The sequence below is a fragment of the Anolis carolinensis genome, chromosome 4 (genome assembly GCF_035594765.1).
Source record: "Anolis carolinensis isolate JA03-04 chromosome 4, rAnoCar3.1.pri, whole genome shotgun sequence".
Lineage (NCBI taxonomy): Eukaryota > Metazoa > Chordata > Lepidosauria > Squamata > Dactyloidae > Anolis > Anolis carolinensis.
The window spans coordinates 122,692,702-122,819,778 of NC_085844.1; the positions used below are offsets into that span (position 1 = coordinate 122,692,702).

The window sequence follows — 127,077 nt, forward strand, 5'->3', positions numbered from 1 at the left end:
TATTAAAGAAAGTATATAAAAATGGAAAAGGGCAAATCCAAAAGAGTCAGTAAAGGTATAAAATGCAATGCACAAAAGAAGCCAAAGCTCAGTAGTAGTAGTAATCCAAAAATGCCAGGTTAGAACACAAACGTAAGGAATCCAAAATCACAGAATTAATCTAATTGTACATGAAAACAGGAACTTAATCAAGGAGAATTCTACAAAGATACGTAGGCATAAACAGGAACATGACACAAGAATCATGACAATACAGGAACCATGAACTTCAAATCATAAATAGGAGACCTATCTCCTTTAGCAATGTTTTCTCCTCTGAGAAAGGCCTGAAAGCAAACCACTTAATTTAAGCCCTCCAAGCCACCTGTTATCGACCGCGTTTGGGGGATCGGGCCCCTTTAGAAGGAAGCCGATCCGGTCCTGAGGGAACGGACCTTGGCGAAGCCAAAAGAAGAATATAAGCCGCAATACAACCTGAAGCCTGAAATGAAGAAGGTCCGCCACGTTGAAGGAAAATCCGCCAAGGAGTTTTATTGAGCAATTCAGCTGAAAAGGACGCTAATAGTGATCATTCAATCTACTAGCGTAACATATGTTTCAAATAAAGCCATATTTATACAATGTTTTGGTCTGACAGCCCTTTGAATCTCCCGCCCCGCTTCCCCGCCCATCTGATCGTGGATAGGCTAGAAGGTTGAATGAGGCGGGCTTTCGTTTCCCGCCTTGCTCTGCTGGCCCAATGGGGAGCCGCTTATTGTCCCCATTCGGGCCAATCAGAGAGGAGGAGGCGGGAGCTATTGAGACAAAGAGGTGACCGGACAGGAAACATCTGATTAATTCTGGCCCAGCCGATTTCTAAAGGAATTAATGACACCCATCAAGGATGTCCGGGGTCCTGTCACGTTCACAGATTTTAGATATGTCTTTGGGGTGTCAGACGGGAAGTGGTGATTTGATGAGCCATCATTGACGGCCCCACAGGGTGCCTTCCTGCGGCGTCCTGGCCTGAGATGTGACAATGTTTGCCTTGGGGGCGAGTCACCTTTAGTTTGGTGACTCGCCCTATATTGTCCATGCGATCGGAATGAGATGGGATTAAACTGTGGCAGATTATCCTTTTGTTTTTGGGAAGGGGAGGTCTGAGTCATGGGGCTAGAGTTCAGGTTGGGGTCATAATATTTCCCATTTGATTTCATGATCTGCCAATTATATGGGATAAAATGAAAATTAAAAATAAAGTTGGAATATAAACCCAGCTGGGAAAAACACATATTTTCCGGGGATCCCAAAGAGTATAAATACATATAGGCAGATAGGTAGATAAAGGAGATAAAGGAGAATCCATAAAGGTGGGTGACATTGCATAAAGGGGAATCATGAATGATATAAACAATAGAAATAAGCAATAGAAAACATTTGATAAGGACGAAGTTCACAACATCTGGGGAATCCAATATAGAAGTGGGGTTCAAGCAGCATGATTTCACAATTCATGAAGTTAGCCCAACGATTTGAAATTCATACAACAGTGAGTCATGAGTGTGTCCAAGTACATAGAATATGAATATTCACAAATGCATGAGGAGAAAGAGTTCATAGGGAATTCATAGAGATGGCATGGGGAAGGGGCACATATGGGTTAGTAAGTCTTTGGAGGTATAGGATTTCATAAGTCCAAGGGTAGGTCTGGGGAAGAGTGTTCTTCTTCTTCATAAAATCACAAAAGTATGCATGGAACGTGGAGTGCACCCGTCCGTCACCCCCTGGCAGCTGTAGAGGGTGAGGGTCCTTGGAGAACTATGTCTCCCCCGCGAGAGAGCGATCCCCCCCATCCCCAATTCACAGAAAGGGGCTAGGGAAAGCCATTCCGCGAGTCGCGGGGAGAGGAAAACCCGGGATAAGGCAGCAGCTTGGCTTGAAAGGAGCTGTCGATCCCGTTTTGACAGTCAGCTGATGAGGTGCCGAAAACTGGACCGATTCTGGTTCTGCTGGTTGTCTTCGAGTCAGGAGCCTTAGAAAGGGTTAGGACTAAAAGAGGAGCGTTCTAGGGGTAATTTTGATAGAGATATGAGCCAATTTATATCGACCGCCATGTTAATCTATGGCAGGGAAACCTCAACCGGAGTTTAAAGGGACGGGAGGGAGAGAGAGATTGCATGCAAAGGAAAGGAGTCAGAGAAAAGATACAAAATAACCAGATAGAGAGGGTTACTGTTAAAATAAATGCTACTTTTATTGGGGGGATTTGTTACATAGTTCAGGGAAGAGGAAAATGAAGGAAAAAAGGTCTTTTAATAATAGTCTGTTGCGGTCCCGCTCCGTTCTTTTGGGGAGTAATCTATGGAACTTTCTGCTGCGTTTTCAAATCAATTTGAAAGCTGGGGTGACGGTCATCACACCCATGACATCATGCCTCACACATCTGGATCTCTGGGTCTTTTCTCGAACCCTCTGAGAAAATCTAGTTTGCTGGCTTTTCAGACCCTGCGTTCTCAAGTCTAATCTATTCTCCCATAAAAACTCCTCATCTTCTCAAGGGAACTGATACTTTCATTTTCCCCTGTTGCCTGGGAATTAGCTGTAGAATCCAAAACATCAGCCTCCTCTGATGCTTGCCAGGCTACAACATTACTCATTTATGAGTCAACCTCATGTATAAGTCAAGGATAGATTTTGGGGCCAAAATTATGGATTTTGATATGGCTCATGGATAAGTCGAGGGTCAGTCCACCAGAAAGCATCAAGGCAGACTCATGGCCCAGCCACCTCTGGCTGTCAATCTGTCAATGAATGCCTGGTGACCTGGGCTATATTTCAGGAGAAGGAACTGGCAAAACCACCTCTGGGTATCCCTTGTTTTAAAAACCCTGAGAAATGTATGGGTTATCTATAAATTAATATGTATCTTAAGTGCATGGTGGAGGATACTCTCTCTCTGCTGATCTCTTTTTTGTACAAGCTGTAATTTATTCTGGGTTTTGCTTCTATTGGGTTTTAAGCCAGTTGCAAAAGATTTGCAAAACAATAGGGGTGGTTGTGGCTTGAGCATCCCCCAGCTAGTGGTAGAAGAACCTGTTTTCCTTCCTCTTAGTCCTAGTAGGTAAATCACTCATCTCTGCAAAAACGATGGGGTTTTTCCATTCACTTTCCCCACAAATAGTTAGAAGCTAGCTCTGGATCTAGGTAAATATTTCGTTGATCTGACCCCTAGTAGCCTCAAGACAACTTCCCATCTTCGGAAATGAAGGTAGGTTGGGGTAAACAAAGCAGATTAGATATTGTGGGTGTCCTCGTGCTCAGAACTATGTGATCAGCGCCAAGTTCTTTGATTCTGTGTGCATATGTCTTTAAACATAGAATCCAATTATGGAGTCCAGGGTTCCAATTTAACAAAGCCAAACCTGTGAGCCTGAGGTTTTCCTAAACTTGATGTACGTCTTTTGTGTGGGCCACTAAGTCATCTGTCAATTTATGATTATAGAATCATAGAGTTGGAAGAGACCTCATGGGCCATCCAGTTCAACCCCCTGCCAAAAAGCTGGAAAATTGCATTCAAAGCACCCCCGACAGATGACCATCCAGCCTCTGTTTAAAAGCCATGATGACACTATGAATACATTTTGGTACTGTTGCATTATCCAGGTGGAGGCCACAAGGGGGCACTACAGAGAGAAGGATAGTCCATTTTACCGGAATGGAGCCTGGGTTGAAGGAAAAAACCATTTCCGCCTATATTCTTGCTATTCACCCCACCCAGGCATGTAGCCGGGTGGGGGGGGGGGCTTCAGGGGCTTCAGCACCCCCCCCCCCGAAACTCTCAGGGTGGTCCGCGAGAAGGTCTTACATTTATTATTTAAACTGTTATGTTTATTCATATCATGATCTGATCACCATGCTCTATATATCCCATATGCATGGGGGTATTGGGATAACAATAAAAAAAAGGTTTGCTAGGGTAGATCCTCTCTCACCCAGACTCAGCCCCCCCCCCCCCGAACCAAAATCCCAGCCCTTCCCGAATCAAGATCCTGGCAACGGGCCTGCGGGCCCCACCCCTATCCCTGTTGTGGAAACAACCCTCATTTATGACATGGGAAGTGTGTGGGGAGGGGACAGCGAAAATGGAAGAAATGGTTTACTTCCTTCAATTCCCTTCCAGTAAAATGGACTATCCTTCTCTCTCTAGCACCCCCTTGAGGCCTCCTCCCAGATAATGGAATAATACCTAAGTTTTTATAAGATAAAAAATACTCAGATGATTCTGCCAATTCCCTCCTCTGAAATAGAGTCTATAGCACCTGGTATTTATTGTAAGTCTCCCATCCAAGTACTAAGAGTTACTTAAATTCGGAACTTCTTTTGGGAGTTGAGTGTATCACAACTCCAAGCCCTATGTGAGACAATTACAATTCCCATGCTAATCAAATGGAAGATAGCATAATTAGCATTAATAACACACTCTACAACAGCAACCATGCACATTTACTGGGGAATAACAAAGCTCACTATGGTAGACAGGGACCTATTCCACACGGCTGTATAAAATCCACATTGAGCAAGGTTATGTGGCAGTGTGGACTCAGATAATCCAGTTCAAAGATGATATTGTGGATCTAAACTAGCCTTAATCTAAACTATCCTACCAGATACAGGAGATTGATTACAAAGAGGTAATATAATGCCAATGTTCCCTCACCCCATAGTAAAGTGCTTCATATCTGGTATGTCCATACCATAGATTTACAGCAGATTCAAACCTGTTCAGCTACCTTGACTCCTAGGTAAATAAACGAAGGCTGGATGACTATCTGTCAGGAGTGCTTTGATTGTGCTTTTCCTGCATGGCAGGGGGTTGGACTGGACGGCCAATCCAACTCTATGATCTTCCAACTCTATGATTCTATAAAATCTACAGATTTTTGAAAAGTGGCCCAATATCCATGTTGGGATCTCCTTTAAAGAAAGACATTGCTGGCAGTCCTGCACAAAATGACCACATCCTTTTCAGATTAGTAAAATGTGAAATGTAGATATGCCAAATATTCACAAATAAATGTGTAAATGTGTAAACTTTTATTACGGTCAATGACCAGCTCATATCAAGGGCACCCAGTCCCGTACATCCGTATGAAATCCGAGAGGTTATATACTTCAAAATTAATAAAACTCCTATAAAACTGAATTATTGACAAAATTTAAAATCTAGTAAAAAAACTTTAATATTAATATAAACCATTATAAAATTAAATCACTGACAAAATTTAAAATCTAGTCTAAAAACTTCAACATTAATAAAAACCATTATAAAATTGAATAATTGACAAAATTTAAAATCTAGGCTGAAGATCATATACCAGTACCATTAAGACCCAACTCAACCTACGGGATTATCTGGGGGGAGTCTAAAGGGAGGGAAATAAAACAACAGCTTTTATTGTAATCAACAGAACATTAGGCAACATTTAAAATAAATATTAAACAGCATAGCCAAAAACATTCATATTAAAAATATTTCTATCATTTCAGTAATGTCACCTTGAGCCTCCAGTCTCTGTTCTGCAGAAAGCCTGTCAATACCATCATCCCCATTGAAGTCTCAAAGGAAAGCAGAGACAAACCATCACTAAGTATCCCTTGTTTAATGAAACCCTATGAAATCTATGGCCCACCATAAGTCAACAGTGTGTAAAGGCACACATACATACATACATACATACATACATACATACATACATAAACACACACGAATTAGCAAAGGGAAATTAGCTCCGAACTATAGAAATTCTGCTATCTTTTGAAGTGCTATCTTTCCTCCCTTTAAAATATATTATATATTATTATATATATTAAAATATATTATTCCTAAATTGTGAAACTGATTCTATTCACACTACACTTCCGGCAATGTCTCAATCCCTAACCTTTAAAAAATCTATGATAATTGTGAGTCAAACAGCAACTAAGACCGTTGTTTTATCTTCAGAGGATTACACAGAATCTTTCAATGCATAGTTATGTTTCAACAAATGTTAAAGTCAACAAGAACAAAGCCTGCAGCGTGCCAAGAAAATGTATGTTTTCCCCCAGTCCAACACCAGGCCCATTCTGTGGTTTCAAGAAAAACAAGATTGGCTGGTAAAAACCTGAATGTGGATTACTGGTTAAGTAATACGGTCCTTTTGAGGACATGCCTTGTAATTTCCCATTGATACCCGCTGTTGGACTAATACAGGAGATTACAGCTGAATAATTTCTCTGTGAGTTTCATCTAAACTCTGTTGCTGTCCTGTGCCTCTAAGCTGTCTTCAGTTCGTGGCAGAATTTTCCAAGCATTTAATGTTGGTGACACACTTTTTAGATGTGCATCACTTTGTGGCACAGCAATTCAGTTTTACTTGCAAGACAAAGGTTAAACCAACCCCTTAAGAGATGAAGTCATATACATAAATTGTAATAATGATATGTATGGGAACAATATATTTTATGAAAACCTTTAATTTATCCTATTCGATTTGTCATTGATCCTCTCATTTGGGCTCCATGCAAATCTACCAATAGACGATCCTGTGCTTTTTCTTTTCCAATTCTGGTTGAATAGCTTAACAATTGAATTGACTCATTGAATACAAGGTCTGCCCAAGGGCTGCTTGTGGTCTCTTGGTATCTAGTTTGTTAGTCAACATGTCCATCGGTTATGTTTGGTTTGTGCTAAATGCCCTGGCCATATTCTTTTTGCTTCATAGATTTCATTAACCACGTCATGTAGTCCAGTTCTTTGACGCAGCTCTTTATTGCTGACTTCATGTCTTATTGGCACATCACACATCCTTTTTTCTATTACTCTCTGAGTCATCACCAGTTTTTCTTCCTCTAACTTTGTTGTTGCCCATGTTTCAGAAGCATATAATATTGCCGGCAGAACGGTAGTGTTGAAGGCATCTGCTTTGACCTTCATTGGCAACTTATCATCTGTTAGCACTGTCCGGTTTCAATAAAAAGCCGTTGAAGCAGCCTTGTGTCTTCTTGCCCATTTGCCATTTGCCAAATTGTTCAATTGTACTTGTTGTCCAAGATATACATATTCAGTCACTCCATTTCATATCCATTTATAACGATGCATCCCTGGACACACTGCTCATTTTTCCTACATTTCATTTTCTTCAAGTTCATTTCCAGTCCTACTGATTTAGAGAGTTGAGCTTGTTGTTGGAGATCATGTTGCAAATCTTCCAAATTTTAGGTGAAAAGGATGCAATTGTCTGCGAAGAGGAGATGATAAAATTGTTCGCCAGCAATTGAAATTCTGCCTTCGGATAAAAAATTGGAGAAGGGAAGTGTAATAGTGTCAAGAAGGGGGGATAAATCTTTTTAAAAACCCACCTCTGACACCAATTTGCGGAGATGTGGAGATGGAGGTTGTTTTTAATTATATATTTTATTATTGTTATATCAGCTGCCACCGGTTATTAAAGATGTTTTTATTTAAAAGCTGCCACCAAATGTCAATGTCTTTATAATGCGGCCACCAAATGGGGATATGTAGCCATTAGCTACTTAGAGAGGAGACTTTCAAATTTTGGTTTTTTTTACTTTTTCTTAGATTGTAAAACATGTATGACAGAGACTGAGATGTTAAAAAGAACAATAATACGTTTATTCAGGCACAAGCTTAATGGTTATAATAACTTTTCTTCTTGTTTGAGGCACTTAGATTAACAGTTGGAATGCTATATTGAGGTGTTTCAAACTTTAAAATTCCACTTCTTTCTCTCCTCTGCTTTAACCTGCAGTCACCCTGTGAATTACAATCGCAGCCTATCTGTTCCTTATCTGGAAACAGGTTACCTTAAAATAAGTCACCAAACTTATTTTAAACTGACTCAAAAAAGCACTTGAGTCTCCCTGATTCTCCAACTGAGAATCAGTCTTCACTGTAATTCATCCGATTACAGACTTCCTTAAAATAAGTCACCAAACTTATTTTAAATTGACTCAAAATGACCAATTGAGTCTCCCTGATCCCCTAACTTAGGATCAGCCTTCCCCGAGCTTCAACAGAGCCCAGACTCTAAAATCAACCTTCCCTGTGGTTCTCTGACCATAGACTGAGTTTCCCTCCAAATTCTGCTCTCTCTTCAGCTAAACGCAGTTGGTTCCGCCCCCTTCTCCATGGCAACCACTCATGAAAGCAGAGTAACTGAAATACTGACTCTTGTAAAACACAGTTAAACATGACTTTTAAAACACAATTAAACATGACATCTGTAAACTAAAATTCACACTTCTTTACAAGAAGGTTAAGAAGAGAACAGATAATCTTGTTTAAACATTTGAAAGGATGTCACATTGAAGATGGAGGAAGTTTGTTTTCTGCTTCTCCAGATTCAAACTACAGGAAAAGAGATTCCAACTAAACATTAGGGAGAATGATGGTATGAGCTGTTTGGCAGTAGAATATTCTGCTTCGGAGTGTGGTGGAGTCTCCTTCTCTTGAAGTTTTAAAGCAGAGGCTAGATGGCCATCTGTTGGGAGTGCTTTGGCTGGGTGTTCCTGCATGGCAGGGGATGGTCCTTATGGTCTCTTCCAAGTCTGTGATTCTGTTTCTAAACCACACCTACTGTTGTAACTCCACAGCAGTCACAGCAGTCAGGGGCTGATGGGTTCACTGATGACTTAGAGTCATTTAGGATTGTGGGCTTTCTTGGAATTCATTCTCATGTAGAGCCAGAAAGTGAAACCTTTTTAGACAGGGATACAGGCACAGATGCAGGGCCTGAGAAAGTAATTACCTTTCAACCTCATGGCCAGTCATGGGAGTTGGAATCATCCTTCCCAGATACAGAGTCAAGCAAAGACAAATTGATGAGAAATTCTAATGGGAACACATCTGGTGACATTGGCCTAATCCAGGAGGTTCACCTGCAAATTCGAGCAGATAACCAGCTTCGTGGATCAACACAGATTTGTGGGAAGCAAAAATTCCAGGGTAGACGTAATGCTTCCAAATTATTTACTTATTTATTACAATATTTATACCCCGCCCTTCTCACCCAAGGAGCTTTTTTTTCATGTCAGGAGCAACTTGAGTCTGGAGTGAGAGAATTGGCCGTCTGCAAAGACTTTGTCCAGGGGACGCCCGGATGTTTTGATGTTTTTACCATCCTTGTGGGAGGCTTCTCTCATGTTCCCGCATGGAGCTGGAGCTGATAGAGGGAGCTCATCCGCACTCTCCCCGGGTGGGATTCGAACCTGGCAGCTTTCAGGTCAGCAGCCCAACCTTCAAGTCACGAGGCTTTAGTACACTACGCCATCAGGGGTTCCTAACGGGCATTCTGCTCTTCAGTTCAGGCAACATGGCTTTCAATTTGAATTTACAGTCAGGCCTAGGTTCTCTGGTTCTTGTCTTTGTTTTGGAATTCAAGTATCCTTGGAGTTTTTCCATGTTGATGTTGGCTATCCTTGTTCAAGTTTTGCTTATGGACTTAAACTGATTTTGGATTTTGGGATTATTCTTTGGATTTACAAGAGACATTTGATAGCTGACTTTTTGGATTCTACACATTATTTCCTTATCCCTGCTTTTTACTATATATCTTTTGTGTGTTTTACAATAAATTGTTTGCCTTTACCCTGGACTCTTGTGTGATGCTCTGGTCATAGGTGGTTTCAGGTCTGGGGTGCGACACCTATTCATACTCATCTCAGACCCATATATAATCTCTCATATCGCATAGCAAAAGAAAAATACAGATCAAGCTTTTTCAAACTTTTTTATCTATGAGGAACCCTTCAAACACATTTCAGACTTAAACATTATTATAACTTCAGTTCAAACACATTGATATTTTCTCAATCTTGATCTCTTGAAGAGTTTGCAGTATGAATTTAGAGAATCCTGGATAAGAAACCTTGATATAGATTAACATCATCAAAGCATCCACAGTTAGGGACATAAGTATACCATAATGTAAAGAAATGCTGGAGTGAATACTGCCAACTTTATTTCTTCAGTTATGGATGTGTATTCACCTAGATGCCATGATTATTTGGAAAATTGATAAACTTTTAACAGTCTTCTACATGGGCAAACTTGCATCAGATTTTTCCCTTTTCCATGTTTAGAACGTTACATGAATAGGATTGCATGGAATAGCCCACATATATGAGGAGATAACTATTCTTGCAGTATGAGACATAACGTACTTTAACCTGTTCTGATTTTAAGATGACCGGAACAAAGACAGAGTAATAAATTATCATTTCCAAAATGTCGCAGCCAACATGTTTTCCCAATATGTGACTTTCTCTGCTCTTCAAATTGGGCTGTGCCACATATGAACTTAGGCTTCTGACCTTATTTCAATAATTCTTTCATTGGGTTGCTGTGCGTTTTCTGGGCTGTATGGCCATATTCCAGAAGCATTCTCTCCTGATGTTTTACTCACATCTATGGCAGGCACCCTCAGAGGTTGTGAGGTCTTTTGAAAACTAGGTAAGTGAGGTTTATCTATGTGTGGAAGGTTCAGAGTGGGAGAAAGAACTCTTGTCTGTTTGAGGCAGGTGTATATGTTGCAATTGGACAATGTGATTAGCATTGAAAACCCTTGCAGCTTCAAAGCCTGGCTGCTTCCTGCCTGGGGGAATACCTTGTTGGGAAGTGTTAGCTGGCCCTGATTGTTTCTTTTTTGGAATCCCCCTGTTTTCTGAGTGTTGTCCATTATTTACTGTCCTGATTTCAGAGTTTTTTAAATACTGGTAGCCAAATTGTGTTCATTTTCATGGTTTCCTCCTTTCTGTTGAAATTGTCCACATGCTTGTGTAGTCTGGCATTGTGGTTGTTAGAGTGGTTCGGCATATCTGTGTTCTCAAATAATATGCTGTGTCCAGGCTCGACAACACAATTCTTTCATTGTTGGTCCTCTTCTCTCCTACGCAATTGGCTTTGCTACTTGGGCTATTCCCATGATATAGTATTACATTTAAAGTGTGAGACTTACTTCTGAGTAGACAGGTATATAATTCCTTTAAAAAGAAAAAGAACAATTTCAAAGCTTCCTTTGGTGAAACCCCTCCAATGGAAATAGCAACCTTCAGGGGTGGATGGGGATCAGAGTTCAACAAGGACTATAGGAGCAGACCACTAATTTAAATACAGTAGAGTCTCACTAATCCAAGCTAAACGGGCTGGCAGAAGCTTGGATAAGCGAATATCTTGGATTATAAGGACTGATCAAGGAAAAGCCTATTAAACATCAAATTAGGTTATGATTTTACAAATTAAGCACCAAAACTTCATGTTATACAACAAATTTGACAGAAAAAGTAGTTCAATACGCAGTAATGTCATGTTGTAATTACTGTATTTATGAATTTAGCACCAAAATATCACGATATATTGGAAACATTGACTACAAAAATGGCTTGGATTATCCAGAGGCTTGGATAAGCGAGGCTTGGATTAGTGAGACTCTACTGTATATGTATACTAGCAACTATTTCTAAATTTCAAAAGTTATACTGTCATAAATTATTACATTTTCATCAGCACTGATCAAATTCTGAAAACCATAATCTGAGATAACATCACTAAATCAGTACCAAATCCTTAAAATGTAGTCTGAAACATGCTGGGGACTGGTCATTGTTCTGATTTCATTTGATGTAAACTAAAAGAAATATGCTATTTTAAAATCACTAAGGATGAATTTATATCCCACGCTATGTTTGCTGTTGAAAGTGTTCCAGATATTAACTTTCAATATTTTGATAAAGACAGGAACACCCACATGAATATTTTCTAACATTCTTCCCATTTAGCTATGAATCACCACGGCCAGCTTTTGAAATATCACTTCTTGATGGAAAAGATCACAAGAAATTTACATGAAATCTGTACAGAAGTGTTTTTACTGGCAAATGAAACAGAATTAGAAGCAGGATGAGTCACAGATTTGACTCAGCATTATAAAATTCATATTAAAAGACAGATTGAAGACCATATTTAATTTCTTTATTTTTTAGAGATACAGGAAAACTTAGCCAAATATTACTGATATTCTGGATGGGAGGAAAGTATAAGAGCCACACAACAAATAGATCAGGAATGGATAAAATGGTACATAAAGCAGCTTCTTGAACTCAATTGAATTGAATTAGTGCATACTAGTTTAAGTGACTTCAAACTAAGGCCCCTTCCACACAGCTGTATAAAATCCACATTGAACTGGATTATACGGCAGTGTGGACTCAAATAATCCAGTTCAAAGCAGATATTATCTGCCTTAATATTCTGGGTTATATGGCTATGTGGAAGGGCCCTAAAACAGAATTATAGTCATGAGTGCAGGTTTTCTAAGTTGGACCTATTGAAAAGGAAAGTTACAACAGCAAATATTAACTCCTAATGGATCTAAATAATGAGAAAGAAAAGTGTTTCTCCTTTTGAATCAATGAGGGTCCTTCCACACAGCCATATAACCCAGAAAATCCACAATATCTGCTTTGAACTGGATTATCTGAGTCTACACTACCATATAATCCAGTTCAATGTAGATTTCTTTTAGAAAAGCATGACCTTTTAGAGATCATAATTTTTTAGAGAAGAGCCAAAAACCCATTATATAATCTTTTCAAGTGGCATGCAACCAAATGTAATTATGCAAGACAATTGGCTTCAGTTGTTAGACTGAATAACCTATTGTCTCTGATCTGTTAGGAAACAGAGATTTGTCAGTGCATAAAAATAACAGTTCTTCAGAAGTGTTTTTCAGTGCCCAAAATATATCTATTCGCTCATAAAACAACATGTTTTATATTATGCACTCAAGAGACAAAATAAAGTAGACTTTGGTAAAAAAAAAAACCATATTTAGTTTTCTCACAACCTTCATGTGATCAGCATACACAGATATACAACTTATCAGTCAGTTACATATATGTTTGCGATAGTTTCTGTGTCATACAGTCAGAACATCTAACTTAAAATGAACAGAAGGCAAGTGTTTGCAAGTTTGTGATCTGAGAAGTCCCATAGTCTAAAGAAATCTCATGGAGTCTATGCTTGTCTCAGATTTTTATTTATTTATTTACTGTATTTATATACCACCTTTTGCAGCCCTGGGGGAATTCAAAGCAGTTTGCAACATATTAATGGGAAAATTCAATGCCAAACATACATGTGGAAACCAAATCATAATATCAAATAATAACATATAACTTTAAGTTAAAATCACTAAAATCATTAAGCATAAAACATAAGCAAGATCTAAACATTAGGACATAGTAATAAAACATCATAGTATAAACTATAAAATCCCATAATCCAAAGTCATAAACCGAAGCTATTCGAAATTGTCACTTGCACAGAGCGGATCACATGGCCTGCAGCCCCTCCCACAACTTCTCAGGAAAACATAGAGCAAGGAAATAAAGCTGCATACCAGAATATATATACAATAAGTAAGCAACAGGATTATAGATAAACAAATTACTAGAGGAGGCTTGAAGAAGGTTGTAATTTCCAACAATTTTATACATCTGTCTGGTTAAACAGGCAAAGCAAAATTAGCTAAAGACAGAAACAAGAGAAGACACGGAATCACTGCTCTTTCCATTGACCAAAGACTGTTCGAAATCAGATCTCACATGATGTTTACGGGAGAAATTGTCCCCTGCTCTTTTGTGGGGCTTTCTTTCTCACATCTCTTCTCCTTGTCAATGGGCGGGTCTCCCTTGTTCTTCCAACATATAGTTTTTGATATGAGTAGAGAATTTTAAATAGAAGTAAATGAGTTTTGCTGTCTTGCAATTATACAGCAATCATTGTTTATATTAATTAATAAATAACACCAGTGCTGTATTTTGGGATTCACAGTTTAGAGACAAGAATCTAAGGAAGCATAATATAAGAATACATAATAAAGGCTTGTTTATGCTAATCTACTAACAGTTTGAATGAAAATTGTAGAACTTTATTTTTAAATAATAATTAATAATTAGAGAAAATATTTAAATGAAACAGTCTGTCATGAATATTCAAGATTAATCTTCAATAAAAAAAGAACTGGAAAAGAAAATAATAAGAACACAAGACAATATATGTAGGAACAAGAAGATACAATTATTAAACTTAACATTATAATTGTTAGAATTTTTAGTATCTTATGTAATGTTTGTCAGTGGAATAGAGATGAAAATTTAGTTGAAAAAATGATAATTTTATCAGAGTATTTGCAGCGCAGCAGTAGTTGGATGGAAGCAGTGGAGCGCAGAACGAAGAGACACTCAGAGACGTTGGTAAAACTATTTACAAAGTTTTACTGTATGTAGCAGTAATCAACACAAACAGACTTGCAGACAACAGACGAACACAGGACTGCTCTGTTCTCCAACAGAACTTGACTCGAATTCTAGGCAGACAGAACTCAACTCAACAGAACTGAACTGATGCAATCGGTATGCACAAAAACTTGTGTCTGGATACTCCCTAGTTCCAGCCACACATCAAGGTCATCATAGCTTCTTGGAAATTAACTCTTTCCGCATTATGGTACATTCTGGATGATGCAATCAGTTGCAATACAAGCATGGCACAAATTGCATTTAAACACTATCAATACACAAATCCCACATTAACAAATTTTGTATAAGAATCCCATGCATCCCAACAGCCTCTATTTTTTATTCTTTCTTTATGACATCTATATATATGAAAATGCAATGTTCGTTTGTGGGAGAAACATAACTCAAAAACCACTGGACGGATTGACATGAAATTTGGACACAGTACACCTAGCAATCCAATGAGTGACTATCACTCACAAAAATACAAAAAAGAAAAGTGGAAAGGACTTAAAAATCCAAAAAAGCTAAAAGACGTTACAGCGCATGCACGAAAATGACTGCTCTGGCCCCACCCTCTTCCTGCATGAGGAGAAAAAATCCAAGCATCCATCATGAGGGAGCTGGCTGTCCCTGCTTCGGGAGCCAAGCATGGGCGCACGGCCATACAAACACACACACACAACTGACACAACCAGCGCAAGAGGCACTGCCAAGCAACCTCCCTCACCGCATAATCCTCAGGAGCCAAGCACATACACACAGTCACACACACACACATAACTGATACAACGACGCAACCTTTTAGTGCATGTGTGCGGAGTCTCTCTGTCACTCCCTCTCCCCCCCCCCTTGCAAGAACATCTCTTTCACCAAATTTCACAAGATCTGAATGATAGATACAATAAAATGGATTTCCATAAATATGCTTAGACATTATCTCCAATTTTGTTTTCCCCTTCAAAGTAAAGAGAAGTGCAAACTGGTTTGTTCCTCTGGAGCTCTACACCCCAGTGATGTGTGACATGTTCTCTCCAAACCGAGGTGGCCTGCATATCATTAAACCATAAAAGAGGTGTAGCTTACGTGTATCATAAACATCACTTCCCCACTAGTAAAAACCTGTATAAAAAGATATCTTACACCGAGGAAAAGGAAGAAAACTGAAAGTTGGGTGAGGTATGATTTAATTGTTTATACTAGTGATTTATTAGTGATTTCTTCCCTACCTTAAGTAAATGTCACCTTCAGATAATTCAGTTACTTTCCAACCAGGAAATATGTCCAATTCTTTAGTAATCCAAGGTGTGTACTTAACAGGGCTTTGCTTTCCTTTGTCTGGTATTTATATGCTCAGGTTCGTGCCCTTGAGAGCTTTTTTTAATGCTGTGTGATCTGAAAAAGTTATTCATCTTTTAGCATGGTGAATACCCACCTGCAAGACTGGGACAATTCAAGGCATATTGTGTTATCATTATGGCTGGTAATAGTCATAATAATTGTAGGAGCAGCAGAAGTAAATTGTTAACAGTCAGGGATATAGATATGGATACATACATACATAGTGAGGTGTGAAAATGAATCTATGATTCCTTTTAAACAGATCAGGATAACAAAACAGTCCTTTGCCGGGGCCGGGCTGTGGCGCAGGCTGGTGAGCAGCCTTCTGCAATAAATCACTCTGACCATGAGGTCATGAGTTCAAGGCCAGCCCATGGCGGGGTGAGCACCCGTAAATTAAAAATAAAAAATAGCCCCTGCTCGTTGCTGACCTAGCAACCCGAAAGATAGTTGCATCTATCAAGTAGGAAATAAGGTACCACTTATAAAGTGGGGAGGCAAAGTTAACTAATTTACGACTTGGAATGAGGAAGTGCCGTCAGAGTGGATGATAAAGCAGCTGCTCCTCCCTGTGGCCAGAATCGAACATCCCCCAGGAGAAGGTTAAATTGCCTCTGCATCTGTCTGTCTCTGTCTCGGTTCTATGTGTATATGGGCATTGAATGTTTGCTCTATATGTATATAATGTAATCCACCCTGAGTCTCCTTTGGGGTGAGAAGGGTGGAATATAAATACTGTAAATAAATAAATAAATAAATAAATAAATAAATAAATAAATAAATAATGTCTTTATTCGATCAAATACTGTGTTGTATCTGTACTGAAGTGAAATAAGTAAAAGTCAAATGAAAAACGTAAAAACATTAACAAACAGTAGGTATGTGGTGATAACAAATATTCATGTACTGACGAGCTGATCATTACATAACAGTGAAGTATAAGGCTTGGCCCACATTTGAGCCAGAAGAGAGAAAATGCACTTTTCTGACAAATTCCTGTTCAGTTGTTTCCCCTTGAAATTGATCTCTAAAGTTCTCCTCCCACCTGAACTCAGACAAAAGAGTGCCTTGGGAAACTGAGGTATTTCCGTTAGTTCTCTTCTCCAGCTTGCGCTCCATATATTTCATGGCAAACAGTATCTCAATGCTGTATCTTGAGTTGGTCAAGTTATGGGCCCAGATGAGGTTTACCTTATGTGAATCACCTAAACTGTGCTCTATGGACCAATGGATACCCTACCTCAGACATCAGAAGAGCTGCAAGACCAAGAACAAGCTACAAGAGTAAAGACAAAAATCCACCCAGAGAAAAAGTGTTCTTACCATACAGCAAGGGAACCACTGAGCGCATAGAGAAGCTGATGAAGAAATGCAACCTAGAAACTATCTACAGACACACTAAGAAAAACCAACAAATGTTACGTTCAGCAAAAAGCAATCGGGATCCTCTCACCTCTGCAGGAGTCTACCGTATACCATGCAGCTGTGGACAAGTCTACATAGGGACCACCAAAGGCAGCATTGCCCAAACACGAATCAAGGAACATGAAAGGCACTGGAGACGAATTCAACCAGAGAAGTCAGTCATAGCAGAGCACTTAATGAACCAACCTGGACACAGTATATTATTTAAGAACACAGAAATGCTGGATCACTCTAATAAGCACCATGTCAGACTACATGGAGAAGCCACTGAAATACACAAACATGTGGAAAATTTCAACAGAAAGGAAGAAACCATGAAAATGAACAAAATCAGGCTACCAGTATTTGTAAAAAATTCTGAAGTCAGGAAAGTAAATAAAAAACAACACTCAGAAGACAGGGGAATTCCAGGCAAAAATAATCAGGGGCAGCTAACTCCTCCCAACAAAGAATCCCCTCAGACAGGAAGCAGCCAGGCTTTGAAGCTGCAAGACTATTTAATGCTAATCAAGGTGGCCAACTGCAACATTCACACTTGCCTTAGACAAGAGTTCTTTCTCCCATCCTGGACTTTCCACAGATATATAAACCCCACTTGTTTAGTTTCTAACAGACCTCACAACCTCTGAGGATGCCTGCCATAGATGTGGGCAAAACGTTAGGAGATAATGGTTCAGGAACATGGACATACAGTCTGGAAAACTCCCAGCAATCCAGTGATTCCAGCCATGAAAGCCTTCTACAACACACCTGAGGTTGTTAGTAAATTCACCAATGCCAGCACTTGGAAGAATGGTTCCCAGGAAATATCAAGTTAGTTGTTGAATGCCTTCAAGTCATTTCTAACTCTATTGCAGGGTTTTCTTTGTAAGATTTTTCCATGGATGTTTTGAATTGCTGTCTTCTGAGGCTGAGAGAGTACAATTTGCTCAAAGTCACTAAATGAATTTCTGTGACCAAGAGGGGATTGGAATGCTGTCTCCAACGTCATAGCACAATGCAGAAATGACTATGTAGTGCTTACTCTCACCACAGGAATGCAATGGGAAACCTACTCTGAATACACCTTGCCAGAAAAAATATATATGATAGTGTCGTGTACAACTTGAAAGCAACAAGTATGTGAGATCAAAAAGATATTTGAAAAGGCATGATTCACACTGCTACTTTCCTTTTGAAAGAAATGGCAGCTGTGGCGCTGGCCAGACCTTGCATCTTTTGTAGTTTCTTCACTACAAGGAAGAAATTTTCCAACTCTTCTCTAATCTACTGGAAACCCTGGTCATGACTTCATGGAGGATAAGCAAAGCTTCAGAATTGTATGTTACTAGAAATGCGTTGCAAATAATGTTGCTATAGGTAACTAATGTGTTGTTTTAGCGTTAGGAGAGTGTAACAAAGTTACGTTTTGAAAGTAGTGCAACAAGAAACTTTATTGCTGTAAAAAGTAACAATTTCTACTCATTTTGTAAAAAGTCTACTTTTGCAGGCATTTGAAGAGGCAATTTGACAGGAAGTTCTCAAGTCTTATTAATCTTAAGTTTTCCTCTCCTTAGAGCAAGTTCATGATCATAATATTATTTATTTATTTATTTATTTATTTATTACAGTATTTACATTCGGCCCTTTTCACCCCGAAGGGGACTCAGGGCGGATCACAATGTACATATACATGGCAAACATTCAATGCCATATGACATAGAGATGAAGACAAAGAGGCAATTTAACATTTCCAGCTTCCAGGCTTCATGAGGGCATGCTTGATTCCGGCCACAGGGGGAGTTGCTGCTTTATCATCCACTGTGACACTGAGTCCATGATGGATTACTTCCTCATTCCTTTCCGCATGCTGCTGGATGATTTTTATGGTGTTGTAAATTAGTTAAATTAGCCTCCTCGCATAAGTGGTACCTAAATTTTCTACTTGATAGATGCAACTGTCGAGTTGCTTAGGTCAACAATGAGCTGGGCTGATTTTTTTTAATGGTCAGGTGCTCAATCCAATGTGGGCTGACTTCGAACTCATGACCTCTTGGTCAATAGTGATTTATTGCAGCTGGCTACTAACCAGCTGTGCCACAACCCGGCCCTGAATAACAGGAAGAGGTTATTTTTTTATAACACTGATTAATAATGAAATAAATTACTTTTAAAATGTAGCTTCCTTGACTCTGAGGGTAATGGTTACTTGCATTGGCACATTGCCTACAATCTCAGAGGCAGTTTGCCTTTGGGCAACATGAACTGACCATTACACTCATTTCCCACATACTGGTATCCAGGTAAGTATGTGTTTGGTCACATACTTGACTAGATAGAATGCTAGACTGGATAGAGCAAGGACATACCCATCAATACATGGATCACCTTTACTCCACTTGAAAATCTTCCACATTTGGGCCTGAGGTATGAAAACAGGAAGAACATCAACAATGTATGATATGTCGATGATGCCATACTATTAGCAGAAAAGAGCAAAGACTTGGATTGAAGAAAAAGAAAGAACGTGCAAATACAGATTTGAAATAGTTCAAAATTATCCAGACTTTGGAACAGTTATTAATCAGAATACAGTATGTAATCAAGAAATCAGAAGAAATAGTTCAAGATTATCTAGACTTTGGAACAGTTATTAATCAGAATACAGTATGTAATCAAGAAATCAGAAGAAATAGTTCAAGATTATCTAGACTTTGGAACAGTTATTATTAATCAGAATGGAGAGTGCAGTCAAGAAATCAGAAGATATAAAGTGTTGGAAATGACAACTTTCTTCAAGCCTTCTCTAGTAATATTTATCTATGCTGATGCTTACTGTTTCCTGTATGCATGGTCTGGTATGCAGCTTCTTTTACTCTATGGTTCTTGAAAAGTTATAAAAGAGGCTGCAGACCATATGATCACTTCAGACTAGACCACACACTTTCTTGCTGTTTTGCTGTAAGAGATGTCATGACCAGATGGCACAGAAAATTAACTCAAACATATCTGAAACTGGACTGATAAGTTTTGTACCTTTGTATGATGAATGCATGAAAGTTGTGAGTAAACCAAATAGGTTATTTTATCAAAGTCTACTTCATTTTTGTCTCTTGAGTGCATGACATAAAACAAGTTATTTTATGGGAGAGTATATTTTGGGCACTGAAAAACACTTCTGAAGTACTGCTGTTTTTTATGCACTCAGTTTTCCTAATAGAGCAGAGATAACAGGTTATTCAGTCTAACAAATGAAACCATTGCCTAGCGTAATTGCATCTGGTTGTATACCATGAGAGAAGATTCTACTCTAAAGGGGTTGGGCTCTTCTCTGAAAGGTCATGCTTTTCTAAAATGTTATGATCTCCAAAAGATGTTTTTTTCCAAAATAAAGGATGTAGACAAGATCTTGAAGTGCACACTATGCTATTGAATGTTTCATATTTGGGTTATTAATCAGAACAGAGGCTTCAGTCAAGAAATCAGAAGAAGACTAGGACTTGGAAGAGCAGCTGTGAAGGAACTAGACAAGATCCCAAAGTCTGAAATATATGACTGAATACTACAGTTAGAATGCCGTTGTAGTTCTCCTGTCTGTATACTGTTGTGAAAGCTAGACAGTGAAGAAAGCAGATAGGGGAAAAAAACCAACCCATTTGAAACGTGTTGCTGGAGAAGACTTCTGCAGGTTTGACAATGGATAAAAATAAATGGGTGCTAATGCAAACGATGTCTGAACTTTGCCAAGAGACTAAAATGACAAAATTGGGACTGTTATGCTTTGACCATATTATGAAAAGACATGACTCATTTAAAATGACAATAATGCTTAGTAATGCTTACTATGGTAGAGAAAGCATTGGGAAAAGACATGTTTTAAATCAAGGAAGCCGCTGTCCTGAATCTGCAAGACCTGAGCAAGCCTGTAACCAAGGGGGCAGTTTAAGGGTTCGAACCACCCCCCAAAATTTTCAGGTGAAAAGAACCCATGGTTTACTCTTGAATTTTAACTGGTTAACCAAGTCTCCGTGCCAAATATGTGAGAAACAAAAAATAGAGTACTTCCAGAACTGCAGTTACTATCTCAATCAAATTTTAATTATTCACACTGTCATTGCCTACTTTTCTACCAATTTACATTGCAATAGCAGCAATAGCTGACATAGTGGAAGTGACCAAGTTGGTCTACTCACAGCCAGCAAAGCCTAAGGCACGGGGCAGGTAATAATAATAATAATAATAATAATAATAATAATAATAATAATAATAATAAACCTTTATTTATATACCGCCCTATCTCCCAGATGGGACTCAGGGCGGTTTACAGTCATAAAAACAACACAAACAAAATAACAACATAATAACACATTATTAAACAAAGTAAAATAATACAATTTTAACAATAAATAACACTTACATGTAGGGGGGATTTAACCTGGATTGCAGGTAGAAACTGAGGTGTCTACTACTGGTTCATCTAATCCAAGTCCTGCCAAAGAAACCATGGAACAGGAGCAAAGAGAAGAAGCTCTTTGTTAGATCTTGGACTTTATATGAACAAGACTGTTTCTGATGACCAAGTGAAAACTCAGTTAGTGCAAAAATCCATGAAAACCATTGCCAGGATATGTATTTTCTGTGGATAAGAAGAGACGCATTTTCAACCCAAATGGTTCAGCAGAATTTCATGGTTGGCTTACTCATTTCATCTACAAGGTGCACTCTGTAAGTTCGTTGTGGTGTTTGGATGAGAAGTTGGCATAAAGGTGGCCATCAAAAGCTTGGTGCATTATTTGTGTGATGAAAAAATGCAACGTAAGTCTTCAATGGACACACACAAAACATTACCATCACAACAACTTGTGTTTGGCTGAAAACTTCTTGCTCATTCACAGTGGGAAATGTCTTGATGTAACCCGCCATCATGATAAAGAAAATGAGAAGAAAGCAGAAGAAAACAGAAAAAAACTTCTTCCAGCTGTAAAAACAATTGTCCCTTGTGACTAACTGAAGGGAGCAATGATTCAGGACCTATTACCTGTGAAGAACCTTTGCATAATGATGGTAATTTCAGGGCCTTGTTGAGATCTTGTGCCAAAACAGGAGACACTGACCTCAAAAGTCACCTCGGGAGGAAAAAAGGTTTCAACCCTGCTCAAATTTTTTTTTCTTGCTACTGATGTGGACCTGAGCATAGTGGTTGATAACTTGGTAGGCAAATGAGTGACCAAGATAAGGCATTGACATCTCCTCCTTTTTCTTAGAAATACAGTTTTTTGTGAGCAGTGTAATTTGTGCTCCTTGCAACAAGAGATAATGCAAGTGAAAGAAAGGCAGCAGGGAAAGAGGTGGAGGGGACTCAGTCACGAGAGCCCACACAGTAGAATAAAATCCCACATTATCTGCTTTGAACTGGAATATATGGCACTGTGGACTCAGATAACCCAGTTCAAAGCAGATATTGTGGGATTTTCTGCCTTGATATTCTGGGTTCTATGGCTGTGTGGAAGGGCCTTGAGGTTGCAGGACTGGAGCTGGGCTGTGGGGAGCAGGAGCCTTTTGGGGCCTTTTGCCATAAACCTGTCAACCTTATAGTTCACAGCAAGAATACAACTTGGTTCCAGATCAGCACTAGGCAGCTCACTCTTACTTTGGACATTAGACAAAAGAGATTAGTACTTGGATGGAAGATTGCCAAGGAATCTCAGGTGCTGTGGGATAGATTTCAACGTAAGACAAAGGCAAACAACTGCTAAGAATTCCTTGCTTAATGAAAACTCTATGAAATACATGAACTCACCATAAGTGGACAGTGTGTGAAGGCAGGCATGCACATACACACACACACACACACAGAAAAGACGCTCAATAGAGAGGGGGAAGGAGGGGAGGGACTCAATCAGGAAAGCCTGCATTTGTAAGATCTGAGCTGGGCTGTCCCTTTTTGCCCCTTCTAACTGCCATATAAAATCCAGATCATCTGCTTTGAACTGGATCATATGGCAGTGTCAAGTCCTATAATCCAGTCAATAGCAGATTTATGTGGATTATCGCCTTTGGTAATTTGAGTTATATAGTAGTGTAGAAGGAGCCTAAGTAACCCTTAGTTTTTGCATTTTTTTAAAAAAAAGAAGAAGACGTCACAATTAGTGCGTTTTCACCAAATGTAGCTTGTAGGATTGTATTTACTATTTAGACTAATGGAGTGATGTGTTGGATTGCTCTCGGCTCAGAGAGGCAGAGGGTCCATCTACACTGTTCGAAATAGCAACCTCCCAAGCCTTTCACTATTTATTTGTTAATGTATATATTTGCTAACCTGTATTCTGTGTGTATGTTGATTTGCCAGTTTGACTTACCTCTTTGGTGTGGGAAGAGGTTATGGACATGTGATTGTACTGAGCATGTTCAGACTCAGGACTCTATTTTGTAGTCAGTCTGCTTTATACCTCAGTGGAGGTGGATGTCTGTCTGCTTTACACCACAGTGGAGGTGAATGTCTGTCTGCTTTATACCTCTGGAGGTGAATGTCTGTCTGCTTTACACCTCAGTGGAGGTGGATGTCTGTCTGCTTTACACCACGGTGGAGGTGGATGTCTGTCTGCTTTACACCTCAGTGGAGGTGGATGTCTGTCTGCTTTACACCGCAGTGGAGGTGGATGCATGTTGCTGTTTTTTTTTAATCTCTGTGTACATATTTTAAACTAAGAGATTTCAAGGGAGTGTATATGTTTTGGGCAATTACAACTGCAATTACAACTGCAACTGCACTTTCATCTTTAAAGAAACAACCATCCTCTGCTAGCCAAATATATTTTTGTAGTGGCATGTCTTTGTCCTTGGCAGCTCAAAGACATGGTTCTTCAGTTTAACAGCTGAGTTACCTGTGTGCCATTACATGAATAATTGGGAATATCATTTGTTCAAAGAGTTGCCTTCTAATAAGGTCATGCTTTTCTTGTCTTAAACCCCCTTTTCTTGGTTTTAACCCCCCCCCGAAATTTTTCAGGTTTTTAATATAAAAAATCTGGTTTACCTGTGAATTTTAACTGATTAACCAAATCCCCTTGAGTGTCCATTGAAGCTTATCTGTCTTGAGTGTCCACTGAAATTTCTCAATGGAGCCTGATATCTAAATTATTTTGTGTTATGGAACTACTCTTCATGATTCGCTAAAAAAAAGTTTCAAACCCCCCCCCCCCCCCTCTCGATTTCTTTTCTGGCTTTGGCCCTGTAAAAGAGTGTCTCATGAACAATATCCATTTATAAAATTTTATGACACTTTAAAGTTAGGTTGAACTCAGGAAACAAATGATTAGAAACTGGATCTATATTGTTGGTAAGATGGCCAAAGATCCAGTTGCTTACCTATGTATAAACGAAAGCCTATGCATAGGACTAAAAGGAAAGGGTTTGACCGAAAAACAAACCTCTTCATGGCTGAATGCTATAGAATCATGGGAGTGGTACATGAGAGAAGCCTCCCAGCAGGATGGTAACACATCCGGGCGTCCCCTGGGCATCGTCTCTGTAGACAGCCAAGTCTCTCACACCAGAAGCGACTTGCAGTATGTTCTCAAGTCTCTTCTTATGGGAGTAGCGGTTTTACAAGGTCTTTACCTTTTTCTCTCCCGAAGTGCTGGTGCTTCGCGAAACTACAACTCCCGTGATTCCAAAGCAGTGAGTCAAGTGGAGTCTACATTGATTCCACAGCGGAGAAACCCGCTTTTATTTCCCGTCGGAAAAGGACAATGGAACAAACGGAGATGGGGGGGGGGGGGGGGGGGGGAGAGAGAGAGAACGTCGCCGTCGCGAACCAATGGGAAGCGATATGCAAAATAGTGCTCTTCCCTGATAGGCGAGGACGCGCCTCTGGACTCGAGGCAGGGAGTGTTGGGAGCGGGCGAGCTTGGCAACGGGGCTTCCGAGGGAGCGAGCGGGGAGGCGGCTGCTGGCTGAATGCATCCCCGGAGGCCTTCCGACGGCGCCCAGCGGGGAAGAAGCAGCCTCTGCTGCCCGGCTTCCAAACTGCTCCGATGCCGGCGCTGTCTCCCTTTAGGCGCCGGTGCCTCTTCGCCGCCGCCGCCGCCTTCCTACTGCTGGGCTTCGGGGCGCTGCTGCTGTTGCTGGACGGGGGTCCCGCGCCGCCCCAGCCGGAGCCCAAGCCGCCTTTGGATCTCGGGGAGGCGGGCGCCTTGCGTGCCCAGTGCGCCTCTCTTCTCAGTGGAGGCAAAGCCTTCACTTGGGGGTCGCGCTTGGGCACGACGTGGGGGCGTTTTTTCCTCCTGCGAGGACTACCTGGCCGGGAGCCACTACCTGACGCAGCCCCTGTCCACCGAGGAGGCCGCCTTCCCCCTGGCCTACGTGGTCACCCTCCACAAGGACTTCGCCACCTTCGAGCGGGTCTTCCGCGCCCTCTACGCGCCCCACAACGTCTACTGCATCCACGTGGACCAGAAGGCTCCTGCTTCCTACCAGCAGCAGGTGGAGGAGCTGGTGGGCTGCTTCCCCAACGCCTTCCTGGTCTCCAAAGCCGAACCCGTCGTCTACGCCGGCATCTCTAGGCTCCAGGCTGACATCAACTGCATGAAGGACCTCTTGACCTCCCAGGTCCGCTGGCGGTACGTCCTCAACATGTGTGGCCAAGACTTCCCGCTCAAGACCAACCGGGAAATCGTCCAGCACCTGAAGGCTTTCCGGGGTAAGAACATCACCCCCGGGGTGCCCATGCCCGCCCGCTACACCTTGCGGATTAAATATGTCTACCGGCAGCACATGGGCAAGGATGCTTCCTACATGAAGCGCACTTCCATTCTCAAGTCGCGGGCGCCCCACAACCTCACCCTCCACTTTGGCTCGGCGTACATCGCCCTGACCCGGCCCTTTGTGGAGTTTCTCTTCAGAGACAAGCGGGCCAGAGATTTGCTGAACTGGTCCAAGGATACATACAGCCCCGACGAACATTTCTGGGTGACCCTCAACAGGATTCCAGGTAGGTTGTTTCCACAACTAGATTTCACCACAGGTATGGACCACAGCTTCTGCCAACCTAGTGGTTCGAAAACATACAAATGCGACTAAATCAATAGCTACTGCTCCAGCACTCCACATGGCCTTGGAGGTGTCTACAGACAACGCCGGTCTTCGGCTTAGAAATAGAAATGAGCACCAACCCCCAGAGTCGGACACGACTAGGCTTAATGTCAGGGGAAAACCTTTACCTTTACTTTTTTATGGACTCAATTTCACCACAGGTATGGACCACAGCTTCTGCCACCATAGTGGTTCGAAAACATACAAATGCGAGTAGATCAATAGGTACCGTTCCGGCACTCCACGCAGTCATGCCGACCACATGGCCTTGGAGGTGTCTACAGACAACGCCGGTCTTTGGCTGAGAAATAGAAATGAGCATCAACCCCCAGAGTCGGACACGACTAGACTTATTGTCAGGGGAAAACCTTTACCTTTACTTTTTTATAGACTCAATTTCACCACAGTATGGACCACAGCTTCTGCCAACCTAGTGGTTCGAAAACATAGAAATGCGAGTAGATCAATAGGTACCATTCCAGCACTTCATGTAGTCATGCCGGCCACATGTCCTTGGAGGTGTCTACAGACAACACTGGTCTTCGGCTTAGAAATAGAAATGAGCACCAACCCCCAGAGTCGGACACGACTACACTTAATGTCAGAGGAAAACCTTTACCTTTACTTTTTTATGGACTCAATTTCACCACAGGTATGGACCACAGCTTTTGCCAATATAGTGGTTTGAAAACATACAAATGCAAGTAGATCAATAGGTACCGCTCTGGCACTCCATGCCGTCATGCCAGCCACATGGCCTTGGAGGTGTCTATGGACAACTCCTGCTCTTTGGCTTAGAAATAGAAATGAGCACCAACCCACAGAGTCGGACACGACTAGACTTAATGTCAGGGGAAAATTTTTAACTTTATTTTTTTATGGACCACACAACCTAGGCGCAAAGGTTGAAGGAGGCAGGCATGTTCAGCACGATGGAGAGAAGACTGAGGGAGTGACGTGAGGTCACTCTGTAAACAGCTCAAGGATTATCACAGAGAGGAAGGTGGAGGAGAATGGTAGAGTTCTGTTGAATCTATTTTAAATGTATTTTGTTTGTAACTTGGGGACTGCCTGTACGTGTTTTTATCCTGGCCTGCTTGAGATCTAGGATTGCAGTGTTCCCTCACTTATCGCTGGGGTTAGGTTCCATAAGTGAAAATCTGCAAATTAGGGACACTATATTTATTTTAATATTTATACATTATTTTAGTAGTTATACACTATTTTAAGTCTTTATTGTGTGCTGATAAATCACCTCCTTCTCCTACCATCGCCACTTGGGCTTCTTTTTTCTCCCTTTGGCTTCTCATCCCTCCCTTCCTTAGGCTGTAAATTGTATTTTTTAATGATTTATAATACTCTTTTAGAGTTTATTGAAAAATTGCGAAATAGTGAATCCGCGAAAAGTGAACCACAAAGTAGTGAGGGAACACGGTACTAGTTCTAACAAGTATAAAGACATACTACAGCACCTTTGAGACTAACTGGAGGTGGGGGGGAATACATCACAAGATTTTGTGGACTCCTGTCCACTTTGTCAGAACAATCTGTGAAAATACTAAAAAAAAACCCTTTTTTTCATTTAGTCTTAAAAGTACTATGGATTTTTTTGTATCTTTTTGTGTTAAGCCAGGCTAACAGGACTATCTCTTTGAATATCGGCCTAGAATCATATTGGAAGAGACCTCGTGGGCCATTCAGTCCAACCCCATTCTACCAAGAAGCATCACATTCAAAGCACCCCTAACAGATGGCCATCCAGCCTCTGTTTAAAAACCTCCAAAGAAGGAGACTCCACCACACTCCAGGGCAGAGAGTTCCATTGCTGAACAGCTCTCATAGTTAGGAAGTTCTTCCTAATGTTCAGGTGGAATCTTCTTTCCTGAAGTTTGAAGCTGTTGTTCCGCATCCTAGTCTCCAGGGCAGCAGAAAACAAGCTTGCTCCCTCCTCCCTATGATTTCCCCTCACATATTTATACATGGCTATTATGTCTCCTCTAAGCCTTCTCTTCTGCAGGCTAAACATGCCCAGCTCTTGAAGCCACTCCTCATAGGGCTTGTTCTCCAGACCCTTGATCCTTTTAGTCGCCTTGCTCAGGACACATTCCAGCTTGTCAACATCTCCCTTCAATTGCGGTGCCCAAAACTGGACACAGTATTCCAGATGTGGTCTGACCAAGGCAGAATAGAGGGATAGCATGACTTCTCTAGATCTAGAAACTAGACTCCTATTGATGCAGGCCAAAATTCCGTTGGCTTTTTTAGCTGCCGCCTGACATTGTTGGCTCATGTTTAACTTGTTGAATATTTGAAGGAACTTCTAGGCCCAGGGTTATCAAACCCATTTTCATAGACAGCCACACCAGCTTTATGATTGCCATCAAATGGCCGTTGAATTCATGGATGGCGAATCTATGGATAAAGAGGGCTAATTGTAATTTTCTTTTGACATAGTGGTCAGTGCTCTTTAGTTTTTACCCAGATTTTATTGAACAACAACTCCCATCACTTCTGAGTATCTGCCATGCAGACTGGAGATAATAGGAACCAACCACACTTGTGGCTTTGAGGTTGGGAAAAAGTTAAAGAACTTTTTAAGGTTAGGCATCATATCCACAAGCCCTGTATCTAAATACAGTAGAGTTTCACTTATCCAACATAAGCGGGCCGGCAGAATGTTGGATAAGCGAATATGTTGGATAATAAGGAGGCATTAAGGAAAAGCCTATTAAACATCAAATTAGGTTATGATTTTACAAATGAAGCACCAAAACATGTTAGACAACAAATTTGGCAGAAAACGTAGTTCAATACGCAGTAAGGCTATGTAGTAATTACTGTATTTATGAATTTAGCACCAAAATATCATGATATATTGCAAACATTGACTACAAAAATGTGTTGGATAATCCAGAATGTTGGATAAGCGAGTGTTGGATAAGTGAGACTCTACTGTAATAAAAATACTCACTCTCCTGACAAAGCAGAACAAGCTAGCCTTCCAGATGTTACTGTAACACAACTCCTAGTCATGGTGTCTATTGATTTAATTATTTTTTCGTGTCAGGAGCAACTTGAGAAACTGCAAATCACTTCTGGTGTGAGAGAATGGGCTGTCTGCAAGGATGTTGCCCAGCGGATGCCTGGATGTTTTTTCATCCTGTGGGAGGCTTCTCGCATGTCCCCACATAGGAAGCTAGAGCTGACAGATGGCAGCTCACCCTGCTCCCCGGATTCAAACTGCCGACCTTTTGGTCAGCAGTCCTGCCAGCACAAGGGTTTAACCCATTGCGCCACTGGGGGCTCCTATGTCTAATGATGAGGAATAAAGGTCTTCAAGTCCAGTATCTGAAGGGCCACATAAAATGACTTGGGGGCTGGATTCAACTCGTGGGCCTTGAGTTAACACATGTGTTCTAGGAAGAGTAGTTCCGTAATAGAACCATTTGCCTAGAGAGTTGACGTGGTCTCCTCTATATGTCTTAAAAATTAGGCTGGATACCTACCTGCTTAGGATGATCAGAACCTGAATCCTACTGGTAGTTAATCTACATATAATATGCTCAGTTCACCAGTAATGTACTGTGGTTGTGTCTATCCACTTGTAAAGTGTTCTCTTTTCCTACTGCCTCTCATTTTTCTTTCCTATTCTAATGAGTTCTGTCTTTTTATGATGCGTCCAAGGTGACTGAATCAACTATAGAATATCTTCCAAGTAACTCAGTGTCTCTGTCAGCCACTTTAAACCTCAATGATAACGAAAACCTTAGCTTAGGAGATTTTTGTAGTGAGAGCACTGGTTGTGGCATATTTAGCTAGTATAAAAGACTAAGCTCCACGGTGACATTAAAGCAGATTAGCATCTAGCCTTCAGAAGAACTTGTAATTATGATAAAAGGAAAGGGTACACAGATACTCCATGTAGACAAGAAGTATCAGGTTGATAGGGAAGACTCATTCACATATAGTCACAAATATTGTTATTTACTCAGGGTATACCATTATGAAGCAGCCCCGGTGGCGCAGTGGGTTAAACTGCTGAGCTGCTGAACTTGCTGACCAAAAGGTTGGTGGTTCGAATCCAGGGAGTGGGGTGAGCTCCCGCTGTTAGCCCCAGCTTCTGCCAACCTAGCAGTCCAAAAACATGCAAATGTGAGTAGATCAACAGGTACTGCTCCGACGGGAAGGTAACACCACTCTATGCAATCATACTGGCCACATGACCTTGGAGGTGTCTACGGACAACGCTGGCTCTTTGGCTTAGAAATGGAGATGAGCACCAACCCCCAGAGTCGGACACGACTAGACTTAATGTCAAGGGAAAACCTTTACCTATACGCTTATGCAGGCCTTTCTCTATGGAATTTCAAAAGTCTTAACTTCCATTTTTCTTAAGTATGTTTCTGGGCTTCATGAGGATTTTCTGCATTTATTGAGTCCTCATTCTGTTTGGAATATTGCACCCTTCACCATGGTTAACATTGCGCTCTTCATCATAGTTATACTATATCTCAATAATATTTCATCTTTCACTACAATTAAGTTTTTTCTGCAGAATGCATATTCTTCTTCCCATCTACAGCTCAATTTCATAGTCAATGCTGTTAGTCTTGCTCCTCACTCTTGGCAGCTTGTACCTAAGCCTTCCACCATTTAGCTTTTCTGTGTAGACCAGTGGTTCGCAACCTGTGGGTCCCCAGATGTTTGGCCTTCAACTCCCAGAAATCCTAACAGCTGGTAAACTGGCTGGGATTTCTGGGAATTGTAAGCCAAAACAGCTTGGGAGCCACAGGTTGAGAACCACTGGTGTAGACCATCAGACACATTCCGAAGCCATCCCAGACCACATACACACACACTGAGAAAGATTTGCTTCCCATTCATGCATTCTCATCTCATTAGGAAATTTTCCACTTAGATGAGCAAGAAATGTTATTTATGGCATAGCCATGAACTATAATAACATGTCAAATATGACAACAGTTTGTCGCTAGTCTTTTCCCTTGCATTCGAGAGGATACAGTAATGATGTCCCTTGCCTGACCACCTTATCAAGACAGTGTTTTAAATATTTACTAACTTGCTTATAAAATCTGAGTTAGACATATTCTTTCTTTGTAGCTACCCAATTATACTAGTCATCATGTTTTGGGTTTCTGTTGGTTCGTTTGTTGAAGCAACACTATGCATGAGAAAGGAAGTACCTTTAAAATAAACTGCCTCATCCAGGAAATAAGTATATATTTTTTAAAAATAAAAAATAGGCAGAAATTGACTGAACATTTTGCCTCATATCTCAGCTTCTCCAATGGCTAAAATCTTACTTTTCAAAATACTGGATATTTGTAATGTTGAGATTATGGCCCCTTCCCCATAGCTGTATAAGATCCATATTGAACTGGATCGTATGGCAGTGTGGATTCAGATAACCCAGTTCAAAGCAGATATTGTGGATTATCTGCCTTGATATTCTGGGTTATATGGCTGTGTGGAAGTGCCTAAATACTCATTTGGGGCAACTCAAAATGTTGACCACTTTGTCCCTCTTTCACTGTACATCCATGTACAGATTAAAGAATATCTCATAGGGTTGTTGTGTGTGTATTACTTCTGGAACATCACCATACAGCCCAGAAAACATACAACAACCCTGTGATTCCACCCATGAAAGTCTTTGACAACACATTGAACAATATCTCATAATTTTGAGCACTGCAAAACACAAGTTATCTGTGGAAATGGGAGCATCTTAATTTATTTTTCAGGGGAACAACATTAGGCCAACAAATAGCATCTGTTTCATTATTTCCACAATTGTGATGCCAAAGTCTTCAGATGTGTGTTGGTATTACCCAAATGTAGAAACAACCTAATTACTATGATACTTATTTACAAAAACATTGACATTCAACATAAAATTTATAGTAATAATAATAATAATAATAATAAAAACTTTATTTGTATTCTGCCCTATCTCCCCAAGGGGATTTAATAACTTGTGAGGATCGTTGTGACTATTACTTGGGGAAATTGTACACAGTTCAGATTTTCTTTTCCTTCTCTGTTAAACAGAGAGCCCTTCCTCACAACCATATAACCCAGAATATCAAGGCAGATAATCCACAATACAGTAGAGTCTCACTTATCCAACACTCGCTTATCCAACGTCCTGGATTATCCAACGCATTTTTGTAGTCAATGTTTTCAATATATCGTGATATTTTGGTGCTAAATTCATAAATACAGTAATTACTAAATAGCATTACTGCATATTGAACTACTTTTTCTGCCAAATTTGTTGTCTAACATGATGTTTTGGTGCTTCATTTGTAAAATCATAACCTAATTTGATGTTTAATAGGCTTTTCCTTAATCCCTCCTTATTATCCAACATATTCGCTTATCCAACATTCTGCCGGCCCGTTTATGTTGGATAAGTGAGACTCTACTGTATCTGCTTTGAATGGGGGCCCCTTCCACACAGCTGTATAAAATCCCAAAATATCTATTTTGAACTGAGCTATATGGCAGTGTGGACTCAGACAACCCAGTACAAAACAGATATTGTAGATTATCTGCCTTGATATTCTGGATTATATGGCTCTGTGGAACGGCCCTGGGTTATATAAATCCACACTGCCAAATAATCCAGTTCAATATGGATTTTATATGTCTATGTGGAAGGGGCCAGAGAGAAGTAATCCCTCTCTGATAGTGAAAGAAGAAGTGGTTTATTTTTAAAGAGGAAGGAGAAGGGGGGGGGGGGTATGAGTAGAGTAGTTCTTAAAAGAATCAAAGAAAAAAGTGTTTTCAGTGTAGTATTTGTTTTGATACATGACTAAATTCCTAAATATCAAAAAAGACGCAGATAACAACATTAAAACAATATTCACAGAGTCATATGGATTAGGGATACACAAATGCTTTGGACCAACAGGCCAAATGTGATATCGGCAGGAGAACTAGGGGACACCTACATACTACTAACAGTAGAAAAACACTAGGCTTGACAGTAGGGTCACTACACAAGCAGATTTCGCCTCTCAAATTCTCCAGCAATCTTGGAAGCCAGGAACAAAATTTTATCGCCCCTTTTCCTGGTAGCCCACATGAAAAAATATAGGAGCCGCAGTGTCACAATGTGTTAAACCTTTGTGCTGCATGGACTGCTGACCTGAAGGTTGCGTTGCTGACTTGAAGGTTACTGGTTCGAATCCATGAGACAGGGTGAGCTCCTATTTGTCAGCTCTAGCTTGCAGGAACATGAGAGAAGCCTCCCAGCAGGATTGGGAACACATCCTGGCATCCTCTGGGCAACGTCTCTGTAGATGGCCAATGCTCTCACACCAGAAGCGGCTTGCAGTATGTTCTCAAGTTGCTTCTGACACGATAAAAAAAAAACCCTGAAAAAGTGATCTACAGGGTTTTTCTGGGTTTGAGAGACACATAAGGAATGGCAGAGGACCAGGGATTGTAGACTCCTGCTGTAGAAAAAAAGGCACCTGGAAGCTTTCTCAGATGCACAATATTTTAATTGCTTCTGCAACTGATAAGAGTTTTCTCAATGTAGCAACACCTTCTTACTATGAGAGCTTACACTGCTATTTGGACACTCCAGCAGTGTCTTCCATGTAACCTTTAATGTGAACGCGTATATATATATGGCATACACTATGGACTTAGAATGGTCCCCAAGGTAATACAGTAGATCTTTCTTCTCAGTTTAGGAAGGTGAAGATGACATACATATGCAAGCTGTGGGAGTGGGTAGTTTGTTTAACTCTGTGCCCCTCCACACTCAAGGTGCACATGTGTTCTTTAAGAGACCCTTAGAAAAATGCCAACATCATCGTTTTACATAATACTAGCTGTGCCCTGCCACGCGTTGTTGTGGACCATTGTAATTGCACTGAATAGCTCCGGTTTTTGGGGTTTTTTAGGCCCTGTGGAGGTTTGTGACATGATATTTTGTGGTTTCAACCTCGAGGCGTGGATGATGGATTGTGTTGTGAAATTTCGAGGTTGGGGGGTGTTTAGTTTTGTTGTTTTGCTCGGTGCCAGGATTCCATCACTCTTTTATATATATAGATGCAGCAAATCAATAGGTTGCTGCCAGATTTGCTTCACCTTTAACCTGCTGGCAAATATTAGATATAACTTCCTTCTCACACACGGTGAAAAAGTTACCTCCACACAGTTGCACAATTGAGGTTCTTTACGTAGGCAAGTAATCTCTTCAATAATGTATCCTTTCAAAAGGCTTCAGTCATGGAAGGGAACCCAACCTGAAGTGGGAGTATCCAGGGAGGACCCTGATTCGTCACATCTTCCTTATTCATATTTCTAGCATTAGGATTAACAAGTGTTTCTTCAGCATCTCGTTCGGTTTAGGAAATGTTTAGTTAGGCAGTGAAATGTAACACAGTTCACCTTCCATGAAGGAATGTTTAAGTATATTTGAACTGATGATAGCTAGATCGGTGTGTCAACAACTCTTGGTGGGACATAAGATTTTTCAAAGAGAGCAGTGAAATGTTGCTTGGCTACAGAGCACAGTCATACCAACTGAGGTTCAATGGTGAAGCAATGCGAGCTACCAGATACTGTAAACGAGAAGGTTTGCTGTCAAGTAATCTCAGATAACAGAAACAAAATTCCTCCTTTGACAAAGAGACAGATCAAGTGATTAAGTGCATTGATTCTGTAAATAAACTCAAGTTTCATTATGTAAAAGATTTAAACCCACTTCCCGGTGTTTCGGTCACAATCTAGCACCTTATAAGTCCTCCTGGCTCTCTTTACTTTAGGACCCTTCCACACTGCTGAATAAAATCCCACATTTTCTGCTTTGAACTGGGATATATGGCAGTGTGGACTCAGATAACTCAGTTCAAAGCAGATATTGTGTTTTATCTGCCTTGTTATATGGTTGTGTAGAAGGGCCCTTAGAGAAGAAATACTCTATGTTCAAGATAAAAAAAGTATCTGTGTTGTCAGAGGCTTTCATGGCCGGAGTCACTGGGTTGTTGTGAGTTTTTTGGGCTGTATGGCCATGTTCTAGAAGCATTCTCTCCTGACGTGTCGCCTACATCTATGGTAGGCATCCTCAGTGGTTGTGAGGTCTGTTGGAAACTAGGCAAGTGGAATATCTGTGGAATATTCAGATTGGGAGAAAGAACTCCTGTCTACCTGAGGCAAGTGTTAATGTTGAAATTGGTTAAACTGCTAAGCTGCTGAACCTGCTGACCGAAAGCTTGATGGTTCGAATCTGGGAGCGGGGTGAACTCCTGCTTTTAGCCCCAGCTTCTACCAACCTAGCAGCTCGAAAACATGCAAATGTGAGTAGATTAATAGGTACCACTCCGGCAAGAAGGTAACGGCGTTCTATGTAGTCATGTCGGCCACATGACCTTGGAGGTGTCTATAGACAATGCCAGCTCTTTGGCTTAGAAATTGAGATTAGCACTAAACCCCAGAGTCGGACATGATTAGACTTAATGTCAGAGGAAAACCTTTACCTTTACTATATGACAATGTGGACTCAGATAACTCAGTTCAAAGCAGATATTGTGGATTATGTGCCTTGATATTCTGGTGATATAGCTGTGTGGAAGGGCCCTACATGATGCAGGTAACAGAAACCAAATAATTGGCTTCTTATAGAATGTCACCAGCATCTAACTTTTTCTCCTCCCCCTATCCCATTTACAATACGTTTCAGCTATTTCAAAATAGTGAAATTGCTTTTATTCATATAACACTTCCACCTGACCCACCTAGCCAGCTTGTTTCCTGTCATTTCTAAAGTCCATAATAAGGGTGAGTCAGAGAAAAATGTGCCGTAAGGCAACCGTTTTATCAAGTCAACATGACATAATAAGTCAAAGGGGACAAAGCCTGCAGCACACCCAGGAAATGGACCTTTCTCTCCCTTTCCCCACGAAATGCTAGGGGCTTGCAAACACCAGGCCTGACCTGCTGGGTTCAGGAAAAGCAGGATTGTGCTGTGGAAACATGAACCCCAGCTACTGGTTAAGTAACAAATTTCTTTTTAGAAGCAGCTTTGTCACTTTCCACTATATATCTGTGAGCCTCATCTGAAAATCCCCTGTGTTTTAATTGTACACAAAGAAAATACGACTGATGTTCACTGTACTCTCAGTCTTGACAAATTCATCTGTTAGCATTGGGCTAGGTGAAATGTTAATATAAGGTACCCAGAAATTACACACTGAATCCCCAGTGGTGCAGCATGTTAAAGCACTGAGCGGCTGAACTTGCAGACCAAAAGGTCACAGATTCGAATCTGGGGAGCAGAGTGAGCGCCTGCTGTTATCCCCAGCTTCTGTCAACCCAGCAGTTCGAAAACATGCAAATGTGAGTAGATCAATAGGTACTGTTCCGGCGGGAAGGTAACTGCAATCTATGTAGTCATGCCGGCCACATGACCTTGGAGATGTCTACAGATAACGCTGGCTCTTTGACTTGGATATGGAGATGATCACCAACCCCCAGAGTCGGACACGACTGGATTTCATGTCAGGGGAAAATAATAATAATAATAATAATAATAATAATAATAATAATAATAATAATAATAATAATTTTATTCTTGTACCCCGCCTCTATCTCCCTGCAGGGACTCAGGGCGGCTTACAAATGCAAAACAAGTATACATACATAAAATATCAAATACCGAAAACACACGAATGAAAATTAAAACATACAATTAAAAACAAACCATTAATAAGACAAAGTTAAAACGCAGCAATAAAACATAAGGATGGGCTGAGCAAAGTGCACTAAGTGAGACTTGTAAACATGGAGGAAGTTAAAAGTGCTATAAGAACGTGGGGCAGAACCCAAAAGTGAGTTGAACCCTTTACTTTTACCCAGAAATTATCTTTCCAATTTCAATTTCATATTGTTGTTTGCTGTCAAAGTATTTCAAGCTTATGGCAACCTTATCACAGGGGTTTCTTGGCATGGTTTAGGAGGATGTAGAACTGAAATTGTAAAGATCATTTCTGAACGTCCTATACTTGTTTAGGCTGGAGATGCACAAATAGGTTTATATCTGTATAGCTGTAAGCACAGCATCTTCCTTTTGTATATGTACATAAAACCCAGTTGCTGGAAGTGAGAGAGAGAGTTTGGGAAAGTTTCTTTTTTTCAGACTGTAACTTCCAGAATTCTCTGAATATAGGTGGAGGATTTTGGGAGCTGTGGTCAAAGAAGGGAATTTTTCCAAGCTCTGGTAGGATGGCAGACATGTCTCATTCCCTCTCCAACTAGGGTAGGCAAATGTAGGAGCCTAGGGGGATACATCTGACTCTCAGAAGAACTTGGAAGGCCATATCTTCCTCTTGTAACATCCCCCTCCTCCCCAAAAAACCCCTTTGAATGTGTGGAGGGCATTTATGGTATGTATTTATAGATTAGGCCAGGTCCTAATCTCTAATGTAAGAAATTGCATTGCTACTGAAGTATGCAGAAATCACTGGGGAGTTTTATAATATTTAATTATGATATCAGCTGGCTTTTATTCTCCCAGCTCTGCAGTTAACATCATGGCACTGTGTCAAGTGCTCCTTTGAACCGTTTATATATAGTCATCTGACCTTTTACTCAGTCTTACAAGATAAGAATTGGTTAATACTCAGTGGATCAAACATTTACAGTAGAGTCTCGCTTATCCAACCTCCGCTTATCCAACGTTCTGTATTATCCAATGCAGTTGTTTTCGATACGTTGCGATGTTTGGTACTAAATTTGTAAATACAGTAATTACTACATAACGTTACCGTGTATTGAACTGCTTTTTGTTGTAAAACATGATGTTTTAGTATTCAGTTTGTAAAATCATAACATAATTTGATGTTTAATAGGCTTTTCCTTAATGCCTCCTTACTATCCAACATTTTTGTTTATCCAACGTTCTGCCGGCCTGTTTATGTTGGATAAGCAAGACTCTACTGTATTTCTAATCCTCCCTTTCCCATCAGTCTTTCACCTTTTCCCTCAAAATAGTAGGTGATTACTTCTATATGTACAGAAATACTAATCTTCTTTATCAGTTCTGAAATATGGCACGAGTGTCCTTATGACGTATAAAAAGCATTTGTGTTTTTCCTTCTTTACATTAGCCTTTCTTATTTAACACTGTCCATATATTCTCTGCCTTCTCTATGTGCTTAGACATAGGAATTCTGCTGTTTCTTAAATAGGGGTTAGACTTAGACGGAGTGCTTTAAAAAAAAAATCAGCCATGAATCTGAATAAGAAATGAGACCTTGCCAATATTTTGAGAACCATCTGGGACTTACCTGCCCTTTTGTTTTGGTTTAAAGTTTACAATAATGAAATATAATTTCTGCTGGGAAACCTAGAAATTCCTAGAGAGGTGTTCTCTCAGAAAAAAATAGCAATTTCTGTATTGACATTACAATAGAGTCTCACTTATCCAACACTCGCTTATCCAACGTTCTGGATTATCCAATGCATTTTTGTAGTCAATGTTTTCAATACATCATGATATTTTGGTGCTAAATTCGTAAATACAGTAATTACTACATAGCATTACTGTGTATTGAATTACTTTTTCTGTCAAATTTGTTGTATAACATGATGTTTTGGTGCTTAATTTGTAAAATCATAACCTAATTTGATGTTTAATAGGCTTTTCCTTAATCCCTCCTTATTATCCAACATATTCGCTTATCCAACATTCTGCCGGCCCGTTTATGTTGGATAAGTGAGACTCTACTGTATTTCACTTTCATGGAGGCCTGTGTGCCTGATGCCAGTGAATGTGGAGGGGTGCCTTTATTGTAACACCTCTTGTTAATTGGTTATACTTGTATCCCATCTTTCCTCCAGTGAGGACAAAGCAGTGTGTATGGCTCCAACAATAAATTAAATCGAGGAATACAGACTTCCAACAAAGGATTCCCTCAGGGAGGAAGCAGCCAAGCTTTGAATCTGCAAGGCCATTAAATGCTAATTAAGCTGGCCCTTTGCAACATTTAAACTTGCCTCAAACAGGCAGGAGTTCTTTCTCTCAACCTGGACTTTCCACAGAAATATAAACACCACTTGCTTAGTTTCCAACAGACCTCACAACTTCTGAGGATGCCTGCCATAGATGTGGATGAAACTTCAGGAGAGAATGCTTCTGGAACATGGCCATACAGCCCGGAGAACTCACAGCAACCCAATACAGACTTTGTTACAGAATAGTTAAGATTGCTACACAGATGGCTATGATAAGTTAAGGAGAAGTTAGCATGCTTGTGTTTAGATTGGTAGCTATTGGAGTACATATACAGTAGAGTCTCACTTATCCAACAGTCGCTTACCCAACGTTCTGGATTAGCCAACACATTTTTGTAGTCAATGTTTCAATATATCATGATATTTTGGTCCTAAATTCATAAATACAGTAATTACTACATAGCATTACTGCGTATTTAACTACTTTTTCTGCCAAATTTGTTGTATAACATGATGTTTTGGTGCTTCATTTGTAAAATAATAACCTAATTTTATGTTTAATAGGCTTTTCCTTAATGCCTCCTTATTATCCAACATATTTGCTTATCCAACATTCTGCCGGCCCGTTTATGTTGGATAAGTGAGATTCTACTGTAGTTTGGTTTGGTTGGCTTGAGATGATGGGAATTTTAGCACAACACTTATGAAAGGCACTAGGCTAAAGAAGGCAGCAGAATATATTTAAGATTAAGAATTAGACAGGGAGGAAGAGAGAAGATAGAAATGGGAAAGTTACAGTTGCCAAATAAGGAAGCAGGGAAAGTGTCAGAGCTTTGGCTGACCATATTGGTAAACTTGAAAAGTGAGTGGAAAGTAGTGAACAGTGCAAACAATAGAGAAGTAAGAGAGAGTTAATGCAATCATGTCAATACTAAAATTCTGTGTACTTGTTTCTGATACAAACGTTTTCGAAAAGTTCACTGCGCGAAGGGAGAACAGAGAGTAGCCCTACAGGAACTGTGGCTTATGAAGTTAACGATAGCAATGAATTCACTTCTTTGAAATCAGTTGGATTGTTTTGACCCCAAACAAAGGCAATGATGGAAACTGAACATGGTTTTCACTCTGTATTGTTTTATTTATTTATTTGCCATTTTTATATCCCGCCCTTCTCACCCTGAAGAGGACTCAGATCTGCACACATAAAGGCACAATTTGATGCCATACGACATATATGACCTCCCTGAGCGCTTCTTTGTGTTATTAGCAAAAAGAAAAACCTACGGTGCTTCCAGACAGCCCAGAAATCTGTGCCAAAGCAGGTTTTTAAAATACACCTCGACACAGATTTCTGTTCCCTCTCTCACCAAAAACCTGGGCTTTCACGGGGGCGGAGCAGGGCTACATGCTATGCTGAAGCCCCTCCCCCCCCCAAAATTTTCCCCTAAAAAGTAAATAAAATTTACCTGGCCACCACAATGTTTCTCCTTGTGCCCTCCTGGCATGAGGAAACGATGCATCAAGAGACGGGGATGAGGAGGAAAATCCCTCTTTGCCCTCCCTGTCCTGGACCATCATTTCCTCACACCAGGAGAGCTCGAGGAGGAACGTTATGGTGGCCAGGTAAATTTTGTTTGCTTTTTAGTGGAAAATTTGGGGTTTGGGGAGAGGGGGTGGGTGCCCTTTCTGTTTTTTGAACTCCTGGAGAAGGCTGTGTAGATACAGCCCAGGAATCACATCATGTGATCCTTGAGTCAAATCCACACAGGGACCAAACCTGACCCGGATTTTACCACAAGAGCTAGATCTTACCAAGTGTTTAATTAATTCAGAACAAACCAGGGAAACCCTGATTTGTTCCAAATTAATTTGGTTTTTCCGGAGGTCCCGTAATATTGACCTGTCTGGTTGAGCCCCAAGATTGTCCTGAGATATCTATGAGTTCAAGACTGAGGTTCTTGATGGCTACTTGGATGAAGGTCAACTGATTTGGAAATTCACAATAGTATTCTGTCGGGCAACTCTTTCTAAAATACTCGGCTACTGTAAAAGATAAATGTAAAAGATAAGAAATGTAAAAGATTACGCTTTCTGTTTACTTTAGTATTCAAAACTGAATAAGTTATTAAGCCAAGTTTCCCCCTAGAAGCACACTATGTGTGCAAGATAGTGAGAGGGTGCATATGCACTGTATAATTAATACTGTTTGGCACTACTTTAACTGCCATGGCTCACTGCTATGGTAATTCTGGGATCTATAGTTTGATCAGGCACCAGCTCTCTTTGGCTTAGCAGGTTAAAGACCTTATCAAAACACAACTCCCATGATGCCATAACATTCAACTATGGCAGTTAAAGTAATGCCAAAATGCAATGATGATGATGATGATGATAATAATAATAATAACAACAACAACAATAATAATACTTTATTTATACCCCGCCACCATCTCCTCACGGGGACTCGGGGCGGCTTACATGGGACAGAGGCCCAAACAACATAAGGACGAAATAAACAGCAATATAATACAAATCACAATATAAAAAAGATAAAACAGTAATACAATATGAAACAAGAGTATTATAAGAGTTAAAGCCAATCAATTAAAACAACAATACAAGGAGAAAATACAAGGGGCCGGGCTGTGGCGCAGGCTGTTGAGCAGCTGCAATAAATCACTCTGATCATGAGGTCATGAGTTTGAGGCCAGCCCATGGTGGGGTGAGCACCCGTCAATTAAAAAAAAAATAGCCCCTGCTTGTTGCTGACCTAGCAACTTGAAAGATAGTTTCATCTATTAAGTAGGAAATAAGGTACCACTTGTAAAGTGGGGAGGCAAGTTTAACTAATTTACGACTTGGAATGAGGAAGTGCCATCAGAGTGGATGATGAAGCAGCTGCTTCCCCCTGTGGCCAGAATCGAACATCCCCTCAGGAGAAGGTTAAATTGCCTCTGCGTCTGTCTGTATCAGTCTCTGTTTGATGTGTTTATGGGCATTGAATGTTTGCCCTATGTGTATATAATGTGATCCGCCCTGAGTCCCCTTTGGGGTGAGAAGGGTGGAATATAAATACTGTAAATAAATAAATAAATAAATAAATAAATAAATAATTGCATTTAAAACACATAAATGGTAAGGCCATAATAAATACAGGATAGTTTATTAAAAACCCTCTAGGGCTGATTAGTTAATTCTATATGTAGATGCACTTAAGGTTCCAGAAGATGTGTGTTAAGATTGGGTGGAAGCTATTATCTTTAAGGTCCATGAATGGTTGCTAGCATTTCAACTTGACCACTGCTTCTTAAACAATGGGTCTTGATCTCAGATGGGGTCCCCTCACCTCAATGTTGAAGTCATGAAAAATTCAGCAACAGTAAAAGGTTTCTGAATTTATTTTACTACTTTCGGTGTTATTTTACTATGTTCGGTGTAAAATTGTGTTTTTTAATCTTGTTTTAATTTTACTTGTGATGATGTATGTTTTTTATTTTGTTCTATTGTAATTGGCCGGGCTTGGCACCATGTTAGCCACCCCGAATCCCTTCGGGGAGATGGAGGTGGGGTATAAAAATAAAATTATTATTATTATTATTATTATTATTAACGCAACCCATTTACACAAGTCTGTTAGCAGCAATGTGCAGTGTGTTACAGTGGACTCTGTAGAACAGTGGTTCTCAACCTGTGGGTCCCCAGATGTTTTGGCCTTGAACTCCCTGAAATCCTAACAGCTGGTAAACTGGGATTTCTGGGAGTTGTAGGCCAAAACACCTGGGGACCCACAGGGCGAGAACCACTGCTGTGAACTGGCCAATCCAGAATGTAGTGTTGGTAGCGTAATTTGTAGAGTTACTCATCAGTCAGAGGGGCTAATTGCAGCTCCTAGCGGTTTTGTGGTTTGCATTCCAGCAAGTGTTCCTCATAGCAATTTAAATAGGTTAGTGGTTAGTAAGTGTAAATGTCATTATCTTTGTGACAGACAGGAGATTTCAGAGTCAAGGTTTTGAAGATGTATGCCAAGGATCTCTGCAACATAATGATAACTGTGAGGATGTTAATATGTTTTCAATTGTGTTTGTTAGCTAATGTCAGGAATTATATATATAACTAGCTTGGAGACCCGGCGATGCCTGGGTCATTTGAGAAAGGCATTGTTTGCCTGTGTTCCAAGTGTAGCCTATATCCAATGTCAGCTGGGTTCAGTGGGTGCGGGTGAGCTCCAACTCCCATATGCAAGTCCCATCGTCCAGTGTCCATCCCCCTCCAAACAGAGCCAGTATGTAGAGTAGGTCATGAGGGCTCCATGTACCATGTTTGGTCTTGATCAGTCATTTGTGTGGGTCGTGGTGCTCTCAGGAAGTGAGTGAAGGTATTGGAAGTCCCATCGTCCATGGTCCATCATCCTCCAAACTGCACCTGGGTGTAGAGTGAGTCATGGGTGTTCTCTGTTTGAAGTTTGGTCTTGATGAGACATTGATGGGGGTGACAGTGGTCTCAGGAAGTGAATGAATATACTGCAAGTCCCATCATCCAAGGTCCAAGCTCTTTCAAATCTCACCAAGATGTAGAGTGGGCCATGGTGGCTCTATGTGCCAAGTTTGGTCTTGATCAGTCATTGGTGGGGGTCACAGTAGTCCCAGGAAGTGACTGAAGATATTGTAAGTCCCCTCATCCACGGTCCCTCTTCCCCCAAACTGCACCAGGATGTAAAGTGGGCTACCCTGCACCTGCGTGTCAAGTTTGATACAGTTTTGTCATTCATGGGCATCACAGTGGTTTGTGGGAGGTGAATTGGATGAATGTACTGCAAATCCCATAATCCTTGGTCCACCCTCCGTCAAACTGCTGCAGCATGTCAAGTGTGTCATTTGGGATATGTGTGCCTGGTTTGGTTCAGTTGTGTGATTTGTGGCAGTTGCTGTGGTCTCAAGAAGTGAGGGAAGGTACTGCAAATTCCATCATCCTTGGTCCATCCTGCCCCAATATACATCAGGATGTAAAGGGGTCGACAGGAGTTCTGTGTGCCAAGTTTGGTCCATTTCTATCATTGGTGGGCATTGCAGTAGTCTGTGGGAGTTAAAGTGTTTCAAAGTACTGCAAATCCCATCATCTGTGGTCCATCCTCCCCCAAATGGCAGCAGGTCATAAAGTGCATCGTGGGGATGAAGTGTGCCAAGTTTGGTGCAGATCCGTCATTCCTGTTGGTCTCAGTGGCCTGGGATAGTGGCGGCCAATCAAAACGCGAGCACATATTCCACCAGGCCAATCAAAACGCTGATACATACTCCGATTTCACTTTTATTATATATATAGATGTTTTCTCCACTGAACTCTGATCTTTGTAGTAAGCTCCAATCCATATCATATAGAATTCAATTTCACGAGAGCCAAGACTAGAATGTAGAAAAATGTGTTCAGTGGTGGAGGAAATACTTTTATGACTCTGGGAAAATATAAATTCATTCAATCAATCAATAAAATTTAACTATAGCTCCAGAAATCCCCCTGCTTGCATGTCCATTAGCCATATTTGTTGGGGATTCTGTGAGTTGACTCCACATTTGTTTTGCTTTGCTTGGTGCAGAGAAGACTGTTCTCAAGTATGGAACTTACACTGTAGAACAAAACCAGGCGAGAGCAATGTTTTTACATTTCCTTCTCATAATTTGATGGATAGTCAACCACATTAGACAAAGCAGGCACCCGGTGTGGTATGTAGCAAGGCAACATGACATCCTCGCCTGCCTGTTTACTCAAGAGCCCAACCTTGTTCTTCCTGAGTGGCTTCTCCTGACCTCAGAGCTCTGCAAAGTGTACATAATTATTACCTGCGGGAAAGGAGTAGCTCATCTATCTCTCAATAAACACCCCTTAGAGAATAAACAGCGAGTCCTTCTGGGAGCTTGTGAAAGCCACACAGGCTGGAAAGATAGGTCAGATGTCTTCATGGCTTCTGTGGCTGGTTCCACACAGGCCTTTCATCTGCACTTAGTCAGGTTTAAGAAACCCGATTGGGTGCAGATTATAGTCCATACACCTTCCACCAAACCCGTGCTTTTTGTGAGGTATCTGGATGCCCTGCTGCACCTTCCGGCAGGGCACCCAAAAGAAAACTCCCCCCAAAAGGGATAAAAAGTAAAAATTACTTACCCAGCTGCCATTAAAGTGATGCTGGAGCTCTCCTGGCATGTAGAAATGATGCACCAGGAGAGCTCTGGCATCATTTTAATGATGGTCGAGTAAGTAATTTTTACTTTTTAACCCTTTGTGTGTGTGGGGGGGGGGGGCGTTGGGAGGGGATGGGTGCTGTTTTGGGTTTTTTGAGCTCCAGGAGCCCAGAAATCCTGAGACAGCTGTGTGGATTGGGCCCAGAAGTCGTGAAACATGATCCCTAGGCCCAATCCACACAGGGCCCACACCTGGAAAGACCAGGGTCTTATGAAAGACCCGTGTCTTTCCAGATATCAAATTAATTCGGGACAAACCAGGGTTTTCCTGCTTTCTCCTGAATTAATTGGCTTTTACTTGAGACATTGTTTAGATGCCTCAGGTAGAAGTGAGCAAGCTCACGCATTTTGGGCACTGCGTGGAGGTGCTCTGTTTCACCCTTTTTCAGGTTCTGTGCTCTGGGCCATTGCATGGGCTTCAAAAGTGGCAGTGTTACCCACAAGCAGAGGTAACCTGCAGAAGTACTATGAAATGTCCAGATACTTACACATGATGGACATTTGACAGAGGATTTTGTCAACTATCTGCATACTATTATCATTTTCCTGAAGTGAAAAAAAAACAACAACTCTTGTGTTACCAAAAGGAAGGATCTTTGTGATAACTGTTTTTTGTTTTCTTAACATTTCTTAGACTAAACCACTTGTACATGAACTGCTTTAAAATGTGTTTTAACTGCAGCTTTCCATAGAAACTTGCCAAATAATTGTTTTCCCAAAGATTTTTGAGTAATGTCAACCAATAATTCTCCTTTGGCCACCTATTCAACTTGCTAAAGTGAATACAGTATTTTTCATCCAAGAGGGTGGATAGAGTTTCTTTTATTTACAGGAAGATTACTAAAACAGTGGAGGTAGTAAATTTTGTTTTTTTGTTTCCTGCTTAAACTGAGGGTACTTCCAGACAGTAGAGAAATGTGTGCCAAGGTGGGTTTTTAAAACCGCTTTGGTGTGCATTTCTGTCCTTACTCCCACTCAAAATGCGTAAGCTTTCCCGGGTGGCTACATGCCATCCCGATACCAATCAGGATAGCATGCTGCAGCCACCCCAAAGTCCTCCCAAGATCACCCTTAAAACTTAAAAACTTACTGGGCCCCCATTAAGGTGGTCCTTGCGTCCTGGCACATACAAATGATGCACCAGGAGACCGGGGAGAGTGGAAGAGGAGAGAAAATTACTCCTCTTCTCCTCGCTTTCCTGGTGCATATTTCTACATGATAGGATGCAAGGACCACCTAAATGCCGGCCCAGTAAGTCTTTTTTAAGTTTTAGGGGTTGTTTTTGAAGCTGGGAGGGAGGGGGTGGGTGCCATCCTGGACCTTTGGGCTCCAGGAGGCCAAAAGGTTCGGGATGGCAAATCAAATGGGCACTCACCCCCGGGTAGTTTCAATTTGTCCTGGAACTACCTTGGGGTGAGTCCGCACAGGTCCAATACCCCATTAGACCCGGGCCTTTCAGGAAGGCCCGGATCTAATGGGGTCTTCAATTAATTCAGAATAACCAAGGTTATTCCTCATTAATTAGTGCGTCATTCGGACACCCCAGTAAAAATCAAGACAGGTCCCAGGATAATGGGCCTGTATGGGTGAGCCCTAAGTTACAACTACAGTAGAGTCTCACTTATCCAAGGTTCACTTATCCAAGGTTCTGTATTATCCAAGGCAGTCTGCCTTTTAGTAGTCATTGTTTTTGTAGTAAATGTTGCGATCTTTTGGTGCTAAATTTGTAAATACAGTAATTACTACATAACATTACTGTTTGTATGTACCTGGACACAGGTGAAACATATGCAATATTTCCTTCTATTCTGATCAACCACTCAGAAAGAATGAAGAAAGCCTTCCAGTAGTCATATGCTTAATTACCACAGTATATTCATTAAAGCTGGTGCTTTGGTCTTTTATCTTCTTCTTTCATTGCCAAATTATCAAATTATTAGGCTTCTTTTGTTCCTAGTCATCAGATCTTAAACTGACATGGTATAACTTTGCTGTGAAACCTGTCCACCACTTCATGAGTAGGGAAGTTGCCAATGGCACATGCATTATTTTCTCCACCCCCTCCCTGTATTCCACTTGCAGGGTGCTTCCAGACAGGGCTTAAACCCATGCTGAAGTGGGTTTAAGAAACTCACTTTGGCATGGGTTTAAGTCCCCATGCCCTCCACAAAAACTCAGTATCCCATTAGACCCGGGTTTACCTGTTTTGTCCCGAAGTAATTCTCTTTTGCCTGAGGCATCACTTGGATGCCTCCGGTAAAAACCCGACAGGCCCCGCATTTTGGGGCCCGTCTAGATGAGCTCACACTCTCTCTGACTCATCCTTCTTGTCCGCTTTTCATCTGTCCTAATGTAGGATGGCAGTTCAGCCCTTTGTTATTTTTCTGTGTCCTTGCAGTTTGCCCACGTTAGCAAAAAATGTTGTTATTGGCTGACATTCCCTTTCAGGATACATAGCACATCCGCTTCCACCAAAGGAAGGAAATAGAATGAAGGACTTAAAAGAAAGCTCCATTGATTGAATATAGCTTGCTGTTAATGACCTTTTCCATAGAAAGCTGTACTAATGCTAGACTTCCAGTTGTAAACAATCTGATATATTCCATTCAAACCATGTTGTTCATCCAGTGTAGATTGGGAAGGATCATTGCTAAAGTAGAATGGTGTAGATCACATTTTAAGCTGAGCAAGTAAATACACTTCTGACATTGTGAGTAACATTATTAAAACCTGTAATGTTGAAATGTGAAATAAGGGGAGTTGGCATCTGGTGTTGTTGGCATCTGGCTTTGAAGCAGAGTCTTTATCCTGTATTCCCATTCATATTATAGAAATATAGAGTTAGAAGAGAGCACATGGGCCATCAAGTCCAACTTCTGCTAATTGTGTTTTCTTGTTTACTTATTTATGTTGTTGTTCTGTTCCATGATACATGTCTTACCATATTACTTTGTTTGTTCAATATCTGAATTTGAACACTCAATATTCTTGTTTAATTGCTTTCTCACATACCAGCCATCTTAAAACCAATGCTGGAAGGAAGGCAAGATAGACATTTAATAACTAAATAATCACTGAAACCATTGTCCAAGACTTTCCCAAATCAAAGTGCAATATAGTTATTTTTGTTGTTTTGTTAATGTAGTGTGTCACATGAGTTTGCTTTGGTGTAACAATCTCCATTATTTCCCAATCAAAATACTACAAGCCCACAAATCTATATATATATAAAAGGGTAATGAAATTTCAGCCTAGGACAAAACAACAAAACTACACATCCCAGAAACACTAAACTTGGCAGCACAACCCCTCATCCATGCCTCTACGTTCATACAACAAAAAGAAAAAAAAGGTCCTAATTAGAGGGAGAGGAATAATTGTTTTTATCCAATTGCTGCCAGTTAGAAGGCTAAGCTCTACCCACTTGGTCTCCTAGCAACCCACTCAGCCCAGGGGACAGGCAGAGTTAGGCCTCACTTAGGCCTCTTCCACACTGCCTATAAAATACAGATTATCTGATTTTCACTGGATTACATGGCAGTGTAGACTCAAGGCCCTTCCACACAGCTATATAACCCATTTATAATGGACTTAATGTCAGGGGAAAACCTTTACCCTTTATCTTAACTACCACCAATTCCTCAATACTTTATTTCCCATACCACCATACTTCGCCACTGCAACGTGTGGCCGGGCACAGCTAGTGTTCCTTTTCCCTGCAGTAGGTTGTGGGGATGTGCCACTATTCTTTTTCCTATAGTCTTTCTTTACTATTGGTGCTTTTAGTTTGCTTTAATTCATTTTAAAGTCCAATCTCTATTGGATAAGCAGTTTGCTGACAGCAATCAAAGGAGCCTCCTGGAAGCACTAATAATGTGACTTATAGAGCTCAATAGAGCTGTATCTCCAGAGCATAGCCTAGAGCTATGGCAGTAGAATATGTTAAGGCTATATTTTAGAGCACCCGAATGCTGTAGCTGTACTTTGTAGAGCTCAACAAAGTACTCAGGAAATTGCACCATTAAGACTTTTGGGAGGCTTCCTAGAGAGCTCACAGTGAGCCTTGTGGGGCCAATGTAACTTCGATTGGGTTGTAAAACAAGTCTGAAAAATCGCAATAGAAAAAGAGGTTGGTTTTCAGCAGTAAGAGGGGAGCTACAACCCCATTGGGTTCCAGGAGGCAGCATACCAGCCTTTCTTAAAAAGAAACTTGCAATATTAATAGCATGTTAATATATAATGTAACACGTTGTTTTGATGTGCCAAACAATACTGATGACATCTTGCACACTGCTAACCATAGGTTCTTCTCTGGAGGCACCAGAGAAGTAAGGACAAGTAACATAAAAATTACATTCACCAGAATACATGCCAGCCATATGTTCTTCCCTGGAGGCAGCATCTTCTGAGGTGAGGTGCCAGGTGATCAAGGAGGGCACTTTGGCATTGATGAGGGCTCTCCTTTCAAGTAGTCTTATGTGTCATCTCAGGACCAGGCTTTTAAAAATCTCTGTGTCAAATTGTACAGTTTCCAAAAATGTTTTTCTTCTGTTTCATTGACTCTTGCATACACAATATGATAGGATTTGGTATCATATTTCTTTTATTGAGAAATGTCCAGGAAGGACAATGACACAAATGTTATGAATGTAACAAGCAAACACTTCCTTCTCGGCTTTGCCATCTCAGTGATGGGCACACCTTATTGATGTGCCATGTACTATGCCACAGATAAAGAATCTATGGCCTTTCTTCCAAAAGCTGTTGGATTCTAAGCTCCATGATTTCCTACCATTGACTAGGTTCAGTAGAGCTAATAGGAGCTGCACTTCAGCAACATTTAGAGCAGAGTTGTCAAACTTGTGACTCTTCAGGCGTTTTTGGACATCAGCACCCAGAATTTCTGGCCATTTGACAAGCTGGGAATTGGAGGCCCAAACATCTGGAGGACCACAAGTTTGACATCTCTGATTTAAAGGACATGTTCTTCTCCCTTAATTGTCCCATTCACATTAGCAATGGGTTAAACCCTTGTGCTGGATGAATTGCTGACCTGAAGGTTGGGTCACTGATCTGAAGATTGGTGGTTCGAATCCATAAGACAGGGTGAGCTCCCGTCTGTTAGCTCTAGCTTGCAGGGACATGAGAGAAGCCTCTGGTAATGCATCCGGGCATCCCCTGGGCAACGTCTCTGTAGATGGCCAATTCTGTCACACCAGAAGTGACTTGCAGTATGTTCTCAAGTCGCTTCTGACATGATAAAAAAATTAGCAAGCCAAGATCCCCTCACACCATTTTTGAAAGTACAAGAACTGAGAGCATCCAAAAATCCTCCCCAAAACCTAATAGCTTTGACACAAACATAGTAATTCCCAAAATATCTAGTAAATGTGACCTAAAACTGATCCTTTTCTAGTGTCTGAAACATAGGCCAGGACTGTTTCTTTCTTCTTTTTTTTTTGGCAGTTCTTGTGAGTGTGTGAAACTGCATCTCTCCTTATTAATGGTAAAATGGATCTTGGTAGCTTGGCTTCCACTGCTCAGCAGTGTTTTTTTCCTTAGACTGTACAATTGTAAAGTGAGCACAGGAAGCGCTGAAGATAACCTTTGCCTGGAGTATTATATGTTATCACAATACATCCATTTTTGAGTATGGACATTTTATCACAAGAATCAGTAACACTCTTTTTGTGAAACAGGAATTGTGTGTGCATCTGTTCATCATAGAAATGATTATTTGAAAAAGTTTTCTTTTTAGAAAATATTATTAGAGCTTTTATGCAACATAAGGAATTGGAGAGGAATCCCTTGTCCTTGCAAGATACTGAGCTGATCAAGAACTCTTTCAGGATGTCAGCAATGTTATTCAATAATTCAACTGGTGTTTTAAAAATAACCAATGTAATCTACTGGTTAGATTGTTCAACTTTGGAGTTTCAGGTTTTCACACCCACCGAGCCTTGAAATTTACTGGGCAACCTTTGTTATTTTAATTTCTCAGCCTGACCTATTGTTGTTGTCAGGGTAAAGTAGGACATAGGAGCTACATGGAACTAACTACATAGAATTTGAGATATAAATTTCACCAATGAATGTACAAACAAACAAGAATCATATTTCTGTTTTATCTTCTTCTAACTAACACAGGTGTTCCTGGTTCCATGCCAAATGCTACATGGGAAGGCGGTCTAAGAGCTATCAAGTGGAGTGATGCAGAAGCAAATCATGGAGGATGTCATGGTAAACAGCATGTCACTTTGAATCTGAGTCTTCCCAGTGAATTGCATGCATTCTTTTATGTTGTCCCATAATTTTTATGGAGGTTCCAAAATTGAAGTTCATTTAAGAATGCAGTAAAAAAAAACCACTGATCATATCCCACCCTTGTTTCTGGGAGTACATATATCAAAATGGGGTTCGCCATAGTTGGATTAGTCTAAAATTTCCTGTTTGAAATGTGAGCAAAGAAGCAACTGAGCACTCATCCTGTTGCATGATCATTGAGGGGTACTGCACAACATTGCACAAGACATGTATTTCCATCTAGTTTCTGTGCTTAAAATTTCTCCTAAAGGTCATGCAGAAAAGCCCTGTGTGAATACATGGAAATATTTCCTACCTAACTTCAAGTGTTCTTAATGGTTAGTAGTTCCAGCAATATGTTGACCAATGATCTCCTGTTTATTTTCATGTAATTATTCTATAACTAGAGCATGCCATTTCTCTGAGTAGAATACTCTGGCCCCTATTTAACTAATCAGAGTCCATAGGAGATATGGCTTATTTTAAAACAGTGGTTCCCCACGTGTCATCCATGGACCACCAGTGGTCCCCAAGAACGAAAATATTATCCATGGCCTCACTGTTACTAGACAGTTGTAACGAGAGCAACTGGTCTCACAAAACCTTCTTATAGTGCTAAGGCAATGGGGATGTCAGGAGGAGAGAGGCTGACTACCCATGAAAGGCGCAACAGCAAGCCTCCTGACTGCTGCTTCTCCTCCTCCCTCCACCGAGCAGAGCAATTCCATGTGGCACCTGGAAGCGGGGGCGCCTTGGTGTTTTTAGGCCTATTCCTGGGGTTATTTGGGGTGCTGGTTCAGAAAATTGCATTGGATAGACCACATCTAGATTATTAAATATGGTTTTTTGTAGGTGAGCAGATGACGGCTACTAGATGGCATATGTTCTGTATCAGAAACTAGAGCTGACGTGGTCTATCCAATTCAATTTTCTAAATTAGTACTCCAAACAACCAAACTGAATCGAAAATTGACCAAAAACTGTTTTGTAACCCTTTTGATACTAAAGTTGGAGAGTGGTCCCTGGTCAAAGTAATCCTTGGTCAAATGGTCCCTGGTCAAAAAAAAGGTTGGGAACCGCTGTTTTAAAACGAAGTGTGTAGGAAGGAAACGTATGTCTTGTCTCCATGATGCTTACTGATTTCTGGAGGCTTCCTTTTCCCCCACCATACCTTCCTCATTTCTTCTTGCTATTTTGCTTATTTATATTTAGTTGCATGTGCTGGGATCATGCATTAATGTCCCACAAATCTTCTTGATTTCTAAAGGAAACCAAATGGTTTGACACACCACATTGCTCTCTTTCCTGCAACAAAAGTACTATTATTACATGGAAACTGGGCTGCTTATCAATTTCTCTGACCTAGGGATCACCACTGTGATTCTTCAATTCAATTTATTGAGCATCATCTAGCTTTTTCAAGCCTGCAAGTGCTGGTTCAGCACCCATACAGCCCCAGATGGCTCTGATGACAAGGAGAAGCAGATCCCCCAAACCTGTAATGGCTTTTGTATAGATACTGAGGAGTGTACACATGTGCCCTTTAATTATAATCTTAATGTTCTTTTCCTTTGGCAGGTCATTATGTCAGGAGTATTTGCATCTTTGGAACTGGTGACCTAAAGTGGCTGCTGAGCAACAAAAATCTTTTTGCTAACAAATTTGAACTTAAAACGTATCCACCTACTGTGGAGTGTCTGGAGCTGAATCTGCGGGAGAGAGCCTTGAACCAGAGCGAAATACCAGTGGAGCCAAGCTGGTACCTTTAGTAAAAAATTTTTTTAAAAAATGAACAAAATAATACAAAGCTAGTCTTCTAGAAGGACCATGCTGCCTCGACATCAAGTATCTTTTGGATGTCCTATACGGGTAATTCTGTGAATTTCTTGGAAAACACTGCATTGCAGCTGAAATAAGACTTCAGGGCAATCTGTATATTGGTTGAAGTTTTGATAATATTCTTGAAAACTGCCTCCCATTTTGGAACAGGATGGTCAGGTGTTCTTTGTTAATACTTTGCAATCAGGTTTGGTCAATGGAGTAAGAGACAATGATTTTGGATACCTAGAGCTAGTTTGAATCAGCCCTTGAACTTTGTTATCATCATAAGAGAAGCCTCTGACAGGATGGTGAAACATCAAACATCTGGGCGTCTCCTGGGCAACGTCCTTGCAGATAGCCAATTGTGTCACACCAGAAGTGACTTGCAGTTTCTCAAGTTGCTCCTGATACACAAAAAAATCATCAAGCCTTGCCAATTGATGGTTCAGATGAATGGATTCAGACTGACTACTATGCCATGTTGAAATACCTCTTGATGTGACTTTATTGTTGAAATCAAATAGCTACTTGGACAATTTTACCTGAAGTCAAAGTATTGTACTTGATCCAGAGCTGTTCAAGGAACATGACTACTGACATCCATCCATTATCTGCACTGAAAGGAGAAAGGATAGCATGTGTTAACAGAGACATATCTTCCATATTTAATATTGAAACTGTCATGTGGATGTTTATGAGGGCAAAGTGGCAAGAGGAGAGAAGGGCAAGCTGCTCTGTTGAGCCTGTTATATTTGGCATAGATGCGAATGATCCCCAAAATTATGACGGAAAGAACCAAAGAAGCACAGGAGCTGGAAAGCCTATGACAGTGGTGGCAAATCTCTTGGGGGGGGGGGAGACACTTGGGGGGGTAAGCGGCGGGGTGAGCGGCAGGGCAGGCAAGCGAACGAGCGAGCAGACAAGTGGGGAGGGTGGGTGAGCAGGCGAGTGAGTGGGCACAAGCAAGTAGACGAGTGGGGGAGTGGGGAGGGATGGGCAATGGTGCACATACGAGAGGAAAGGGTGCTGCGTGCCCCTCCTGGCACACATGCCATAGGGTCACCACCACTGGCCTATGAAAAACCACACCGTTAGTTAAGAAACTCTCCCAAGTGGAAGCTTAAACCAACTTTCTCCAGATGGGTCTAACTGTAATTTCTACACTCCTTAGTCAGTTCAACCTATCTGAAGGATTTCATGCTAGAGAAGGCTTAGGCAGCCTTATGTATACTCTGACGAAAATTAAGAGAAGTCCCTTCAACTGACGAATCAGAAAGCATTGCACACAATACAGAAAAGTCTCACTTATCCAAGCTAAATGGGCCGGCAGAACCTTGGATAAGCGGGTATCTTGGATAATAAGAAGGGATTAAGAAAAAGCCTATTAAACATCAAATTAGGTTATGATTTTACAAATTAAGCACCAAAACATCATGTTATACAACAAATTTGACAGAAAAAGTAGTTCAGTGCGCAGTAATGTTATGTTGTAATTACTGTATTTACAAATTTAGCACCAAAATATCATGATATATTGAAAACATTGACTACAAAATGCCTTGGATAATCCAGAATCTTGGATAAGCGAGTCTTGGATAAGTGAGACTCTATTGTATCTGCTTCCATACCATGGAGGAAAACTGAAAAGGTGATCGCAACATGGGTTAAAGTTCCATTGAACAAAAGAAAAATCCCTTCTAATTTACATTTCATTTTAAAGCTTTACTACCAAAAACATTATCGTGGTAGAAGTTGGTGTTTTACAGAAAAATGAGCTTTCCAGTACTTTCTTGGTATTTGCCTCATACTTGAAAACTGAAGATAAAACATGTGGGCCAGTTGGTATGGTAAAAAAATATATAATAATCTTCTGGCTTCTTGTACAATTTTCTGATTGAGCTTTGCTCTTAATAGTTTTTTTTTCCTACAGTTGACTGTGAAGTATTGTATTTTTAAATTGAGTTGGACATCTATTTTCCCCCACAATGCAAGTTTATTTGAAGAAATCTACCAAGGATCTATTTTTTGTAAAAAATTTATATAATAAAGTTCAGTGGGATTTTTTAAAATTAATAATTAAAACAAAAACTAACTAAGTGGGCTGCAAGATATTTCCTTGACTACAGGAGTTTATTCATTTTGACAACTTTTCAACAAGATGACTAGATATGCTTTTTAAGAGCAGTGAGGTTAAAGATGTTAAAAACATCTCATAGAATCATAGAATCATAGAATAGTAGAGTTGGAAGAGACCACATGGGCCATCTAGTCCAACCCCCTGCTAAGAAGCAGGAAATCGCATTCAAAGCACCCCCGACAGATGGCCATCCAGCCTCTGCTTAAAAGCCTCCAAGGAAGGAGCCTCCACCACGGCCCCGGGGAGAGAGTTCCACTGTCGAACAGCTCTCACAGTGAGGAAGTTCTTCCTGATGTTCAGGTGGAATCTCCTTTCCTGTAGTTTGAAGCCATTGTTCCGTGTCCTAGTCTGCAGGGCAGCAGAAAACAAGCTTGCTCCCTCCTCCCTATGACTTCCCCTCACGTATTTGTACATGGCTATCATGTCTCCTCTCAGCCTTCTCTTCTGCAGGCTAAACATGCCCAGCTCTTTAAGCCGCTCCTCATAGGGCTTGTTCTCCAGACCCTTAATCATTTTAGTCGCCCTCCTCTGGACGCTTTCCAGCTTGTCAACATCTCCCTTCAACTGTGGTGCCCAAAATTGGACACAGTATTCCAGGTGTGGTCTGACCAAGGCAGAATAGAGGGGGAGCATAACTTCCCTGGATCTAGACGCTATTCCCCTATTGATGCAGGCCAGAATCCCGTTGGCTTTTTTAGCAGCCGCATCACATTGTTGGCTCATGTTTAACTTGTTGTCCACGAGGACTCCAAGGTCTTTTTCGCACACACTGCTGTCAAGCCAGGCGTCCCCCATTCTGTATCTTTGATTTCCATTTTTTCTGCCGAAGTGAAGTATCTTGCATTTGTCCCTGTTGAACTTCATTTTGTTAGTTTTGGCCCATCTCTCTAGTCTGTCAAGATCGTTTTGAATTCTGCTCCTGTCTTCTGGAGTGTGTCTTCTTGCAGACAGCCTCCCACAAGGATGGTAAAACATCAAAACATCTGGGCGTCCCTTGAGCAACGTCCTTGCAGACGGCCAATTCTCTCACACCAAAAGCAACTTGTGGTTTCTCAAATTGCTCCTGACATGAAAAAAAGCTCACAAACAAATCCTTTAGATTCCTGCACATATTGGTTGTGTGAATGTGCCATCTTAATTATGTGTCAAAGGCAAGAAATTGGCTACATATGAATATTAGTACCTTTATCATTTTCTATAGAACAGCATCATTGTCTTCCTAGTGAACGTATAGGGCTGCCAGAAAACGTTGATTCTGAATGTTTGATTAAAGGTATTTTGAATTTAGTATGACTATTGTATCCGAGGGGGATATTAATTTACTTTTATCCCACTTTTCTCCCACGTATGGGACTTTTTAGCAGTCTATGGTATCGTTAGAATTCATCTCCAGCAGCACATTTTAAATGTGTTGATTTTCTTTTTAGCTTTCTTCACTGTCTAGCTTTTATTTATCCTATTTACACCCCGCCTGTCTCACCCCGGACTCAAGGCGGCATTACATGTGGCAACAATTCAATGCCTTAAAACACATATAAAATATAAGCTTAAAATATCTGAAGATTAAAAATTTAAAACATATAGACATTTGAAACATTACATTCAGTTAAAATCACGCCATCCAAAAATCGTAGTCTAAAACCGTTCCATGGCCATTATGCATAATAGACGTCTATTATTGATTTTACATATATAGAAATTGGAAATGGATAATCCTAACTTTACTATTCTATAAGCTATCTTTACACTTTGGGATCTTGTCTATCTCCTTCATAGCTGCCCTTCCAAGTTCTGATATTTTGATTTTGTGACTGCAGTCTCTGTTCTGATTAATGACTGAGTTAAGATATGGAAAATCTTGAACTGATTCCATGACTTTGTTGTCCACAGAAATTGTCGGGGACTGTGGGGTAGGGAGAGACAGAGTGCTTTGTTTCTTCAAAGGCAATTTATTCTTCCTTTGGAATTGAAGGAGGAAAAAGAGACAGAGCTTCATAGAGAGGCACAATCCATGTGTGAATCCACAAATACCACCCCTGATATTCCAAATGTCATGTGTAATTTCCAGACAAGGGCAAACTGTTTACTCAGATTTCTCTTTCCCTCCCAGCTGTTCTTGTGCTAGAGCACACCCTCCATTGTGCTCTTCTAGCAAGAAAACTAGATAATCTATGTATAGATACACACACACATATATATATATATATATATATATATATATATATATATATATATGTGTGTGTGTGTGTGTGTGTGTGTGTGTGTGTGTGTGTGTGTGTGTGTATAGATATATATACATTCACACACACACATTCATATATATATATATATATATATGCACACACATATATGAATTATATATATATATATATATATATATATATATATATATATGATGTAAATAAATAAATAAATATTTATTAGGAATTCAGAATTCATTACAAAATGGGGGTGCTGCTGGCATTTCATTTCTAAAATGTTTCTAAAGTATATAGTTAGTGAAAAATTCATTACTATATGTGATGACTCATGGGCCTTGCAGTCCTGTTCCTAGTACTATTGTGACAGATGAAGATGAAAACATGGGGTTTTCGCCGGTTCAACAAGAACTGGAGTCTCTTCACCTGCAGGATGTTGATGTTTGCCCACAAGAATTCAGCCAAACAGGCCTTGGGCAGAACTCCCCTCCGTTTCCCAGGAAGGAAATTTATTCTAGAGAAAGGGGAGTCAGGGAGGCTAATCGGAGAAGTCTAAGAATCGCTGCCAAACAAATGGCTGATTAGGTCTGCTTCCCTTGGGAAATTCTAAGGAGTCATGCATCTGGACAGAGTTGGGTTTCGCTTTTCGTTCTCTAGGGAAAGAGTTCTGTTGGCGGGAAAACGAGACCCAATATAGGTGTTTGGCGCGAGGGATTCTTTGCGGAGTCAATTGATCAGCTTGAGGAGAGAGATCGTGTGTGGACTTCGTAATCCCAGTTCCTTGCTTCCCGGATCAAGCTTCAAGCCTTGCCCTGTCTCACGGTTTTACCACAGACTCTGTTTCATGCTTCATGTTTGCCTTGTCTCCAGTCACGGATCTAGCCAAGAATCAAGTTTATTTCCAGCCTTGTTGTCAAGCTTCACTGGACTCTAAGACTCTGTTATTTCCCCACACTATTGCTTGGCAAAGTGTGTGTTTCGGTCAAGTGGAATATAGAATATATTCTTAGTGGCAAACCATGGGCATAAAGTTCCCATTTTCTCAGCTGATCCCTGTTGTGCTTTTTCGGCATCAAATCAACAAGTATGGTCAAGGTGAGTTAAGGCCAATATCTGCATCCAGGAAGCTCAGACAACTGCCAGGGCTCTAGTACTCTGTTGACATGCTCTAGCACTTGAGAAAGTTATTAGAAACACACCAAGTCAGTATGGTATTCAGAGAGCTGTAATCCATAATCCAAATAAATACAGTCAGCCTTCCTTGTCCATGGGTTCTGTATCCATGGATTTGAGCAACCTTGCCTCAAAAATCTTGGGGGGAAATGCCAAAAAGTAAATCTTGGTTTTATCACTCACTGAGTACTACTATGATGTATAGCCCAAATCTCTACTGTAGCCTGCCATTTCACAAATCTCCAGGCTCTCTTCCCTACTCATTTGAGTCATTTGCCATTTTATATCAGGGATGTCTTTTTATTATGCCATTCTAAATAGTGGGATCTGAGCATCTACAAATTGTGGAATATATGGGGGGGTCCTGGAACTAAACACTAATGGATCCTTTAATTCCTAACCATATCTTGGAATGACAATAACCCTGGCTACAAAGTTCTAGCAATAGTTGGAATTTACAGTTCCAACAATACACAAAACCTGGTAACAGTGCTGGGCAACCCAGAAAATCTAACGTAAATTCTACATCTGTACTGTAGAATTAATGCGGTTTGACATCACTTTGATTGCCATGGAATCCTGGAAGGTGTATTTTGGTGGGGCATCTGCACACTTTGACAAAGGCTAAAGATTTTGTGAAAAGCGGCTGGGCTTTAGCACAGCAGGTTGATCACCAAGCTGCAATAAATCTTGCCAACTGGAAGGTTAAGTGTTCGAAGCCCAGTTCAGGATGAGCTCCTGACCTTTAGTCCAGCTTCTGCCTACCTAGCAGTTCGAAAACAAATATGAGTAGATAAATAGGAACCGCATTAAAGCAGAAAAAGGAGGAAGTTTACGAACAAAGAAAGCTCTTCGGCAGGGAGATGGAGCAACAGCAAGCCCTGGTGGCCAGAACCAAGCACAGCCTCCAAAGATGCCGAAAGATGGGAAAGCCTATATATACCTCTATCTGTTGTCTATCTTGTCATTATTATAAATGGCATTGAATGTTTGCCATATATATTTTTTCTGTGATCTGCCCTTTGGAGTGAGAAGGGTGGAATATAAATACTATAAATAAATAAGTAGATAAATAGTCCACTCCAATGATTCCATAGCAGTTAAAGTGGTGAGAAAACTGCATTAATTCTAAAGTGTAAATTCACCCCCAGATACATTTGTCCAATATTTTTCAGAATGGAAGCTGCAATGTATCGGTAACTCAGACGCTGAGTGTTCACCTCACCCTAGACAAGGAAAGTAAAATGATCATTCACAACAACAGCAGATTCCACTTGACTTGACTAACATTTGGTGTAGAAAAGAAATAAAGAATGGCTTTGACTGAAATCTGAAGCTTTGCAAAGGTTTGTGAGCTGTTTGGGGCCACAAATTTGAAAACATCAGTTTAGGAGTGGGGAATCTGGTTATACTCTGTGCGATGGACTTTTCAAATATATTCTGTATGGAACTATTTTTTTCTATAGCACTAAAGTCAGAGGAGCTTATTCACATCTTTTGAGTTCTGCAATAAACAACGCAAAGGCATAGTTTGCTGGGAACAGAAGATGGGACTGGTCTTAAGAGAAAAGAATGTCCTCCTGTTTCATAATCTGGAGACAAAGGATGGTTTGTTTGTACTGATTTCAGAAACATTTAAGTTTCATGAAAAGCTGTTGATCAGGCTGGTTTGGTAGTTCACTTGCCTGTCCATCCTTTCACTTGTGGTTGAAGTTTTCAAATGAAAAAGGAGGCAGCTCTTTTTCTTATAAGAATGCCTGCTTGCCACCTAGAGGTGGTTGCGGTGAAGGAGCACTCACTTTGCACATACTCCAGAGCACTCCTATCACCACATTACAATTAACATGTTGTGAAAACAAAAAGCAAATGAAACCCCCTTTCACAAACTATCCATACAAGATACATGTTCCTAGGCACTTCACTCCATGCATCTGATGAAGTGGATTTAAGTCTACAAAAGCTTATGATATCAGTTCTTCTCTCTCAGGCCCCTTCTACACTGCTATATAAAATTCAGATTATTTTCTTTGAACTGGACTATATGGTAATGTAGACTCATATAATCCAGTTCAAAGCAGATAAAGTGGATTATCTGCTTTGATAATCTGGATTTTATGACAGTGTAGAAGGGGTTTTAGTTAGTCTTCCAGGTGCTACAAGATCCTTTGGAACAATAAAACTTTACTGGCCAAACAATTATATGAGAGTTGAATGAAAAGTAATGCCTCCACCTTCGTTACTTGGGTTTGGATGGGAGTATTTTAACAAATCAAATGCAGAAATAATCCTTAGAATGTGCTCTTTAACTACCACTATTCACTTTTCCAATGTACAATTGGATACATTTCTGCCAACAATGAGCAAGTTTTTTGAAGCCATCACAGAAGAATTTGACACTCTGTTTGCGCAACCAGAGTCTCACAGTACCCATCGTGCACAGATCTTCCAATAGCCAAGCAAAGCAATAATGTGACCCACAAATTTTTCAAATTTTGTTACATAGTTACTGTGAGATTTCCGGGCTGTATGGCCATGTTCCAGAAGCATTCTCTCCTGACGTTTCATCTAGATCTATGGCAGGCACATTTTATCACACTTTATCATAATTATCATCTGGTTCATCAGTTCCAAGAGCAGCAGGTAGTGAGGATGTATGAGAGGGGGGGGGGGGGTAACAAATGTCATTTATTATTACCACAATATGTAACAAAATTTGAAAACGTGTCTGTTTATGGCTTGAAAATGTTATTTCCTGTTTAATTGTGCGGTACTTACTTTGATAGTAGTTGTAATACTCCAGAAACGTTTTGGTGGCTGCCCCAAACTATGTTGAATTGTGTTGTGGAAGGCTTTCATGACCAGAATCACTGGGTTGCTCTGAGTTTTTTGGGCTGTATGGCAATGTTCCAGAAGCATTCTCTCCTGACATTTCACCCGCATCTATGGCAGGCATCCTAAGAGGTTGCGAGATCTGTTGAAAACTAGGCAAGTGGGGTTAATATATCTGTGGAATGTTCAGGGTGTGAGAAAGAACTCATGTCTGCCTGAGGCAAGTGTAATTGTTGCAATTGACTAGCTTGATTGGCAATGAATAGCCTTGCAGATTCAAAGCCTGGCTGCTTCCTGCCTGGGAAGTCTGCAGGAGTCTACTGTATGCCATGCAGCTGTGGACAAGTCTACATAGGGACCACCAAACGCAGTATTGCCCAAACACGAATCAAGGAACATGAAAAGCCAGGTTAGCGCAGCTGGTTAGTAGCCAACTGCAATAAATCACTACTGACTGAGAGGTAATGAGTTCGAAACCAGCCCAACCATTAAAAATAGCCCAGCTCGTTGTTGACCTAAGCAACTCGAAAGATAGTTGCATCTACCAAGTAGGAAAATGTAGGTACCGCTTATGTGGGGAGGCTAATTTAACTAATTTACAACACCATAAAAATTGTCCAGCAGCATGCAGAAAGGAATGAGGAAGCAATCCATCAAGGACACAGTGTCACAGTGGATGATGAAGCAGCAGCTCCCCCTGTGGCCAGAATCGAGCACACCCTCATGAATCCTGGAAGCTGGAACATGTTAAATTGCCTCTGTATCTTCATCTCTGTCTCTGTCTGTATATCTAATGGCATTGAATGATTACCATGTATGTGTACATTGTGATCCGCCCTGAGTCTCCTTCGGGGTGAGAAGGGCAGAATATAAATACTGTAAATAAATAATAATAATAAAGCACTGTAGACAAACTCAACCAGAGAAATCATCCAGAGAAGAGCACTTGATGGACCAACCTGGACACAGCATTTGTTAACACAGAAATGCTTCCATCATGTCAGACTATACAGAGAAGCCATTGTAATCCACAAGCATGTGGACAATTTCAACAGAAAGGAGAAAAACATGAAAATGAACAAAATCTTATTACCAGCATTAAAAAAACTCTAAAATAAGGACAGTAAATAAAGAACACCATTCTGAAAACAGAGGAATTCCAGGCATGACTCAATCAGGGCCAGTTAACACCTCCCAACAAAGGATTCCCCCCAGGCAGGAATTAGCCAGGCTTTGAAAATGCAAGGCCATTCAATGCTAATCAAGGTGGTCAATTGCAACATTCACACTTGCCTCAAGCTGATAGGAGTTCTTTCTCCCACCCTGGATACCATTCCACAGATATATAAACCCCACTTGCCTAGTTTCTGATAGACCTCACAACCTCTGAGAATGCTTGCCATAGATGTGGGTGAAACGTCAGGAGAGAATGCTTCTGGAACATGGCTCAGACAACTCACAGCAACCCTACTGGTTGAGCATTGAAAAACTATAGCAAAAAGTGCTGCAGGATGTCACGTCAATAAACTTTTTCCATGATTTTTTTTATGAGAGAAGCAATTAGGAAATGATATTTATAACTCAGGAACATACTGGTGTTATTATTAGGATGGAAAATAGTTCTCTGGGGTCAACAGATTCGATGACAGCAATCTTTTGGGATGCCCCAAGTCTTCTGGAAAACAAACAAAACCAAATTGTCTTAAGGATACACCTACATCTGGAATGATTTCAAAGAACACTCAGTGTGTATATTGCAGTCAGAGGGAGGAACTGGCCCCCACCGCCTAAGAAATAGAACCCTATGCAGTCCGTGGGGGATTTAAAGGCGCAGACACACATACATATTATGCAAGTTAATTGGCGAGCGAGTCACAGCTTGGAAGAACTCCGAGTAGAGCGCAGTTGGCCCTTTCTGCTTTCCTTCCTTCCGCTCGCGACCAGAAACACGCAGGGCTCTCTGCTGGTCGCCCTGCCTGGCTCTCGTGCACGCGCGATCCGCTGCCGCCAGAGGGATCGAGTGGATCAACTTTGGCGGAAAGGTCAGTGTGGCCAAGGCGCCCTCCACGACCTTTTCCTGGGCGCCCCTTCCCTTATATTCCCTGCATTTTTTATATAACGTAGAATGAATTATATACTGTAGAATGAATGCAGTCTGACACCACTTAAACTGCCATGGTTCAGTGCTATGGAATCAAGTGTTCCAAGTGTAGTGTTACAAGGCCTGTAGTCTGCTCTGTCATAGGGCCTTTTACAGTAGCTGATCCCTTCTGTTTATCCCAGACTATCTGGCAGTGCAGACTCATATAATCCAGTTTAAAGCAGTGCACCTGGGATCAGATACTGGGATATAAGACCCTAAGAGTGCTTGTGCCTCACCAAACTAGAACTCCCACAATTCCATAGCATTGATTTTGGGAGTTGGAGTCTGAAAAGTAATTCTCCAATGTTGCCTTGAGTTTTCCGAGCTTTATGGCTATGTTCTAGAAGTATTCTGATCTGATCCCACGATATCTGCTTTGGATTATATGAGTTTCTACTGCCAGATAGATACTGCCGGGAGCAGCGTGAGTGCCTGCTGTTAGCTCCAGCTTCTGCCAACCTAGCAGTTCGAAAACATGCCAGTGTGAGTAGATCAATAGGTACCGCTCTGGCGGGAAGGTAACGGCGCTCCATGCAGTCATGCCGGCTACATGACCTTGGAGGTGTCTACGGACAACGCCGGCTCTTCGGCTTAGAAATGGAGATGAGCACCAACCCCCTGAGTCAGACATGACTGAACTTAACATCAGGGGAAACCTTTACCTTTACTGCCAGATAATCTGGGATCAGATCCTATGATATAGGGGCAGTGTGGAAGGGGCCGGATACTTGAGATAGAAAATCCCACAAGGGCCTCCCAACCTCACTGGTCGTGAAAATCTAAGAAGACATTTAATAAATACATTGGTTGCTGTGAGTTTTCCAGGCTGTATGGCTATGTTCCAGAAGCATTCTCTCCTGACGTTTCACCCACATCTATGACAGGTATCCTCAGAGGTTGTGAGATCTGTTGGAAACTAGGCAAGTGGGGTTTATATATCTGTGGAAAGTCCAGGGTGGGAGAATTAAAACTCTTGTCTGCCTGGGGCAAGTGTGAATCTAGCAACTGACCAGCTTGATTGGCATTGAATAGCCTTGCAGCTTCAAACCTGCCTGTATCCTGCTTGGGGGAATCCAGACAGGAAACAATCAGGACCAGTTAACACCTCCCAACAAAGCATTCCCCCAGGCAGGAAACAGCCAGGCTTTGAAGCTGCCAGGCCATTCAATGCTAATCAAGGCGGCTAATTGCAGCATTCACACTTGCCTCCAACAGACAAGAGTTCTTTCTCCCACCTTGAATATTCCACAGATATATATACCTCACTTGCCTAGTTTCCAACAGACTTCACAACCTCTGAGATAGATAAATTCTAAGATGCAGTGTTTGCATAATACTCTATGTTCTTATATATGTTTCAGGATGAGTGTGGACTGGCTTGGCTATGGCTATGCAGCACTGGTTGCTTCAGGCGGAATAGTTGGCTATGCAAAAGCAGGTATTATATTACAAACTGCTCAACTTCTTATCTTTATTTTCTTCTTCTGTGTTCTGAATATTTGTATTGTATTTTGTAACCTTTTCTGGCAGAACAAACTGGAATGTCCTGTGGGTACTCAAACAAATTAAAGACCAGCATCATGTTTTTGGTTGGTTTGTGTGTGTGTGTGTGTGTCAGCAGCGACTTGAAAAACTGCATGTCACTTCTAGTGTGAGAAAATTGGCTGTCTGCAAGGACGTTGCCCAGGGGACGCCCAGAAGTTTTAGCATCCTGTGGGAGGCTTCTTTCATGTCCCTGCATAATGAATTTATATTTAAAGACAACTTTAGTCTTCTGGGATTCTTCAGACAACTCTTGTCTGTTCTTCAGGCAGCTTTTGTCTGCCCCCATTCTGGAAAGAGTCATAGAACTTTCCCTAAAATTTATTTATCCACAATGAAATTTTTTTTGCTGATAAGTAAGGTTTAGGAGAAGCATTTGATTAAATTGCATTGGACTTTAACCTTTCTTGTTTTGTTTTTTTAAACCTTTGTCTCTATGTAGGTCATCTCTGCAAGCTTCCCTTTGGTTGCAATTCCCCCACATTCTTTGATCTGAGCATACACTCATCTGGTGAAAGATCTAAAGCAGTGGTTCTCAATGTGTGGGTCCCCAGGTGTTCTGGCCTACAACTCCCAGAAATCCCAGCCAGTTTGCCAGCTGTTAGGATTTCTGGGAGTTGAATGCCAAAACATCTGGAGGTGTTTTGAGAGCCAGGTTGAGAACCACTGATCTAAGGCTAGATTAGTGTGAGAATCATGCAGTCCTTCCAATGTTATTCAGCTGAGCATGTTGTCTAAGGCTGGTGGGAAATACAATGGTGTAGTGCTTTGAACCTCAGGCTGTGGCTCTGAACCCACTGGGTGACTTTAGTCATCAAATTCTCTCAGCCTCAGGTGAAGACTAAGGCAAATTTCCTTTGATTAATTTTGACAAGAAAACTCTGCGATAGGGTTGCCTTAGGGTTGCTCTAAGTCTGAAACAACTTGAAGGTATACAACAACAGCAAACTATAGTCTGCCCCCCCCAACAGTCATGAACCAACCCTCTGCTTAAAAGGTTTGAGGACCCCTGATCTAGAGGATCAAGTAAAATCATACCTTGGTTTTCCTTGTGCCAGACGACACATGCCTTAAGGGTGCTTATCGACAAACTAGCAGTGCAAGCAATTCAGAATATTAAAAACAATCCTGTCCTTTCTTCATAATTCAGCAACAAATGTAGGAAAAGGACAAAAGGTGCATCTCCACTGTACTAGAATGCAGTTTGACACAACTTGAACTGCTGGCTCAATGCTATAAAATTGTGGGCTCTATAGCAGTGGTTCTCAACCTGTGGGTGCCCAGATGTTTTGGCCTCCCAGAAATCCTAACAGCTGGTAAACTGGCTGGGATTTCTGGGAGTTGTAGGCCAAAACACCTGGGCACCCATATGTTGAGAACCACTGCTCTATAGCTTCATGAGGCACTAGCACTCTTTAGCAAAGAAGGCTAAAGATACTAATACTAAACTCTCATGGCAGTTCAAGTGGCGTGAAACTGCATTCATTCTACAGGGAAGATACACCCCCAAAAGAACTAACTCTGCTTGTAAAAGTCCTATAAGTACATCATGGGAACAAACATAGTAAGTCTGCTGTAACTAGCACAGCTCTTACATTTCATTAAGAGCTTCAGAAAATAGGTTACATTGTTGTTACAGGTTGTTCATTGAATATCATTGCTACACGAGATGGTTTTTAGGCAATCCTCAAAAGCATGGCTATGTATTCCTGTTGCCCCCTTTCCTCGTCCTTTCAAATATTTTTCAAAGAAAAAGTATATTTTGTAGTGACAATGGAACTCTTTCACCAGGGAATCTATTTGGGCCAATTCTTTCTTGCATTCAGACACATTGTTGCTGTGTTTCTGATTCAGCAGGCTTTGGGAGAGGCACAAGAGAATTTAGCTAACTGTTGTTGATGCCTTTGGTTTGAGAAATTGCCTGTTTGTAATACTTCAGGTTGACATATTATTTTTATATTTATGTATACAGGCAGTCCCCAAATTATGAACAAAATAGGTTCAGTAGGTTTGTTCTTAAGTTAAATTAGCATGTAAAATGGAATGGGTATACTTTTAAATGTAACTTTAGTAAAAGGTAAAGGTAAAGATTTCCCCTGACGTTAAGTCCAGTCATATCTGACTCTGGGGGTTGGTGCTCATCTCCATGTCTAAGCCAAAGAGCCGGCGTTGTCCGTAGACACCTCCAAGGTCATGTGGCCGGCATGACTTGCATGGAGCGCCGTTTCCTTCCCGCCGGAGCGGTACTTATTGATCTACTCACATTGGTATGTTTTCCAACTGCTAGGTTGGCAGGAGCTGGAGCTAACCGCGGGTGCTCACTCCGCTCCCGGGATTTAAACCTGCGACCTTTCGGTCTGCAAGTTCAGCAGCTCAGTGCTTTAACCCACTTCGCCACCGGGGCTCCTGTAACTTTAGTAGAGACATCTTTTCCCCATAACCTTTTCAGGAGTGAATTTCTCTTCCTAGGGGTAGATTTCTCTCACTTCCTGTAGTCTCATCCCCATTCTTAACTATGAGTCATTTGTAAATCAGATGTTTGTAATTCTGGGAATGCCTGTATTTATATTTTTAATTATCATACTACAATGAAAGTTTCTGCCATAACACAAACTGGAGAGATGGAATTATTTTTGTGTGCCATCAATCATTTCTGATGTATGGCAGTCTCTAAGGCAGTGGTTATCAACCTGTGGATCCCCAGATGTTTTAGCCTACAACTTCCAGAAATCCCAGTCAGTTTACCAGCTGTTAGGATTTCTGGGACTTGAAGGCCAAAACATCTAGGAACCCACAAGTTGAGAACCACTGCCCTAAGGCCATCTCACAGGGTTTTCATGGACTGAAAGTGTGATTCATCCAAGGTCACCCAGTACATTTCCATGACTGAGCAGCAAATTAAATCCTGGTCTCGTCATAATCAAATGCTTAAAACACTATATGTTGGTTTTCAATGGAATTATACTCTCCCTCCATAGATTTGTACATCCTCCACCTTAACTAACTTTCCATCTTCTGATAAGTGTGATCATGTCCATTTACTGTAGGTAGCGTTCCTTCTCTAGCTGCTGGTCTCCTCTTTGGTGGTTTAGCAGGACTGGGTGCGTATCAGCAGTCTCAAGATCCAAAGAATGTTTTGCTTTCTCTGAGTAAGTACTTTACTCATATTTTGATATATACACCATTTCTTGTATTATACTTCAAAAAAAATATTGTCAGTATTATTATTGGTTGGCAGGAGCTGCTTCATATTCAATACCATTATGTAATCTTACTGTAAGACTTAGCAAATGCCACTTTAGCCCACCTTAAGAGCCAGCAACTGGATCAGGCAAAAGAGGCCCAGTCAGAAGCAGGACCCATGTTGCACATATTTGTTGCTGTCACACTTGCTGGTGGGACAGCAAGGAAACATCTCAGTCCTTGTGCACCCTATTGGAAACTGAATGGATCTCTTTTGCCTGAGGGTCAGGACAGGAGATGTACTTAATTATACAAGGGTTATCCATTCAAATCTAGACACTTATAGTGATGAATGAGCTTGGCAACTCCTTCCCCACAAAACTCTGCCGCTTGCTTCCACAACACAGTGTTTTGGTGACGATGTGCAGCTGCGGGAAGGGGTGACCAGCTGGTTGAGGATGCAAGTGGCGGAGTTTTGTGAGGAAGGAGTTGCCAAGCTCATTCATCGTTATGACAAGAGCCTAGATTTGAATGGCGCCTATGTTGAGAAGTGGTATTGGGTGTGGCTTTCAACTGCATATGGTAAATGTTTTCTCCTATACTTTGTTCATTTTAAATTCCAGAATGCAATCTACTTTCTGGATAACCCTCGTACATAAGCAGAAATAACCATACATTTGTAACAAAGTCGCTGATGTACAATATGGGAAATATTATTAAATTATATCTTGCCTCTTCCCAAAACAGGTCTCCCCTTATTGGGACAAACAATTAGACTTAGGACTATGCTTGCTTTTTTGGGTTCAATAAAGCAAATGTGGGACATAAATACTACCAGCACTAAACATGGAAATTTAAAAAGATACAGTCATTCAATTGTTGTGATCTTTCCCTCTTAGTTGCATCAGGAACCCTGACAGGTGTGATGGGAATGAGATTCTATAACTCCAGGAAATTCATGCCTGCAGGACTGATTGCTGGTGCCAGGTATAGGTTCAACTTTTATTCTCCAGTGATTCAGCTCTGAAGGGCTCTTTTATTGAACAGAGACAAGGGGTGTGTGCTTTAGTTAACAGTGGGTTAGTATTGTGGCACTCTCAATTTACAACCATCATTTAGTTTATTTGGACTAAAATCTACAACAGCATTCACTGAAGTATTGATTTACATTGCATTTCAACAGTTTACTAATGGTGGGGAAGCTGGGACTACAGATGATGGAGAAACCCCTTCAGCCGTAATTGCGCAACGGATAAGAAAAGAAGCAGATGAGTTTCCTGAAGAGACAGCTTTCTAAATGCTTACTTGAACTGAGCAATGAAAACAACCACAATTCTTGATCCCCCCTTCCCCCAAATAGTATAGTATAGAAATGGGCAGATACTAGTGAGGGTACAAATGAGTCCCAGGCATGATCCTAGAAAGCAGACCGTTTTTGCCTCTCAGCATACACAAACTTTGAGTCAACTCCTTTCCTCATTGGTTCCAACCTGTGGAAATTTTTTATAAATTTTATAGACTTTGCCCATGTGTGGCGTAGCATTATCAAGGATATTAAACTACTGGAGCACCATGTTTGTGTCACCAGAGTATTTTTATTAACTACTGTTGCACAGTTGCTCAAAGGCTGGATCTACAGCATTGCAACTTTCATGGCTTACTTCTTACAGTTTTTCCCAAAGCTGTGAGCACTTTAAAATGATGTATGGGAAAATCTGATGGTGGTAACCAATGTTACAGAAATGTATCATGTTTACTTCTCTGCCCTGTCCTGACATTTAAATGCTATATATGGATTTAGTATAAATGTATATCTTAAGTGATCCTACAATCAAGAGACAGCATTTCAGCACATAGTACTTTTCTCTTTAAAATCAGGTAAAAATTTGCTAATTTTCATGTAACAGCCACTGGAACAATGATTTGTTTGTTAATAAAGTCCAAAAAAAAAACTTCTGGGTCTGGAGGAAAGACATATTTTTGTGTGGGGTAAGTAAACATATTGCTTGGCTAATAGTACCTAAAAGTATGATTAGATTTTCATTTATCTTCTTTGAGGATTATTTTCAGATGTACAATTGCATTGGTCCAGAATCTGTGGATGCAAGTGTATATACAGACTCATAAATGGGCACCTTTACATAAGTTATGTTTTATTATATAGTAATTGCTTTGCATTTATACAGGATTGTGCAGAGTTATATTTAGAGTAGGTCCACTGAAAGTAACAGAACCAAGTTAATCATTCTAACTAAACTTGAGAGTTTTAACATATGTCTGAATCCAACCCACTATATTATGGATCTTCAAAGTATTTTACCTATACCAACAGAATACTTCATTAGGCCCAATAAATATGGCTCAGTCAGTTTTTTGATAAGATTATAGCTTTTACAGTTCACATTCCATTTAGAACTGCAGTTCTCTTTCTGTTTAGAACTGCAAAAGCCACAGTCCTAGACCCATTTACCTTGGAGTAAGCCCCACTGAGCCTCAAGACTTGGTCTTGAGTAGACATACTTAAGATTGTTCTATAAGTGTTGTATACACAGAGCTACATTGGTGGCATCCACATTTTATATAAAAAAAATACTTTGTCTCACCAAAGAGGTTTTCAGAGTTTCTCAGCATAAAATTATCATTGCATGGAAACTACACCCCCAGGTTAAAACAAATAATAGTTTATGTGAGGCAATTTCCTCTCCCTAACCCAACATACAAGTATCTGATGCTGGTTCAGCAGCATGCTCTGCAGACAACTCTATGTTTCAGCCCCTTGTCTTTTTATTTAAAGACAAACAAGCTTATATTCCCCCTTTCCCATGTTTTAGAAAAATATTGTTCAATGAATACTTTTAAAAATCTAGATTCCAGTAGGAACTAAACACATATATACTTCCCTTTAAACTAACAGAATTCAGAAGTATTTATGGTGGACTGTCTAATGTTCAGAGGTTTTCGTGAATGCTCCACACTTTCCAGATCAGGTTCTCCTAATTTAAAATAAAAATTGCAAAACAATGCTCCCTCCTCTACATTATATGATGAAAGACTGCATTGAGGCCACTGGCTTAGCTGGCAACACAACAAGAAAATAAGTTTTATAATTTCTTGGGAAGACTTTAAAACAGGTAAGAAAGAAAACTGGAATGGACCCAGGTGATGTCACTGAACATACACCCCTGGCTGAAAGAGTAAATGGTTTTTTCCCCTTATGCTCTGGTTCTGATGATGATGGTAACAACAACAACAACAACAACAAATGTTATTACCTGCCTCTCCCTGCAGAAATCAAGTTATGACGAATACAGATATAGTAGTTTCAGAATCTCCTCCTACAACCAACATGGATAATTTGTGGAAAATGGTGGAATCACTCTAAGTGGGGAAACACCCATGTCAAAGAACACAAAGCAGCCAAATGGACATCTGCCCACACCCTTCTTTTTTAAGCACCCCATGATCTACAGGGATTACAGCGTGTGTTTCTGTATCTGATAAGTATAGACAGGAAAATCAATAGAGGAATGACACCTAAGTTACCAGTCACAAAGTTAGGCACAGAAAAACCTACATGTAGCTCTTGCCTAATATTAAACCCATGAATGAAATATTTCTAATGGAAGAGCACTCTAATTTTGTATTCCTGAGAAGATAACTTTATTATAAAAACAAACAGTTTAGAACTGAAAATTTGTCCGGTTGTGAAGGCAAGTATTTTGCTTTTTACTAACACATGAAACCTCAAAGTGGATACCTTCATAGACAGCAACTCGGTGAAACAATTAACTACTAAGTTTTAAGAGTCTGAAGCATATTAGTTTGATACTCCAGCAATTACACATAGAGACTAACATTCTCTGCAGACCAACAGGAATTAACCTGGCCTGCATTACAGTATATGAGAAAAATGGTTCAAAAACATTGCTTGGCCATTACAAGGTTTCAGTGTCATTGTAGTTTTAAAATGTCAGCAAATTCTATTAAAATAAGGAAAACATTCACACTCACTTCAGCTTGAAACCTATTTCAAGTCTTGAATCAACTAACACATACTTTGCAGTAGAAATATTGGTTAACCTAAAAATCATTAGTTTAAACATTTGACAACTGTAAACAACTGTACATTCTATTTTAAACACGGGATTGTGAGAATTAAAAGAACATGTTAAATAAGAAAACATTTAGCAACTGAAGAAGCAACTTGTTTAGAGCAGGTGATAGGGAACTTGTAGCTCTTCCATATGATGTTGAATTCAAACTTCCATCAATACTGATGATAGAACTAATGGAAAGTAAAAGCCCAACTGTTAAAAGTACCCCGGTCTAGCTCATAGTGATAAATCTGATTGCCAGAACAAGGACTGTTGTTATGTACCACTGAATCTATTCATACAATGAAAAGCTTTGGGACCATTGTGTAATCTATGGCATCCAAAACATAAAAGGAAAGGTTGATCTCACTGCTACATTAAATGTATACAAGAATGAGGTTTTAAGTATATCTATTGGCAACTGTTATCATGTTAAAGCAATTCCTTCTATAACTGGTAGTCAGGTCTGTAGTTCAGGTTTGGTTACTAAGGAAAGGCACTACATTAAACCATGACTACTGAAATAGTTAAATAAAACACATGCAGTGACTTAGTTCTCTGGCATATGATTCCTGTTTAATAAAAGGAAGTGAGCCTATTTTGGAAAATGGTGGGATGGACATAAAAGTTGTAAAGATATTCGAAGGTTATATTCAGTAATAAATATTAAAATGTTTCCTTCCTGGCTCAGCAATTGTGCTAACTGTCAATCCATATGGGAACACATGCTTTCTCCCTATTGTAGGATCATACCTGCAAGTGATCACCAGAAAAGTGGTTTCTTACATGTGCCAAGCTTCCAGATCTCATATTCACATACCTCTAGTACATTTAATTGCCACACTGGTCAACGAAAGCTCAGGGGATTGAGTAAATCAATCTTTTTACTGCTCACTCTAAATTTACAGCCAGACTCAGAAACAAGTTGCATGCAAGTCAGAAAGGAATGTCTGCATGTTTTAAATCCTACAAAAACACTTCCATGCTATCCTTTAAAAATGCTTGCAAAATGAGATAAATCACCTCTATAAATAGTTATTTTAGTGCGCTTATTCACTAATTATGGGTTCACTTTTTGCAATATAGTAAAAACATCTGCCAATTTAAAATAAAACCAAGTAAGATATAGTTCAGTTCTGGTACTCTGATACTAGCTAGAATATGTAAAAGATAATCTTTGTATCATTTTTTAAAACTTTTGTTAAAGTAATTTTTAAAATATGTATTGGAAGCAGCCACTGTTTAAGAGTAATTATTTTCTTCACGTTTCATCCATCCATAGCTTTCCATCACTGTAACTGCCAAATAGCTACAATATCTAATACATTTTTTGCTATTTAAAAATATTTTTTAGAAAAGCATAACAAAGTTACCATCACTGTAGTAAGAGTTCGAATAGTCCTTAGCTTTGGCAAGATCTTTTATAGAATACTGTTTAATGTAAACAGAACTCTAACCCTTAGAGACACTATTTTGAGGAATGCTTTCTAAGTAAAATGTATTTATTTTACACACACATATATTCCCTAGAGGTAATAAAATACAGGCTCTCAGTTCTTTCCAGAATTGATATTCTATTAGTAGAAATGTGTTTTAAAGTGTCTCAGAGTGAAGCAGATTATATGAACAGTCACAGAAAGCATTTGTGGCACTTCTATCGATGCCCTCCATACTTGGCCACCCAGTCCGTTCTTCCATGCACTGGTTGTACTGGCTGTGGGCGAGTTAAAATGTTCATGCCTTTTGTGGCCGGGTTATATGCAAGCCCGGGTAACTGTGCTCGAACGGCTTTAGTTTTCCAAGCGTATTCTGCATATTCTGGAGAGAAAACAAAATCAATGCAAGCTAGAATCCAGTGACTAAAGATAAATTTTCTCAGCATCAGACAAGCTGATATTAGATGATCTTTCTATGTTTATGGTACATGCAAAATATCAAATAAACTCATTTACACAAAGGATACATTTCTACTCCTGTAATAAGGTATATATAAGTATGTATATAAATTGAAATATTAAATAAACTAACTTACACAAAGGATACATTTCCATTCCTGTAATAAGGTATATATACAGTATTATATAAGTTGGAATAGGTTCGTTTTTAAAGAGTAACTCCAGCCATAAGTATATATTTTCCGTTTTGGAAAAGATTTTTTTAAACTTTTGTTAAACTGATTTTTAAAAATTAGTAATGTTTCTTTTGCTATCTGTGCCCGTTCAGAAGATTTCACCCCACTTTCTGTCCCTGGATTTTGAAAAATTTGGCTTGTTGTGGAAACAAGGATTGGAGATAAAGCTTCAGTGGAGACCCCCTTTTCCCATGATAACTCTTCCAGGGGTGGATTTCCGTTCCTAAGGGTAGATTTACTCTTACTTTGTTGTCTCACCCCAGTTCTTAACTATGAGTCATTTGTAAGTCGGATGTCTGTTACTTAGGGACTGCCTGTACTTTATTTGCACATCTACAAAACAAGGTATTGGTGCCAAAACCAGACAACTTATATAGGATAAAGTTGTCCACATAGACAACCACTCTACTCAGCATGGGTCTTTTTATCCCATAATTGAATTGATTTCAATATAGTAAATGTTAAGTGGTATCAAAGTATATATGAGACCTTCTCAGCTGTGTTTATCCAGAGACAATGACTAGACATCCCAGAGAACTACTACATGCATGGCTAATACCTTTGTTGCTGACTCAGTCTTCATCCACACTGAATATTTAATGCATCTTAAAACTAGCTTCATATTACAGTAGCTAGAAAACAAACACCCAAAAAAGCACACAAAAGACAGTCCTTAATGCACACCAATGCTCTGTAGTCATCACCATCCAGACCTCAAACTGTTTCCAGGCTTTCCTATGTTATTATCTGCACAGCAAAACCACTTTCTTCAATACCGGTTTGAAACAACAACCAATGGTCAGCAAAAAATGCAGCCTCAATCAAAATCCCCACCAAGCAACTCTCCTGTATCACTGAGTTTCACTGGTGGTTTTGCCATGTGCCTCTGAGGATACTGACTGACATAAGTGAACCCAGCTGGTGTTTCCATCCAGTACAAAGCTTTCTAGAATGTAGTCATGGATATTCAGTCTTACTGAGGCTTAAATCTAATTCTTGGTCCCAACGATAGAATCATTGAATCAACCGGAATTTAGTAAGTTTGTAAGTAGCACTGATTCACTAGATCCACTGAACTTGAACTAAAAATTAGATTTATCACACCACCATCAATAACAACAAAACATGCAGGCAATTTCTAGTTTGGTTTGGATTTTTACCTTTTTTTGTGTCACAAATAGCAGGAAGATCTGACAGGCAGAATAAATAAAGTAATTGAGAGAAGGAAGGCATTTAAAAAAATCACAGTTCATGGCATAGAAAAGAACAAGAACATGCTTGCATACATAGAGAGAAGAAAAACAGAACACTACAGAAAAGTTAGAATTTCACAAAAAGAAAGATAAAATTGTTAAGTCAGAACTTTTGTACAACGAACACTTGCATGGAAGGCAGAAGGTTAATAATAATGGATAAAGTTTATTCCCACAATGGAGACACAATATGGGGAAAGCTGTGTTTGTTGAATTTTTGCTCATCAGAGAGCAAAATGTACAAAATCTGTCAGAAAAAAACTAATTGGCACATCTAGTAATGAATCACGTTTTGCATTTCTGAAATTTGTGGAACCACTAATATACTACATTTCAAAAATGGTGAATGCAGGCTTCTGTAATATGTTATGTTGGAGAAATGGAGAGGTGACTGACTGGATATGGTGTTGGTCAAATAATATGTTTTGTAGATTCTAGGCCAAAACATTAAACGAGTGAGCTTTACTGAGACAAATCTTTTAACAGCCCTCCTTTGGAGTTTGTAATTGCAGGCATGTTTTTTCCCTTGTTGCAAAAATCAAGCACCAAGAAAAATAAGGAAATGGGCCCTTTCACCCAATATGGGTGCCCCTAGATTTCCTACCTCAAGACTGCTCTGCCCACACCCTGGGTCCGCTCTCTCTCTCTAAAAAGCCACTTCCACATCCCTTATATCCAGGTGGAGACAACGAGCCACCTGCAATAGTGATTCAGTAAAACATACAGTTTCTGACACAACTATCATCTTCCCAAACTTGAGAGTTTCTATTAAGTATTGCGAGCTTACTCCTCTGGACATGTAAGCTACTGTCAAAGTAAAAAAAAACATTTATATGTAGGTAATTATGAAGACTATAACATAAAATCTTCATTTTATATCACATATTAATCATTTCCTTGTGATGAAGAGGTGGCTAAGAGATTAAGGCACTGAAAAGTAAATCAAGAACTTGCCAACTGTTAATTTTACTTTAGGGGCTGCAACTTGATCAGAAGGTAGCAAATTTATCATATTGTGAAAAACTTCATTTCTTAATCCCTGCATATTAAAGTGACTTTAAAAGCCACAGCTACAGAGGCTGACTGAGGAACTAGAAGCCTATAGATGAAAAGTTTGGTCTTAAGTGGTCAAAACTGTATGCACTGGTATAGTCTACACACTTACTAGTAGGTACCTGACCACCTAAATTCTTGAATACACCCACCCCAAAATGGGCTGCTATGCCAGATGTGGAGCCCAACCTCTATTCTCAGTGGTCCACATCACTAGGTTGAGGAACATCTGGAGGATTTCCAAGGAAAAAGGCACAGGGAACACACTAGGCCCATGGTCTACACAATTTCCATTCCTGATCTTCCCGGGTATCTCTTCTGATTTTATCTAATCTACTGTTTTTATTCTTTCAATACTATTGCCAGTCAACTGTACAATGGAAAAAAATCAGGCATATACAATTCATCACAGAAGTTACACACTCACTCATAGACAAATGCCAATGCAAAATTATACTGTACAAAATATGTAAAAGAACTTTGACACAAAAAGTCAAAGTTAAGGCAGTGTAGTGCTGGAATTTATTATTCATAAAAGACATATTCCTTGTTACACAAAGTTCAAGGACATAATTTTGTCAGTTCTTAGATTTTTTTGATTTTTTTTTCGTGTCAGGAGCAACTGGAATTGCTTCTGGAGTGAGAGAATTGGCCGTCTGCAAGGATGTTGCCCAGGGGACGCCCGGATGTTTTGATGTTTTTACCATCCTTGTGGGAGGCTTCTCTCATGTCCCCGCATGGAGCTGGAGCTGATAGAGGGAGCTCATCCACACTCTCCCCAGGTGGGATTCGAACCTGGCAGCTTTCAGGTCAGCAACCCAACCTTCAAGTCACTTAGTCCACTACGCCATCTGGGGGCTCCAGTTCTTAGATAATGAGACGACTTTTTAGGCTAATCCAAAAGTAGTTCTTAGATAATGAGACGACTTTTTAGGCTAATCCATGTTTAGTCCCAACTGTACAAAACTATTCAATTCATGGAATTCACAAAAGAGTTGGGCCACTAAGTTCCAATTAATTCAATGGATTACTCTAGTCAGGACTAAAAAATTAATATATCCAATTATATGGATATTAAGAAAAGACAACAGCTTTATAGTTACATTACTGCTGTTAGAACTGAAGTTCCCAATGATTAACTCCTCTGATATAAATGTCAGTAACAGAAGGCATACTCATCTTTTACATTAGTTGAACATCTGTCCTCATCTCATAAGAGACAAAGTATCATTATATAAGGGCTATCCAGAAAGTTTTGGATTTTTAAAAGGACAAAGTATAGGATAAATCATTTACCATATGCAGCTGAAAAGCACATTCCAATACTACAATCTCATGTAACCCCCACTGAAATCTAGGCACGTTTCATATAGACAAATGAGTTTGAAAAGGTCTGCCCCAGTAAATTTGCCGCCTCTCTCCTCCGTTTCCAACAATGGGTGCGTGGCTGGCAGCTCAGCGTTTTGGCTACGCTGCAGGAAGGGAGAAGGGGGAAGAGCTGAGGACACAAGCAGGGAATTTACTGGAGCAGTACTTTTCAAACTCATTTATCTATATGAAACGTGCATAAATTTCAATGGGGATTACATGAGATTGTAGTATTGGAATGTGTCTTTCAGCTGCATATGGTAAATGATTTATCCTATACTTCATCCTTTTTAAAATCCAAAACGTAACCTACTTTCTGGATAGCCCTCGTAGATGGGACTCAATTTCTTTCACAATTACTAAGATATATATGAGACTGTAAAAGAAGCTTACCTGTGGCTGACGGACCAAGAGGTGCTAGTTGTATCCTTTGACCAGCTGAACCAACCTCTTTTTTATGGAAAGAAGGAATGTATCCCATAGGGCCATTGTAAGCAGCACCTGCAAAGCCAGGATTTCCTGTTGACAAACACAAAGTTGTTCTCAGGGGATGTTTTGTACAACTATCCTTTGCTTTGCCAATATCTGAATTATCATTTCAAAATACTATGAATTGAGCAAAGACATCCTGAGATATAGCCACTGGTCAGAATTTTACAGGTTTGCTTATATTTCTACTGCATACAAGACAGTATATCAGAAATATGTTAACTGTGTGTAGAAATTTTTATTCATTATGGAAAAAAGACATTCAGTCTTCCGTCTCCAGTACAGCACTTTTTAGTAGAGAGATTTACCACCAAAATACGAATTTGATCAGAATATTATCCCTAACATAAAATGAAATTAAACCAACAAATGAGGAAATGCTTTTGTAGAGTGTTACATGAAAACAAAAGAATTTGAACTACAAAAACCCTGTGTATTGAAACATTTTATTCAAGTCTCGATGTCTAACCAATTCATTTTAAAGTGCTATAGGAATTTTTAAAAAACAACCTGACATGCAGCTCATACTGGCAAGAAGAAGCACTAAGTAAAGATTCAAGGCAAGAGACATAATTCTTCACCCAATCTCTCCATACTGAACTTTTTGCTCACCTAATTCCTCCCAACAGGTCTGGTGTTATCATACCATCCCTGAACGTTTTACTACCAGTATTAGAAAAAATGTTCTGGTTTTAGAGGCAGCCTATAGAGAGCCCATCACTAACACTGTTCTTTTAATAGTCTTATCTTGAACACTACAGAAGTCTCAGGGAAGACTGAGTAATATATATAATCTTTAGTTGTCACTTTATGTCTTTACCTCATGTGTCCTTTTTTGATCGGTAATGTATGCGTATGTACAGAAAAAAAACTGATTTACCAGTGTGTTTCCAGAATGATCAGCTAGGTTTTGTGGAAAAGTGGTCAATTTGTGGTCGAAGGCCATGGGTAGCTGCAAGTAGTATACCCCAGTCCAATTATAAACCACACCCATGTAATTAAATAACAACACACAAGTACAAACATATGTTTAATAGAAAATACATTTAGTATGATTTACATATTGTCTCTTCTCTCTTACTTCTTCTCTCAGGACCGTCCTAAAATCTAAAGTAAAAAATGGCAGAATGATTTTTTTACAAGAACAATTTATGTATAGAGATTGAAATTCTTAAATATATTTCTTTTATCAAGATGTTTAGAACAGAGTGTACAGGAGAAAAATATAATTTGATTGTATATCCTACAAATAAATGCTGGAAAATATACAGCAAGAGATGGCTAATTGAAAACCCAGATTACCCATCTAACCAACTTTATCTATGAAAGTCCTTTTAAAAGTCATTCAAATTCTGCGAGTACACCCACATTATTCACTATATCATGCACTAATTAAGTCATCTGAATCTTTATACATTGGAGAAAAAAAGAAAAATTGATGATTTTCTCTAAGAGATGTAGAAGAGTATCCCGTTGAAGATGGATCATTGCCATCACTGAATTCTAGACAAAAATACAAAATAGAGAAAAGTATGTAAGTAAAGCAAAGAACAGATAAAATAACAATAGTAAAAAAAATTAATGAAATAAATTTCAAACCTCAAAATAATGAAAAACATGAATTCCTTACCTAAGTACTCTGATCCCATGGTCATGCATGGCTTCCAGGTCTTCATAGAGTCTCACAGTACGACTTGCTTATTTTTTGCAATATTGTCAGAAGTGCGAGGGAAGCTTTTTCATCTAAATTATTAAATATTCCTCACACAAGAAAAAAGCATCCACTAGCCATTTGAAGCAGGATATGGAACAACTTGGATGTTGAAAGAAGTAGGTGATATGGCAGTGATACATCTTCAGGAAGAACTACAACAGCAAGTATGTGTAGGGATGCAGCATGCATAGACATACAATAGCTAATGCTATGTCACACTTTCACATGGACAGAAGGAAGAAACCTGTTTGAAACCAGATGGAGCATGTTCTACTTCATGATTATTTGGTAACTATGTTAGAAATTCAAAGAATATGGATACTTCTCAGCATCGTGTAAGGTTAGGGTTTTTTTTTGTGTGTGTGTGTGTGTGTGTCAGGAGCAACCGGAGTTGCTTCTGGAGTGAGAGAATTGGCCGTCTGCAAGGACGTTGCCCAGGGGACGCCCGGATGTTTTGATGTTTTTACCATCCTTGTGGGAGGCTTCTCTCATGTCCCCGCATGGAGCTGGAGCTGATAGAGGGAGCTCATCCACACTCTCTCCGGGTGGGATTCGAACCTGGCAGCTTTCAGGTCAGCAACCCAACCTTCAAGTCACTTAGTCCACTACGCCATCTGGGGGCTCCGTAAGGTTAGGTAAGGTTAGGTACAGATAAAGGTTTTCCCCTGACGTTAAGTCCAGTTATGTCTGACTCTGGGGGTTGGTGCTCATCTCCATTTCTAAGCCGAAGAGCCGGTGTTGTCCGTACACACCTCCAAGGTCATGTGGCCGGCATGACTGCATGGAACGCCGTTACCTTCCCGCCGGAGCGGTACCTATTGATCTACTCACATTTGCATGTTTTCGAACTGCTAGGTTGGCAGGTTAAATGGATACAAAGTAAGAAATATGTCCCAAAGTATGGCACCCCAAACATTTTGCAACAAGTCCTGTGATTCCTCAGCATTGGCTACAGTGGCTCCATCCAGTCCAGTAGCATCTGAAGGGTCACAGCCTTCCACCTCTGTTTTATACAGTCATTAACTATATGTCTGGTTTATCTAAGGTAAAACTCAATGAACTCATAGAGACTGACTTTGAGCAGACATGTATATGATTATACTATGACTAGTAAGCTATGCATACTATTTTCCAAAGAAAAATAGTTCATAAATCCATCTCCTATCTCAGTCAAAGGATTTTAACTTCTGTTTGCCCTGTACCTTCACCAATCTAAATATCTGCATACATAGGCAATTTCTATTCTTGCTTGACAAGTACTACTTGAATTACTATTCAGCCCAGAAATATTTTTTTCTGGGCTTGAGGCACACTCTGCTTCAGGTTGCAGGGCATGGGTTGATGTGAGGAGTTGAATTGAGTTGTTCTTTCATGGGGGGAAGACTGTTAAAGACCCTATGAAGACTTCTTGAGGCACACTATGCTTCAGGTTGCAGGGCATGGGCTGATGTGAGGAGTTGAGTTGAGTTGTCCTTTTAAGGGGGAAGACTGTTGAAGACCCTATGAAGCCTTCTTGAGGAACACTCTGCTTCATGCTGCAGGGCATGGGCTGATGTGAGGGGCTGAGTTGTCCTTTTAGGGGGGAAGACTGTTGAAGACCCTATGAAGCCTTCTAGCTCTAGGAATCTCTTCCATGAAAGGAGATTCCTTGATCATGCATGAAAACACCTTCAGCACAAATACGATTTTCTGTGTACCTCAGAGTTGACTGAAATCATAATATATTATAATGCTAAATACTGGTGCCTTTTCAAAATAAAAAAACCCTAAAAATGAAATCAACATGTATAATTTAAATACTAGAAGAAGAAAAAACTAAGCCTACAAAAGATTAAGTTCTGCCAAACATAATTACTGTGAATTACCTTTTGGGTCCTCTAATTTTTCATTCACTCTTTCTTTGCATGACAGTTTTTCAATTGGTTTAATTAAGTTTTCTTCTTCAGAGGTAGCATTAAACAGATAAGAGGAAAGAAAAGGATGAAAATGAACACTTTAGGAAGACAGAATGAATTGATCAAATGAATGGAAAATGTAAAATACATAAAAAAGCAAACAAGCAAACCAGGAAATAAAGCACAGGCAAGTGAGCCCATAAAATGCCTCTTTGACGTGCAGGAGCCAAGATCTGTGATGAGGAATTGAGATCCAGGCTATCAAATTATATGTATCTTGGGTCTATTAAGACCACATCCATTGGGAAACAAGGTGAGTATTGTAAAGCTGAAGTTGACGTATTAATCTTACAAAGATGTTATATTGATTACCTGCATTGATTCGACTAAAAGACAGACCTCCTATTGGTTTTGAAAGCAAGGGGTTGTTCCAGCTACCATGGGAACCTTCTTTATTAGCTGCTCCTGAGGAAACATTCTTGGGGTTTACACCTTAGAAAAATGATTATTGAAAGTTTAGTATATAACTTTTACTTTAAGGCATAAACTATCAAGAGTACTTAGTGCCCATCTACACTGTAGAATTAATACAGTTTGAAATTACTTTAACTGCCATGGTTAAATGATATGATATTCTGGGAGTTGTAGTCTGGAGAGGCTCTTTGGCAGAGAATATACTTTGTAAAGCTACAATTCCCGTGATCCCACTGCATTAAACCATGGCAGTTAAAATGATGTCAAACTGTATTAATTCCACAGTGTAGAGGCACTCTTAAGAGTCACTATATACTATCCAACATTTTATACCAAACACTGTAAGCAAGGACCATCTAATATTAATAAACATAGTACTGCCTATTAAAATGGTTCCATTTTGTAAAACAATTTTTGGAGTTGGAAGATGTTGAAAAAAGTGCAAACTCTTGATTGCATTCCAGGTTCCAGCTCTAAAGAGAATACTGTATACACTAAAAATTAATACGGAACTTGCATGTAAATTATGTTTTAGAACACTGGTTGCCAACCTTTTTCTAGTTGTGACCTCATTTTATAAAGTGACCTGCGGCATTGATACATTAAAAATAAGAGACTTGCAACCCCAATACATTAAAATTAGAGCTTTTGGTAGTGCTACAGTGATTACTATGCTGTCTGGACCTTACAGCACTGCTCAGCTTGTGGTTGATTGCTCTTGGCTGGCTGCGTGGCTGGCCAAAGAAGGGAAATAACGTGATGTACTGGGCATCAGACTCCTGGAAGTGGGATCATTCTGCTTGTGTTGAGATATGGTTTATTATATTTTGCACAATTCACTGGTATAGAAGAACAAACATTGCTGCCTACAAGAAACAAGACTAGGCAGTGTACATGTATCTCTAAGAAATGACCAATCACAAACCGAGCAGCACACGCATTCTGTAGAGCCAGTCACCAAACTGTGCATGAACCTGGATCTCACAATAAGCTAACCTGATGAATGAAAGATTGTTACATGTTTACACAAACAAGTCTCTGTGGAGGATGCAATGATGTGATTGTTTCCCTTTTTAGAATTTTCATAGCTCACCACTGCCTGGTGGCCTCACAGAAAACCCTTTGCCATTTGGAGCCACAACCCATTGTTTGAAACCACTGTTTTAAAGGATAAACAAATATTTTATCTATGAAGTACAAATATTATCGTTAACCCAAGTGGCAATAGCTCTCTAAGGTTTTCCTCATTCCACTATTTAAGTTATTTTTCTTTCAAAACCCCTAGAGATGCCAAGAACTGAACCAAAGACATTTTGCATAAAAGGAATGTGCTTTCACCCTAATTATGATCACAGTCCTTAGACCTATTTTAACATGCTCAAAAGGTTTTTCATTTTTTTAGCCAGCAGGCCCTTGTGTCCAACTGCACCTCCAATTGATAGTTCTCTGAGCATCAGATTCAATAAACTAGGTAGAGTGGATCTCTGCTGGTTGGAAAGCATAAACAGCTATGCAAATAAGGTACACATAAGAAACTAGACACATAGTTCCCTAACTGGCACCAACAACATTCATGCTGCAGGAGCTTTGTCCTTGAGTTTCACAACCTTCATTAATAATGAAAAACAAATCATATAAAATACTAACTGTGCCCAGCCATGTGTTGCTGTGGTGAAGTGTAGTGGTATGGGAAATAAAGTATTGAGGAATTGGTGGTACAGTAGAGTCTCACTAATCCAAGCCTCACTTATCCAAGCCTCTGGATAATCCAAGCCATTTTTGTAGTCAATGTTTTCAAAATATCGTGATATTTTGGTGCTAAATTCGTAAATACAGTAATTACAACATAACATTACTGCGTATTGAACTACTTTTTCTGTCAAATTTGTTGTAAAACATGATGTTTTGGTACTTAACTTGTAAAATCATAACCTAATTTGATGTTTAATAGGCTTTTCCTTAATCCCTCCTTATTATTCAAGATATTCGCTTATCCAAGCTTCTGCCGGCCCGTTTAGCTTGGATAAGTGAGACTCTACTGTAGTTAGTATATGTTATTTCCTAAAGCTTATGAATATAAAATATTTCTGATTGTTCCTTTTTTGTCTGCTGGAGACAAGTATGAATGCTGCAGTCAGCCAGAATGATTAGCATGTAATGGCCTTTCAGCTTCAAAGCCTGGCTGCTTCCTCCCTGGGGGAATCTTTTGTTGGGAGGTGTTAGTTGGCCCTGATTGTTTCATGTCTGGAATTTCCATTTTCAGAGTGTTGTTCTTTATTTATTGACCTGATTTTAGAGTTTTTTAAGTACTTGGAACCAGATTGTGTTCATTTTCATGGTTTACAGCAACACAATAATAATAACGGCTCTGATAATACACACTACTTTTCTCCCTCCTCAGCTTCCCACCTGGGGGAATTCATTGTTGGGAGGTATTAGCTGGCCCTGATTGTTTCCTGTCTGGAATTCCTGTTTTCAAAGTCTTGTTCTTTATTTACTGTCATGATTTTAGAGATTATATTGTTCTGTTTTATTATACCACAGTAATTTTTATATATTATACTTATAATCTTATATTATTTGCTTTGAACTGGGTTATAGGAGGCCCCTTCTACATAACTGTAAAAAAATCCACATTGAACTGGATTACATGGCAGTGTGGACTCAAGATAATCCAGCTCAAAGCAAATACTGTGGATTATCTGCCTAGGCATTCTGGGTTATATAACTGTGTGGAAGGACCTTGAATCTACACTGCCATATAATCCAGTTCAAATCAGATAATCTGTATTTTATAGGCAGTGTGGAAGAAGCCTAAGTGAACCCTCAGCCATTGTGACTGAGGGAGTTGCTAGGACACGGAGTGAGGCCTAAAGGGGGCAGTGCCTACACTTCTGACTGACAGCCAGGAGAGAACGGCTCTTCCTTGTCCTCTGTAATTTGGACTTTATTTTTCTAGGTTTTTATTGAAAGACATTTCAATATTTTATTATATTTTATTTTATTTCCATTATTTGAAATGTATTTGCTGTACCAATGCTTTTGACACGAAATAAATAAATTGAAAGACAGATTGGATCTGCTATGTCTTTTGTGGCTAAATGTGGTGTGATTTTTTCAGTGGTTTTGTTGTTTACTCCATGGGAAAAACACACATTACATTTTTATATATATAGATAATATTTACTCTTCTGTCCTATGAACATATGTAGAAACAGGTAGAAATGTCTTCTATGTGCAATTACTTCATTAACTAAACAAATATGCATTAAGCAATTAAAAGCATTGGAACTGGTCACTTACCAGGTAGGTATCTTGACTGTTTTAAGTAGTACTGTTTTGCTGATGTTGTTGATATTCCAGAATCATTTCTCTTCAGAACCCTGTTTTCTCCTCCTGAGTGGCCAGAGCTGGGGGACCTGGACTCAGAAACACTGAAATTTAAGATAACAATATCAATTAGCCTTGAACCAGAACAACTGAGTTTTCTACTACTCCAATTATCAGTGAATGAGGAGCTAAGACAGACATCTACAATGTAAGGATGCACAGGTGTCAAGATGTTCAGTGGGAACAATCCACAATGTTCTATTTACATAAAAACCACTTATGTGTCATCATGATTCAAAATGGCATATGCAAGAAGTCATTCCACACACCTGCCTGCAATCAATAGTCATGATGAACTGGGTCTCAGACTGCTGCAACTCCATTAGCTCTAACCTCTGGCCATTATACCTTCTGGTGTTGGGAACTTGTGACCAACAATATCTGGATGGCTAGTGGCTTGTCACCCCTGGGTCTAAGTAACTGATGTTTCAACAATCTAATGTTTCCTGCATGCACATCCTAGGCTCTTCCTATCACCATAAGAAAAGAAAATGGCCAAACAACCAATAATTGCCTTGAAATCTTCCATGAATGGCAATTATCCTTTAAAATAAGCGGCATACTCTCCTTTGCCTTATTTGGCTTGCAACCAGTCTTGAAAAAGCTTTACAAAGGCAAAAGGGGATTTTCAACCTCTTCCTTCTTTGTTATGGAGGTGAATGCAACTGTGGGAGGCCTTCTGGTCAAAGATTAGCTCCCAGAGCTTGTCCACTTCTAATATAAATAAGGTGTTTATTGTGTGGTAAAATGGGTCAGTGTCCTGTGAGACTGCACGTGGCAAACTGTATGACTAGATGTCTCACATTCCACAAACACAATTAGATAACTTTCTACACAAAGAAATATAGTGAAAGCTAGCCTGGTCTTCACACACATCTGACATACTGCTATATGTAGCTCCTGTGTTCTGTTTGAGAAAGCACTCACTTTCAAGATTTGGATCTTGCAGAGATGGAATCCAGGAAAAAATTTACTCTGTAATTACCTTTGTCTCAAAAGTTTTCATATTTTTCTATCATGAAATGTAGCACTGATGCACAAACAACTCTTCTGCTGGCTCTTTGTTAATACAATTACCTCCATTTGCAGTATCAAGCAATAAAATGTGGTTGCTTACATTTTCTGTGAGTTCATTGCATATTACCCAAGAGACTTCCTTTTAAAAGGAATGAAGGAAAGGACGAGGCACACCTCATTCAAATGCCCACATGTTTTGGCTTATATCTAAGGTGTAAATGAGCCACTACAAGTGTTTAATGATTATCACAACCATATCAGAATTAGATAAAGGCAAAGAACAGATGGGGATATGCTGCAAAAATAACCTCAGCAAATTTGATACACATCTACACACAACAAGTTGTTACATATTCCGTGCTACGGTGCATAAACAGGTACAATTCTAGTGTAATGTCAATCCACTAACTTATTAAAAACCTAATTTATCACTGAACATTACATTCCTTCAACAAAAGAAGAGTACACTTTAAAAGATTTACAAATATCTTACATCATATGCAAGGATTTTCTAATAGATAAAAAAGTGATCAGTATATTAAAAAGTTCATTAGAAAATAGCAACCAGTAAAATAGGGAGCTCTGTGGTGAACACTAATTTTTTTAAAAAAGTAATCAGGCAGGATTGAAAAAAAGAAGGAAAACTTATTATTTCCTTATTTACTCTCCCTGCATTAAACAGAACAAAGAATTTAGGCTTTAGTCTAGGACCTTCCAATACAGTGAAGGAGAATGCATGGGCAGGAAAGCATCCATTATTTTAAAGACTCTCAAAACATATGTTCACATTAAAATATATATAAAAATATTTCATGCATGTGAAATGTAAATGTCAAGAACGAATTAAAAAGTTATAAAGAATATAATGTCTTACCTAAAAAGAGATTCTTTTGTTTTCTTTTCATGTAATAAAGCAATGCTGGGCTTCTTAGAATATGAAATTCCAAATTCTGAATCATCAAAATCATCCCAACTATCCATGGTCTTTAACATAGTCTGACCCCATCGACGCCGACAGCTTTTCAAGCCCACTCCACCATTTGAGGGTCCTGTGACCACTGGCTTCTGTTTTATTACATTAAAAAAGCTACATTTATCTTTGACATTTCATAGATTTTGTATTACAAATGTACACTGAAAATGTAATGGAAAGCAGAAGTCCTTTTAATTGCTGATATCAAGCTTAGCAAGGACTAGAGAAATGGTTCTCAACCTGTGGGTCCCCAGGTGTTTTGGCCTACAAATCCCAGAAATCCCAGCCAGTTTACCAGCTGTTACAATTTCTGGGAGTTGAAGGCCAAAACATCTGGGGACCCACATATTAAGAACCACTGGACTAGAGAATGGGATGATAGACAGGGAATACAAAAGGAAAATTAAAAAGTAAGACCTGGGGGGGGGGGGGGGGGGGAGACATGACTGAAAATTGAGAGTGCAGAAATATTCTTAAAACCCAACTCCCACAAAGGAGGATGAGTGAGCAATGGCATATGCTAGAGATTGTAAAGGGAAAGATCTGTGACAAGAGATTTGAAAAAAGGAAATGGCATATCAAAGAAAAATAATTAAGATTAAGGAAAGTGACTGTTAAAGAATATGGGGGAGGTTTAAAAAGTAGTAACTGACTTCAAATCTTAACTAAAATGTGTTTCTATCATTAATATAGCCACCTTGAAGAAATAAAAATGAGAAACTGGACTCAAAACATCATGAATGGAGCATTCCTGGTATAGCAGATCTTTTATTTGATTGCTACTTTGTGACAACTTACTGATGTTGAGTTTTTATTGATGGCAGGAAGGAATGACTGTGGCTGTGGCTGTTTTGGTGGTTGCTGATTGTTTGCATTCTGTGGCAGCTGAATTGCCTGGAGGGGATGTTGGCTATTCTTTGACAGACACTGCAGTGGAAATGTTTCAGGTTCATCTGATGAAGGTTGGGATTCTGGTTTCGATACAGGTTCTAGTTTTGCTACAGTGTCTATCTTGGGTAGACATGGCTTTAGCTCTGCAGGTTGAGATGACTTGGGATGAGAGGGCTTCTGATCCAGATATTGTGGAGGTGGTCCTAAAACCTGTCCCACTTGGAAGTAAGGATACTTCAGTGCCTGAAGAAAAAGGGAACATTATTAGTTGAAATCCAGCCCATACTGCTTCTAGTTATCTAGTGCAAGAATTCAGAAACATCTCCACAAGGAAATGAACCTAGCAAAATACATTTTTGTGTGTCTTTAATTTGTTTCTGGCCTATGGAAAACCAAAGATTTTCATGGCAAGATTTGTTCAGAAGAGGTTTTCTAATGCCATCCCCTGAGGCTGAGAGGAGTATGACTTGCTCAGAGTCACTCTATGGGTTTCCATGATTAAATGGGGATACAAACCCTAGTCTCCAATTGTAGTCCAACACTCAAGCCACTACATCATGCTGGTTCTAGCGTATGTACTTAGTTATGTTTTGTATATTGTGTATGTAAATTGACCTAGAAGAATCTTGACAACCACTTCCTTCTAGGTTGGACAGACTTTAATTTAGGAGTCACAATGAATCTTACAAAATATGCATAAATAATATCTGAATAGTTTCGTCATGATATCAAGATGGTAGAAGCAAAGCCTTCAGACTAATATTATAAGGCTTATATACCTGACTTGCAGTAGGTCGTTTCTTTGGATCCCAGTTCAGCATATCACTCATAAATTGTATTGCTTCATTGCTAGCATTTGGAATGAGAGTTTTTAGGTTCAGGGGAACACACTGAGGGAAACGGAAATTCATTGCCGCAGCAAGTTGGTATCCTTCTGGCCAATCACTCTGTTAAAAAAGAATAACATAAAAGTAATCATTAAGATAATAATATAAACTTATTCATTCCGTTATTGAAAATCGGGTTAAAATTGAGGCTTTTAGGCTGCTGTTCTTAAGTAAACAGTCAATGTTCGTTGTGTTATATGGCAGAGAAATCTGCTGTAGACAACAAGCAGTAACCTTGAGCAAAGGTAACATTTCAACTTTGTGAGCAGATTTATAAATGATTTTAGATTTGTTTAAAATTTAAACTTGCACAAGCTTGTTAGTGCCTCTGAAAGTTTGAGAAAAGAAGCTTTATTTATGAGTGTTTTTATCAGGTTACATCTCAAAATAAAATTCATTGTTTTAAAGCATATATGGACAACCATAGGCTACATGCAAACCAATCAAATAGTAGATAGTGCCTTATCTACTGTTTCCCTCCATTGTAGTGGAGAAAGAGTCTCAGCGAGCCAGTGCAAGCAACATAATTAAACTGACTTTGGTATCACAGTTGATACAGCTCCAATGGATGTAACCTTGGCTCCTGCTTGTCCAGTATAGATGGATACTTTTCAATTTGTGCAGTCTGAGGATGTGGACAGGATCCTTGGAAAGGTGAGGGACACCACATGTGCTCTAGACCCCTGCCCTTCCTGACTCATAAAATAGGCCAGAACAGGGCTGGTGGAGTGGGGTCAGGGAAGTGATTAATACCTCCTTCCATCAGGGCAGGGTCTTTATAGGCCTCAAGGAGGTTGTGGTGACCTCTTCTAAATAAATCTTCTCTAGATCCCACTGTCCTTGACAACTATAGGCCAATCTCCCATCTCCCATTTCAGGACAAGGTACTGGAGTACATGGTGGCTTATTAATTCCAAGGGTTCCTGGATGAAGCAGATTATCTAGATCCATTTCAGTCTGGTTTTAGGTCTGGTTATGAGACATAAACAGCTTTGGTCACTGTAGTGGATGACCAACACAAAGAATTTGACAGGTAGAGTGTATCTCTGTTGGTTCTCCTGGACCTTTCAGATGCTTTCGAAGGGTCCAAGAGAAAGGTTGACTGTGGTATCCTTCTGAATCACCTTTCTGAGATGAGGCTTGGAGGTACTGTTCTTCAGTGGCTCCATTCCTTCCTGGAGGGATGTTCTCAGAAGATGGTACTGGGGGACTTCTGTTTGACTCCTTGGCCACTGCCTGTGGGGTCCCCTAGGTCCCCGTTTTGTCCCCCATGCTGTTTAACATACATATGAACCTCCAGTTTTGGAGTATGGTACTGCCAATAGGCTGATAACACCCAACTATATTGCTCCTTTCCACCTAATTCCAAGGAAACTGTTCCTGCGGCAAACTGGTGCCTGGCAGCTGTAATAGATTGGATGCAGGAAAACAAATCTGAAAAGTGATCAGACACTTCAGTTGGTTCAAAAAGCAGCAGACAAACCACTAACTAGGGCTAGCTATATGGAGTGGTCAACTCCTCTGTTGCAACAGCTCCACTGACTGCTAACACGTTCCCGGGAAAAATTTAAAGTGCTGGTTTTGACCTACAAAGCCCTACATGGCTCTGGTCCAGGTTATCTGAAGGACCATATCTCTTTTTATGAACCGGGTAGAGATCTACGATCTGCTGAAGAGCCCCTTCTATCTGTCCTACCTCCCACTCAAGTGTGTTTGGTGGGAGCATGGGAAATTCATTTTCAGTGGCTGCTCCTAGGATGTGGAACCCCCTTCCATGAGAAACCAGAATGGCACCATCACTGCTACCCTTCCGCAGGCAAGTTTACCTACCATTTGGAGAAAGACAAGGTGCATGCTGCTGGGGAGTGATTGGGGTGTGTGTGTGTTTTAAAATGTATTTTAATTGTATTTATTATATTTTAATTGTATTTTAACTTGATCTACACAGCACTTTTTAATTTGCTTTGTTTTAAATGGGGACCAAAGTGTGTGGTTGCTGGCTGCCTTTAGTCCCCACAGAGAGGGAGAGAAAGGCAGAGTATAAATAAAGTAAATAAATACATAATAATAATAGCAATAATAATAGCTATAATAATAATAATAATAATAATAATAATAATAATAATAATAATAATAATAATATCATCATTAAACAAAATACAAAATTCAGCACAGAAGAAAAGTGATGATGTTGGAAAGCTTGTAATCTATACATTGCCATTAGACAATAAAGATACTGCTGTTTTATGGATTTTGTTGTATTTTGCTGTATGTCCAATACAGCTACTCTTGAATAGGTTTTAAGCGAGATCATTGTTTCCCTGCTGCTACCACCTTCATGTGGGTTTTTAGTAAGATAAACTGAGGGAAAAGTAAGTCCGTGCCCTGGAGTGCAACTGACTGTAGAATTAATGTATTTTGACACCACTCTAACTGCTATAGAATCCTGGGAACTGTAGTTTTACAAAGTCAATAGTCTTCTTTGCCAAAGAGTGCAGGTGTCTCACCAAACTACAACTCCCATGATTCCATAGCATTGAGCCAGGGCAATTAAAGTGGTGTCAAACGGCATTAATTCTAATGTAAATGTACCTCTGGCCACACTCAACAGCTCACTCACATGGCCCGCATATTACCAACAGAAATGCCAGTCACCCCTATTTGAAGGACTACTTTCCTATTTATGGTTAGTTTATTCAAAATAACAAGATAAATAATGTATATCTCAAAAGGACAAATATCTGTGAAAGATGTAATCTTACACAACATGCCTTAAATACAAAATTATGCATTAGCTCTTTCACAGAATGACATATTTAAAGTCATCTGTCTTTTCATGTAATAGTGAAGCTAGTCTCATAAACTATGTCCAAATTGCTGTATGTTTTTAACTTGCTGTATCTTTTCTGTTGTATTGGAAACCACCCTGAGTCTCTTGAGGAGATAGGGCGATATACAAATAAAATTTTATTTATTTATTATAAACTATAGCATTAAAAGTTATTTGTTTCAAAGGAAATAGTCTTACAATAGGAAAAACCTCAAATTCTTTTAATAAAATCCTAATTAGTTTTCAAAGTGAAATAAAATAAAACTGATAAGCAGTATAAAAACAGAAAGTCCCTACTAGTATCCATGCATTTTACTTCCCGCAAGCAGAATAGTATATTTTCAAAACAGCCAACCTTCTTCGGTGTTCCTAACACTTGACAAATCTTGAAGATTTCATCAACTTCACTTGTTCCCGGAAAAAGTGGCCTTAGTGTGTACAGTTCAGCCATGATGCTGCCGACAGCCCATATGTCAATAGGAGAACTATAAACGGAAGATCTCAACAAAACCTCAGGTGCACGATACCTATGGTGGTGAAGAGAAATAGCTGAATACATTTGTGCAGATGAGACAATTTACGACCCTACTGAATAATACACTCACCATCTAGTAGAAACATAATCAGTGTATGGAGGTTGAGATCTCAGTTCTCTAGCTAGTCCAAAATCAGCTATTTTAACAAGTTCTGGGCCCATGCAGAGAAGGTTTTCAGGTTTCATATCTCGGTGGAAAAATCCTTTGGAAACATACCAGGAAACAAAGAAAGAAAGAAAATGAATGAACAAAGAAACAGAAGATCACTGTGTAAATTCTATCTCAAAAAGGGAATGGACCTGAATGTCTATCACTAAAATACACTTTTATTTTGCTTTAAAATTAAATATAGATTTTAGAATACCTTGATTTGTGGCACATTGGATATTTATGCAAGCTTACGAACTGGAGAGACTTTAAAGCATGCATTATTACATGACTAAAATCTAGGCCTGCCAACTGGCAGAATAATTTTAATTAGATAACTGTTTTAAAAATAGTTAACATAAGGGTACCTGTTGAAGTACCTAGTGAGACAGTTAAAGTTCAAATTAATGAGCCAAAGTCGACAAATCATTATAAGAAAAAAAAAGATGAAATAGTCAGACTTGAGAAGTAAAAAAACCCTCTTTCAGAACAAGCATACAAAAAAGCAGAGAAAGAATTGCTAACTCAGATGCTGCTATAATTTAATTACAAATACACAATACTTTTCTTTCAGGGCTTGAAGTATCTTTTAGTTAGTATTTTTCCAGTTACAAATAAATCTTTCTCATCACCTACACTCACTTCTCTTTGTAGAAAAAAAAAAAAATCAGAGTAGCAGGAAACTTACCATGTTTGTGTATAAAAGCTAAGCCTTGTAATATCTGATACATAATGTTCCTGATGACAGACTCCGGGAACAATTTATTTCTGTGAGTAAATAAATTAATCACATCAACACATTTGATAACATTAAAATTTTCTCTGTCTAGGAAGCAGGGTTTTTTTTAGTTAAAACAAATAAGAGATCTTAATAGTTTGATATAAAGAGACAGTATTTAATATTAATATTTGTTCTTGAGAATTCAGATCCCATTTTGCAACCTAACGGTGCCAAAATGGTTAACAATAATTAAAACCTAGTGTAAATCACAGCATAGTTCATAACTGTGACAAATTTTAATTGGCAGATATATTTTTATGACAGCAATATTCAAGGTTTTCCATTTTTCCTATGACAGATAAATAGGAATCACATTTCCAATTCAACTCCCTTCTAAAACCACAAATGGAAAACCAAAACAAACATGAGTAATATAATTGCTTTTCTCAGGAGAAAATAAGTGAGCAAAATTAAGATGCTTTATATCAAAATAAGAACAAGTGGGATTAGTACAAATGACACAATTGCTTCAGGGTTTTTGACATTCTATTCAAATTCTGATATTTCTACATTATTCTAATATCAATTGTTTTTCCTTGATAAAAATTAAGAAGAATTAAGAAGAACTCAAAAATGTCAGACAAATGTTATGAAACATGATGCAGTACTAGGTATTAAAAGCATACATACCTATCTTTCATTAGCTGATAGAGATTTTCCTTCATATATTCGAAGACAAAATAAAGGTGGTCATTTTCTCGAATAACTTCTTTCAGCTTTATCACATTAGCATGATTAAGTTTTTTCAGAGACTGCAAGACATCAAAATGAATTATTTTGGTGCTGTATTTGATCCTAAAGCAGAATAGAAGTCAGCAATCTGGAATTAAATCGACCCCCAGTTTCACCATATAGAAAATAGGGTTCAGAGCAAATACATTAAGAAGGCTCAACATGAGGCTACTTGCCTCTCCTAAATGTAAATAAATCTCTTTACTTTTAGAATTTAAACCACAAATAAAATCTAACCTGCTACTGGAAAAATATGAAAAGGTCCATTTAGCTCCACACATGGCTATCATAAAACTGTAAACCCGCTCTGTCAATCATTATGTTTTTTGTTAATGAAACAGGAGTCCTGTTTGCCCAGCTTAGGTAAAGGTAAACGTTTTCCTCTGACATTAAGTCTAGTGGTGTCCGACTATGGGGGGGAGGGGGTTGGTGCTAATCTCCATTTCTAAGCTGAAGAGCCAGCGTTGTCCGAAGACACCTCCAAGGTCATGTGGCCGGCATGTTTTCAAACTGCTAGGTTGGCAGAAGCTGGGGCTAACAGCGGGAGTTCACGCTCCCCGGATTTGAACTGCTGACCTTTTGCCCAGCTTACATTACCCTAAATTAAAGTATTGTAATCAGATTTTAGACATGATTTTTATAACTGTTGTACCTTCTGAGCTATCCAATATTTCTGTGCAATGTCTTCCTAATTTCTGCAAAATTCCCTCTGATCTATTTTAAACGAACAAGAAAAAGTTTGCACTTAGCAAGCAAGTTTGCACTTCTAAGGTGAGGTATGGGTAACTCAGGGCCCTTCCACACAGCCATAGAATATCAAGGCAGATAATCCACAATATCTGCTTTGAAGTGGGTTATCTGAGTCCACACCGTCACATAATCCAGCTCAAAGCAGATAATGTGGGATTTTATACAGTTGTGTAGAAAGGGCCCCGGTCTTCATTAACTTACTTTATAGCATACACCACAGTAAGACCCATTCTACACTGTCATATAAAATCCAGATTATCTGCTTTGAGCTGGATTATATGGCAGTGTAGACTAATATAATCCAGGTCAAAGCAAATAATGTGGATAATCTGGCCATGTAGAAGGTGCTTAAGTACGAGAGCACCACAGCTAAATTCCAGCAAAACACTAGCAGAATGAAATCCTTACTAATGCAGTATGTATATTTCTGTGGAGGAAAAAATCTATACAATATATCATCAATGCCCTAATTTTGAAAGCGTACAACTTCTAGCACAATTGCTTTGGACTAACACAACAACATTGCTAGGTAAATATAATTCAAAAATGACCTGCAAACAACTTCTACTGCCCCAAAGATCGCTCCTTCAACAGTCTACCATTATTTCAGTACCAGCAATAAAATGGGAGGTTCAATTTGGAAGATCATGATGTATAGCACAAAACCACAAGCACAAAATCTCTGAACAAATCTGCCAAGAAAACCCTGTGATAAGGTCGTCTTAGGGTCACCACAAGAAAATTACTTGAAGGCACACAGTAACAGCAAAAAATAAGGTACCAAATCAAGGGGTTTCAGATATAACCCTTATCTCAAAACTGGCATTACCTTGACTTCCCTCAAATTCATACATTCATCCCAAGAGTAGAACTTTCTTTTCATTCTGAAATAAAAAAACAGAAGAAATCCTACTTCAAATAACAGGGGAAACACAAACAGAAAACAAAAAAGGGGAGCAACATCATTACTTAAGGTAAGTTTAAATTTTAAATTTGATTTAATTAATTTCAAGACAAATTACTAAGTCTAAATTGTAAACATGACAATAATGGAAAGTGGGAATGACAGTCCATTAATTTCAGGAAGTCAATACCTTGTCCACTACTAGCATTTTGAGTCCTGAGGTTACAGTTCATTCAGCCAGAGGAAGTCTCCCAAGCACATTAAATGATCAACCATCTCAACATATTTTACTCAGGCATCAATGTGGGGAAAAACAGACTTGAATTATGCAACATGGGTTACCAAGAATCTAATTACACAAAATTTCTATATGGCTTAAAGAGCACAATAAGACTGCTCTTTTCTCATTAATATTACTGTATTAAAGTTTCTCAAACATCAATCACACTGGATATAGACACATACTTACCTAGTACTTCTATATAAATGCTATGCTGACCACAGTAGGGCTTACTTCTGAATAGATATGTACAGACCACACTATGAAGCATTAAAAAGGATGGTGATTTAACAAAGCTTACTTTTTGATGGCCACAAGCTCCCCGGATTCATTGCTCTTCCCCATTAGCACACTGCCATAAGTTCCATCCCCAAGTTGCTTCATTGTTGTGTAGCGATTCATTTTGTAATAGCAGCCCAGCCAAATTCTAAATAATGTTGAAATTGTAATTTTCCTGAATGTGCTGTTACATGAGTGAGTAGTCTGTCATAGTAGTTGCTTAAGTCATCAGTCTTCTTTCCCAGTATTACAACTGCTATATCCGGAAATAACGTAGTAGTAATGCTGCCATTCTTACAGACATCCTGAAAAACAATGCAAATATTTTTTAAATTATATTTTATGAAAAAATACATTGACACAAAACAGCAATCTAAAGTCATGTTTTCTTAGTATAAAAATAAGTATGCAAATGAAATGTATCTAAACTAACTTTATACAACTTATTACAGAAATAAATAGCGCATCAAGATAAACTTCATTCCTAGCATCAAAATTCCCTCTGCAATCTTTGGACCAACTAGGGTGTTTGTTTTTTTTAAAAAAAATGGAAACTCTAATGATTGCTTTTAAGTGCTCAGATTGGCCAATGAATGAAATATCTAGATGCTCAAATGTTCTCTACCCTGTAGGTAAAAAACCCCCCACAAAAGGCTATTAATGAAGCAGTGACCAATCTCATTATGGTTTCTATACATTATAGACCAACAGCTAACCACTGCTGTTCATGCAATATGTCAGATCAAAAATGAATTCTGACAAATATCTCACAAACGTACAAACATTTCTGTTAGAATGAGCTTGCATCAAACAAACAGAAATACTTCTGTTTTTTGATGTGTGCAAAGTAATTTGCACAGGACTGCATCATTAGGATAAATCAAGATTTAATTCCAGTCCGTTGATACATGGGTCTATTCTACTTTGAATTAGCAAGTGAATTTAGGCTTTCAACAAGTATTGTAACCCCATTTTGAGGGAATAAGTTGCACTGAACACCACAAGACTTGCATGTGAATGAATCTGCATAGGTTGACTAACCGTTATTTCCAAAATAGCTGAATAGTGTGCCCCTATATTTGTAGGTTTCCGTTTTTGAAGTAAAACTCCTAAGCTTGTTTGACGCTGTCTTTATGATGCCAGTTTCCAGACTAACAATAGCAGTACACAACATGCATGAAATGTTCCAAATAAGTCACTCTACAAGATGCTTTAAACAAGGAAAGTGATTTTCTGGGACTACTGATACATATGAAACATTATGTGTGACCTGACTAGGGTGTTTCCTCTTGACTGCTTCTTGTGTTATATCTAACAGTGAAAACTGCAAACACAGAAACTTGGACTTAGCTATAACTGAGCTACAGGAAACAAGTATTAGATGAAATTGATTAGGTAGCATGGTGTTCAAATGAGAAAACAGAAGATTACATACAAATGTGTGAATATTTGAATGACATACATGTAGCTGTGCATAGAGCATGGGGTAAAGCATGATGGTTTTGCTGCTACTGCTATTATTATCTGATGACCTAACAGAGCGTTCAGGGTAAATGTTAAAAGAGATTATTATTATTATTATTATTATTAATAATAATAATAATAATAATAATTGTTACCGGCCTCTCCTCAAGACAGGTAACAACATAGTTAAAACATATAATCATTGTAAGCACTCCATAAAATAAACATATTAAAACATATTTCTATAACATACATATTAAAATATTCAGAAAAAAAATGAAAACATAGGACAAAAGTTTAAATTTTATGATTAAAACTGACTGAGTAGATATATAACAGATAAGGACGAAAGGAAACAGCTATTCTGTTTACTGAACCTATTCAACTTTCTCCCAGTAATAAATAAATATATATATATATATATATATATATATATATATATATATATATATTTTAAAGCCAATTACTATCAACCCAGAGAATATGGTGCAGCTTCCTCTCCTGAGTCATACCTAGACCAAGGATATAAATATATGACATCACATTCCCCTGGGAGCAACCTGCTGGAAGGGAGGAAAAATCCTATTGTAAACAACAGATTGTTCTTTATTGGTGAGGACATGCTACCAGTAATCTCCTCAAGCAGGATTAAGGAAGGATTAAAGGAGAGGACAGATAGAGGACAAATTGCCATACTCAATTGATTTTAACAGTATTTGAAAAGTTGCAGGAAAAAATAGCCAATGAATAAAAATAACACTCACTGAACTGATATGCTGTAATGTTATTCTTTCAAACACAAGTTTAAACAAACGATAATTTCTAGTATGGCAGCAATAATAACATAGTTGAAACAAAGTCTGCAAAAAACAGTGATATGCATACATATTTTCCCCTAGAACTGAGTGACAACAACTTCCAGCACAAAACCTCTTAGTACAAAGCCCTTCAGAATTGCATAGACTATCAGAACAATACTAAGGCCAGCAGGCATCTTAAGTTGTCAGTCAGTACTTACTAAGCATCCACGAGCAACGTTAGTATAAAATTACAATAAAAAACTCACCATATAAATACAGTAGAGTCACACTTATCCAACATAAACGGGCCGGCAGAATGTTGGATAAGCAAATATATTGGATAATAAGGAGGGATTAAGGAAAAGCCTATTAAACATCAAATTAGGTTATGATTTTACAAATTAAGCACCAAAACATCATGTTTAACAACAAATTTGACAGAAAAACTAGTTCAATACTCAGTAATGTTATGTTGTAATTACTGTATTTAAGAATTTAGCACCAAAGTATCACGATATATTGAAAACAGTGACTACAAAAATGCATTGGATAATCCAGAATGTTGGATAAGTGAGACTCTACTGTACATCCCCTCATTATGGACAACAGAAAAATTACAAAGAAATATAATCCTTCAAAATGTGAAATGACTTGTGTAAATGATTACAATAAAGCAAATGAAACGGCATAGAGTGTTTGTCAATCTAAAAATACAACCAAATAACATGATTTTTTATTTATGTCTCTTGTTAAACACACATTCAAAATTAAAACATAGCAAATTCTTAAAGACCCAATTTAGTCCAATGATTTGTGAAGACATTAGACATACAGTACCATTATTAAAAGCCAGGTTTTTAAAAGGCAATAGGAGTGTTAGAAAAACATGGGAAAAAGTATGACACTTTCCCCCAAACTGTTTACGATTTCATGCTCTTGGCATTGCTGAGCTAATCAAAGGAAGTGACATTATTTAGGATGCTTACTAGGCACTTCTTCTTGCTAACTAAGGACTACTGTAGAAAAAGTATGAAACCAGGCTTTAAATGCTGCATACAAAACAGCAAATTGTGCATTATGGAATTGCTGTAAGCACAGCTTTATGAATGTGGTGTCACAAAGTTTCTCCTAAAAGCGTAAGAGAAGGAGAAATAATGGACTTTGTGTGATTTTTAAAGACCAGTAGAGTGAATGGTAATACAGTAGAGTCTCACTTATCCAAAATAAACGGGCCGGCAGAATGTTGGATAAGCGAATATGTTGGATAATAAGGAGGGATTAAGGAAAAACCTATTAAACATCAAATTACATTATGATTTTACAAATTAAGCACCAAAAATCATGTTTTACAACAAATTTGACAGAAAAAGCAGTTCAATATACAGCAATGTTATGTAGCAATTACTTTATTTACGAATTTAGCACCAAAACATCACAATGTATTGAAAAGATTGACTACAAAAACATTGACTACTAAAAGGCAGATTGCACTGGATAATCCAGATAAGTGAATGTTGGATAAGTGAGACTCTACTGTATGTATTACCGTAAAGATGCCTTTCATCCCTCATTGTGTAGGTCAGTATTACACAAACTGACAGCTTCTGAACAGGTGCCAATCTGCAAGACATCTGCTGCTGGTCCCTGGTGAGTTTCCAAGAAAGAAAGAATCAAATATAGAAAACTAGCTTTGCCCGGCTACGCGTTGCTGTGGTTTATGGGAATTATTTGTTGGACAGGTGGAATAGGAGTGAATAGTCTTGGAGCGTGAAAGTGTGGCCGTTGGAGTGGTTGGAGTAGGAGCATGAATGAAAGAGGCGGTTTGAAGCCTGGGTAGTTCCTTAGTAGGGAAAGCCTTGTTTGGCCAGAATGGTAGTGAATAGGTTTGTAGGTTAAAATCCTGGTCGCTTTGTATATAGGGTATTCTTGATAAGTCAGGTTGAATGGGACAGAGTAGTGTTGTGGTTTTAGAGTTTGGGGGTTTTTTATGTAGGGGAAATGTTGGTGTGGTTGAAAAGTATTGAATAGGTTTGATGGTTGTAAGTGTGGGCGGTTTGTACGTTGCGGAATCCTTGGTTGGGTAGTTTGAAGAGGAATTAATAGTGTCGGTGTGGGAGGTTTGAATGGTGGAATTAGCCACCTCGATTAGTATTTAATGGCCTTGGAGGTTCAAAGGGTGTTTGTTTTCTGTGTGGAGGATTCGTTTGTTGGGAAGTGTTAGCTGGTCCTGATTGTTTCGTTTGTGGAATTACCCATTTTCCTGCTTTCGAGTGTTGTTGTTTATTTATTCTCGTGGTTTTAGATATGATATTGTTATGTATTATTATATCACAGTAACTGTTATATATTATACTAGCTTTGCCCTATGCTTTCAGAGTGTTGCACTTTATTTATTGTCCTGATTTTAGATATTATATTGTTCTGTATTATTATATCACAGTAATTATTACATATTATATTTATAATCTTATATGCTTAGAACTGGATTATATGAGGCCCCTTCTTCACAGCTGTATAAAATGCACAATGAAGTGGATTATATGGCAGTGTGGAGTCCAGATAATCCAGTTCAAAACAGATAATATAAGATTATAAATGGGTTATATAGCTGTGTGGAAGGGCCTTGAGTCTACACTGCCATATAATCCAGTCCAAATCTGATAATCTGTATTTTATAGGCAGTGTGGAAGAGGCCTAAGTGAGGCCTAACTCTGCCTGTCCCCTGGGCTGAGTGGGTTGCTAGGAGACCAAGTGGGTGGAGCTTAGCCTTCTAACTGTCAGCAATTGGATAAAAACAATTATTCCTCTCCCTCTAATTAGGACTTTCTTTTTCTTTTTGTTGTATGAACGTAGAGGCATGGATGAGGGGTTGTGCTGCCAAGTTTAGTGTTTCTGGGATGTGTAGTTTTGTTGTTTTGTCCTAGGCCGAAATTTCATTACCCTTTTATATAGAGAGATTGATAATGTTATATTAGGTGGTTAGAATTGGATTATATGAGGTCGGTTGTGGCAGGGGTTTGAGTGTAGACTGTCAGATAATGTAGTTTAAATCCGATAATCTGTATTTTCTAGGTAGTATGGATGAGGGGTAAATGGAGTTTGCCTGTGCCCTGGAATAAAGGCGTGGGGTAACTTGGGCCCTCCCTCCAGGTGGTTTGGATTTCAACTGCTAGGATTCCTAACACCCTTTCCTTTTCTCCCTCAAACGCTTAAGCTGTTAGGAATGGTGGGAGTTGAAGTTGAAAATACTTGAAGGGAGGGCTCAAGTCTGGGTGAAGAATACGTGGTCGAGGTCCTCGGGGTAGATGGCGGAGTACCTGCTGTTGGAGAGGGCCATCATGTGGAAGGAGGAGGGGAAGGAGACGGGATGGTTGTACTGGGCCAGCATCATCATGTCCAGCTGTCCAAAGTACAGGATGTAGCAGGGCCCGGTCGGCGCGGGTGGAGGCGGTTTTGTGGTCGAAGGAGAGGGCGGTAGTGGCGTGGAGGGCATGGTAGGGGAGGGTGCCTTGGGTGAGGGAGGGCGACTTGGCCTGGTGTGCAGGGTAGGAACAGCCCCTTCCTCCGTGCCTGCCTTCCTGCCTTCGGCCGTACAAAGAGAGGGGCATTTCCGCTCGTCGCCTGTAGTTTCGGTGGTCGCCGTGGTGATCAGTTCCAGTAGGATGTTAGGTATTGTGGGAGTTGAAGTCCTAAATGTGAGAAGGGGAGGCGGAAGTTTGCCTCTCATCATACTGACTGAAGAATGAATACAGTGTTGTGGTAAAAAGAATTTCAAATTATATAAGCCTTGATTGTGTACAGGTACTTATAAATATTATATGTGTCGCTCTGTGTATATTTTATGTTATCTGTGTAGATGTCCATCTTCTCTATATCTTAAAGGGTTTGTGTGCGTGCGGGAAGGGTTGGGAGGATTGTGGCGCATGCGCACATTGCGTGTGGCGGTTTTTGGCCTTGTATTGATGTTATGATTGTGTTTTTAGTATAATTGTGTTGTATCTTACTTGAGGCGGGGATGATTGATTGTGTTGCAAATTTTTCAGTTTGGGGGGTTTGGGTTTTTGTTTTGTGCATCGCCGCGATGCCAAAAGCCTTTTATATATAGGGAAAAAAAGAAGTTGGGCATAAATATTATACTGTTCTCTGAGGCCCCTTCCACACAGATGAATAAAATCTGTTTTGACCTGAGATATATGGAGGTCTGCCCTACAGTTATCCAGGCTCCCTTTCTGGCCTAACAGGTAAGATTCACTACACCATGCTTCTCATATAACTACTGTTAGTAACAAATGGTAATAAAATGCTAATGTTTATGCCTACAAATTATTGAGTTCATCAGGTCATCAGACAAGACTAAAACATACAAATTTGCTAGGTTTATATACTATGGCTATCAATAGAGAGGTGTTTGGGGGTATACTCATGTTAAATCTTGTTGATGTCAGTGCAACTTGTAAAAATCTAACTGAGGCCCCTCCTACACTGCCAGATAATTCAGGTTATCAAAGCAGAAAATCTGCATACTAGATTATCTTGAGCTCCTTCCACACAGCTGAATAAAATCCAACATTTTCTGCTTCGAACTGGAACATATGGCAGTGTGGACTCAGATAACCCAGTTCAAAGGAGATAGTGTGGAATTTTCTGCCGTGATATTCTGGGTTATATGTCTGTGTGGAAGGGCCCTTAGTCTGTACTCCTTGTAATCCAATTCAAAGCAGATAATGTAGATTTTATGCATGTGTCTAGAAGGGGCCTGACACATCTAAATGAAAAAAGAAGTCGCACTCATCAATTCCAAGAAACATAGGCCCCTTCCACACAGCTGAATAAAATCCCACATTATCTGCTTTGAACTGGATTAAATGGCAGTGTGATCTCAGATAACCCAGTTCAAAGCAGATATTGTGAGATTTTCTGTCTTGATATTCTGGGTTATATTGCCGTGTGGAAGGGCCCACAGGCTCCTCTGACTGAGGCCCCTTCTACACAGCCAGATAATCCAGGTTATCAAAGCAGAAAATCCACATTACCTGATTTAAACTGGATTATCTGAGCCCCCTTTCACACAGCTGAATAAAATCCCACATTGTCTGCTTTGAACTGGATTACATGGCAGATAATCCAGTTCAAAGAAGATACTGTGGATTATCTGCCTTGATATTCTGGGTTATATGGCTGTGTTGAAGGGCCCTTCGTCTACATTGTCATGTAATCCAGCTGAGACCAATTTTATACAGCTGTGTAGAAGGGGGCCTATGTAGTTTCATCTTAGTTCTCAGAGGTAAAGATCAAGAACAGACTTCACAAATAGTAAGGAAATTGAAGCCTAATTATAATAATCTTTTAAGAAGTATTTTAAACATTGATTTCATTAGAATTAACAATACTTGCATTATTTATAAATATAGTCACCACCACTCTAGATAGTGCATTAATACTTACAGAAACCTAAGAGGGTCATAACCCAGAATCATAGAATCAAAGAGTTGGAAGAGACAACAAGGGCCATCCAACCATAGAGGAGGCCAATGACCATCTCTTTCTAATTAGTTTATTTAAGACCAAAAATTGATTATTACTTTTAATTCCTAGACACTTTAGAGCAGTGGTCCCCAGATGTTTTGGCCTCCAACCTCCAGAAATCCTAACAACTGGTAAACTGGCTGAAATGTCTGGGAGCTGTAGGACAAAACACCTGGAGAAATTTCAACACAGGTTGAAAACCACTGTTTTAGAGGCATAAACTCCCTATTTGTTCCTTTTAACAACTGTAAATGGTCAGTGATTTGACTGGAACTACATGCCTACATGGATTATATAATTAATATTATGGAAGTGTTAATCTGGCTTCAGTTTTCTTTCCATGTTTACTTTTACAGGATAACTGCAGCAGTTAATAAACAGTGACATGTGGTTGCCAAGGTAGTAAAACAGGATGTTTATATTCTTTCATTCATGTGGAAACTGTAGCTTTCATTTTACAACAAAAGAGTACAGTTAAGTTTTTTCTCTCCTTTGCATTTGTATATCTGTCATCTTTCACACAGTTAGAAAACAAATCCCTTTCCCTGATATCTTTTTATTCAGTATATTTAGAATAAGAAGTTATCAGGATTCTTCTTTCAATATTCTTATTGTCAGAGCCTAGCAATATTTATATCACCCTAGCTTTAAAGAACACCACCCTGAGCCTGCCCCCTCCCCGGGGGGTGAGAAGTATGGGATATAAATGTATGAAATAAATAAATACATTGGGTATGAAATTATTATTATTATTATTATTATTATTATTATTATTATTATTATTATTATTGTATGACACAGCAAACAAGATAAACATGCTGGATTTTGTATCACAAAATCACAAGTCGAACACTTCCCAAGTGTCTAGGACTGTGTGATGTATTTTCGGATGATGCACGCAGATCCCAGTAGGGTGGCCTTTTGCAGTTGACAGATCGTAATTTTGTCAATGTCTATTGTTTCCAAATGCCGGCTGAGATCTTTTTTTTCCCCACAATTGTGATGTCTGGTGTGTTGTGTTCCAGAACTTTGTCAGTCTGGATTCGGAAGTCCTACAGTATCCTTGCATGCTCATTTCCCAATACTTTTGCAGGTTTGTGATCCCACCAGTTCTTTACTGCTGGCAGGTGGTACTTGAGGCATAAGTTCCAATGAATCATTTCGGCCACATAGTTGTGCCTCTGTTTGTAGTCTGTCTGTGTGATTTTCTTACAGCAGCTGAGGATATGATCAATGGTTTCATCAGTTTCCTTGCCCAGTCTGCATTTTGGGTCATCAGCTGATTTTTCGATCTTGGCCTTAATTGCATTTGTTCTGATGGCTTGCTCCTGGGCTGCAAGGATCAGGCCTTCTGTCTTCTTCAGGGTCCCATTTGTGAGTCATAACCAGGTCTTCTCCTTATCAGCTTTTCCTTCAATTTTGTCAAGGAACTTTCCATGCAATATTTTGTTGTGCCAGCTGTCAGCTGTAGTTTGTAGTGCGGTTTTCTTGTACTGGTTTTTTGTCTGCTCTGCTTTGAGGAGTTTCTGATTTTTGACTTCAATCAAAGCAGGTTTTTCACTTTGCTTTACATATTCTGCCAGGGCATGTTCCTCTTCTTTGACTGTTCGTTTTACTTGTAAGAGTCCTCTGCCCCCTGATCTTCTAGACAGATATAGCCGGTCAACATCACTGCAAGGGTGCAGTGAATGATGAATGGTCATGAGTTTTCTTGTTTTTCTGTCCAAATTGTCCAGTTCCACCTGTGTCCAGTTTATAATGCCAGCAGTATATCTTATGACAGGTATGGCCCAGGTGTTTATGGCCTTGATGGTGTTGCCTCCATTGAGCTTGCTTTTAAGAATTTTTCTGACCCTTTGTGTGTATTTTTTGCTTACCACAGTTTTCACATGTTCATGCTTGATGTTGTCCAGCTGTAATATGCCCAGATATTCATAGGCCTCTGGCTGGTGACACTGGATCGTTTGGCCATTAGGCATTTTTATGCCCTCATTTTCAATGATTTTTCCCTTCTTCAATTCCACTGTCGAACATTTGTCCAAACCAAACTCCATGCTGATATCAGTGCTAAAAAATAGGACAGTGTTGGTCAGAGACTGGATTTCAGTTTGCGTTTTCCCATACAGCTTCAGGTCATCCATGTACATCAGATGCGAAATTTTGTGAGATTTTTTAGATGTTTGATAGCCGAGGTTTGATCGTGGCAATAATGAAAAGCAGAGGGGACAATGAGTCTCCCTGGAAAATTCCTCTTCTGATGTATTCAAGTCCATAGCTTTCATTTCCAACAAACAGTCCAGTTTTCCAGTGCTCCATCAGATTATTGTTATTATTATTATTAGGATTTTGGAGCACCTACATTTACATATGCATATATAATAAAATAACTTAGAGATGGCCTCAACATGAAATTCATTTATGTTTCATATACACTGTATACACATAGCCTTTTTTTTTATCGTGTAGGAAGCGACTTAAGAACATACTGAGAGAATTGGCCGTCTACTGATACATTGCAAATGTGAGTAGATGTATAAGTACCGCTCTGACGGGAAGGTAATGGTGCTCCATGCAGTCATGACGGCCACATGACTTGGAGATGTCTATGGACCAGTGATGGCGAACCTATGACAGGCATGTCAGCACTGACACGCCTAGCCATTTTTGCTGACACGTGGTCGCATGCCAAGAAGGACATTTCATCCTTGGCTCCTGCACGGCCAGGTGCAATAGCCGAGGATGAAACATTTGCTGTAATGGGCCTGGAACATAATCCCCATGATGAGGGAACACGATATTAAATATAGTTACAATTACACAATTTTGTTGTTAAAACTATAAATATTGCGAAATTATGGGGTTTTTCTCAAAGTGACACACCACATGAGTTATGCTTGGTTTTTTTTTTTTTTGGTGAATTTTGACACACCAAGCTCAAAAGGTTGCCCACCACTGCTATGGACAATACTGATTCTTTGGCTTAGAAATAAAGATATGTACCAACTCCTAGAGCTGGACACAACTAAACTTAATGTCAAGGGGAAAACTTTAACTTTTATACTATCCAAAGCTTACATATATATGTGTGTGTGTGTGTGTGTGTGTGTGTGTACATATATATGCTGGAATAACACTTAAAAATGTGCCTGTTCCGGCTTACATACAAATTCAACTTAACAACAACCCTACAGGGCCTATCTTGCTCCTAACTTGGGGACTGCCTGCACTCCTGAATTTAGACTGTAGGGGGAAATGGTTAAAATAAATCTGAAATAGTGCAGAAGTTGGGTGACTCCAGTAAAGTGGTTCACAAACTTTGGTCCGCCAGTTGCTTTGGACTTCAGCTTCCAGAGCTCCCTATCCATTGGACAAGCTGCCTGGGGAAAAAACCAATGGAATTTTGGGCTGCATCAAAAGGAGTACAGTGTCTAGAATGAGAGAAGTCATAGTACCTCTATACTCTGCTTTGGTTAGAATTAGAATACTGTGTCCAATTCTGGACACCACAGTTCAAAAGAGATATTGATATTGGAAGGTGTTCAGAGGAGGGCAACTAAAATGATCAAAGGTCTGGAGACCATGAATCCCTATCAATTACCAACTGATGCTCTGAGGCCAGAGCGAAGAGGGGAAGACAGTTCCATCCTGGCTCCTATGCAATCAATTGGAGGCCCCTCCCCCCAGTAACATGCTATGCTTTTATATATATATATATATATATATATATATATATATATATATAATATACAATAATAATAATTAATATATTGTATATACATATAATATTGATAATAATACAATATAATATTATATATTATATGTTACATGTAATATTACTAATAATATTACAGTATAGTGGTATAGTACAATATAGTAATATATAATGCTAATATTGTGCTATACTAATAATATAATATATTGTATATACATATTATTTGTAAGCTGCTGTAAGTCCCATTTAGAGTGAGAAGGGCGGGATATAAATGTAGTAAATAAATAAATATGAGGAGTGTCTTAAAGAACTTGCTCTGTTTAGCCTTCAGAAGAGAAGGTTGAGAGAAGACATGATAGCCATGTATAAATATGTGAAAGGGTGTCATAAGGAAGAGGGAGCAAGCTTGTTTTCTGCTGCCCTGGAAACTAAGACTCAGAGCAATGGGTTCAAATGACAGGAGAGGAGACTCCACCTGAACATTAGGAATAACTTCCAGACTCTGAGAGATGTTCAGCAGTGGAACTCTCTGCCTCGGAGTATGGTGGAGGCTCCTTCCTTGGAAACTTTTAAACAGAGGCTGGATGATCATCTGTCAGCATTTGATTGTCCTTTTCCTGCGTGACAGGGGGCTGGACTAGATGGCCCATGTGGTCTCTTCCAACTGTATGATTCTATAATTCTGGGAGTTGTCGTCCAAAACAGAAGGGCAGAAGCTTGGGAACCCCGGCTCTAGCAGAACTGGGTAAGGTCTCTCTCATTCTCTCCCCCCCCCACCCCCCACACAACTTGGCCCCGACTGCCCGCACTCACTGCCGCCAAGTTCCTCGCCGCCTACGGAGGCTCCTGGACCGCCCCCTCCGGGTCCTTCTGCCCCCACGGGCCGCCTCATCCCCACTTCCGACTCTGCCCGGCCCGGGCTCTCTTCCCCGGCGGTGACACGTTGCCTAGGCAACCGCCCGCTGCGCCGACACGTCGAGCTCGCGCCCGCGCTCTCCGGGCAAGCACGCAAGGAGTGGGCGGGGCCACGAAAGCCTAACGGCGCGCGGAGGGAGGAAGAAGGGATTGTAGTAGGAGGTAGAGTGACAGAAAGGGACGCGCGCGCCGCGTCCTTCTCCTGTCCTGATTGGCTGGCGGCGGGCAAACATTCCATTGCGTGAGCACTACCTGAAGGAGTGGCGTCTCAGTCACAGATAATCCTCTATACCAGGTCTGGTCAAGCTTTGGCCCTCCAGGTGTTTTGGACTTCAACTCCCACAATTCCTAACGGCCATGGCTCAATGCTATGGGATCGTGGAAGCTGTAGTTTAACAAGGTCTTTAGCTTTCTATGCCAAAGAGGATTGGTGCCCCCACTAAACTACAAATCCAAGAAATTCGTAGCGTTGAACCCTGTCAGACAAAAGGGTCGAACTGCATTTATACTCCTGTGCATATGTGTGTGTGTGTATGTATAGACTTTGTAGAACTACAACTCCCATGATCCCATAGCATTGAGCCATTGCAGGTTGAGAGTATGTGTGTGTATATGTGTGGCTACACCGAACTACAAATCACAGGATTCTATAACTTTGAACCCTGTCAGAAAAAGGAGGACTGAACTGCATTCATACTCCTGAATATATATATACTCAACCTGTAATGGCTCAATGCTATGGGATCGTGGGAGTTATAGTTTTACAAGGCATTTAGCTTTTTATGCCAAAGAGGATTGGTGCCACATCAAAGTACAAATCCCACACTTTCCTCGCCTGGTGGGTGGCATACTCTTGTACTAGCTCTTAACTCTAATCTCGGATGGCATGTCAAAGCAAAAAATCAATTGAGTGACAGTTCGTATCTCAAAAAACTCGTAAATTGGTTCGCTTGTAAATCAAGGTTTCACTGTATTAGGTACACAGATGAACATTATTTATCTTTCCATAGTACAGCAATGTAGTTTCCTACTCAATGTAAATTTAACTTCATCAGATGTTAATTTTCCTGATGCATCTTGCATCTCCAGGTTCTGAGTTTCATCTTAGGCCCCTTCCACAATGTGTATAAAATCCACATTGGACTGGATTGTATGGCAGTGTGGACTCACTAGTTCAATTCTGCATTATCTGCTTTGGTATTCAGGGTTATATGGCTGTGTGAAAGGGCCCTTAGAGACATTGAATCAATATCATTCATGATGTTCCCATTGAAGATTTGTAAATACATTTTTTTTCATCCAGACACCAATGTATATATTTTTAAAAAACTAATATTATTATTAAATATATTATTAATGCGACCTATCTACGGTACATAGTGTGAACACAATTAATTTTATTTAAAAAGCCCAGCTTTTTATAGCACGCAAAAATCCCATAGTGGGTCATATTTGCCATATTAAAAAAAACAACTTCAGTAATGAGATTATATCTTTATTAAGTCTGCACCTTGAATGGTAACGAGGATAAAAAATGAGCTGCTTGGAATACATTTGCTGTACAAATATCACTAACTCATACAATGATGTCCATCAGAAATTAGATTGAATCAGTAGGTGTATACAGAAATTAGACTGAACCAGCGCCTTATGTTGACACTTGAGCCTGAAAATCGTCAACATTTCTTGCCATCATCATCATCTTTCAAACCTTAGTAATGAGAAAAATAATGAGGATCCCAGGCCAGAGGGGGAATCAGGAGGGGCGTGACCCCAGTTGGATCTGCCACAAAGCCCCTCTGCCCGCGACTGAGCTTAGGAGGGTAATGGCTGGCATCAACTGCCACAGAGACTTGTGTTCTGCTCGGAACCACTTGGTCTCCTTGGTGACCAGGTAAACACCTCCATCCAGGCCTGTAGCGAGGGGGCGGTTTTAGGGGTTCAACCCCCCCCCCTGAAAATTTTCAGGTTATTAAAAAAACCCTGGTTTACTCATGAATTTTAACTGGTTAACCAAATCCCCATGCTAAGTCTATGAGACACAAAACATTAAGAGTCCCTCCAGGCACTATCTCAAGCAGATATTGACATGTTTGTAACAGGGAGGGGTGTGTGCTAGGGGTTAAACCCCCCCCCCCCCCGAAATTTTCAAAACCCCTCCCAAAAAAAATTTCTGGCTACGGCCCTGCCTCCATCCCTAGAATCTGTAGCAGAAATGGAACCTTTTCAAAAGAAAAACATCTTGGAGCTTTCCTTGGGAGGGGCCTGGCAGGCAGTGTCGTCACATACTTCCCTGATCTGACTTGAAGAGCAGGCAGAGCCACAAGATTGTGAGGCTGAACCTAAAAGGATCCAAAGGACCCTCTGTAGCCCCCCAAACAGACAAACTCTTGGGTTTTCTGAGAGGAAAGGGTTTCTTCCTCTGATTTTGGAGGCTTCTCTTATTCCCCCAAAGACCCATGGACTGCCAAGAGAGCCCTGATTTCTCCCAGGAAGCTAATTATTTGGGTTTTTCTTATACCTCACAATCTCTGAGGCCTGCCATAGATGGGCGAAACGTCAGGAGAGAATACTTCTGGAACATGACCATACAGCCCGGAAAACACACAACACCACCATTTTTTAAAGGTTTGGTCGGTGGACACTTGTGCTACTTACCCTCTTCAACATCGTCCTGATGATCCTCATATCTCTGCAGATAAACATTCTTGTGTAGTGGAGTGTTTGAGTCTCTCATCTGGCACTTCAAAAAGGCCATGAACTTCAGTTAATGTTTCTGCAGATCTGGAAGTATGCAACTGCTGTTCCAGTTTTTGTTGGGAACATCTAACCCAGGCCTGGTGACTTGGATGACGTTTGTCACCAAGGTGAGCAGAAAATCCAGGACACACACCTCCAGCCGCTTGGCATGTTTAATGTTCACATTGATCCTGCTGATCACTCTTGTTGTCCTTCCCTGTGGAGTGGAGGAGGTATGGGTCTCCACACAAGGAGGACTCTTGTAGCAGGCTAGGAAAGAGGGAGGGTCTCACTCCCCTTCCCCAGCCCCCAACAAGACAAGGTACTGATGGGGATGTTCTTACTGTGATTGCATCAAAAGTGGGGCTGAGCTTTTCCTTGCCCTCCAGGGCTATCCAAGGGATCTCCTTAATCTTGGCCAGGAACAGATCAAGCACAGCATCCAGGTTGCAATGGAGCACAGCATAGACCAATTAACCACAGGGCCTATGAAGAGGGAGCTCCACACCCAAAACACTTTCTTGAACACTTACATTGAACACCCTTGTGTAAGCCTGGCTACTCACACTTCATTAGCCTTTCTTGTAGAAGCTACTTGATGGTCTTCTTTGCAGGATAACTCAAAGTTTAGCCTCTTTTCCTGCTCCAAAAGCCTTGAAGCTAGTCAAGGGTTAAGTCCTTATCATCCACATTTTGAATAGCATAACAAAAGTGGTCCCAATCTCTGGATAACAAAGAAATCAAAAATAAGCTTTGTTTTCTTCAGTATAACACATGCCCCTTTCTTCCAAGGCCATGAACAGAGTCTTCATTTGCTGCAGGTGGTTTGTAACACTTCCCCCCTACTGAGGTTTTTAATTTAACCCTAACTTCCTCGTCAGCAAAACTTTCATGCCTGCTGACAGACTCAGATAAATTTCCTTTTGGCTTTGCCAACACTCAAAGACTGTTTGAGCATTCCTTACATATGGCAGTTGACTGTCCTCTAATACCAATACAATATAAACCTTTGCACACTGATCGGCCTGACTGTCATTTTCTTCTCCTTTATCTGGGGGATTCTCCACTATGACCACAAATCGTCTCTTGATAGAAACTGTCATTTTAAATGACCAAGCGGCATAATTGCTGGCATTCAATCTTTCAAAAGGCAGTCCACTTGCTTGAAATGCCATTGCCATATTTTTTCAGCCTCAATATGGTCTCTACTGGTCTAGACTGGGCAGTCTGGGCTATACTGGGCTCATAACCCTTGTTGGGCGAGTGAGCTTATTAACAAAAGACGTCCCCCATAAATGCACAGCAGAGTAACTTATTAGCAGCAGCATGACCCAGCACCAGTAGCCAAAAGTGATAAAAAGCACAAAACACATAGACCAATGTTATCTCTTCCTTTGGAGGCTTTTCTTTGTAGCAAAATAATATGGTTGCAATATACAAAAGCAAGGTTTCCATAACACAAATAAAGTTCTTTATACTTCTGTCTTTGCTTCCATGCTGGGCTTTCTCATGCAGATAAACAGTTTTACTCTCACAGAGCCTCCTCTTATACCGCCTCTTAAACTTACACAGTAGCTTTACTTAAAGCATCCTTCACACTGGAGCTTCAGGAGCCTCCGATGGCCTAGGGGATAAAAGCCTTGTGACTTGAAGGTTGGGTTGCTGACCTGAAAGTTGCCAGGTTCGAATCCCACCCAGGGAGAGCGCGGATGAGCTCCCTCTATCAGCTCCAGCTCCATGTGGGGACATGAGAGAAGCCTCCCACAAGGATGGTAAAACATCAAAACATCCGGGCGTCCCCTGGGCAATGTCCTTGCAGACGGGCAATTCTCTCACTCCAGAAGCAACTCTGGTTGTTCCTGACACAAAAAAAATTTCTGGAGCTTCACACATGAGGCCTTCAACCTAGGGGCTTCTCACACTGAGACCTTTTTCACACAGAGGCCTACTAAGCTACAGGCACACTTGCTTATATTGAACTGCAGCTTTTGCTGAGTCATTGCACCCATTTTAACCCTTTCAGTGCTTGACACTCACATTTTTGTAATTAAAAATACCTAGTTAATTTTTAACATTTCTGACAATGTTTACATTGATCCCACTGATCACTCTAGTTGCCCTTGCCTGTGGAGAAGAGGTGGTTTGGGTCTCAACACAAGGAGGGCTCCTGTAGCAGGCTAGGATAGAGGGAGGGTCTCACTCCCCTTTCCCAGCCCCCAACAAGACAAGGTACTGATGGGGCTTGTTGGGCTGAGCTGTTCCTTGCCCTCCAGGTGTTATGCCCCAGGGCAGGGGTCCTCAAACTTTTAAAGCAGAGGGCCGGTCCACAATCCTTGAGACTGTGGAGGGGCCGAATTATCATTAAAAAAAACCCAAACAAATTCCTATGCACACTGCATGTGTCTTATTTGTAGTGCAAAACAACAACAACCATGAAAGAACAATACAATATTTAAAAATGAAAACAATTGTAACCAACACAAACCTATCAGGATTTCAATGGGAAGTGTGGCCCTGTTTCTGGCCAATGAGATAGTCAAGTTAATTAGGATTGTTATTGGTGTGTGCCTTCAAGTCATTTCAGACTTTGGGCGAGCTTAAGTCTAAAATTATTTATTTATTCATTTACTACATTTATTTACTACATTTATATCCCGCCCTTCTCACCCAAAAGGGGACTCAGAGCAGCTCTATGTACATACAATATATTATATTATTAGCATAGCACAATATTAGCATTATATATTACTATATTGAACTATACCACTATGCTGTAATATTATATGTCATATATAACATATAATTAATATTATTATATGGTGTTATTATTAGTATTATATTGTATAACATAATATTATCAATATTATATGTATATACAATATATTATATTATTTAAAATGATATAAAAATATTATATTATAAAACTGAGGGTGGGGCCCAGGTAAATTACCTTGGAGGGCCACATCCGGCCCCCGGACCTTAGTTTGGGGACCCCTGCCCCAGGGCATGGTATATATATGCATCTGCCATATTATGTTTGATTTGTAGTTTGGCCCTCTTGGCTTTCTGTACCCTTAGTTATGATGCAATAGCTCCTCCCTTCTCTCTCTGAAGAAAGAAGATGGCTGCCCAGCTTTTGGGAAACTATCATTTTTTTCACCTGCTGTAGTGTGATGTTTTGCAAGATTTACCCAGATTAAAGTACCTGGAACCTTGTTTTGCATCTCTGCAGTTGAGTTGACACGATCTGACAAAATTTCTGGTGTAAGTACTGGGGGCGGGGCAGGGCAGGGCAAAGGCAAGTCAAGTTTCCTCTCCACCCCACGATCTGCTCCTCCTACCTAATTTGCATTTTTATCTCTCCACTTTGGATTGGGACCTCAAACCAACAATGTGGTTCCTATCCTGAGGTGGATGTACTTAGGAGTCTGGGTGAGAAAGGCAGTGTAGAGGACCCCCGGCTGGATCTGCCACAAAGCCCCTAAGCTCATGAATGGGTCCAGGAAAGCACCAACTGCCACAGAAACGTCCAATTTGTTTGGAATCACTGGGTCTCCTTGGAAACCAGGTAAACACCTCCAGCCCTGGAACCCAGAGCAAAAATGGAACCTTTTCAAAAGAAAACTAGCTTGGAGTTTTCCATGGGAGGGGCCCAGCAGGCAAGGTTAACACATAATTCCGTGATCGCACTCCTCCTTGAAGGGCAGACAGAGGCCTAAGACTGGGGTGAACTTCATGGGATCCAAAGGACCCTCTGTAGCCCTCCAGAGAAATCCTTGGATTTTCTGGGAGGAAAAGATTGTCCTGCTTTGGCTTTGGACATGTCCATTATGCACTACCACCATGCTCCCCGCCAGCCAAACCAGGGGCTATCAAGGGGGCCTGGTTCCTCCCAGGAAGCCAACCATTTGGGGACATCTTTCTTTCATGTTCTGCTTTATGGCACAAATGTCAAGGGATATCTGGAAGGGTATCCTTGGAGGTCACATATCTCTTCATCAGATGAAGGCAGAGAAGCATCTTCTCCCCACTTCTCTGTGCTGCTGGCACAGTCCTTCAGAGTCCATCATATGATGCAGGGCTACTTCTGGTAGGGTTCTGTGGGGCTCTGTGCCGGTAGCATGCCAACAGTGGAGTACAGAGGATTCCTTAAACAAAAAAGCTAGAGGAGGCGAAGAGGAAGTGGGGGAGAGTGGGTAAACATTGTGGAAAGGGATACCATAACCCCAGTGATCCCAATGAACACAACCGTAATGGTATCCTGACATTTCCCTTGCTTTGTAAGGGCCCTCTGATGAGGTCCTAAATCTGTGATATACCTCAAAAATCCCATTCCCCTGCAGATTCTATGTCTTCATTCCTCCTCTTTTCCTGTTTCCTCACATAAAATATACAGGAAAAAGGTAATGAAGCATTGAGACTTAACAATAATCGGTATTCAACTTACTGAGAATATGATCCATTTTCTACATTTCTACGTTTCCACACATTGGTGTGTGTGTGTGTGTATGTGTGGAAACCATGTTTCCAAATGGAAAGCCTTTCGTGTGACCATAGGAATAGCATCCAGATATTTTCAAGGCACAGTTCTGGTCACAAGATGATGAACACGTACTGAAAAGCCCAATTGCTTACCAGACCAGCCTACCTAGATGATTTTTTTCCCAAGATGAATCTGCCACTCAAAAAATATCTTCAAGAGACACCCTCTCTAAGTCTTGGGGGAGGAGCTATGGGTGATGTCTTCTCAGTGGTGGTCCCAGGCTTCGATCAGAGTAATTTTGAGTCTTACCTGCCCTGGCTCCAGGGATGACCATTTCCAGGCATTCAGGGTGAGTTCTTCTCCTTCCTCCTGGCCATGGAGTTGGACGAGAGACACAGGGCACTAAAACCAGCAATTCAGCAGGGAGGGAACTGTGTGGGCATGGGCCCTTCTAGATGACAGAGTGGGCAGCTATAAATATGTCTAGCTCTGGGTAGGGGGATTATGGAGTTGTGAATGTATATAAATGTATAGGATGCAGCCAGACCTCACTGCACAACCTAAGTCCCATGATCATAGCACAATCAGCACAATATTGCCTCTGATGTCTTTATTGTGGGGAAATGGCAGGTAGACAACAGGTACCACACAATGTTGTGTGATAGGGATTTCCTTCAAAGAAGACATTCCTGTTACTGTGCCAGTTTCCACCACCATACAGTGAAGTACAGATAAAAAAGATCTTTGGCTTTAATAATACTTGTACAAAAGAAAAAGAATATGCTGAACATTTCAGTAACCTAACACAGTTCTCATCTACCTTTACACAAATAAAGGAACTGCTCGAGAACAGAACAATCAACTTGCATTTTAAGCAAAGACTGTATCTCTGAATAATTGTCCTTTATTTTATTTTTTATTTAATTGATGGCATTGTACATTTTACTGTGAGAATGCAAAACATCTTTATTTTTTCATATGTTGTAATTGCCATTAATTCATCTCAATGTGAATTCATAAATATGTGATAGCCAATCCGTAGTTGTTCTTAACTCATGAATGAAGGTGGTTGTTTGGTGTTCTTTCTTTTTTATTTGCCTACTTTTTATTTCCAGAGTTTACACATTACACATAACTATTGATATATAAAGCCACCAATTAACAGTAGTAATTTTACACCTTCTAATAATAGTAAAATATGTGCATCCAATTTGAAAGAAAACTTCTCGACCCTACACCGGGATAGAATCTTACAATATTTTGTCCTATCAAAGCTCTTAACAAGAAATCAGTGACTGTTTCACATCTCTAAATTTTTATTTCACTTCTTCATGGTATTCAAAAACAATAACATGGATTCTTGATTTGATTTCAATTTTCTTTTGATCCCTTGTATTCCAATTTTTTTTCCATTTTTTTGTAAAGCTTCCAGTGCCTTCCTTTGAAGTTCTATAGATCCTCTTCTGGAGTCTAGATTTGTCTTTTACTCTTGTGTTCATCGTTATCTCTGCTATTTCTTTTTCTTTTATCTCCATAAAGCAAAACCAAGTGTCTCTACATCTTTATAGCCCTGTTTGCAGTCAAAGGCAAAAATTTATTCAGCAGATCATGGACTGATAAATTCTTCTAAACCCTTTCCAAAATTATTCAGAGTCTCTATATTCCTATAAGAAATAAGGAAAAAAGAAGCCACTCTACTGTTATTCTAATTATTAAGATAAATAGCACTACCAACCTTGTATTGTAACTAATAATATCTGATAGATGGTGAGATTAAAAAAAAAATTGACTACAGAAAGGTGTTCAAAAAAGTTGTGAAGTGAAGGAGGAATTTGCATGTGGGAGGTGATTGGCTGGCCCATTCTATTGTTATTCTCACCTCACCCAATCATCACCCTCATGCAAATTCCCCCTTCCCCACAATCCAATCCTGCCACTCAATCTGTCTATGAACCCATTCCTCTGAAGCGCACCTCCCTCTGCCTCCTCCACCAACCAATCATCACCCACATGCAAATTCTTCACAACCCACATCTGACATTCAATCTGCAAATACACCCCGCCCACACAAGCACCCTTTCCTCCCTCTCCCGCAGCTAACCACCATCCCTATACAGTTTATTAATTACTAGATCATAGACCTTTCACATATAAAACATAAATACCAGTACAATATATAAGCACAACCTTATAAAACATATGAAATATTACATAAAACCAATTGGTATACAGATACAGCAATAAAATACAACAAAAAAATACAATATAGCACATCAAATATAAACAATATTTCAATTTAGATAAAATTCAGTTAGCTAAGTCCATCCTCATAGCAATCAACTGCAATATCCTTTCTGACACATCATTGGAATGTAGATTCAACAGAATAAATCCCAAGAATTTGGATCTTGATTCTGAATACAATGTGCAGAAGCGCAAATAATGTGATACGTCCTCAATTTCTGGGGTACCACAAATACACAACTGGATGGCCATAGGAATTTGAGAATATCTGCCATCAATCATGGTATGATTTGAAGTCAAAGGGCTGTAATGCTTGCCTACATACGTTGTGGAAATGTAAGCTTTTCCAGATAAACAGCCCTTTTGATAGTTCAACTGATATAGTCAATACTACTTTGAAAAAATTGAGTTATTAAGAACTTGTCTATCCAGTTGTGTGCCATGCTTATAAATATATTTATGAAGCTTCTCTTTTGAGCTCAAGACAGAAAAATTGTCAAGCAGAGTAGGATATAATTGCAAGAACTTTTGATATCTTTAACTTTTTAATATCTTTGTAGCTTGACAACTGTTCAAAACATAATTAGGAAAAGACCTTAATTGAAGAATATTTTAAAATTCTGCAATGCATTAATTCGATTTTATTTAACTGCTGTGGAATTATTATTGAATGAATGCAAGATTTAATAGAAGGCAAACTAAACCTTGCCTGAATCAGGGCTTCAGATCTGGGAGAAATCCCCTGACCTGACACTGTCGTCCTCATTGTAATCAATAGGAACTTGGCATGTCAAGCGAACCCATAGATTTTTGACAACAACCGGAGTGCCAGGTATAAGTACTGACAGTGTCTTGGGAAATGTCATTTCACCTAAGGGCCCTGCCTTCTCCAGCCAATCCTGACCTATATGCAAATTCCCTTTCCACCTCACAATCCCCACCTGCCACTCAATTTGCATATAAATCCCTCCCATCACAATCCGCTCTTTCTACTCAATCTGTATATCTGCCCCTCCCCTTGGGATTGTGACCTCCAACCACCAAAGAGACCCCCTGATCCTCCTCTCCTCACTGGGGACCCCAACCTTGTGTCTTGGGGCCAGGAATTCCCTCAGAAAGGGAGGGGGGCTGAGGATCTTGTGCAAAATTGGAGGTGAAGGGGGACCCCGGAAGGAAATGAGGGGGGGATTACCTTGGAGGAGCCACAGGAACCCCCCTTCCATCTTCAATGAACATGAAGGAGAAAAGCAAGCACCTCTTTCTGGGCTTCTACAAAAAGGGAGAGGCCTCCTAGCATCAGAGCAGGGATTGGAAAAAGGGACCAACCCTCCCCGGTTGCCCCTTCTATTGGCTGGGGACTGTGGTTCCTTACCCTGAACCTCCTTGTCAGGGCCATCTCGAGGAGGATGTGCTGAGGAGCCCAAGCCAGAGAGGGAATGGGGAGGGGGGATCAGTTGGATCTACCACAAAGCTCTTCTGCCCATGAATGAATCCAGGAAGACTTGAGCCCAGGAGAGTAATGCCTGGCACCAACTGCCACAAAGACTTGTGTTCTTCTTGGAACCACTTGGTCTCCTTGGTGACCAGGTAAACACCTCCAGGCCTAGAACCTGGAGCACAAATAGAACCTTTTCAAAAGAAAACCATCCTGGAGCTTCCCTTAGGAGGGACCCAGCAGGCAGAGTTGCCACATGCTCTCCTGATCCCACTTCTCCTCCTTGTAGGGCAGGCAGAGCCACAAGATGATGGGGCTGAACCTAATAGGATCCAAAGGACCTTCTGTAGCTCCCCAGACATACAAACTATTGGATTTTCTGAGATGAAAGGGTTTCTTCCTCTGGCTTTGGAGGCCTCTCTTATTTCCTTCACAGACCAGTGGCTACCAAGGAGGCCCTGATTCCTCCCAGGAAATTAATCCATTGGGTTCTTCCCTTCTTTCGTGTTCTGCTTTGGGGACAAAATACCAAAGGGTATCTGGAAGGGAGTCCCTGGAGCCTCCTAAATCTCATTCCTATGTCAGTCTTGAGATTCTTTTAAATACAGTAGAGTCTCACTTATCCAACATAAACGGGCTGGCAGAATGTTGGATAAGCAAATATGTTGGATAATAAGGAGAGATTAAGGAAAAGCGTATCCAACATCAAATTAGGTTATGATTTTACAAATTAAACACCAAAACATCATGTTTTACAACAAGTCTTCCACTTGTTTTGGAGTGTGGACTTGTGTTGTTGGGTGTGTTGGTCTGCTGTGAGTTGCTGCCTAGAGAAACAGGTGTGGATCTGTGAGGGAGGCAGACTGTGTTGGATGAGCGAAGGTTGGATAAGCGAGACTACTGTATTTACAAATATGCATAGTAAGTAAACAACATAAGGCTAACATTATACAGCATAACAATAAACATTACACTATTAAGCAATAAACTGCCTTCCCCTCTCTACTTTCTCCTTGCAGTCTGCTGCAGGTGCTGTATGGCTTTTGTCTCCCTCAAAAAAATTCAGCTGCAGAGCCAGAGTGAAAAGATGCTGGCAAATTTATTCTCCAGCCAGTGTTGTTTAGATCCAAGGCTCTGCCATCACTACATCTACCTCTGCCCTGTATGACTTGTATTGCACCCCACTTTTCCATTTACATTCTATTTAAAAACTAAAGAAATAAAATGTAAACATGACAACACTTAACCAATTTGTTGGCTACTGCAGCAGAACATTAATCCCACTAGGGTACTTCCATGTAGCCAACTAGATGTTGTGAGTAGCTGATCTGGCTGGATATTTCCCTCCTACTCGGTGGCCAGCAGAATGTCAGTTGGTGATGTAGGAGGGACTCTCAACAGCTGCTGCAGAGGCATGATGATGTGTCTTGCTGGATGGCGGTCTCCCACTTAATTTAAGAAAGGTTACATAAGGCTAAAATTATATACCTGATCATAAAAATCTGACATGGTAACTAAATAAATTAAAAGATACAATTCAAAGTTAAAATCTAATACTATACTTTCTTCTCTTTCCTTGGTTCTTACAGGCTCTGGGGGTATCATGGCAGTCCCACAAACTTCACTTGCAAAATCCTCGGTGCTTTGCTGATCTTCCCCTTCCACCCCAGCAGTCGAACCCGCTGCTAATGAAAGTTACAATTTGGGGCAGACAGATGGGGCTGTTGCAACCCAGATAATTCTCCTCCTCTAGACCCTGTCAGTTCCTCTGGGTAGTGTTTCTACTGCTGCCACCTCCAGGCTAAGGGAGAAGAAGAAAGACCAAGTCAGTTTATCCATTTCCGCTATTCTAAAAACTTTTGCAATCCAGTCTGACATTGTCGGAAGGTGTGACTACTTCCAATGTTGTGCATACTGTGGCATCCATGCTGCATTTATCATGTTGTGCAATACTTGATTTTGTTTATTTGGCATTCCCAATAAAAATAATTCAGGCTCTACTGGTATCTTTGATTTTAAAAATTCCTGCAATGTTTTTTCTACCTTGCCCTAGAATTCCCTTGCTTTTTAAATAAGATCACCACTTGTAGAATAAAGTTCATTCTCTTTTCTTTCATTTCCAACACTTATTGTTTTTCCCTTATACGTTTTATCAAGTTTTGTTGGGGTTAAGTACCACCTGTTCATTTTATAAAAGGTTTTTCTAAGGTCATAACACAAAATTTTCTTTAAGTCATTTGACCACATTTTTCAAATATATCTAATTCTATGTTGTGTCCAGCATTTTGTGCCCATTTATTCAGCTTCTCTTTTGAGTTCAAGATAGAAAAATCTTCAAGCAGATAATAGGACAGGATTGCAGCAACTTTTAATATCTTGATTTCTTTGATATCTTTGCAGTTTGACAGCTATTTACAATATAATTAGAGGAGACTCTAATTGAAGAATCAGATTTCTGCAGTAATTTAAAAAAAATGAATCAGTGTGAGATCTAATAGAAGGCAAACAATTCTCTGCTTGAACCAGAGCTGCAGGAATACCAGATGGTAGTATTACGTGTCTTGAGAAATGTCTTCCCACCTAAGGACCCCTGCCTCCTCCAGCCAATCCCCACTTATATGCAAATTCTCTCTCTACTTCACAATTCCCACCAACCAGGCAATCTGCATAAATATCCCTCCCACCCATGAGCCCCCTTCCTCCTTTTATCTCACAATCAGCTCCTGCAACCTAATTTGCATATTCAGCCCTCCTCTTGGGATTGGGACCTCCAACAACTGAAGAATTTAGTTGGGGGCTGTAATGAAGTATGAGTTGTATTCATATTTGTTGTGTTTAACTATGTGCTTGTGGTTTGGTTGGGTAGGTGTGAGATGGCGGCAGCCATTTAGTGGCTCTCCTCTGAGGCAGTTGCCATGGAGATGTGGGTGGAGCCATCTGCTGAGGGGAGGAGAAGTGAAGAGGTTTTTAAAAGTGAAGTCTTAGTCTGTGCTCTGATGAGGCATAGGGAAGATTGATTCCAGGTTGATGGGATCAAGGACACTCAAGTGTTCATTTTGAGTCGGTTTCAAATAAATTTGGTGACTTATTTAATGTAGTCTGTGTCCTGGAAAGGCACAGAGAATCTGTGATATTATATCACAGGGGTGACTGTGGTTTGAAGTCACTGGATAGTCCAGGTTTCAGACTTTGGGAACCAATCCCAGCTGGACTTACAGGATCATTGAAGTAACAGTTTAAAAGGAGCAGAGGAAGAAGTTTTAACTACTTTAAGTAAAAGAAGTGATACTTTAGAGAGTTTGATTCATCTCATTCTAGTATTGTAACTGTTAATAAGAATACCTCTAAGTGAAACATCTTTTGTAACCACCAAGCTTGTGCCTGAATAAACTTGATATTGTTCTTTTTACATCAAAGCCTCTGTCGTCTATAGACTCCCTCAGCACAATTGCGCTACCATTTTAACACTGAATAAAGTAAAAGGCTTCTTCTGAGCTATTGGGTGGTTGAGCACTTTTATAATCTAAAGGTGTCTCTCCACACAGTGGTGGCTGCATTTCCACTAATTGGTGGCAGTTATCTTTTATTATTTGGGACATTATTCGTTATTAATTGGGTCTTATACGCTACCCTCTTTTACAGGGGCCAAAGGGAGAAATCTGACCCACACATCTTCTCTCTCGGGGCCAGGACTTACCTTAGAAGGCAGAAGATAGAGGTGGACGAAAAGCGGTCTCTCTTTAGAGATAAAAGAGGGATGCAAAAATATAATAATACAATTATAATAATAATAATAACGACGAGGAATCCTGGAAGGAAATGGGGAGCTTTGGAAGGGAGCTTACCTTAGAGCGTCCACAGGAACCTCCCTTTCGTATTTGGTGCCTGCTCAGCAAAAAGGCCATCACCACTTACTGGCATCTTGCAAAAAATCCCAGTTGCCCCCTTCTGTTGGCAGAGGACTGTGGCTCCTTACTCTGAGTTGCCTGACAAGGTCCACCCTGTTGAAAAGCCCATGCCAGAGAAGTAGAGGGTGGGGACCCTTGGCTGGATCTGCCGCAAAGCCCTTCTGTTCATGATCAGGCCCAGGAAGGCAGTGGCCAGAGAAATGTCTGGTCTGTTCAGAAACAATTGATCTCCTTGGTGACCACATAAACACCTCCAGCCCCAGAACCCTAAGCAAAAATGGAACCTTTTCAAAAGAATGTTGAAAAGAGGCCTAGGAGGCAGGTTTGCCACATGCTTCACCAGCCCTGCTCCTCCAGCTTGAAGGGCAGGCAGAGGCCCAAGACAGTGGGGCTCAACCCCTTTGCATCCAAAGTACTCCCTGGAGATATCAGGCAGACAAATTCTTAGGTTTTCTGGGAGGAAAAGCTCTTTCACACAGCTAGTTGTGCTGTTTGTAATTTTCTGAAATATTTAGATAAACTTTGTAAGTTTGCCAACTGATGTCACAATGGTACAAAAGTCATTTGGAAAGTAGATTTCACCTAATGTCAATTCAGTGGGGAAAGTACCTTCACCAATTTGAGGAGCTTCAGACTTAAAGAGTTAGCCAAAAGTCAGCAGCTAAAATCACCAGAGCTCCTCTCATCAGTTCATTATTTCCTCTCACGGTAGGTCTTGCAAAGTTCTATCAAGGGCTTCAAGTGATTTCTTATGTGCCATAGTGCATTCATTCAACACAATGATTTTACACATTTTTAACACTTGAGCCTGACCATATATTTTGCTAATATTGCAGGCTGTTCTGATTATTAGCAATGTTTAGTGGCAATTTTAGTGCTGAGTGTGCTGTTCGTCCTCCATCCATGAATGTTGATGCAATCCCAGATGAATCGATGGCAAGTGTCACATCATTACTTGTATGAATTTAAAGAAGTAGTAAATTAATTAAAATGTTTTTTCCAGTTCCTCCAGGTGCTTTGAGGAAAAGTAAACCACCTTTTCCCCTTCTGATGTCATCCATTATGGTGTCATGTACTTTTCTTTGATCATGAATTAACAGAGGTTTCTTATTGTACAACTATTAGTAGTAAGGTAAAGGTTTCCCCTGACGTTAAAAGATAAAGGTTTTCCCCTGATGTTACGTCCAGTCATGTCTGACTCTGGGGGTTGGTGCTCATCTCCATTTCTAAGCCGAAGAGCCGGCATTGTCCGTAGACACCTCCAAGGTCATGTGGCCGGCATGACTGCATGGAGCGCCGTTACCTTCCCACCGGAGCGGTACCTATTGATCTACTCACATTGGCATGTTTTTGAACTGCTAGGTTGGCAGGAGCTGGAGCTAACAGCGGCCGCTCACGCCGTTCCTGGGATTTGAACCTGGGACCTTTCGGTCTCCAGCTCAGTGCTTTAACACACTTCACCACCGGGGCTCCTACAACTATTCATAGCTCTTCAGTATTATTCTTTTCTCTCATAAATTCATTGTTCAAGACATCATGCTTATTTTGTCCTGGAGGCTTTATACCTAACGGTAGTCATTTTTTTATTTGTTACTGATGGCCAGACATCTGTCTTCTAACAGTATAAGTGCCTCATTAGAAATTTATGTAGAAAATAGTTGGATTGTCTCTTTGGAGTTTTGATTTCTAATTATTATTCTGTATGCATAGTGGCAGGCCCGGTCCAACGTGGAAGCCGATTACGCCTCCGTGTTGGGTGCCATGGTCCCAGGGGCGCTGTTGAGCCCCCGGGAGGCAGAGTCAGACCTGGCCCTGCCTCCCGCGCCGCGCGCCCTGGCCCCACCTCCTGCACAGTGCTAGGGGCCAGGGTATGCAGTGCGGGAGGCGGGGCCAGGGCGGGAATGTCTGCGGCGGGAATGTCCAGCCAGCCTGGCTGGGCCTTCGCCTGGAAGGACTTTCCCGCTGTAGCCTGGCTGGCTGGGCCAGGCTGGCTGGGCCAGGGCGCGCGGCGTGGGAGGTGGGGCCAGGCTGGCTGGGCCAGGGCGCGCGGCGTGGGAGGTGGGGCCAGACTTGGCCCCACCTCCCGCGCTGTGCACCCTGGCCCCGCTTCCCACACCACGCACCTTGGCCCCACCTCCCGCCAGCCTGGACCTGGCCCAGCCAGCCTGTTCCAGCCAGGCCGCAGCGGGAAAGACCTTCTCGGCCGCGGTGAAGGCCCAGCCAGGCTGGCTGGACATTCCCGCTGTGGCC

The 127,077-nt window shown here is 40.1% G+C and overlaps 3 protein-coding genes and 2 long non-coding RNA genes across 15 annotated transcripts; 3 read left to right on the plus strand and 2 right to left on the minus strand.

The window, feature by feature from the left end:
* Nucleotides 1-24,917: 24,917 nt before the first annotated feature.
* Nucleotides 24,918-56,952, plus strand: LOC100558415 (N-acetyllactosaminide beta-1,6-N-acetylglucosaminyl-transferase). The gene is given in 4 exon segments (XM_003223578.3): nt 24,918-25,361; nt 25,363-26,077; nt 51,552-51,644; nt 53,286-56,952. Coding segments are annotated over 4 exon segments (1,239 nt in total). The 5' UTR covers nt 24,918-25,121; the 3' UTR covers nt 53,477-56,952.
* Nucleotides 56,953-63,752: 6,800 nt separating this feature from the next.
* Nucleotides 63,753-70,708, plus strand: LOC100555281 (transmembrane protein 14C). Its single transcript, XM_003223563.4, has 5 exons — nt 63,753-63,907; nt 65,370-65,446; nt 68,598-68,699; nt 69,633-69,720; nt 69,917-70,708. The coding sequence occupies exons 2-5, from the start codon at nt 65,371-65,373 to the stop codon at nt 69,972-69,974; spliced, it is 324 nt and encodes a 107-aa protein (XP_003223611.2). The 5' UTR covers nt 63,753-63,907; nt 65,370; the 3' UTR covers nt 69,975-70,708.
* Nucleotides 70,709-70,866: 158 nt separating this feature from the next.
* On the minus strand, nt 70,867-110,105 carry mak (male germ cell associated kinase). 7 transcript variants are annotated; one of them, XM_016995162.2, is made up of 17 exons: nt 109,917-110,104; nt 101,412-101,509; nt 97,624-97,906; nt 96,968-97,022; nt 95,287-95,408; nt 94,564-94,643; nt 93,798-93,930; nt 93,548-93,719; nt 90,255-90,422; nt 89,383-89,718; nt 88,486-88,676; nt 86,508-86,638; nt 83,103-83,222; nt 82,701-82,775; nt 79,026-79,151; nt 76,119-76,148; nt 70,867-74,645 (listed from the first exon to the last, which is right to left on the minus strand). In XM_016995162.2, exons 3-17 carry the CDS (start codon nt 97,722-97,724, stop codon nt 74,482-74,484), a joined length of 2,004 nt encoding a protein of 667 aa, XP_016850651.1. In that variant the 5' UTR covers nt 97,725-97,906; nt 101,412-101,509; nt 109,917-110,104; the 3' UTR covers nt 70,867-74,481. The 7 variants fall into 7 exon arrangements, with proteins under 7 accessions (XP_016850651.1, XP_008113189.1, XP_008113190.1 ...); XM_008114982.3 differs by lacking the exon at nt 101,412-101,509; XM_062977717.1 differs by lacking the exons at nt 76,119-76,148; nt 101,412-101,509 and adding an exon at nt 76,816-76,908 and having other exon boundaries at nt 74,512-74,645; nt 109,917-110,105.
* An 8,427-nt stretch (nt 110,106-118,532) lies between these two features.
* LOC134298241 (uncharacterized) lies at nt 118,533-125,564 on the minus strand. Of its 5 annotated transcripts, none has more exons than XR_010005205.1 (4): nt 124,765-125,564; nt 122,482-122,720; nt 122,167-122,367; nt 118,533-118,904 (listed from the first exon to the last, which is right to left on the minus strand). It is a non-coding gene; the product is annotated as an uncharacterized LOC134298241 (long non-coding RNA). The 5 variants fall into 5 exon arrangements; XR_010005203.1 differs by having other exon boundaries at nt 122,507-122,720; nt 124,765-125,481; XR_010005204.1 differs by lacking the exon at nt 122,167-122,367 and having other exon boundaries at nt 124,765-125,464.
* On the plus strand, nt 118,898-124,328 carry LOC134298242 (uncharacterized). Its single transcript, XR_010005206.1, has 2 exons — nt 118,898-120,637; nt 122,509-124,328. It is a non-coding gene; the product is annotated as an uncharacterized LOC134298242 (long non-coding RNA).
* Nucleotides 125,565-127,077: the final 1,513 nt, after the last annotated feature.

Coding starts and splice junctions, on each gene's coding strand:
- LOC100555281 (XM_003223563.4), top strand. CDS start 65,371: ATGAGTGTGGACTGGCTTGGCTATGGCTATGCAGCACTGGTTGCTTCA. Junction 68,700..69,632: donor GAATGTTTTGCTTTCTCTGA/GTAAGTACTTTA, acceptor TTTCCCTCTTAG/TTGCATCAGGAACCCTGACA. Junction 69,721..69,916: donor GGACTGATTGCTGGTGCCAG/GTATAGGTTCAA, acceptor GCATTTCAACAG/TTTACTAATGGTGGGGAAGC.
- mak (XM_008114982.3), bottom strand. CDS start 97,724: ATGAATCGCTACACAACAATGAAGCAACTTGGGGATGGAACTTATGGC. Junction 94,644..95,286: donor TATCAGCTAATGAAAGATAG/GTATGTATGCTT, acceptor ATTTACTCACAG/AAATAAATTGTTCCCGGAGT. Junction 79,152..82,700: donor AAAATTAGAGGACCCAAAAG/GTAATTCACAGT, acceptor GTTTGTCAACAG/GAAATCCTGGCTTTGCAGGT.